Source organism: Ceratotherium simum, chromosome 6 (genome assembly GCF_057802395.1).
Source record: "Ceratotherium simum simum isolate JZ-2026a chromosome 6, ASM5780239v1, whole genome shotgun sequence".
NCBI classification, from domain to species: domain Eukaryota; kingdom Metazoa; phylum Chordata; class Mammalia; order Perissodactyla; family Rhinocerotidae; genus Ceratotherium; species Ceratotherium simum.
This window is the reverse complement of record NC_141905.1, coordinates 21,591,419-21,735,597: the sequence shown is the minus strand read 5'-3', so window position 1 is coordinate 21,735,597 and position 144,179 is coordinate 21,591,419. Positions and strand designations below refer to the sequence as shown.

At 41.2% G+C, this 144,179-nt stretch overlaps 2 protein-coding genes across 10 annotated transcripts; one reads left to right on the top strand and one right to left on the bottom strand.

Moving 5' to 3' along the window:
• Positions 1–72,376: 72,376 nt before the first annotated feature.
• Positions 72,377–98,251, bottom strand: URB2 (URB2 ribosome biogenesis homolog). Of its 5 annotated transcripts, none has more exons than XM_004427155.3 (10): positions 98,123–98,251; positions 96,174–96,312; positions 94,324–94,500; positions 89,205–92,535; positions 86,007–86,167; positions 83,912–84,022; positions 82,079–82,321; positions 79,311–79,398; positions 76,465–76,604; positions 72,377–72,874 (listed from the first exon to the last, which is right to left on the bottom strand). In XM_004427155.3, the coding sequence occupies exons 2-10, from the start codon at positions 96,297–96,299 to the stop codon at positions 72,677–72,679; spliced, it is 4,575 nt and encodes a 1,524-aa protein (XP_004427212.2). In that variant the 5' UTR covers positions 96,300–96,312; positions 98,123–98,251; the 3' UTR covers positions 72,377–72,676. The 5 variants fall into 5 exon arrangements, with proteins under 5 accessions (XP_004427212.2, XP_087288086.1, XP_087288088.1 ...); XM_087431960.1 differs by having other exon boundaries at positions 97,991–98,132; XM_087431962.1 differs by having other exon boundaries at positions 98,056–98,132.
• A 28-nt stretch (positions 98,252–98,279) lies between these two features.
• TAF5L (TATA-box binding protein associated factor 5 like) lies at positions 98,280–131,352 on the top strand. Of its 5 annotated transcripts, none has more exons than XM_087431966.1 (5): positions 98,280–98,610; positions 108,559–108,703; positions 112,191–112,295; positions 119,801–120,525; positions 127,264–131,352. In XM_087431966.1, exons 2-5 carry the CDS (start codon positions 108,562–108,564, stop codon positions 128,059–128,061), a joined length of 1,770 nt encoding a protein of 589 aa, XP_087288092.1. In that variant the 5' UTR covers positions 98,280–98,610; positions 108,559–108,561; the 3' UTR covers positions 128,062–131,352. The 5 variants fall into 5 exon arrangements, with proteins under 5 accessions (XP_087288092.1, XP_087288091.1, XP_014640271.1 ...); XM_087431965.1 differs by lacking the exon at positions 98,280–98,610 and adding an exon at positions 98,824–99,316; XM_014784785.2 differs by lacking the exon at positions 98,280–98,610 and adding an exon at positions 98,825–99,169.
• Positions 131,353–144,179: the final 12,827 nt, after the last annotated feature.

Sequence of the window (144,179 nt, the reverse complement as noted above, 5' to 3'; positions counted from 1 at the left end):
ATACTATGTTAAATAAGAGTGGTGAAAGTGGGCATCTTTGCCCGGTTCCTGTTCTTAAAGGAACAGCTTTCAGTTTTTTTCTGTTGAGTATGATATTAGCTGTGGGTTTGTCATACATGGCTTTTATTATGTTGAGATACTTTCCTTCTATAACCATTTTATTCACAGTTTTAATGGATGCTGTATCTTGTCAAATGCTTTCTCTGCATCTATTGAGATGATCATGTGATTTTTATTCTTCATTTTGTTAATGTGGTGTATCACATTGATTGAGTTGCAGATGTTGAACCATCCCTGTATCCCTGGAGTAAATCCCACTTGATCATAGTGTATGATCTTTTTAATGTATTGTTGTATTTGATTTGCTAATATTTTGTTGAGGATTTTTGTATTGATGTTCATCAGTGACATTGGCCTGTAATTTTCTTTTTTGTTTTGTGTCCTTGTCTGGTTTTGGTACTAGGGTAATGTTGGCCTCATAGAATAAGTTAAGAAGATTCCCCTCCTCTTCAATTTTTTGGAAGAGCTTGAGAAGGATAGGTATTAAGTCCTCTTTGAATGTTTGGTAGAATTCACCAGGGAAGCTGTCTGGTCCTGGACATTTTTTTTTTTTTTTTGGCAGGTTTTTGATTATAGTTTCAATCTCCTTACTGGTGATTGGTCTATTCAAATTCTCTATTTCTTCTTGATTCCGTTTTGGAAGGTTATATGATTCTAAGAATTTATCTGTTTCTTCTAGGTTATCCAATTTGTTGGCATATAGCTTTTCATAGTATTCTCTTACCATCTTTTATATTTCTGAGGTGTCCATTGTAATTTTTCCTCTTTCATTTCTGATTTATTTGAGCCTTCTCTCATTTTTTATTGGTGAGTCTAGCTAAAGGTTTGTCAATTTTGCCTATCTTTTCAAAGAATCAGCTCTTGGTTTCATTGACTTTTTTCTTTTTTCTTTTTAGTCTCTATTTCATTTACTTCTGCTCTGATTTTTATTATTTCCTTCCTTCTACTGATTTGGGGCTTCGTTTGTTCTTCTTTTTCCAATTCCTTTAGATGCACTGTTAGATTGTCTATTCGAGATTTTTCTTGTTTGCTGAGGTAGGCCTGTATTGCTAAAAACTTCTCTCTTAGAACTGCTTTTGCTGTATCCCATAAATTTTGCCACATTGTATTTTCATTTTCATTTGTCTGTGGGTTTTTTTTTTATTTCTCCTTTGATTTCTTCATTGACTCAATCGTTGTTAGTAGCATTTTGTTTAATCTCTACATGTTTGTGGCTTTCCCGATTTTCTTCCTGTGGTTGATTTCTAGTTTCATACTATTGTGGTCAGAAAAGATGCTTGTATAATTTCAATCTTCTTAAATTTATTGAGACTTTTTTTGTGGCCTAGTATGTGATCTATCCTGGAGAAAGTTCCGTGTGCATTTGAAAAGAATGTGTATTCTGCAGTTTTGGGATGGAATGTTCCGTATATATCTCCTAAGTCCATCAGATCTAATGTGTCATTTAAAGCCAATGTTTCCTTATTGATCTTCTGTTTGGATGATCTATCTTTGATGTAAGTGGAACATTAAAGTCCCCTGCTCTTATTGTGTTACTGTCTATTTCTCCTTTTATATCTGTTAATAATTGCTTTATATATTTAAGTGCTCCTATGTTGGGTGCATAGATATTTACAAGTGTTATACCTTCTTGTTGGACTGTTCCCTTTATCATTATGTAGTGCCATTCTTTGTCTCTTGTACAGTTTTTGTTTTAAAGTGTATTTTGTCTAATATAAGTATTGCCACTTCAGCTTTCTTTTCATTGTCATTTGTGTGGAGTATCATTTTCCATCCCTTCACTTTCAGTTTGTGTCTTTAAGTCTGAAATGTGTTTCTTGTATGAAGCATATATATAGGTCTTGTATTTTTATCCAATCAGCCACCCTGTCTTATGATTGGAGCATTTAGTCCATTGACATTTAAAGTAGCTATTGATGAGTATGTACTTATTGCCATTTTGTTACTTTTTTTTCTGGGTGTTTTAGTAGTTCTTCTCTGTTCCTTTCTTCTCTCTTGCTCTCTTTCCTTGTGGTTTGATGGGTTTCTTTAGCATTATGTTGGGTTCCTTTCTCTCAGTTTTTTGTGTATTTATTATAGGTTTCTGGTTTGTGATTACCATGAGGTTCATATATAATAATCTATGTAAATAGCAATCTGTATTAAGTTGATGATCTCTTAAGTTTGACCTCTTGCTAAAAGCTCTACTTTTTTACTCCCCTCCTCCCACATTTTATGTTTTTGATATCATATTTAACCTCTTTTGTGTGTGTGTGTATCTGTTAACCTCTTATCTTGGAAATAGATAATTTTAGTACTTTTGTCTTTTGACTTTTATATTATCTTCATAGGTGGTTGATCTGCTACCTTTACTGCATGTTTGCCTTTACCAGTGATTTTATTTTATTATTTTTGATAATTTTCTTATTCCTATTTGTGGTCTTGTCTTTTCCACTTAAATAAGTCACTTTAGCATTTCTTTTAAGGCTAGTTTATTGGTGACAAACTCCTTTAATTTTTGCTTGTCTGGAAAACTCTTTATCTTTCCTTCCATTCTGAATGATAATCTTGCCAGGTGGAGTATTCTTGGCTGTAGGTTTTTTCCTTCAGTACTTTAAATATATAGTGCCACTCCCTTCTAGCCTGTAAGGTTTGGGCTGAGAAGTCAGCTGATAGCCTTATGGGATTTCCTTTGTATCTAACTTGTTGCCTTTCTTTTTTAGCTTTTAGGATTCTCTCTTTATCTTTAATTCTTAACATTTTAATTATGATGTGTCTTGGTATAGGCCTCTTTGGGTTCATCTTGTTTGGTGCTCTCTGTGCTTCCTGTACCTGGATATCTGTTTTCTTCCTTAGGTTAGGAAAGTTTTCAGCTATTATTTCTTTGAATAGATTCTCTCCCTCTTTGTCTTTCTCTTCTCCTTTTGGGACACCTATAATATGGATGTTAGTGCACTTAATGTTGTCCCAAAGGTCCCTTAGACTGTCCTCATTCTTTTTTCTTTTTAGCTTTGGTGATTTCTCTAATCTTTTATCTAGCTCACTGATCCGTTCTTCTATATCATCTACTCTACTATTGACTCCTTCTAGTGAATTTTTCATTTCCATTACTGTATTCTTCAGTTTTGATTGGTTATTTTTTATATTTTCCAATTCTTTGTTGAGGTTCTCACTGAGTTCATCTATTCTTCTCCCAAGATCAGTGAGCATCCTTATGACCATTAGTTTGTACTCTTTATTAGGTAGATTTTTTAATCTCTGTTTCATTTAGACCTTTTTCTGAGGATTTTTCCTATTCCTTTATTGGGAACATATTCCTTTGTCTCCTCAACTTGCCTATTTCTCTGTACTTATATGTATGTATTAGTTAGATCAGCTATGTCTCCTGATCTTGGAGAAGTGGTCTTATGTAAGAGATGACTTATGAAGCCCAGCAATATGCTTCCCTCTCATTGCCAGTTCCAAATGTTCCAAGAGTGTCCCCTGTGTGGGCTATGTTGGTCATTCTGTTGTGGTGGGGTTGCTCTTGCTGCAGGTGCATGGGGAGGCTAGTGTGTCTTCCTGGTTGGCTGGTGGTAATGCTCAGCTGTGTGCGGCTGCTATGGTCCCTTCTGTCACTTGATTGGACAGGGGGAGCCCCAGGACAGTTGGCTGCAAGGTCTAATAGCACATTCCTTCTGCAGTTTTTCTGTTAAGTGAGTAGGCCTCCAGCGTGGCTGGTTGCTAGGCTCAGGGGCTCACAGTTGCTGTAGCCTCTGGCCTACAAGGCTGTTATCAGCTCTCTGAGTAGTGCAGCTGGGTGGGGTCAGTCCCAGGTGTGGCAGCACACAATTGTTTCAGGTGTTGGAAGATGGGGCAGATCCCCTATGTGGCTGTATGAGAAGCACAAGACTGCTGCAGCTGACAAGCCCCACTGCCCACAGGCCCACACACTCCATCAACACAGTCCTGCCCTGTGTGCACACTCCGCCCCACTGAAGCAGACCCACTCATCCAGCCATGGAGGATCCAGACACCCAGCCTATGCAGGCCCACAAGTTTCCGGAGGGCTTGCTGTTGGGTGGAGCCAGTCTCTAGGGTGGACTGCCTGCCCTGGCTGAGCTGGATTAAATCAGTGCTCTAGAAGGTGGGGTGAAGCCCTGCACTACTAGGCCAAGGAAGAACTCCAATGGCATCTGCGAGCATCTGTGTCAGTACCCCTGTACTAGGTCACAATAATGGCTGCTGCCAATGTCTCAGTCCCTGGGGAGGTAGTCCCAGCCACCTTTTGTCTCCTTGAGATGTGCCCAGAGCCTATTAAGTGAGTGTCTTTTCACTAAAGGGCTGTGCATCTTTCTGGTGGTTTTGGGTTGCTTTCTGAAATGGGTGAATTTGTGTGTGGGCCCTTTAAGAGCAGGCATTTTTTTCTCTTATGTTTGATAGCTTTTCTAGGGGTATTCCCCATTGTATTTAATAGCCAGCAAAGCCAGATATCATGACACTCGTCTCACTTGTGCTGAGTTCTAAAGCTGCTTATTGTGGTAAAGCTCTCCCACTCAGATCCCCTGCTCCTGCAGGAAAAGCTTCATACCTTAAGATTGCTCCTAGCTGTGAAGTGCCATAGCTACAATGCAGTCTTTTCCTCTCCAGAAAGGAATTTCTGCCTCTTCCACCTCACTCATCACCATCCCTTGTGGTGGGTGTTCTTTTTATCCAGTTTCCAGTTCTGTCTCAGGGGTAATTGTTCCATTGAAAGTGTAAATTTGTTGTGTCCATGGGAGGAGATGAGTTCAGAGTCCTCCTATGCTGCCATCTTCCCAGCAATCCCCCTTATTCATTTTTAAAGCTGAATAATCCCTTGTATATGTATGCCACATTTTGTTTATTCATTCACCCATCGATGGACACATGGGTTGTTTCCATCTTTTGGCTGTTGTGAATAATGCTTCTATGAACATGGGTATACAAACATCTCTTCAAGATCTTGTTTTCCACAGTGGCTGCACCGTTTTACATTGCCACCAACAGTGCATAAAGGTTCCAATTTCTCCACATCCTTGCCAACATTTGTTATTGTCTGTTTTTTTGATAGTAGCCAGCCTAATGGGTGTGATCTGAGGATTTGATGTCCTGTGAAAAAGATATGGAACACAAGGTAGGTAGTGATGTGTTAAAAGTGTTAAGAGGAAATTTCTGCCAAGAAAGCAAATAATGACAATCTGTCATTGGCAGCAATCTGTCACAGGCAGTTTGGTCCCTGTCCCACATCTACATGTATATTTTGAAAAAAGAAACATTCCAATTCTTCTTCTCAAGAGGCAAAAAATTTTTAGAAGTACAGGTTGTTTCCTAATTCCTATTCCTAGTTATCTTCCTAGTGTCACTGTCAGGAAGCCAGACATTTCCTGGGGATAAAAAAGAATGGCATCTCTTTACATATGTAAGAGCAACAAAGAGAGAATAATGGGAAAAAGAAAAAAAAACAGAGGATAAATGATGGGAAATACCATGCATTTCAAGGAATACAGATAGCAGATAGGAGAAAGAAAGTAAAAGTAAAGAAACCAAGTTTTCTGTGAACAGGAGGCTACAAGTCCTTTGCAGACGACGAGCAATAAGGACAGCAGAAATATCAGCAGAAACATCTTGAAAGAAGTGAACAGAGAATTACGGGTTTATTCATTTATTTACTGAGATTGTCTCACATATCAGGCACTTTTCAAGACACTGGAAATTACACCATTGAACAAAATGGAAAAATCCCACCTTTGTGGAGTTTTCATGAGAGTGGAAGGAGACTGGTAGTTAAGTAAATATACAGTATCACAGATGGTAAGCCCTATGAAGAACGATGCAGGGCAGGGGTAAAAAGGACTATATTGGTGCGGAGTGGCGCATCTTCCTATTTTATTCATAATATCAGAAACCTGAAGGAACAGAGGGATTGAGAGAGAGTGAGCCATGGAGATATCTGGGGAAGAACATCCACACAGAAGAAAGAGAATGTGCAAAATCCCTGAGGCAGAAACAAGTTTAGGCATGTTGGAGGGACAGTAAGGAGATTGGTGTGGCTTGAAGGGATGGATGAGGGGAAAGTGATAGGAAATGATATCAGTGAGCAGCATGGGGGCAAATCAGGCAGAGACTTCAGCTCTTATTCTGAGTGACCTGGCAAGCCACTGGGGAGTTAGAATGGATGAGTGGTGCGACCTGATTAATGTTTTTAAAATATCATTATGTTAGAGTATTTTAACAAGAAGAAGAGACTGTCTCAGGCTGGATTAAAAGCAAAGAAACCAATTAGGAAATTATTGCCATAATCAGGACAGTTGATAGTAGCTGGGATGAGGGTGGAAGTGATGGCAGTGGAAGGAAACTGTCAGGGCTTAGATATATCTTGAAGGTTGAGCTGTCAACATTTGGTGATGATTTGGACATAGGGTATTAGAGAAAGAGAGGGTTCAAGGATAAGTCTGGACTTCTGCCTGAGCTACTGGTGGGATTACCATTTACTGAGAAGACCAGAGGAGGAAAGGTTTGGTGAGAGAGACCAGGAGTTCAGTTTTGGACCTGTTAGTCTGAGATGCTGACTAGATGTGGAGCAGTTGAGTAGGCAATTGGATGCACTGTCAACAGCTCAGGGGAAAGTTCAGGGCACGAAAGGCAGCCCAAGACATAGCCTCAGCTACCTCTGACGGTGTACTCTTGCCAACAACCCATGTGAGAAAGATTGAAGACTGGAACATCACTCAGATTTATATGTTATAAGGTATTTGCAATTAGTCGCATAGGTTTAAAACTTAATAGAATTTGGTAACAATAATATATATAATATAACAACACATTTTCAAGTAATATCCTCTAATGAAGACTAAATCCTTTATGCGATCTGCATGCTGCCTTCCTCTCCACCCTCTTCCCTTTGCTGTTCCTTCATATTGTCTTCCTGTTAGCTCCTTAAATCCTCCACACTCCCTCTCACATGCAGGGTCTTTGCACATGCTTTTTACTCCATCCAGAGCCTCATGCCCCTACTCACTACCCAGGAAACTCCTCCCATTCATCCTTCAGATCTCAGCTCCCACATGTCTCCCCTGGGAAGCCTTACCCACAGCCTCAGCCTGTGCCAAGTCCCTGTGCTCTGGGCCATTCCAGAATTCTTTCAGGGGTAGTTTTATATTTATTTTATTAATTAATATTTATAAAATAATATATATATATTTTATATATATAAAATAATAAATATATATTTTATATATATAAAATAATAATATATATATATTTTTAATAATTAAAAATTAATAAAATAAATATTAATATTCCTCTGACTCACTAGAATGTAAGCATAGTATAGGATTTTATTCACAATAGTTTCTCTAGGACCTAACCTATATCTGGCACAGATATTCAATCATTGTTGAATCAATGAATAAACAGGAAGAAACTCAGACAATAAGATTTTCCCATAATTATTTGAGAAATACGAACAACAGATGTGGTTGCTACAGTTCAATTCTTCTACTTTAATACTGATAATCTCTGAAAAACTGAGCTAAAGTAAAAACGTGAAAATTTAAAATGCATTTACATGTTATAAGAATGGAATGTATTTACAGGTTATAAGAGGAATATATTCCCAGAGCTAAAAAATTGTGAAATTGCTTCTTACATCAGGCCTTTTTGACTTGATATTTGATGACATTTTCAGCATTCTGTATATATTCTTTAATTTTGTCCTTTTTCTCTCACAATTGAACCCACTCTCAACTGGCTTAATTCTAAAGAACATCCACCGGAGGCTAAAGTTTCCCACTGTCAGCATACCTAATGATTTGTGTCTTTTCAATAAAATTAAGTTTATAAGATCTATACTCCTTATCACTATTATCAGCACTATCATTTTTGTAAAACAATAAGGGACAAATGAAATAAAATTGTAAATACATACACATAGTACAGATGGAAATGGTGACAGTGTACAAGACTTGCCATTGGCTTACAGGCCAGGCACTCCTAAGCTGTAGATCAAAATGCTCACCCATCATGGAGCATGATTGAAAGAGGGAAAAATAAAATAAAGGTACTTACTAGTAATCTGGTGGTGGAGAAATAAGTATACAAAAGTAATTTTAAAACAAAGACTCTAATAAAGTGCTATGATATTGGACCACAAAAGTGATTTGGGGAAGGTGATTCTAAGATGGTTGATCATATAAAGTCACTTAGATTAGGTGGAATTTAAACAAGGCCTGGCATGGAAAAGAGTTGACAAGCAGATAATAGCAGAAAGGGATCAACTCAGGAGTGATGTTATGGAAGAAAGCAGAGTAGGGAGCTCCAGGAATCCATCCTTCCACATAAACAGCTATTAAACTGGCAGGAACTGTCTGAAGTAGCTATTTTGGAACTCTGTTGTCTAGTTAAACACTTGCAGCATCCAGGGAAGACCTTGATGAAGAGGCTGGTAAATTTCAGTGAATTTCAGCCTTTTGTATGGTAGAGATTGCCAGCCACCAACCCCCAGCCTTGTGACAGGCATCTGGGGGGATAGCTGCCTGCATTCCTGGTGTGGCTTGCTGGAGCCAGAGTGGGCAATAGGACCTTGTCTTCCAAATATCAGGACTGTGTGTTCTGATCGCTGATTGCTGCTTTTGATTACTGAGAGTCTGGCAGCCATCATTTTAATCCCCATGGGCTGATGTGGCTTCCAGGGAACTTAAAGAGACTCCTCGATTGGTAGTCAGAGATTTAAGTAAATCTTTATCAGGACACAGGCTCACAGAGAAAATGGAACAGAAACTTCAGCCATCACACACAACAAGGAATACACACCTTGCAAAAATAATTTGGTAAAGTCACAAAGGATGGCTCCAGCTCTCAATAAGTAACATTCAGCAGTCCCTGAGGAATGAAAGAATTATATTTCCAGAGTTACCATGACAATACCCAAAATGTCCAGTTTCTCAACAAAAAATTACAAAACTTATAAAGAAACAGGAAAATATGGCCCATTCATGGGAAAAAAAGAATTTGATACGAACTATCCCTGAGGAAGCCTAGTCATTGGAATTATTACTCAAAGATGTTAAATCAAATGTCTTAAATATGTTCAGTGAACTAAAGGAAATCATGGGCAACAAACTAAAGTAAATCAGGAAAACAATGTATGAACAAAATTAGAATATCAATAAAAAGGTAAGAATTATAGAAAGGAACCAAACAGAAATTGTGGAGCTGAAAAGTACAATAATTAAAATGAAAAACTCACTAGGAGTTCAACATCAGATTTGAGTAGGTGGAAGAAATGATCAGTGAACTTAAAGACAGGACAATTAAAACTATCCAGTCTTAGGAGCAGAAAGAAAAAAGAATGGAGAAAATGAACAGAGCCTGAAGAACATATGCGACAACATTAAACGTACCAATGTTCACATTATAAGAGTCCCAGAATGAGAAGAGAGAAAGGAGCAGAAAAATAATTTGGGGAATAATGGCAAAAAAATGCCCAAATCTGAGGAAAGATATGAATATACACATCCAAGAATCTCAGTGAATTCTAAGGAGGATAAATTCTAAAGAGACCCACACAGAGACACATTAGAGCCAAATCGTTAAAACTCAAAAACAGAGAGAGAATCTTGAAAGCAGCAGGAAAGAAATGACTCATTACAGACAAGGAGTCCTCAATGAGATAAACAGCTGATTTTTCTTCAGAAACCGTGAAAGCCAGAAGGCAGTAGGATAACATATTTAAAGTCCTGAAAGAAAAAAACTGTCAACCAAAAATTCTATATCCAACAAAACTATCTTTCAAGAATGAAGGAGAAATTAAGACATTTCTAGATAAAAGCTGAGAGAGCTGATTATCAGTAGACCTGCTTTACAAGAAATGCTGGAGATAATTCTTTAGGTTGAAATGAAAGAACATGAGAGAATAACTTGAAGCCATAAGAAAAAATAAAGAACACTGGTAAAGGTAACTACAATGGTAAATATAAAAGCCAATATTATTGTATTTTTGGTATGTTTTAAACTTCTTTTTCTTATGTGATTTATTAGGCAAATGCAATAAACAATTATTACAAATCTATGTCTATAGGAATACTATGTATAAAGATGTAATCTGTGACAATAACAATACAAAGGGGGAGGGACTGAAATGTGTAGGAGCAGAGTGTGTCAATTCTATAGAAACTAAGTTCATCTCATTCAAAGTAGGTTGTTATAAGTTTAAGATGTTAATTGTAATTCCCAAGGTAATCTCTAAGAAAATAACTAAAAAATTTACAGATGAGAAAGAAAAAGGGAATCAACATGATGCACTACACAAAAATCAACTAACATGAAAAAGGAAGTAATAGAGGAATTGAGGAACAAGAAAACATATGACATATAGAACACAGATAGATAAATGATGAAGCAATTCTATATCAGTAATCACATTAAATGCAAATTGATTAAATTTTTCTATTATAAGGCAGAGATTGGCAGACTAGGTTAAATAAACAGGAACCATCTATATGCTTTCTACAAGAGATTCACTTCAGATAAAAGGATACAAAGAGGTTGAAAGTAAAAGGATGGAAAAAGATATTCCATGCAAATATTAACATAAAGAGAGTTGAGATGGCTATATTATTGTCAGACAAAGTAGCTTTAAATCAAAAAGGGTTACAAAAGACAAAAAGGACATTATATATTGATAAAAGGTTTGAAGCAGCAAGAAGATACAAGCATACCTCAGAGATACTGTGAGTTCAGCTCATTCCACCACAATAAAGTGAATATTGCAATATAGCAAGTCAAACAAATTTGTTGGTTTACCAGTGCATATAAAAGTTATGTTTACACTATACTGTAGTCTATTAGGTGTGGAATAGCACTATGCCTAAAAAAAACAATGTACATACCTTAATTTAAAAATATCTTATTGCTAAAAATGCTAACCATCAACTGAGCCGTTTTACTGGTGTAGGGTCTTGCTTCAAGGTTGATGGCTGCTGACTTATCAGGGTGGTGGTGGCTGAAGATTGAGTGGCTGTAACAATTTCTTAAAATAAGACAACAATGAAGGTTGCTGCATTGATTGACTCTTCCTTTCAAGAACAATTTCTCTGCAGCACGCAATGAGGTCTGATAGCAATTTACCCACAGTAGAGCTTCTTTCAAAATTGGAGTCAATCTTCTCAAACCCTACCAGTGCTTTATCGACCATGTTTATGTAATATACTAAATCTTTTGTTGTCATGTCAACAATCTTCACAGCCTCATCACCGGGAGTAGATTCTGTCTCAAGAAATCACTTTCTTCTCTTACCCATAAGAAGCAACTCTTCATCCATTAAGGTGTTCAATATTGTTGTGTCTCAGGGAATAGGAAGGCCTGAGGAGAGGGAGAGAGACAGGGGAACAGTCTCTGGTCAGTGGAGCAGTCAGAACACACACAACATTTATCAAGTTCGCCATCTTATGTGGGCATTGCTCATGTTACCCCAAAACAATCACAATAGTAACATCAAAGATCACTGGTCACAAATCACCGTAACAGATGTAATAATAATGAAAAAGTTTGAAATATTGCAAAGAATTACCAAAATGTGACACAGAGACATGAAGTGAGCAAATGCTTTTGGAAAAATGGCACTGATAAGACTTGCTCGACATAGGGTTGCCATAAACCTTCAATTTGTAAAAAAATACATTATCTGGAAAGCACAATAAAGCAAAGCACAATAAAACGAGATATGCCTGTATAATGATTATAAACATATAAGACAAGATAGTTCTATAACAATAGTTGGATACTTCAATAATGGATCAAACAACCAGGCAGAAAATCAATCAGGAAATAGAGAATTTAAATGACATTATAAACCAATGAGACCTAACAGACATATACAGCACACTCCATCCAAGAACAGCAGAATATACATTCTTCTCAAGTGCACACAAAATAAATAAAAATGAAAACACAACATACCAAAAATTATGAGCTGCAGCAAAAACAGTGCTAAGGGAAATTTACAGCTATAAATGCATTCATAAAAAATGATCTCAAATCTATGACCTAATCCTAAACCTTAAGAAACCTAAAAAAGAAGAGGAAACTAAACTCAGAGCTAGCAAAAGGAACAAAATAACAAAGATTAGAATGGAGATAAGTGAAATAGAGAACAGAAAAACAATACAGGAAATCAATGAAACCAAAAGTTACTTCTTTGAAAAGATCAACAATATTGCTATGGCTTTAGCTAGATTGACCAAGAAAAGAAGAGAGAAGATTCAAATTACTTAATCAGAAATAAAAGATAGGATAGTACTACTGATTTTACAGAAATAAAAAGCATTACAAGGGACTACTATAAATAATTGTATACTAACAAATTGAATAACTTAAATGAGATATACAAGAAACACACAATCTTCCAAAACTGACTCATGAAGAAATAGAAAATCTGAATAGACCTACAACTAGTAACGAGATCGAAATAAGTAATCCAAGACCTCTCAACAAAGAAAAGCCCTGAATCAGATGACTTCACTGGAGAATTCTACCAACGTTTAAAGAAGAGCTAATGCTATTCCTCCTGAAACTCTTCCAAGAGCAAAGAAGAGGAAGGAACATTTCCTAATTCATTCTATGAGGGCAGCATTACCCTTATAACAAAGCCAGACAAAGACACTACAAAAAAGGAAAACTAAAACCAATATTGCTTATGCATACTGATGCAAATATAAACTAACTGAATTCAGCAGCATATTAAAAGTATTATACACCATGACCAAGTGGGATTTATTCCTGGAATACAAATGATAGTTCAATATATGAAAATCCATCAATATAATACAACACATTGATAAAATAAAGGGAAAAAACACACAATCATCTCAATTGATGCAGAAAAAGCATTTAACAAACTTCAACACCCTTTCATGATAAAAAGAAAAACACTCAACAAACTAGGAATAGAAGGAACTTCTTCAACATAACAAAGGCCATATATGAAAAACTCACACCTAACATCATAGTCAATAGTAAAAGACTGAAAGCTTCTCCCCTAAGATCAGGAATGAGACAAGGATGCCTGCTTCACAACTACTATTTAGCATAGTACAGGAAGTTCTAGCCAGAGCAAATAGGCAAGAAAAAGAAATAAAGGCATCTGTATCGGACAGGAAGAAGTAAAATTATCTCTGTCCCAGATGACATGATCTCATATGTAGAAAACCCCCAAGATTCCACCAAAAAAAAAACTATTAGAGCTAATAAATGAATTCGGCAAAGTTGCAGGATACAAAATCAACACTCAAAAATGAGTTGCATTTCTATAACTAGCAATGAACAACTTGAAAAGGAAGCTAAGAAACAATTCCATTTACAATATCATCAAAAAGAATAAAATACTTAGGAAAAAATTTAACCAAGAAGGCAAAAGTCTTGTACATTGAAAACTACAAAATATTGCCAAAAGAAATTTTAAAAGACTTAAATAAATGGAAAAACATCCCATGCTATAGACCGGAAGACTTAATATTGTTAATAAGACAATACTACCGAAAGTAATATACAGATTCAATGTAATCCCTATCAAAATTCTAATGGTGTTTTTCGCAGAATAGAGAAATCCATCGCAAAATTCATATGGAATCTCAAAGAACACTGAATAGCCAAATCAATCTTAAAAAAGAAGAACAAAGTTGAATGACTTACACCTTGATTTCAAAACTTAGTACAATCAAAACAGAATGGTACTGGCATAAGGACAGACATATAGACCAATGGACTAGAATAGAGAGCCCAGAAATAAACCCCCACATATATGGTCAATTGATTAACAACAGCTTTCCGAGACTATTCAATGGAGAAAGGACAGTCTTTTCAAAAAATGGTGCTGGGAAAATTGGATATCCACATGCAAAAGAATGAAGTTGGACCTACATTTTAGACTATATACAAAAACTAACTCAAAATGGATCAAAGACCTAAACTTTAGAGATATAAATAAGAGATATATATAAAACTATAAAACTCTTAGAAGAAAACATAGGGGGAAAACAATGTCTCATGACATTGGATTTGGCAATGATTTCTTGGATATGACAACAAAAGCACAGGCAACAAAAGAAAAAATTGATAAATTAGACCATCAAAATTTAAAAACTGTGAATCAAAGGATGCTATCAATAGAGTGATAGGACAGTGCACAGAATGGGAGACAATATTTGCAAATCGTACATCTGATAAGTGGTTAATACATAGAATATATAAGGAACTTCTAACACTCAACAACAACAACAAAACTCAATTCAAAAATAAGCAAAGAGGGCCGGCCCGGTGGCTTGGCGGTTGGGTGCGCGCGCTCCGCTGCTGGCGGCCCGGGTTCGGATCCCGGGCGTGCACCGACGCGCCGCTTCTCCGGCCATGCTGGGGCCGCGTCCCACATGCAGCGACTGGTGGGATGTGCAGCTATGACATACAACTATCTGCTGGGGCTTTGGGGCAAAAATAAATAAATAAAATCTTTAAAAAAAAAAAAAAATAAATAAGCAAAGAATTTGGATAGATATTTCTCCAAAGAAGATATACAAATGGCCAATAGCACATGAAAAGATGTCAACATCCTTAGTCATTAAAGAAATGCAAATCAAAACTGCAATGAGATACTATTTCACACCCATTAGGATGGCTATTATGAAAAATTGTAAAATAACAAGTGTTTGTGAAGATGTGAAGAAATTGGAACCCTTGTGCACTGCGGGCGGGAATGTAAAATGGTGCAGCCGCTGTGGAACACAGTTTGGTGGTACCTCAAAAAGTTAAACATAGAATTACCATATGATCCAGCAATTCAACTCCTAGGTATATGCCCAAAAGAATTGAAAGCAGATAATCAAACAGATGTTTTATGCCAATGTTTATAGCAGCATTATTCACAACGGCCAAAAGGTGGAAACAACCCAAATGTCCATCACCAGATGAATGGATAAAGAAAATGTGGCATAACCATGCAACAGAATATTATTCAGGCATAAAAAGGAATGAAATTCTGATATATGCTACAACATGGATGAATCTTGAAGATATTGTGCTAAGTGAAATAAGCCAGACACAAAAGGATAAATATAGTATGATTCCACTTACATGAGGTACATAGAATAGGCAAATTCATAAAGACAGGAAGTAGAATAGAAGTAACCTGAGGTTACAGGGAGGGAGAATGAAGAGTTACTGTTTAATGGATACAGAATTTCTATTCGGGATGATGAAAAATTTTTGGAAATGGATAGTGATGGTTACAAAAACATTGTGCATGTATTTAATGCCATTAAATTGTTCACTTAATGTCATTTAAATGGTAAATGTTATGTTTTGTATTTTACCATAATATAAAAATAATTAATATAATAAAATAAAAGAATCAACTCAGGCAGAAGGGTGGAGCTTGGTGCTTCTGGCCAGCACTGTAAAGGCACATAAGTTTGGATGTCGCCCTGAGTGCCAGGAGCAGTGCCCTGCTTGGCTGAGGGGGAAGAGCTGCAGGGGCCTGTGGACGTGGCCTGCTGGCTGGGCCTGCAGTCAGGGGGAAGTATCTGAGCCTGCCTGGACATCAGGACCTGGGCAAAGTGGAGAATCAGGCACATTATCAGAAGGTAGGCTTCAGGAGGGCAAGTACCCTCTCTGCATTCATCACTTTATCCCCATCTCCTGACACAGAGCAGACACTCAATAGGTATTTGTTGAATAAATGAATGAGTGAATGAATCATATAGAAAAGCGGTTCTCAAACTGTATCATAATGTATGCTATCAGAATGTATCCGCATGTATCAGAATCCCTGGAGGACTTGTCAAAGCACATACTGCTGGGCCCAGAGCTCCTGATTCAATAGACTGGGGATGGAGCCTGAGAATTTGCATTTCTGACAAGTTCCCAGTTGATGCTGATGCTGCAGGTCTGGGGCCACACATTGAGAACCGCCAATTTAGAAGGAACAATCACCACTGTTGAAGGACCAGGCTCCTGTTCAAATTTCTAAGTAAATATGTAAACCCCTAGATTCTTTTAAAATTCCTAGGCTGGGGAGCCCAAAACATGATTGAGATTGCATTTCTTGCCACCTTGAGTGGGGGTGCTGAAAGCCAGATTTAGTTAGATTTAAGGGGAAAAAAAAGCAATATGGCTTTTCTTGAATGCGTTTGTTAAAAATTTTTCTCAAGGGGCCAGCCCGGTGGTGTAGCGGTTAGGTTTGTGCACACCGCTTTGGCGGCTTGGGGTTCGCGGGTTCAGTGCCCGGGTGCGGACCAACGCACCTCTTATCAAGCCATGCTGTGTTGGCGTCCCATATAAAGTAGGGGAAGATGGGCATGGATGTTAGCCCAGGGCCAATCTTCCTCAGCAAAAAGAGGAGGATTGGCAACGGATGTTAGCTCAGGGCTAATCTTCCTCACAAAAAAAGAAAAAAATTTTACTCAATAAAACAGGTAAAGAAACCAGTTCTTGAAGAAAGTTAGTCCTCAGTCAGACCCCGTATAGGCAAAAACAGAAGTGGATTGAAATTCTGAGTCTGCCACTCACTAGCTGTGTAACTTTGGGTGAAATATCCACCCTCTCTGGACTTCAAATGTTATGCCTGTAAAATAGAGATGATAGTAGCAAACTCAAGGGTATATCATAAGGATTAGATGAGACAGAGTAAGTAAAATATAGAAGGAGTTCTCTTACCTAATTTCTACTTAACCAACTTGCCAGTTTAATCTCTCTGTGTTCCCGAGCTAAGCTCACGGCCCACATGCCCTTCCCTGTCCTTCCCTGCACCAGCGGAGTCAGAGACGTTCCAAAATCAGGTGCGTCTATTACCAACTCTGTTTGCTAGTTGTACTGGATATTGTAATTTAACTAAATATTACTTAAATCCGTGACATATGAGTACAAAAAGAAAGAATGCTATTGTTTCTAAGAAAAATAACTTGAATGCTTTGGAAAGTCTCCACAAAGGCAAGTTGTTAAAATAAATTACTATCAGATTTTGTGCACGTGAGACATCTGCAAAAGAGTGGGGGAAATGGTAAAAATCTAGAAAGACTCTTGGCTTAATTGCTCACACATACCTTTAAGTCCTTGCTCAGCTTTAAAGGGTCCTAAACTGGAAATCTTAGGTGATGGATCACAGATGCGGTTTATGCAAGAAAACTTATTTGGAACGTGGGTCAGGCACTGTCCTCAAAGAAGGGGTCTTGGCCTTAAATCAATATATGGGCAAAGAAATGTACAGATTCATGTATTCAGTTAAAGTGAAATGTTTAAGCTCTGAGTATGTCACTTTGTATGATTCCCCACTTCAATTGACTTTTTAACAGACCAAATACCAGTGCTGTTCACTCTGGATAAGAAGTGCTCGCAGCACTTGGCACTTGCTAAATGTTAGTTCCCTCTCCCACCACCACCCCCTCCACCTGGAAAGTTCCCTTTGGTTCACACCCAAATGCCATTCCTGTTCTTTAACATTTCCTCAGTAAATACACACTGCGGGAGTGTCTTCACGATGCACCAAACCAATGCTATTTGCAGAGAACATTTGAGGCCCAGGACATTTCCACTTCACACTTTGCTGAAGCCTCACGCCCACAGCTCAGCAGAATCCAGGGAGGCCTGGGGAAGGTGGAGAGGCACACAGCGCTCATCAATAGTCAATCAGTTTTTAATCAAAATGACCCCAGCCAGCCTTCACACAGCACTCTAATGATGATGAGCCCTTGAAGATGTAGGTTAATCTCCCGGCACCCCTCTGAGCCAGGTCAGTGTTGTTCTTTTCCACTTAGAAGGTTAGGGAGTGGAACACGGAAAGGTGAATTGACTTGCTGAAGTCAGCACTACAAGTTAATAGAAGAGAGGGAGAGAGCCCTCAGGTTGCCGAGGTTGCTGGCTGTCTGCCCTGGTCCCCGGTTTTTTGGTTTGGTTCCTTTCCCAAGAGCTTATGTACATTTTCTGACTACAGTTATACCTTTATATAAAATGTGTGTGTGTGTGCATGTGCACACGCATCTGCATATATATATGTATCTTTCCTCCTTCGTGAGAAAGCCTGGAAAATAATAGTGTGGGTAATGTTCTGTGACACTTCGTTTTCTCCAGTCCCTCAATTGATCGAAAAGAGCTCAGCCCTCCCCCCGCCTTTCTGCATTCGCTGATAACTTGTTTCTCAAACAAAGAAGCAGATGCCAGGGCCACTGCGTACACCTTCCCAGCCCATCCACAGCAGTGGGAAAAGCCTGGAGAGACAGTCCCATCTGGTGAAGGACCACAGCCTAGAGAGCAACTCCCCAGAACACCGGCTACTCTTGCCCTCAGCAATTCCCAGATTTGGGGACAGGCAGACTGACCTACCTATATTTAGAACATCCTATTGTATGAAAATAGGATTCTTTGGTGGCCATGAACATCCCTACCCACTCTTTCCCCAGCTCCTAGGCTGTGGCCATGCAACAGGATGCTTAAAGAGGTTGGTCACGAATTGTGATAGTGGCATGTAAGGGTTTTTTGGGAGGAAAAGTTATGCAAACATCAGCTCAATCTGAGGAGCAAATAGAGATTGGCCCCAGACAGAATACAAATGGGGAAGATTAATAAAACCCTATTGTCTCTCCCAGAGCCAACCCTGAGAGCTTCTGAGACCAACATTCATTCACTCACAAATGTCTGTCAAGTGTCCACCTGGCCCTGAGCACCGATGTGGGCTCTGGGTGCTGCACTCGGAAAGAAACCCCCACTGACCAGAACAAGGAGGGAGAAGGGGGCAGGAACAGACTAGGAAAACAAACAAGGAGGAGATTGAAGGTGACACACCGACTTGGTACAGTTTTTGCTGCTGCCTAGCATTGACTGGCAGTCGCTGAGGGCTGGTCAGTCACTGTGTGCTATCCCAGGACTCCACCCAGGGTCCAGTGCCACTTCCTCCTGCTCCTGTGTTTCCTGCTTCCCTCTCCAAACTGTAGAGGTCCCCTGAGGGCGATTGCCTTGCTCCACAAGGACAGCAAGGGTCTGTGTCATACAGAACCAGCAGGAACTTAATAAAATCCCTCATTCTGGTCTTGGTAGAGCAGGAAATTGGGAATGAACTTCAGCTACTTTGTTTCTCAATTAACCCCGATTTTCTGGGCCACACTTGGGTGTAGAAACCTGTCAGGCGGTCATTCTCTACTTGTAGCTTGAGATGGATTTAAAGCAAGCCATATCTCTATTATCAAAAAGACGAGAGATAACAAATGCTGGTGAGGACGTGGAGAAAAGGGAACCCTTGTGAACTGTTGGTGGGAATGTAAATTGGTGCAGCCACTATGGAGAACAGTATGGAGGTTCTCAAAAAATTTAAAATAGAACTACCATATAATGCAGCAACTCCACTTCTGGGTATATATCTGAAGGAAATAAAATCACTATCTCAAAGAGATATCTGCACTCCTGTGTTCACTGAAGCATTATTCACAACAGCCAAGACATGGAAACAACCTAAGTGGATAAAGAAAATGTGGTATATATACACAATGGAATATTATTTGGCCATAAAAAAGAAGGAAATTCTGCCATTTGCAACAACATAGATTGACCTTGAGGGCATTACACTAAGTGAAATAAGTCAGACAGAGAAAGCCAAATACTGTATGATCTCACTTATACGTGGAATCTAAAAAGCTGAACCCATAGAAACAGAGAGTAAATTGGTGGTTGCCAGTGGCTGAGGGATGGAGGAAATGGGGAGATGTTGGTCAAAAGGTACAAACTTCCAGTGAGAATAAGCTCTGGGGATCTAACATATAGCATGATGACTGGAGGTAACAATACCGTGTTGTATACTTGAAAGTTGCTAAGAGAGTAAATCTTAAATGTTCTCACTACAAAAAAAAAAAAAAACCAGTAACTATGTGCAGTGATGGAGATGTTAATTAACTTTATTGTGGAAATAATTTTATAATATATACATATATAAAATCATCATGTTGCACACCTTAAACTTATACAATGTCACCTGTCAATCATATCTCAATAAAGCTGGGGGTAAAAATAGAGTAAGCCATATCACAGGAAAGCTAACATTTACAAATGTGTTCCCCCCTTACTCTTTAAAGAATAACATATTTTGAAGGCAGTGTTGTGAAGCTGAAGAAACATTGACTGTTCTTAGGTTTAAGAAGACCTGGAATCCCAGCTTTGTCACAAATTAGTTCTGGGCCAGTTGCTCCACAACACTCAAATGCCTTGGTTTATTCATTTATCCCCATACTTAGGGTGTGCATTTCAGAAGGTGCCTTGAGACTGTTGGTTTCTGGATCCCTGCTTCTCGGGAGAATCAAGGGTAGTTTCTTCATTCCTTCCCTCTATAAAAACAGTAACCATTAGAATCTTTATATTTGCTTCATTGTGTTGCCAGAACCATTTTCTAAACTCTGCTCTGGACAGAAAGCTAGCAGTTGGTAAGGTAGTAAGGTAACCGCTTGCATTCACTCCTGTCCCATCCACTTCCAGGGGTCAACAGCCCTGTGATGGAGGCCATGGTGCCCCCAGGTCCCACCTTCACGGCCAAGGCTTCCAGAGGTTGACTGCTAAGAGCCCCACCCGAGCCCCTCTTTGAGAACTGGCCTTGCTTGAAGGAAGTGCCAAGGCACCCAGGTTACACCTCCTCGCTGGGGACAGCCTTATCATGTGGGAGTCCAAAAGCCCAGTCCCCTGGCCTCATTTTAAGGCAACTCGGAGGGATGTCCCAGTTGCAGAATCCCTGGGAGATGAATTGAGGCCTTTGTTGGAGCTGCTTCCCAGCTCAACTTTCCCTTCTGTTTCCTTCACTCTCTTACAGGTGCTGTCCCAGAGCACTCCCCAGTTAACCTCCTGCACAAAGTCTCCATCTCCGAGTCTGTCTCTTGGCAAAGAGCTAAATCAGCTACCCATCCACGCCCACAGATAATGCTACGTTCAAATGCTTTGAGTAACAATAGGAACGCTTCCTCCCACACCTTTCAATGAAAAGATGACTAACCAAGTTCTGCTCTGGTTGGTGTGTGTGTGTATATGTATGTGTGTGTGTTTTAATCCATTCCGGAAGAACTGGGAACAAACTGAGTGATGTCCTATGTGTAACTGACTATAAGATTAGGTCAGTTTGGCTAATTAAGACTCATTTACTGCCGTCTCCTGACATGAAAGCTACTATGGGGCTGGCATAGAAAACAATTAACCCTACTTGAGTTCAAACAGCTTATATGAGCTAAGAGAGACCATTTCCCCTTCTGGAGCCATTAATTGATGAGTCTATCTCTTTCCCCCATCCCTCAGTCCCATCATAACTTCTTTCACTGGCGGCATCAATTGTCATTCTTTGCAATTCCCCAACAGACAGCACAAATGCAAATTTGGAGAGAACATCAAAGGGAGGGGGCACACTGTGCCTGGGGATCTTAACATCTGTTTCTGTGGAGATGCTCCTTTTGGTTGGAAGCATATCACAGCCTAGCTAATGCGAGGAGCAGCAGTCTTGAGAGGCACCAGCAAGAAACCCAGAGGCACTGAAAATCCTCACAAATATAAATGACTGTGGCTTACATTTGGCAGGGTAAGGGAAATGGTTTGTTTTTAAATGAGAAGACCTGAAGCATTGTAGGTAAATGAGAGGTGTCCCTTTGCAGGTACGCATATGTACCACTCAGATCCTGGTGATAGATGCTAGAGGCTTGTGATTACTCACATCAACCGCTCTTTTGAATTGACCTAGTTATTTGCAAACAAGGTTGCTGACTGTCACTTTTATTTCGACTATTGCCAAAAGAGATGCACTGCTTTCTCATAAAAAGATGCCTTTTATAGATGTTAGCTCAGAGCCGGTCCTCCTCAGCAAAAAAAGAGGAGGATTAGCACGGATGTTAGCTCAGGGCTGATCTTCCCCACAAAAAAAAAAAAGAGATGCCTTTTGGGGCCCAGCCCCATGGCGTAGTGGTTAAGTATGTGTGTTCTGTTTCCGTGGCCCAGGGTTCACCGATTCAGATCCTGGGTGTGGACCTACTCACCACTCATCAAGCCAGGCTGAGGCAGCGTCCCACATAGAAGAGCTACAACTCTGCAACTATGATATACAGCTATGTACTGGGGCTTTGGGAAGAAAAAGAGGAAGATTGGCCACAGATGTTAGCACAGGGCCAATCTTCCTCAAAAACAAAGATGGTTTTTTCTTTATGCCTGGGTTGTTATCTTGGATTTCTCCAATGTTGTAATGGAGAGCAAAGAGAGAAGTTGGGAGGCTAGTTCAGCTAGAGGTTTCTAGGTATTCTGCAGATGTTAGACCAGTCTCTAGGGGGACTAAGTCACACAAACCAAGGCCATGAGAGACTAAGGTATAAAGGAGAAGGCCACCGACGTATAGCTAGGGAGTGAGAGAGTGAGGTGAGAGGAGGAAGATAGGCATTGGTATAGACAGAAACATTCGGATCCACTGTGTAGGACCCTGCCTCACTAGCAAGTTATCTGAAATAGTAATTGGAAGATTAAGCAGAGAATCAGAGCAAAGGGAGTTTTGTAGGTTTTGTATCTGGTCTAGGGAAGACCACGGAGAATGATCTCAGTGCTACCCTAGAGATTACTGTTGAAGTAACTGGTTTTTATCTCTTCTCAATTCAGAGTCCCTTTCTCTCCCTATTAGATAGTGCTAGACAAACACAAACTCTTTGTTTCTAACTCTTCTTTTTCTGGCTCTATATAAACTACCACCCTACAGTTAGCATTTACCATAAAAATGTTGCAATTACCAAGATTACTGTTTATCATATAACTAATAAATTGACTTTGAATGGTGACATTGTCTGTCCTTGTTCCCCAATTGTAGCGGTTCACCTGTGTGGTATTTCTCCAAGCACCTACTACATCCCAATTCTTTTTCTAAACTGTAACATTGGGACCAATTTGGTGGTCTTCAGAATTAGAAAGTACTATTAGAACTCATATTGAGGAGCTAAGACATAGAAAGGGACAGCATAGTTAACAATAAGAAAGGATGGTAGAAGAAGGATGAATGGACAGATTAGTGGATATATTTTTGGGAAAATGAGCAGCTCACATGTGAAAGGAATTTGGAAGACAGAATGAAGAGTGAAGAGTGAAGAAATCCTTGGTGTAAGGCAAAGGTGGCCAACCTGCTAGTTGTAATTAGTAAGGCCCAGGTCTCCAAACCTATAACACCACCTACTATCTCAATAGATTCTCAAGAGTACCTTTAGAAGTCAGTTCAGGCCTATGCACATGTTAGCCCCAAATCCCTGTCTTGTTTCCTAACCTAGAGAACTGGGCTGTGAAAACTCCTTTAGCATCACTAGATCAAGAACCAATTACTGGTTCCATGTCTCCTTTCCCCAGGGAAGAGCCCTTGTTTCCATATGACTTCCTAAAGATGATGAGAAGAGAGAAAGCACTTTTGGAATAGAAGGCAAGAACCTCCAAAATTCTGCTCCTCCACAAAAGCAACTAGAACACTGGCAAAAATTACCAAGATCAATGTTTCAGTACTCTGGAAAAAAACTAAAGGCTTGCAACAATCCAACGAATATTTATTCAAGAAAAACAGCTGAATATCAGTAGGAGCTTTGTAGTATTTTAACTTATGTTAATTCCATTTTCCTCTTCGCAGCTCCACAATAGCCCTGAAAACCAATAACCTCACAATACAGTAGCTGTGAAAATCAGCAGCCTAACAGCCACTGGAGGGGACAGAATGGATTTGGAGCTCCCCCAAAGCCCTATCCCCAGAGAATTATTACTATTTAAACAGTCTGACAGCTCACTGAAAAGCTCCATTCTCAGAACTTATCTTTATTTGACCTGACTCAGAGCTCACTTAGTGCAAGTAATCCTATCCCCAGTGCATTTGTCAAAAAGAATCAGCAGCAATTGTTTTACAATTCAGCTATCTGAGGCAGTGTTACCAGTTGGGGCTGACAACAGGCTGACCAAAAAACTTAAAAGGAAAAACTGGAGAATGAAATATCTGTAAGGGACATTTAAATTTTCCAACATAATCCTGGGAATCTAGAAGGCCACATACATGTTTGGGGCTACGTGCATACCCTAGAAATACCTGAGAAGGCCCCAATTTGTTCCATCTGGCTGACTTTCAGGCTTCACACAAGAAAGAAGTGAAGACTAAGGAAGAGTTTAAACTGCCTGCTAGTCTCATTGATGGCATACCTCAAGACACACACATATACACACAGAGCCACTTGGCAAAGGCTGGGAGTCATCCTGGTTCAAAGCATTTAAAGAAATCTCTGTCCAATCATTAGCTGACCACTAAGCTAACCAAGCACAGACTTCAATGACCGCATATAACAAAGAGTACAGACTTTATAGATTTAGTCTAGGGAAATCACTAAACAAACAGGAACAACAACAAACAGAAACAATAAATCCTGGAGAATAGGGGGAAACTTATTTCCAGAGTTACAACATTATAATATTTAATGTCCAGTTTTAAAGAAAAAATTACAAGACATGAAGGGAAACAGGAAGGTATGGCCCATATATAGTTAAAATAAGCAGTCACTATAAACTGTCTCTGAGGAAGCCCAAATACTGGACTTACTAGAAAAAGATCTTAGATGAGCTATTATAAATATATTCAAGGAACCAAAGGAAACTATGTCTAAGAATTAAAGGAAATTGTAAGAATGATTTCTCATCAAATAGAGACTATCTATAAATAGAAATTATTTTTTTAAAAAAGAAACAAACAGCAAATCCTGAGTTGAAAACTAAAAAAGTTGAAATAAAAAATTCACTAGAGGGGCTCAACAGAAGATTTGAACTGGCAGAAGAAAGACTCAGCAAACGTGAAGACGGGCCAATTGAGATCGTTTGGTCTGAGGAATAGAAAGAAAAAAGAATGAAGAAAAATGAATAGAGCCTTTGAGACATCATCAAGCATACTAACATACACATGAGAGAGAAGAGAGGGAAAAAGAAGAAAGAATATTTGAAAAATTAATGGCCAAATACTTCTCAAATTTGATGAAAAATATTAATTAATCTGCATATCAAAGAAGCTCAATAAATTCCAAGTAAGATATATCAAAGAGATTCACACCTAGAGACACCATAGTCAAACTGTCAAAAGACAAGATAAAGAATCTTAAAAGCAGCAAGAGAGAAGCAACTCATTACATACAAGGAATCTCCAATAAGATTAACAGCTGTATTCTCACTAGAAAACATAGTTGTCAGAAGGTAGTAGGATGACATACTCAAAGTGCTGAAAGAAAAAGACTATTAATAAAGAAGTCTATATTCAGCAAAATTTTCCATTGAAGAACAAAGGAGAAATTAAGATATTTCCAGAAAAATAAAAACTGAAATAATTCAAACATTAGCAGACTGGCCCTACAAGAAACACTAAAGGGAGTCCTTCAGGCTGAAATGAAAGGACACTAGAAAATAATTTGAATCCATGAAGAAATAAAAAGCACCCATTATAGTAACTATATAGGTAAATATTACAATATAATGTATTTTATTTGTAACTGTTTTCCTATCTGATTTAAAATACAACTGAATAAAGCAATAATATTATAAACCTGTGTTGATGGGCTTATAATGTATAAGGATGTAATTTGTATTACAATAAGTACAAGGGATGGGGAAGGACACAAAGCTATGTTGGAGCAAAGTTTTTGTATATTATTGAAATTAAGCTAGTTTTAATCTGAACCATATTGTTTCAAGTTAAGATGTTAATTGTAATCCCCAGGGAAACCACTAAGAAAATAACTAAAAATATAGTAAAAGAAACAACAAGGGAATGAGAATGATATGTTAGAAAATATCTAACTATGTGTGGTGATGGGTTGTAATTAGTATTTTGGTGGTGAACATGATGTAGTCCATGCAGAAATAGAAGTACAATGATGTACACCTGAAATTTTTACAATGTTATAAACCAATGTTACTGCAATAAACAAACAAACAAAAAAAAATAGCAAATGCAAAAAAAAAAAAGAAAATATCTAACTAAAAAGAAGGCAGTAATGAAGGAATAGAAAAACGAAAAAGACATAAGACATACCAAAAACAAATAGCAAAATGGCAAATGTAAATCCTACCTTATCAGTAATTAAACTAAATTCAAATGGACTAAATACTCCAATCAAAGGCAGTGATAATTGGCAGCATAGTTTAAAAACAACAACAACTATGGTCCAACTATATATGCTGTCTACAAGAGACACACTTTAGATTCAAGACTCAATAGGTTGAAAGTAAAAGGATGGAAAAAAGACATATCATACAAATAGTACCCAAAAGGGAGCTGGAGTGTCTATACAGGCAAAATAGCCTAAGACAAAAATTGTTACTAGAAGCAAATAAGGACAATTTATAACGATAAAAGGAATAATCCATCAGGAAGATATAACAATTATAAACCTGTATGGACCTAAAAAGAAAGCCCCAAAATATATGAACGAAAACTGATGGAATTACAAAGAGAAACAGACAATTCAACAATAATAGTTAGAGACTTCAATACCCTATATTCAATAATGGATAGAACAACTAGGCAGAATATCAACAAGGAAATAAGGAGGATAAGAAGAGAATTATTTCTTCCCTGGTTGGAAGACATTCTTGGTGTCCCTTATCACTCACGTCCCATGAGAGGGAAGAGAAAGAAGTGGTCCAAAGCAGAAAAGGAACCCAGGAGCAGCAAAAGAGGGGTGTTCCCCAAAGAGTGCTCCCTTTTGAAGAAACAAAACCTTTTAACATCTTTGTTTCTCCTGGAGAAGTCTGTCCACTCCCTGCAATTGACCCAGTTGCTGGTCCTTGGTCCATATCAGCACTTCTCATTAGGAGGAGGAGGAAAGGGTGAGGTGGAATTGGGATCCTTGAGCTTCCCTTAAAAATTAGTGTCCTGTCCTCAACTTTCTAAACAAGATTAACTACCTGTTACTTAGAAAGATGGGGGCACAAGGGAATGACATCAGCCTCCCAGCACTCCTGAAAATGTCATGGCAGGATGGTTCAACTGGGGAGGTAGGGAATATCTGGAAGTGATCATCAGGCTACCAGCTTTAATTTAGAAACCTTGGTAAGATATATATGCTGAAAAAGACATACGAAAAAAGAAGAATATACAAAATTTAATCAGACATCAATAGAAGAAAAATTAAATAATTAATTTAAAATCAATTTAAATTAAAGAATAACAAATAAATTAAAATTAAAGAATAACAAATAAGTTATTTATTTTTATTAAATAATAAAAATTAAAGAATTTTCATCTCATTTGAAGATGTCTATATTTTTTCTACCCATAAATACCTGGAAAAAATCTGGTGCTATTTCTGCCCTCAAAGATTACAAACATTTTGCTATGTCACTGGGCAAGGAACAATGGATTGATTTCAGTTCAACACTCTGCTGGGGAATGCACTGCTGCATACATTAAAGCCAAGCTTCTGTTATCTTGTAATTTATTGACTAATTCCTTCAATCAAGTCCTTTTAGGGCTTTAATAGATTTTTAGTGTATTTTAATGATTTTTTTTGCTGGTGCCCTCCTAGAATAGTACTTTTGAGCATTCTTTAAACAACTTTATAAACTTTAATTAGTTAATCTCCACAAGACTCCAGTGAAGTTATATGAGAATTATTCCATTTTTATACAAGACTTAGTGGAGTGATTCTCATACAAGAGTGCACATCAAAATCATTAAGGTTACTCATTAAAAGTGAATATTATTGGGCTCTGTCTCCCAGAAAACTTTGATTCAATAGGTCTGATTGAGCTTTAGTACCCTGTACTTTAAACAAGCAGTCCTTATGAGGATAGTAGAGAAGCATATTTTGAAAAACACCATCTTAATCCACAGATCTGTAGACAGAAATCTTTTCTCCTTGAAAATATAGTAGACTGTCTACCTTGACTTCGACCTTACACGATTACTTTCATGTTATACTGTAAAATAGCTTCAGTGCTGGATAATAAATAAGACAACTTTTAAACAAAGTAAATCTCAGGAGAAATTAAGGAACACCTAAAGGGCAACAACTCAAGAAAGTGAGAAGAAAGGGGTAGGTGAGGAACTGAAGCCAGCTTTCACCTTAAAAGAATTTGCCAGACCAGTGAATTTTACACCCTCAGTTTTTACATGCTCAAAGGACCACAAGGCAAAAGGCAAAGACCAGGGCCTGCTCAAGGTGGGCAATTTATTAGGAGACACCCCCATTCTGCTATAATCCAAAAGGGCTATACTCTCAATGTAAGTGTGAATCAGAAGTAAACATGTCCTTACCCACAGCAGACTGTGAGGAAAACTGCTGACTCACATTGGCCCTGAATTGTCAGGGAGGGAAAAAACTACCCCAAGATTCATAATCACATGGAACTTCTCACATGGTTTTGCAGCCCAAATTCATACTCCCTGTACAGTTCAGAAAGCCTCAAGCTGAGTCTTTTTAAATATCATGTTCTGGGGTTAATCCAAAAAGAGGATATAACATTTGTACATATTTATGCACCCAACACGGGAGCAATTGAATATATAAAGCAAATATTAAAAGACCTAAGGTGAGAAATAGACAGCAATATAATAATAGTAGCTCATCCTCATTTTCAACAATGGATAGATCATCCAGACAGAAAATCAACAAGGAAAGATTGGTCTCAAGTGATATATTTGACTTAACACCTGACTTAACAATCATATACAGAACATTCCATCCAAAAGCAACAGAATACACCTTCTTAAACACACATGGAACATTCTCCAGGATAGATCACATGTTAAGCTACAAAACAAGTCCTAATAAATTTAAGATTGAAATTTTATCAAGCATCTTTTCCAACCACAATGGCATGAAACTAGAAATCAACTATAAGAAGAAAACTGGAAAATTCAAAAATATGTAGAGATCAAACAACACGCTACTGAACAAACAATGGGTCAAAGAAGAAATCAAAAGAGAAACCAAAAAATACCTTGAGACAAATGAAAATAGAAATACAACATACCAAAACTTATGGTATGCAGCAAAACAATAAGAGGGATGTTCATAGTAATAAATACTTACATCAAGATACAAGAAAGATTGCAAATAAACAACATAACTTTACACCTCAAAGAGCTAGAAAAAGAGAAAATGAAGCACAAAGTTAGTCAAAGGAAGGAAATAGCAAAGATCAGAGTGAAAATGAAATAGAGACTAAGAAGACAATAGAAAAATCTATGAAAAAAAGTTCAAGAGCTGGTTTTTTGAAAAAATGAACAAAATTAACAAACCTTTAGCTAGGTTCATCAAGAAAAAAGAGAGAGGACTCAAATAAATTAAATTACAAAGGAAAGAGGAGATGTTACAACTGATGCCACACAAATGCAAAGGATCATAAGACACTACTACGAACAATTATATGCCAACAAATTGGACAACCTAGAGGAAATGGACAAATTCCTAGAAACATACAACCTACCAAGTCTGAATCATGAATAAACAAAATCTGAACAGACTGATTACTAGTAAGGAGACTGAATCAGTAATCAAAAATCTCCCAACAAACAAAAGTCCAGGACCAGACTGTTTCACTGGTAAATTCTATCAAACATTTAAACAAGAATTAATACCAATTCTTTTCAAATTCTCCCAAAAAATGGAAGAATAGAGAACACTTCTAAACTCAATTTACGAGGCCAGGATTACCCTAATACCAAAACCAGACAAGAACACCACAAGAAAAGGAAATTACAGACCAATATCCTTGATGAACATAGAGGTGAAAAACATCAACAAAATATTAGCAAAGAAAATTCAACAGTACATTAAAAGGACCATACACCATAATCAAGTGGGATTTTTTCCAGGGATGCAACAATGGTTCAACATACGTAAATCAATCAATGTGATATGCCACATTAACAAAATGAAGGATAAAATCATATGATCATCTCAATAGATGCAGAAAAAGCATTTGACAAAATTCAACATCCATTTATGATAAAAACTCTCAATAAAGTGGGTATAGAGGGAACACACCACAACATAATTAAGGTCATATATGACAAGACAACAATGAACATCATATTCAATGGTGAAAAGCTGGAAGATTTTCCTCTAAGATCAGAAAAAAAACAAGGATGCCCACTCTCACCACTTTTATTCAACATAGTATTGGAAATCCTAGCCAGAACAATTAGGCAAGAAAAAGAAATAAAAGGCATCCAAATCAGAAAGGAAGAAGTAAAACTGTCTCTATTTACAGATGACATGATTTCATATATAGAAAACCCTAAAGATTCAACCAAAAAACTATTAGAACTAATCAACAAATTCAGTAAAGTTGCAGACACAAAATTAATATACAAAAATCTGATGCATTTCTATACACTGATAATGAACTATCAGAAAGAGAAATTAAGAAAACAATCTCATTTACAATTGCATCACAAAGAATAAAATACCTCAAAATAAATTTAACCAGGGAGGTGAAAGACCCTGTACTCTAAAAATTATAAGACACCGATGAAAGAAATTGAAGAAGACAGAAGTAAATGGAAAGATTTTTTTGTGCTCATGGATGGGAAGAATTAATATTGTTAAAATATCCATACCACCCAAAGCAACCTACAAATTCAATGCAATCTCTATCAAAATTCCAATGGCATTTTTCATAGAAATAGAAAAAAACAATCCTAAAATTTCTGTGGAACCACAAAAGACCCTGAATAGACAGAACAATCTTGGGAAAAAAGAACAAAGTTGGACGCATCATGTTCCCTGATTTCAAACTATCTTATAAAGCTATAGTAATCAAAATAGTGTGGTACTGGCATAAAAACAGACATAGACCAATGGAACAGAATAGAGATTCCAGAAATAAATCCAGGCATGTATGGTCAATTCATTTATGACAAAGAAGCCAAGAATATACAATGAAGAAAGCACAGTCTCTTCAATAAATGGTCTTGGGAAGACTGGACAGCCACATGCAAAAGCATGAAACTGGACCACTATCTTATACCATACACAAAAATTAACTCAAAATGGATTAAAGACTTGAATGTAGGACCTGAAACCACAAAATTCCTAGAAGAAAACATAGGTGGTAACCTCCTTTCACATCTGTATTGTCGATAATTTTTTGGATTCGACACCAAAAGTAAAGGCAACAAAAGCAAATATTAACCAGCGGGACTACATCAAACTAAAAAGCTTCTGGACAGCAAAGGAACCATTAATAAAATAAAAAGGCAACCTACCAAATGGAAAAAATATTTGTAAATCATATATCTTCATAATATCTAAAAACTCATATAAAAAACTCATACAGCTCAATAGCAAAAACAAACAAACAAACACACAAACAATCTGATTAAAAAATAGGCAGAGGATTTGAATACACAGTCTTCCAAAGAAGACATACAAATGGTCAACAGGTACATGAAAAGGTGCTCAACATCACTAATCATCAGGGAAATGCAAATTAAAACCACAATGAGATATCACCTCACACCTGTTGGAATGGCTATAATCAAAAAGACAAGAAATAAAAAGCATTGGCGAGGATGTGGAGACAAGGGCACACTTGTGCACTATTGGTGGGAATGTAAATTGGTGCAGCTCCTATGGAAAACAGTAGTGAGGTTCCTCAAAAAATTAAAAATAGAACTACCATATGATCCAGCAATTTCTCTTTTGGGTATTTATTGGAAGGAAACAAAAACATTAATTCGAAAAGATATATACACCACCATGTTCACTGCAGCATTATTTACAACAGCCGTACATGGAAGCAACCTAAATGTCCTTCAATGAATGAACAGATAAAGAAGATGCAGTCTGTATATACAATGGGATATTATTCAACCACTAAAAACAAGGAAATCTGGCCATTTGTTAAATGGATGGACCCTGAGGGCATTATGCTAAGTAAAAGAAGTTAGACAGAGAAAGACAAATACCATATTATCTCACTTATATTTGGAACCTAAAAAAAAAACCCACCAAACTCACAGATTCAGAGAACAGATTGGTGATTGCCAGAGACAGGGGGTGGTGAAATGGGTAAAGGTGGTCAAAAGATACAAACTTATAAAATAAATAAGTCCTGGGGATACAGTGTACAGAATGGTGACTATAGTTAATAATACTGTATTGTATATTTGCAAGTTCCTAAGGCAGTAGATCTTAAAAGTTGTCATCATAAGAAAAAAATTTTGTAATTATGTGTGGTGATGAATGTTAACTAGACTTATTGTGGTGATCATTTTACAATATGTACAAATATCGAATCATTATGTTGTACACCTCAAACTAGTATAATGATATTTGTCAATTATATCTCAAAAAAAAAAAAAAATCAGGTTCTGAGCTAATAGTGCCCCCAGGCAACTGATGGATACAAACCCTTCCAGGAGAAAACCACTTTCAGTGGAGGACTCAAAGAATTTCCACAGATAAAATTCCAACTATTAGGAGGTCCCAAATAAAGATGTCATTTAATACCACAGAAACAAGTCTCCAAGAGCTAGATCCAGGAAAAACAACAAACAGCAGAATCAGATCCATGAAGAATTGTGAAATTGGAATTACTAGATAAATATAAAAGCATATATGTAATATGTTTAAAGAATAAACATTTTACATGACCAAGGTTTAGAAAATTTAAAAATACAATAATTGAAATTTAAAGGTTTATATTGGGTTTAACAGCAGATGAGATACAGATGAAGAGAGAATTGTAAAATGGAAAATAAATCTGAAGAAATTAAGTAAAATGATGTGTCAAGAAAAAGAGACAGAAAATGTGAAAGAAAGATTAAAAGAAAGGAGAAAATAGTCAGAAGGCCTAACCAATGTCTAATTGGAATTCCAGAAGAAGTAACAGAGAAATAGAGTCAGAGGCTGTATTTAAAGTGATAATAGTTGAGAATTTTATAAAGCTTAGAAAAGATAAAAATCCTCAGATTCAAGAATCCCAAAGAATCTCAAGCAGGATAAATAAAAAAACACATCACAGTAAAATTGCAAAATACCATAGACCACAGGTGGGCAAACTTATTCTGAATAGGGTTAGTTCGTAAAAATTTTAGTTTTTGCAGGCCATACTCCTGGTGTTACAGCTATTCAATTTTGCTGTTGTAGAGTCAAAGCAGCTACAATATGTCAATCGGTGAGCAAGGCTGTATTTCAATAAAACTGTATTTACTAAAACCATTGGTGGGTCAGATTTGGTATGTGGGCTGGAGTTTGTTGACTCCTGACATAGACCAAAAAAGAAGATCTTAAAAGCAACTAGAGAGGACAGACAGATTACCTACAGAGAAACGACAAATAGATTTGTATCTGACTTCTCAATAGCAAAAATGAAGACAGTGGAATAATATCCTCAGTGTGCTGAGAGAAAAACCACCAACCTAAAATTATATCAGTCAAAATAACTTTCACAGATGGAAAGGGGAAAAAGTAATTTCTTAAAAACAAAAATTGAAGTTAGCCACAAACACACCCTTACTTCAGAAACGAATTCTGAAGGATATATTTCAAGCACCAGGAAAATGATCCCAGATGGAAGGTCTAAAAAAAAAAGAAACGAGGAAAAGGAAAATGGAAGAAAAATAGATGAGCAACATGACAAGATTTGTTTTATGGCCCAGAATATAATCTATCTTAATGAAATTTCCTTGGGCAATTGAAAAGAATGTGTATTCTGCTCTTGTTAGGTGGAGGATTCTATAAATGCCAATTAGGTCATATCTTTGGTCATTGTATTATCTATTGCTCCCTAACAAATTACCCCGAAACAATAAACATTTATTATTTCACAACGTTTCTGAGAGTTAGGAATCTGGGAGTGGCTTAGTTCTGGCTCAGTATCTCTCATGGGGTTATAGTCAAGCTGTTGCCCAGAGCTGCAGTCTCTGAAGACCTGACTGGAGCTGAAACCATTTCCAAGCTCTGTCACACGGCCATTGGCAGGAGGCCTCAGTTCCTTGCCATGCAGGCCTCTCTACAGGGCTCTTCACACAGTGGCTTCCCCCAGAGTGAGAGAGGGAGAGAACACGAGGGAGAGAACATGAGCATGCAAGATAGAAGCCACAGTCCTTAACAACCCAATCTTAGAGGTGACATACCATCATCTCTGCCATATGATACAGATCTCTCAGATCAGCACTGGTACAATGTGGAGGAGACTACACATAGGTGTGACTACCAGAAGGTGGGGCCTAGACCCCACAATTGTGTTGTTCAAGTTTCTATATCCTTACCGATTTTGTTTTATCTACCTATTCTATCAATTACTGAGAGAAGACTGTTGACATTTCCAACTATAATTGTGAATATGTCTGTTTCTCCTTTCAGTTCTATCATTTTTTGCTTTATGTATTTTGGAGCTGTGTTTAGATGCATACGCATTTCAGACTATTACATCTATTTAAAGTACTGGCCCCTTTCTCATTATAGAAAGTCTTCCCTTATCCCTGTTGAAATTCCTGGCTTGGAAATTGACTTTGATGCTAATGTAACCACTCCTGCTTTCTTTTGTTTACAGTTCTCATCCATTTACTTTTATCCTACATATATCTTGATATTTAGAGTGGGGTCACCCACACTCCTTGGCTTATGATCCCCTCCTCCATTTCCAAAGCCAGCAATGGTGGGCAGAGACTTTCTCGTGCTGCCATTTCTCCAGTTCTCTGCAGCCAAAAGCCACATTTAAGGACTCATGTGATTACATTGGGCCCACCTGGATAATCCAGGCTAAATCTCCCCATCTCAAGGCCGTTAACCTTGAGGACCTTCATCTCTTCAAAGAGCTTTTTGTGTGACTGCTACTCTCACCTTTTGATCTCTCTGAGGTATTAACAAAAGGTTGTACAGTCACACCCTCGGTTTACCTGCATCTGGAATTCAACAACCTCAGCCCTATGAAGGACTTAAAAAAGTTATACTTTTGCAGATCATCTGGATTTTTCTCATCAGGATAGAAGTGATGTGGTCTTGCAGCTTTCTGCATCCTAAGCAGCGGTGGAAACTCTACTTAATATTTAATCAGAGTACTTTTTAAAGAAACAAGAAAAAAAACCAAATCACCTTATTGATGGCGAGGTGAGCCAGGGTGAGTGCTAATCACATAGGTGAGAAGACGGTTACAAGACATCCAAATACATAAGGAAAAAAGGTAAGACCTGTGGTAGACTTTTTTTTTTTTAATCATTTTATTTATTTATTTTTCCCCCCAAAGCCCCAGTAGATAGTTGTACGTCATAGCTGCACATCCTTCTAGTTGCTGTACGTGGGACACGACCTCAGCATGGCCGGAGAAGCGGTGCGTTGGTGCATGCCCGGGATCCGAACCCGGGCCGCCAGCAGCGGAGCGAATGCACTTAACCGCTAAGCCATGGGGCCGGCCCATGTGGTAGACTTTTTTACTTTTGATTAAACTTTAAAAAAAAAAGCCAGTATACAAAGATATGATTCCTGGCTAAAGCATCCTCATGCCCTCACAAAGACTGGCATATTTGATACCATCTGGTAAGCACGATAAATGGTCTCTGGAGTACCCTCACTCCGTTGACCTTCGTTACCAGAATTAGCACAATATGATCATAGATTTACACATAGCACATCCTTCTCCCTCCCCTATTATGGACACCACCCCCATCCCAAGGCTGGGGACAAGGTGACTCCAGCATTTGTGATAAAGGACAATATGTGTTGGCAGCTAGCAAAATCTACTAAAGTCTGGGGACCAAAGATATCTTCCCTGAATCATGATTCTTGCCCCTAAAAGAAGATACAACATAACTTTCTAATCCAGTAATCCAAAGAGTTGGTATTTGTTTCTGTCATAGAAATAGAGAGAAGAAACTCCAAACGTAGCTCCTCACCCCAAGCAAAGCCAATGTCAATTGGTTTGTGGAGTAGCCATCAAGACTGGGAACAGCGTTTTCTATACATACATAAATAGCAAATTTCTTCCTCACTTAAATCTGGGCTGAGTCTGTGTGTGAGAAGAACTATTTCATGGCATATTTTTCTGTTATTTTTTCCGCATATTTAATGGAAAGAACTAAAACTTACGTAAAGGATTATAGTCATTATATGACCTCAAGTCATTTTGACATGGCAGGCACTTCTTTTCTTTTAGAACTTCTGAGACACTGTTGGGTGAAGGCAAGGAACAAAGAAACAACATCAAAAATGAAAGAGGGAGTTTAATCTCTGCCAAGCACACTCCTCTCCTGCAAGTCACGATTGGGGAGCCCAGCTGGCCCGAAACCAATACGTGGTTCTCTCTCATTGGTGTGGAAATTTCTTGTTTCCTCAGCATTTATGCTTCTGGGGAAACTTTCTAGCACAGTCCTCTCAGAAGTCCCGAGGGAAGTATGGTCTTGTGCAGCGTGCGTTTCCAAAATTGAGCCCAGCCAAGGATGAGAGAATTTGAGGTCACTTGGGTCTGTGCATGGCAATAATTTGGAGGATGTGTCTTTGGTTCCACGGTTGTGCTGTTTAAGTCTGGCCTTGCATGGAGTTGCAGAGGAGCGAAAAAAAAAAAAACAAAGGCAGGGAGAAGAAGATACAAAAAAGCACATTACCTTCCTGTGCCACCATGAAAGGTTTGCCAGCTGCTGCCCAGGGTATGCTGGTTTAGCTGTTCACCTCCCAATGACAGACGTGTGTGGTCCAGTGCTGTGGAAAGGATGTGTCCCATGTAGATGAGTAAAAGCAGGGTGCCAGTGCTGCCTGCTCCATGCTGGGCACTGCGCCAACATCTAGATGTATGTGGACTCTAATTCTAACACAATCCAGCAAACTCACATTGTATCACCATTGGACCAATGCACAAACCAGCTCATAGAGGTTCAGTAACTTGTACAAGGTCACACAGCTAGTAAGTGGCAAAACAAGTATTCGACCCCATTAAAGCCCTGCCTCCTTTCAGGGCACAACTGCCTCGGTCCTGAAGAAGTATGTTTCCACCCTCGCCCCAGGAAGCAGCTCTATCTGACAGGGAGAAAAGCAGGATATAATCCTGTATCAGCCTCATTGGGCAGGTCAGATTCTGCTTGGGGTATTTTTTGGGTCTCCGATTATGCAGTCTTCATCTATCCTGTTTAAGACACTGTCAAACAGTTGACATTTCTTCAGAAGGTGTAAAATGCTAGCTTTTTCCAAACGCTCAGTTAAGAAATGAAGTTTAAACACTTTGCCTTAGTGAGAGAGCCGCTCGGGGGACCACAGGCTCCTGAGCTCTCCAGTGCAGCTCTTTCAGGACGTACGCAGCCTGGTCTGAGGACACAGCCAGAAGCCTCAAGCTTTGGGCTGACTCTTGCAGGATGTCAGCTGTCTATACCTGATTGAGTTAGACGAAATTTCCCTTCAAACCAGAGACATTGCATAGTTCTAGCTTTGAAGTTCTTTGCTGTAGTAGGGCTAAGATGTCTTCTTTGACTAGCTAGGCCTTTTCAGTGATTCCTCTGTCCTCTGAAACGGGCATGCCCTCGTTATGGCTACCATCCATTGGCAATACATCAGGCCCTTCAGTTGTTGTGAAGGCTCTTTTCTTGTTGCCTGAAGCTATTATCTGGTCAGATGCATCACTTTCTTGGTGAGGGTCATGTTTTACATGTGTTTGGTCGCCATGGTTCCTAATACATAGCTCCCACTGGTAGAAGCTTGTTTGTTAGATCCTCACCATTTTCCTTGGGCACCTAATCCAATTCAGTAGTTCCCAAATGTCAGGTGTAAGGAGAGGGGCAAACAGCTTAGTGAGGCTTTGGCATGGCTCCCACAGTCCCTGGAGTCTGTTACATCCTTAGAGCTGGTGGCTTCGCAAGGAATTGGCAGTTCTGCAGCATGATGAGGGGTATGGAGGAGGACACTCATCAGTTGCTTGGGGTTAATTCAGCTCTGCCTCTCTCTGGCTGCACAGCTTTGAGCAAGACATCGCTTTCATTTCCTCACATCTAAACTGTCGATACCAACAGTACCCTCCTAATAGGCCTTTCAGGAGGGCTAAGGGAGATAATGCGTGGAAGTGACCTGCACAGAGAGTGCTCGATAAATGTTAGCTATTTTGATTTTCCTTCCTTGCACTTATCATCGTTTGCTATTGAATATTCATTTACGTGACTATTTGGTTAGTCACATAATCTACTTTTTCTACTAGAAAGACACGCTTGGTGAAGCCAGAAGCTCTGTCTGTTTTCCTCACCTCTGTACCTCAGTGACTCCCAGCACACTATCTGGCACACAGTAAATAACTGGTAAACATTTGGTGAGTGCGTGAATGTGTGAGAGAATAGAAGGCACTTAATACATGTTTGTTGGATTATAAAAGAACAAGGTGCTTCTGGAAGTGCCGCTAATATTGTTTCCTGACCTGTGTCCTGGTTACATCCATAAGGCAATACACATATGTTTCAAAATGTAGGTTTTATTATTATTCAGGTGTGGCAAGTCCCATAGATGAGGATATGACTGCCCTTGAAGAGATAGTTTGTTACTCCCAGGTCCCAAGAGGAGGGGGCACATCATGCCATGGGGGGTGGGAGGGACATGAGGAAGTGCCCGGGTTGGGCAGGAGGCAGGGGGGTGAGGGGGAAATGTGGGGACCTTTATTGTGGGTTCCATGGGCAGGAACAGGAGAGGCAGGATAAACAGGCTCACTATTGGCTAGTTTGAATAATTTCAGGGCTCTGGGGCAGAGGGGCTGTCCCCGGTTGTCTGGTATCTGCCCTGGGTGATTAGGGCAGGGGGATAGTGGCCCAGAGTGAAAGCCTCTATAAAGGAGGTGGTTGGGGTGCGGGTTCTGGATTGGTTGGTTTGTATATGAAAGGTGGGCTAGCAGGTAAGTTGTTTACCATCTAGGAATTGGCTAACGCTGTGAGGGTCAGCAAGGCCTCAAGATGTCAAAGCATTAGAAACAGAAAAAATAAAAAGGCATGATTAATACAACATATCATCTGGGCACCTTCCTGCATGTATGTTATATGTCAATAAAAAGTGTGCACAACAAATAAGTACACAAAACTGTTTTTAAAGCCACTCTGATTTTTTTAAAGCCGTTCTGAGAGGGCGTGCTTGATTTCTCAGGATCCCAGATGGGCAGACAAGGGCTGGCAGGGCCTACAATTTCAAGAGATGAGAGAAGAGAACCCTCTTCAAGGGCTGGTGACTGAGGCCAAGGACAGGTCCTATAGGGAGCTTCTCATTCCTTATCACAGGGAGGGGACCACTCTGTTGACCCCTAATAAAGCTCTGTTCCCCATGAGCACCCCCACCCCCCTACCCTCTGTTCTCCTGTCACTGTGATCTTCCTAAGCGTCTTGTTTCAAAGAGCTTCGTCTGGGAATGTGTACTTGGCTAGGGGTGTTGCCTTAAAGCTGTGAGGCCTTCTCTGAAGGATGCTCTTCCCATCCAGGACCTAAGCCTACCCATCTCCGTTCTTCAGAGTTCTGAGCTATGGGTGGGCCTTCTTTCACTTGGGTGGGTTTTCATACATACCTTACTCACGGTCGAGTCCAGCAAGTACACTGCAGCATAGTGTTGAGGGGCACCAATTCTGGAGCCACACAGCCAGGGCTGAAGTCTTGGTTCTGTTGTATGACCTTAGATCAGTTTATCTACCTCGCCATGCCTCAGCTTCCTCGGTTGTAAAATGCAAATTATGATATTAAAATTAATAAGGCCTACCTCATAGGTTTACTGTGGTATTAAAGGAGTTACTGTACCTAGAACATGTTGAGAACATGGAAAGTATTACGTAAATATTTGTTCTGTTTGTATACATTATTGTACTGCCTATTAATCGGGCAGAAATGACTATCAGTTCAAAAAATGATTATAATTACCATTAATTTTACACAAGCAGGTCAGGTTCTTAGTTTTTCTTTCTTCTGCTTCAAACATTCATTGTCGGACCCTTACTAAGCCCACACTAAGTGCAAGGATCTGAGCTAGTCTCTGGAGGAGACATCTAAACGAATCACGTCAGTAGAAGAGTAGCAATCATTTGTTGAATGTTTACTAAACGTCAGATGGCATGTTAAACACGTGGCACAAAGGAGCTAACTTAATCCTTGCCACATCATTATGGGATAGATATTATTAGTCCTGTTTTACACACAAGGAAAATGAGGCTTGGAAAGGTGCAATACTTGCCCACGTCCCCAGCAAAGCATGGCAGAGGAGGATGTAAGCCCCGTCTGTTTGACAGCTATGTGAGCACATCGTGCACGGGGCTTTCTGTGATGGAAATCAACCCAGTGAACTTTACCCAGATGGGGGAGGAGAGCACCTACAAGGTTTACAGGAAATTGACTGCTGATCTAAGTTTTGAAGGATGCATAGGAGTTATCCTGGCAAGAGGCTAGTTAGAATGAAGATGATCTGTGCAGAGAAAAAAACATGTGCATAGAGCAGAAGTGCAGGACACGCACATGCCTGGAAGATCCCATTGTATCTGCGAGATGTAAGAGATGGCGCTGGAGAGGTGGAAGGGGGCAGGCCATTCTCTAGAAGATTCTAGAAGAATCCAGAATTCATTCTCAGGGGTCAAATTGTGTCATTTGGTATACGCTGGCCATTTGAAATAGCCAAAATTCCAACCAGAAACACATGAAATAATTTGCCATCGCTTGTCTTTTCAGGTGGCAGAGGTCAAATCTTGCAACTAAAGGTCTGCCTTTGGCTTTAATGAAAAAACCCAGAGTGCTCTGTCTCTGTAGGACCAGATGTTCATCAAATCCAACTGCTTGTCCCAGCTGCACTGTTCACCAAGAGGCAAGGTTCTGTTGGGGACAAAGGAAGGCAGAGAGCAAAGACCACTCTGGTCCCACTCCCATTGCAAATTAACCCAGGCATCACCATACCAACTCACCAGCTGGTGGTTGCCGCCCCAGCAGCTGCAGCCTGTTAGTCTCGATGACATCTCTCTCCTGCTGGTTCCCATCCATATGACTAGCAAAGGGGAGGAAGTACATGTGTCTGTGCTCATCTGGGTGCTCTGGCTCGTGCTGCCTCTTCATCCAGCTCTGACCTCACCATCCACCTGGAGCCAACACAGGCCTGCCTCCCAGCAGGTTCTCTGCCCTGGCCGCCCAGTGTTGCCCAAGGAACTTCTGATTCAGAGAGACTGGGTAAGCTGTGCCTCTCTGGATATGTAAAGCACTCCCGTGATTCACAGCACAGCTAGAACTAAGATCTACCACTTCACCAATCTCTGTATTCTCTCCCAGCTGTCCTGCCGTAGGTCTTTGATAGGACGTATGGGAATGAAGTTAGCCCCTTCCAGCTCCCACTAGCCAAATACAGTTCTTCACGTATCTCAGGATAACACACTCTATGCTTTTTCAAAGTGCTTTCATATACTTGTCTCGTTTGGTCCTGTGTGGGAGGGAAGGCAGGCATCAAAACCCTATACTGTGCTTAAAGCCACTGGTGCCTCGAGTCAGCAGCCAATCAGAGGCAGACTTGGAAGTGAGCATCTTGTATCCCCGGCCCTGGTCTGGTATATTTCCTAGCCTATCACATAGCCATGCGTAGATTCTATTAGGATGGCTATGCTTTCAATTAATGACTGTCTCTGTGTAGCAAGCAATTCAATGGCTAATCCACAGCTTATATGGAACTGCCCATAAATGGCCTCACCAAGCACAGAGCCTTCTCCACCTGCACAGGAGAAACCAGGGTCATTGCCTCTAAGCCCTGGTCAATGTAAAATGCCTTCACAATAGCTGGGAAAAGGAACTCACTGAGGTTGACAGAATCTCCTTCACTCTCATAGACTAGATAACAAAGGGGGAAAGAACTTGAGAGAAAATGTTGGCTGAAGGGCCTGGGGAGAAACCAATTTGGGACTGCTGGAATCAGGGGCAGTTTTTGTTGAGGGATCAGAAACCCACACAAGCTAAGTCAAGCAAAAGCTTTATTGTTTAAGATATAGAGAATCTAGCAGAACCCAACTGTAGGAAGTACAGCTGGGCCTCAAGGGAACAGGAGAAGGAATGGCAACCCTTCTCTCTGTCTCTCTCTCTCTCTCTCTGTCATCTCTCATCTCGGCTTCTCTCTGTATGCCTGAACCCTTATCCTCCCTATATATTGGTTTCCCCGATTTCTCAGGGTTTCTACTCTCCCATAATTTCAGCCTGCTTATTGCTTTGTCTCACTAAGCCTCACCATGAGCCTTGGTTCTATCTGTACTTGGACCCTCCAGCCAGCCAAATCAGTCCCTGGAATTGGATGTGTCCCAATTCCAGATGCTGGGAGACAGGATCTGACTGCTCAACTTGGTTGGCAGGGCCCACCCCCAGTCCATACCTCTGATTCCAGGGGTTGAGTCACATGGGATGTTGCCTAGGTCCACCCCTACAGTAGAGACCAGTTCCTTAGAACTGAGCCTAGACAAGCACTCAGATGAGTCTATCTAAGGAAGAAAGGCAAGCCCTCACTTCTAGAAGCCACTGAACGGTTTGTCAAGGTGTGTTGGAACACGAGTTAGAATGATGGATAACAGTATGGGAAATACCAGGACCAGAGTCTATTAGACCACATTCTCACTGAGGAAGTGGTTGTCTAGAACAGTGACTGTATAATCATTGTTAATAGATGACTCATTCAAGCAGGGCAAAATGTCTCATTTCCCAACAAACCTTACTAGGAAAAAAGCCCCACCAGATTCAATGAGAAGACAGGTCTGCTTTAGATGAGACTCTCACACTTGGATAAGCAAGAAAAATCCTGAGAGGACTCAGGAGACCTGGGTTTTAATTCCAACTTTGCTGTAAATTTTCTGCCTAGCAGTCCCTCCTTCTTCATCTAGCTAACTCCTAATCAATTTTCAAGACTCAACTCCAGGAAGTTTCTGCTCTGTGCTGCCATGGGACCCTCTACCTTACCCAATTATGGCAACTTCACATTGTCCCAAAATTGTATGCTTACCATCTATCTCGCTCACTATAAGTAAGTTCCTCTAACATGGAGCCTCTATTTCATCCCCCGTTATATCTCAGTGCCTTCCACAGTACTTGACATACAGTAGGCACTCAATAAATGTTTTCTGACAAAATCGGTTTTACGACATGCTTATCTGTGCTGCAAATAAAGGCACACACTTTGCTGTCTGGCTAAAAACATTGAGACTTCTTGTGATAGGAGAAGGGTCACCATTTGACAGACAGTGCAGAGACAGCCAGTACTCTAGAGCATGGCCAGCCTCACCTGGGACACTGATGTCTCCACCTGAAATATTAGGCAGAAACTTCATGTTCCTAAACTGGAAATCAATACAGCCATACGACTACAGATTCTCTCCAAGGCATATTTTATTACAAAAGGAAAGTCTGGATGTAAAAACAGACATCAGAGTGACATCAGCAAAATGGTAGAATAGGAAGCCCCAAGCTCTCATCCTCCCTACAGAAACATTAAAAAAAAAAAGCAGAAACTGTCAGAACAAATTTTGTTAGGACTCTGGAAAACAGTCAAGTTTACAGCAACCAAATGAGAGCTGAATCAAGAAAAAAAGCACTTCAAAACTATAGGAAGGTTTTCTAGCTATTTTGTACGCCCTTCCCCTACCCCTTCTCCTGTGTCACAGCAGTCTTTTTTTGATGAAGAAGATTGGCCCTGAGCTAATACCTGTGCTGGTCTTCCTCTATTTTGTATGTACGATGCTGCCACAGCACGGTTTGATGAGCAGTGTGTAGGTGCATGCCTGGGATCCGAACCTGGAAACCAGCCACCGAAACAGCAAACTTAACCACTACGCCACCAGGCCAGCCCTGTGACAGCAGTCTTAAAGTGGCCACAGTCTTAAAGCAGCAATGGTCTTTAAGTGGCAATGGTCTTAGAACAATAGCAAGCTTAAAGAGGTTCCCAATGTGAGACCATTTCTCTGGTTCTAGAGGGAGCAGAGCACACTTTATTTGCAAATTATTGTGTATGTCAAATATGTCTGAGCCACACATCTTTTCTAAACTGTCTGGAGGCTACCTAAAGGACTGATACAAGGCTCTTCTCTCTGTTTGGCCTAACTCAGCACTCAAGCCAAAAAAGCTCAAAAACATTGTAAGCTGAATTAACAACTCTCAGATGCCTGGGGAAAAGATCACAGTCCAACATACAACAGACAACCTAAGGCAAAAGCTGTAGAGAGTTTCTCTAGGAAATTAAGGCATTCGAAATCAACCAGGGAAGCTAGACAGATACATGGATGCCTTGGGCAAGATGTATTCTCAGAAGAGACCTGAGAAAGCCCTAAGCTTTCACCTTGGACTGATCCCCAGGCATAGAACCAATTTGTGAAGAGTGGGAGAGCTCCCGGCATTCAAAGAATTCTGTGTCAAAACACCAACTGAATGGAAGCTAAGGAACAGAGACTTTAGTGACCATACTGACATGAATATAATCTTTGAAACAATACTTTGGGAATGTCACTCAACAAACAGACTACTACAGCCTTCAACAACCAAAAAAGCCAGCAAATCTTGGAGAAGGAGGAGAATCTGATTTCCAGAGTTACCACATTATAATAGTCAAGTGTCCAGTCTTCAGTGAAAAATCATAAGACATAGAAAGAAACATGAAAGTATGGCTCAGTTAAGGGGATGAAATTAATTGACAGAAACTATCCATGAAGAGGGCCAGAAATCAGATTTACTAGACAAAGATTTTATTTTTTGTGTGTGAGGAAGATTAGCCCTGAGCTAACATCTGCTGCCAATCCTCCTCTTTTTGCTAAGGAAGATTGGCCCTGGCCTAACATCCATGCCCATCTGTCTCTACTTTATATGTGGGATGTCTGCCACAGCATGGGTGGTGCGTAGGTCTATGCCTGGGATCTGAACCTGCAAACCCTGGGCCACTACAGCGGAGCATGCGAACTTAACCACTAAGCCACTGGGTCAGTCCCCCAAAGATTTTTTTAAATTGTCTAAAATATGATCAAACCACTAAAGGAAAACATGGACAAAGAACAAAGGAAATCAGGAAAGCAATGTATGAAGAGAATGAGAATATCAGTAAAAGATATAAATTACAAAAAGGAATAAAACAGACATTCTGGAGCTGAAAAGTACAATAACTGAAATGGAAAATTCACTAGAGGGTTCAACAGAAGATTTGAACAGGCAAAAGAAAGAATCAGCAAACTTGAAGACAGGACAATTGAAATTATCAAATCTAAGAAGCAGAAAGATAAAAGAATGAAGAAAAGTGAACAAAGCCTGAGGTACCTATGGGATACCATCAAGTAGACCAACATATACATTATGGGAGTCCCAGAAGGAGAGGAGAGAACAAAGAGAAGAAAAAATATTTGAAGAAATATTGGCCAAAAACTTCCCAAATTTCATCAAATACATGAATCTACAAATCCAAGAAACTCAATAAACACTAGTAGCATAAACACCAAGAGACCCATACCTAGACACATCATAAGCAAACTGTCAAAAGACAAAGAGAGAATATTAAAAGCAAAAGAGGGAAGTGATTCCCTCTCAATTTAGCCCATAATCACACTAGAGAGCGACTCGAAGCCACAAGAAAAAATAAAGAACACTGATAAAAGTAACTACATAGGTAAATATAAAAGACCAGTAAAATAAAAGCCAGTATTATTTGGTATGACTTATAATGACTTATAAATTCTCTCTTTTTCCTATATGATTTAATAGGCAAATGTATTAAACAGTAGTTATAAATCTACATTAATGGGCATAAAATGTATAAAGATGTAATTTGTGACAATAGTAGTGATATAAAGGGAAGAGACAGAGATGTATAGGAGCAGAGTGTTTGTACCCTATTGAAACTAAGCTGGTATTATTCAAATTAGGTTGTTATAAGTTTAAGGTGTTAATAGTAATCCCCAAGGTAGCCAGTAATAATTTAAAAATATACAGAAAAGGAAAAAAGACAAAATCAAAATAGTATATTACACAAAATCAGCTAAATACCAAAAAAGGCAGTAATGAAAGAATTGAGTACAAAAAATATGACATACAAAAAACAAGTAGATAAGTGGCAGAACTAAATTCTTCTTTATCAGTGATCACATTAAATGTAAATGGATTAAATTCGGCTATTAAAAGGTAGAGATTGGCAGATTGAATTTAAAAACAAAATAGGATCCATTTGTATGTGTCTACAAGAGACTCACTTTAGGAAACAAAGATATTGAATGTAAAAGGATGGGAAAAGATTTTCCATGCAGATAGTAATCAAAAGAGAGCTGGGATGGCTATATATCATTGTCAGAAAAATAGAATTCAAAAAAGCTCATAAGAGATAAAGAAAGACATTACATACTGATAAAAAGTTGGATACAGCAAGAAGATATAACAAATATAAACACATAACCACCTGACAAAACAGCCCAAAATACAGGAAGAAAAAATTTACAAACTTGAAGGGAGAAATAGACAGTTGTACAAAAATAGTTGGCGATTTCAATACTCTACCTTTAATAATGGTTAGAATAAACTAACAGAAGATCAATAAGGAAATAGAGGACTTGAACAATTACACCTAACATATACAGAACACTCAACCCCCAAAACACAGCAAAATATACATTCTTCTCAAGTGCACATGGAACATTCTTCAGGATAGATCATATGTTAGACTACAAAACAAGACTCAATAAATTTTAAAATGTTGAAATTATACAAAGTACCTTTTCCAATCACAATGGAATGAAATCAATAGCAGAGGGAAAACTGGAAAAAAATCACAAATATATGGAAATTAAACAACTTCTCTTAAATAACCAATGGACAAAACAAGAAGTCACCAGGAAATTAGAAAATACCTTGAGATAAATGAAAATGAAACACAACACACCAAAACACATGTGATGCAACAAAAGCAGTGATAGGAGGGAAATTATTGCTGTAAAAGTTTACACTAAAAAAGAACATCCCAAGTCAATAACCTAACTGTACATTTAAAAAAACTAGGAAACAAAGAGCAAAATAAACCCACAGGTAGCAGAAGGAAGGAAATAATAAAGATTAGAGTGGAGAGAAATGAAATATAAAATAGAAAAACAATAAGAGAGAATCAATAAAACCAATATTGGTTATTTAAAAGATCAACAAAATTGACAAACTGTTAGCTAGACTGACAAAGAAGAAAAGAGAGAAAACACAAATAACTAAAATCAGAAATGAAAGTGAGGAAATTACTATCAATTTTACAGAAATAAAAAGGATTATAAGAGAATACTATGAACAATTGTATGCCAACAAATTGGATCACCTAGTTAAAATGGACAAATTCCTAGAAATATGCAAATTACTTAAACTGACTCACAATGAAATAGAAATCCTGAATAGACCTATAACAACTAAAGAGATTGAATCAGTAATCAAAAATCTCCCAAAAAAGAGAAGTCTAGGACCAGATAGCTTCACTGATGAATTCTAGCAAACATTTAGAGAAGAATTAACACCAATATTTCTAAATATTTCCAGAAAATAGAGGAAGGAATACTTCCTAACTCATTCTATGAAGCCAGCATATCCTGATAGCAAAGCCAGACACAGACATCACAAGAAAATAAAACTACAGACTAATAATCTTTATAAATATGATGTAAAATCCTCAGAAAAGATGCTAGCAAACCAAATTTTGCAGCGTATTAAAAGGGAATACACCATGGCTGAGTGGGATTTATTCCTGGAATGCAAGGATGGTTCAGCATATGAAAATCAACAAATACATCAGGTTACTAGACTAAAGGGGGAAAAACTCAAGATTATCTCAATTGATGCAAAAAAAATTGAAAAAATTCAACACCCTTTCATGACAAAAACTTTCAACAAACCAGGTGTAGAAGGAAACTTCTTCAATAGAACAAGGGCCATACATGAAAAATGCACAGCTAACATCACACTCAACAGTGAAAGACTGAAAGCTTTTCCTCTCTGATGAGGACAAAACAAGGATGTCTACTTTCACTGCTTCTATTCAACACAGTATTGGAACTTCTCGCCAGAAAAATAAGTCCAGAAAAATAAATTAAAGCCACTGAATGGAAAGAAAGAAGTAAAATTATCTCTGTTCATGGATGACATGAACTTACAGGCAGAAAACCTTAAAGATTCCACACAAAAAAACCTGTTAGAGCTAAAAAGTAAATTCAGCAAAGGCACAGGATTATAAAATCATTACTTAAAAATCAGCTGCACTTCTATACACTGGCAATGAACAACTAAAAAGCAAAATTAAGAAAACAATTCCACTTACAATAACATGAAAAAGAATAAAATACTCAGAAATAAGTTTAGCAAAGGAGGGGAAAGACTTGTACACCGAAAACTGCAAAACATTCTGAAAGAAATTAAACATAAATAAAGGAGAGACATTTCATGTTCATAAATTAGAAGACATTATATTGTTTAGATTACAATAATATTCAAAGAAATCTACAGCTTCAATGCAATCCCTATAAAATCCCAACAGCAGTTTTGCAACACAAAAAATATTAGAAAATAGAAAAACCACATGGAATCTCAAAGGACCCTGAATATCCAAAACAATCTTAAGAAGAAAAACAAAGCTAGAGGCCTCATATTTCCTGAATTCAAAACATTTACAAAGCTATAATAATTAAAACAGTATGGTACTTGCATAAAGACAGACATACAGAGTAAGGAAACAGAATAGAGAGTTCAGAAATAAACCCTCACATATATGGTCAAATGATGCTCGACAAGGGTACCAAGGATACACAATAGAGAAAAGATAGTCTCTTCAACAAATGGTGTTGGAAAAACTAGATATCCACATGTAAAAGAAAGAGTCAGATTCATACCTTACACCATATAAAAAAATTAACTCAAAATGTATCAAAGACCCAAACTCAAGAGCTAAAACTATAAAACACTTAGAAAAAAACATAGAGGAAAAGCCTCACAACATTGGATTTGACAATGATTTTTTTGGATATGACACCAAAAGCATAGGCAACAAAAGAAAAAATAGATAAACTGGACTTCAAAATTAAAAACTTTTGTGCACCAAAGGATACCATTAAGAGAGTGAAAAGACAATGCACAAAATGGGAGAAAATATTTGCAAATCATATATCCAGATAAGGGCTTAATAGCCAGAGTATATATAAAGAACTCTTACAACTCAACAACAACAATAAAAACCCAAATCAAAAATGGGCAAAAACATTGAGTAGATATTTCTTCAAAGAAGATACACAAATTGATGGTCAGTACGTAAAAGATACTCATCACCATTATTTACTAGGAAAATGCAAATCAAAACTATGATGAGATACCACTTCATACCCATTAGGACGTCTATTATTAAAAAAAAAACAAAAACAGAATACAGTAAGAGCTGGCAAAGATGTGGAGAAGACAGAACCCTCTTGCGTTGCTGGTGGTAATGTAAAATGGTGCAGCTGCTGCCAAAAACAGTTTGGCATTTCCTCAAATAGTTAAACATAGAACTATCTTATGATCCAGCAATTCCACTCATAAGTATATACTCAAAAGAATTGAAAGCAGGTGTTCGAACAGATGCTTTTCCTCAAATGTTCATAGCAGCATTATTCACAATAACCAAAAGATGGAAACAACCCAAGTGTCCATTGATGGATGAAAGGGAAAAAAAAATGTGATATACAAAAAGGAAGGAAATTCTGACACATGCCACAACATGGATGAACCTTGAAGACACTACACTCAGTGAAATAAGCGAGATGCAAAAGCACAAATAGCATATGATGCCACTTATATGAGGTAACCAGAGTAGCCAAATTCACAGAGATAGAAAGTAGAATGGTAATTACTAGGGGCTGAAGGGAGGGAGGAATGAGGAGTTACTGTCTGATGGGTACAGAATTTCAATTTGAGATGATGAAAAAGTTTTGGAAGTAGATGGTGGTAATGGTTACAAAACTTTGTGAATGTACTTAACGCCACTGAATTATACACCTAAAAATGGTTAAAATGGTAAATTTTGTGTTATGTGTATTTTACCACAATATTAAAAAAAATAAATAAAATAAAATGATCAATCCAGATAGAAGGATGGAGATGTGCTTCTTGCCACGACTGTAAAGGGCACAAAAGTTTGGATGTCCACATGGCTGGCAGGGGCAGTGCCCTGTTGACAGAAGGGGACAGGCTGCTAGCTCTGTCTGAGGTCAGGGAGCTGTGAGCCTACCAGGCACAGATGGATTGTTTCCACCTTTTGGCTATTGTGTATAATGTTTCCGTGAACAGTGGTGTACAAATGTCTTTTTGAGTCCCAGTTTTCAATTCTCTTGAGTATATACTTAGAAGTGGAATTTCTGGCTCATATGGTAATTCTATATTTAACTTTTTGAGGAACCTCCAAACTGTTTTCCACAGTGGCTGTACCTTTTTACATCCACCTTCCCAGCAATGTAAAAGGGCTCCAATTTCTGTGCATTCTTGTCAACACTTGTTATTTTCCTTTGTTTTGATTATAGCCATCCTAATGGGTGTGAAGTGGTATCTCATTGCGGTTTAACCCTAATGACTAGCGATATTGAGCATTTTTTCATATGCATGTTGGCCATTTGTATATCTCCTCTGGAGAAATGTCTATTCAAGTCTTTTGATCATTTTTGAATTGGGTTTTTTTGTCTTTTTGTTGTTGGGTTTTAGGTTTTCTTTATATATTCTGGATATTAAACTCTTTTCAGATATAGGCTTTGCAAATATTGTCTCCCATTCTGTAGGTTGTCTTTTCTCTCTCTTGATAATGTCCTTTGATGCACAGAAGTCTTTAACTTTGATGAAGTCCAATTTATCTACTTTTTTCTTTTGTTGCTCATACATTTGGCATCATATCCAATAATCTATTACCAAATCCAAGGTCATTAAGATGTACTCATTAAGAGTTTTATGGTTTTAGCTCTCGTATTTAGGTCATTGATCCATTTTTAGTTAATTTTTGTATATGGTGTGAGGTAGGGTCTGATTTCATTCTTTTGCATATAGAAATCCAGTTTTCCCAGCACCATTTGTTGAAGAGATTTTTCTTTCCCCATTTAATGGATTTGGCACCCTTGTCCAAAATCAATTGGCCATAGATGTATGGGTTTATTTCTGGACTCTCAGTTCTATTCAATTGGTCTATATGTCTATACTTATGCCAGTATCATGCTGTTTTGATTATGGTGGCTTTGTAGTAAGTTTTGAAATCAGGAAGTGTAAGTCCTTCACTTTTGTTCTTCTTTTTTAATGTTGTTTTGGTTATTTGGAGTCCTTTGAGATTCCATATGAATCTTAGGATGGTTTTTCTATTTCTATAAAAACACACACACACAAACAAAAAAACAATAGTTGAGATTTTATAGGGATTGCATTGAATCTGTACATTGCTTGAGTAGTATTGTCATCTTAACAATATTAAGTCTTCTACTACATGAACACGAGATTGACCCAATCATAAAATTAGGGGAAGGAAACATTTTTGGAACCTGTTTCCTGGGGACCAGGAATAAACACTGATGGCCATCCTGTGCCAGGAATCATAGAAAGTGAGTAAAATTAGGGCCAAAGATTAACAAGAATCATTTATCCATTCTTTCATTTCACAGCATTTATTGGACACCCATAATATGCCACATTCTGTGCTAGGTGCTAAGGTTCAAAGACAAATAAGATATATTGCATGCCATTGTGAACCTTAAAGTCAAGTTGGGTGTATATTAGGATCTTTCAGGCTATAGCAGACACTCACTGAAACTAACTCAAGAAATAAGAGGGGGTGGTTATTATGAGAACTTAGAAGTCTTACTCAGAATGTGGGAATGGCAGCCAGTCCTCAGAAAAAGAGAGGAACCAAGAACTAGAAGGCTTTAAGGTATTCAGGGGGCCCTCCATCACCATCTTTCATATCTGTGTCTTTCTGAACATCAGCTTCCTTCTTCTCTTCCTCGAAGATTGGCTTCCACTGCTCTTCCCATCAGTCTAGTAGAAAACGTAGCCAATGATATTAACAATATTTGCATATTACTGGTTTAGACACCACTCTCTCTCTCTGTGTCCCAATTCCAAATTCCTAGGAAGAGACATTTGAGGACAAGTATCCACCCATAAATCCCTCAACTATGGCCTAAGTAAAGAACAATAATTAGCCTATTTAGCTGCCTTCTCCTGGTCCAATTAACTGTAACCAGGGGGAGAAGGTCACATAGCACAGATAGCTACAAAGAGCCCACCATGGCTACTGTGTGAATTTGAGGGGCAAAACAGCAGACAAACCAAGAGGTGTCCACCGTGATGGGTGAGAAGCATCAGAACGTAAGCAATAATACAATGCACTAAAAGTTGGTGGTAAGCATGTAGGAGGGGCCCTAGAATCGACATAGGAGAGACAGAGAGATAGATGTCATATTGAATAAAGCAGCCACACATGAGCTATGTTTTTGTTTGCTTTTTATTTTCTAAAGCGAAAACCAAGAAAGACAGATCTAGCAAGGTGGAGATGGGAAACACAGGACCTGAGGTCGGTCAGAGGGAGCTGGAAAGATTCACAGTTCAAGTTCACACAGCTGGTAACATGCAGATTGAGCACTGAGACCAAGTCTATCCAGTTCCAAAGCCCATGCTCTTCCCTCTACTCATCACTGCAACTCTTCGGGGAGAAGACTATTTTGCCAGTCTGAGCCAGTGTGAAAAAGAAAAGCTCACAAAGTTATTCATTTATTTGTTTTCTGATATAATGCCTTGTTTTTATAAAGTTTCTGAGAGGCATATAAAAATACATAATTTTCAAAAATTACTTATTAAACATTCACCATGTGGCAAGTACTTGTTAAGTTTTTACCTACATTATTGCATTTTATCTGTAGGTAGTATCCTTACAGTAGGTAATTTTATTATCTCCATTTTTTTGGATGAAAAAACTGGGACTTAGAGAGGCTTTAAGTAATTTGCACAATGTGATAGAGCTAGTAAGTGGCAAAACTAGAATTCAAGTCAAGTCTGAGTACTTAAGCTCTTAACTGTTAGGCTAAACAGTTGAGAAGTCAAGGTAAAGGAAAAACCTGATTAAGAAATGCCAGCCTGATTATCCCCTAGAATTATATCCCATATTGTCCTGATTGGAAACCAGGAATGAGCCAAAAATATTAAAGATTCCTAGTGACAAATAAAAGAAGGAAGAATACTAATTATAAGAGTCACAATATCCTCAAGATAAAAACAAATTTAGGATAGCCCCAATTTTTCTGATACTGAGAGAATTTTACTCATGAGTCTTCATAAAGAGAACAACACTACATGATGTCATGGATAACGTCCTGACAACATCTTTACAAGAAATACTATGATGAGTTTTATAACTCATACACTTACAATTCACACACCTAATTGCAGTCAGCATAAAGCCAAAGAATGTGTGAGTTGAGGAAGTTCTGTGTGAGGCCATACTAATGCAGCCCAATTCATGGCTCTCTGAAGAACCGGTTTGAACCCGTGTGTGTGTGTGTGTGTGTGTGTGTGTGTGTGTGTGGTGGGTACATGGATTGCACTTCCTTCAGGGAATACTCCATACATATTTGAACAAGAATTATACAAGGAGTCCTCATTGTGATTTCTGAGATGAACCTGGAGTGCAGATGGTCTATGCTGCTGATTAAAAACAGACCTCCAGAGAGAGACGGAGTTAAAATTAAGGAACTAAGAAAGATTTACCTTGATGGATGGTCACCTGACCTACATGGAATAATTTAGTTTTGATCAATATTATCTCCTAAACATTATTTTTAAACGTTAATAAGCACCCACACACCTATGGACAGCTAATTTTTCACAAAGGAGCCAAGAACATACAATGGAGAAAGGAAAGTCTCTTCAACAAATGGTGTTGAGAAAACTGGACAGCCACATGCAAAAGAATGAAAGTAGACCATTATGTTACACCATACATAAAAATTAACTCAAAATGGATAAAAGACTTGAATGTAAGACCTGAAACTATGAAACTTCTAGAAGAAAACATAGGCAGTACACTCTTCAACATTGGTCTTAGCAACATATTTTCAAGCACCATGTCTAAATGGGCAAGAGAAACAATAGAAAAAATAAACAAATGGGACTACATCAAACTGAAAAGCTTCTGCACAGCAAAGGAAACCATCGACAAAATGAAAGGACAACCTAACAATTGGGAGAAGATATTTGCAAACCATATATCTGATAAGGGGTTACTATCCAAAATATGTAAAGAACTCATACAGCTCAACAACAAAAAAACTAACAACCCAATTAAAAAATGGGCAAAAGACCTGAACAGACAATTCTCCAAAGAAGATATACAGATAGCCAATAGGCACATGAAAAGATGTTCAACATCATTAACTATCAGGGAAATGCAAATCAAAACTACAATGAGATATCACCTCATGCCCATCAGAATGGCTATAATTAACAAGACAAGAAGCAACAAGTGTTGGAGAGGATGTGGAGAGAAGGGAACTCTCATACACTGCTGGTGGGAGTGCAAACTGGTGCAGCCACTATGGAAAACAGTATGGAGATTCCTCAAAAAATTAAAGATAGAACTACCATATGATCCAGCTATTCCACTGGGGTATTTACCCAAAGAACATAAAAACACCAATGCGTAAAGATACATGCACTCCTGTGTTAATTGCAGCATTTTCATAATAGCCAAGACTTGGAAGCAATCTAAGTGCCCATCAAGGGAGGAATGGATGAAGAAGACATAATATATATACACAATGGAATAATACTCAGCCATAAGAAACAATGAAATCCAGCCATTTGTGAAAACATGGATGGACACTGAGGGTATTATGCTAAGTGAAATAAGTCAGAGGGAGAAGGTCAAATACTGTATGATCTCACTCATAAGTAGAAGAATAAAACAACAACAAACAAACACATAGAGGAGTTAGAGATTGGATTGGTGGTTACCAGAGGGGAAGGGGGGGAGGGAGGAGGGTGAAAGGGATGATTAGGCACATGTGTGTGGTGATGGATTGTAATTAGTATTTGGGTGGTGAACAAGACCAAATCAATGCAGAAACAGAAATATAATGACGTACACCTGAAATTTATACAATGTTATAAACCAATGTTACTGCAATTAAAAAAAAAAAGATTTTTAAATTTCAAAAAAGCAAGCTAAAGAACAGTATGTAGAGCCAGCTACCATTTATATAGGGAAAAAAGGAACAAGGAATGTATATCTTATTTGCATGTACATGCATCAGAAATCTCTGGAAATAAGAAACTAATAACAATCATTTCCTTATTTCAGGGTAGCGAGGAAAGTGAGCAGATGGGCACAGTGGTGGAAGGGAGACTTTCCTTTGCAATACTTTCTATATGTTTGATTTTTGAACCATATTTAATGTCTTTTCCATTTGAAGACTTACATAAATGCAATTTAAGATAATCTTTAAAAATAAATAGATAAATAAATAAATGTTAATAAGCAAAATTCTATGAAAAATTATTTTAAGAACAATATGTGAAATACAAACTTATATGCCAATGCTATTTTGCATTCCCTCAATTGTTTTGAAAATAGGACAATGATTCTTACTGTTTAACTGTAAATAGAAAAACATTTTAACAATCTTATCAACAACGACCAGTGTCTGCAATCAGATTGTAGATGGAAGCAAATGAGACAGCTCCCTTTAAAGCATAGCTTTGATCATGCAAAACAGAACTATTGTTGAAAAGATTTTCCTCTCTTCTTTTTGATGGAAATCAAGTGCCTTATAAATGAAATTTTTATTAGGTATTGAAAGAAAGGAATGAGAATAAAAAGAATTTGGAATGAGTTGGAATTGGTGAAGAAGACGTATTAGTAGAACGTACATCAAAATACATGAAAATGTCAAATAAAATATTACTTGGAATGTCAGCCAGGTAGTAGTCAGCATATAGCTTCAAATAGAGAATGAAATATTCAGATGTTTCTATTTAAGTCAGGAATAAAAAGAAAAACTGATATGCATACTGACATAAAGTGAAGAATTCACAGTTTGGCACATCGAAAAGTATTTCTGGATTTCAACATAAAAGCAAAACTATTAAATCCATTTGAGAGTCATCTATGATAGTTTTTGCTCATGAAATGGTTTTCATAACACAGATTGAAATTAACATCCAAGGGCTCTGCAAAAGTGGAATGTATTGAGTGTGAATCTTAGTGGAAAAAAATGGGATGATGATTAGTGAAAATGGGCTGATGTCTTTATAAAACTAATTACAGAAACTAGGAAAAGTTCACTGAAAAATGTAGACCTCTATCAACTTTTTAAAAAATGTTTTTACTGCTGTGACATACAGTAAAGAAATTATGTATTGATGTTTAAGTTATGATGCTGATTTTAGGCAAATTCTTCAACTCTTAACTAGAATTTTTAAAAATTGATCAAAATACTCTTTCTTTTTCTTATAGCCTCATTCACATATACCTTTGCAATCATAGCCAAACATAAGGTACGTTGATCCCCACTGCATCACTGGAGTGTAAGCTCCACTACGGCAGACTTGTTGATTTGCTTCACTGTTGTACCCCAGCACCTACAACAGTATGGTACATAATTGCTGCTCAAGAAGTATTTGTAAGAGAATGAATAGATTCTTTTGAGAATGAATGTCATTTAGATGCAGAAGTAAATGTTCCCCAAAACTTGGAAATAAGGTTATCCTCTGAGAACGAAACTAATAAGATATACTAAAAGACCATAGCTATCTATAAAAATAACCCCAAGATTGCCTATATCTGTAAGAATGAGGAGACTGGGACACCTAAGTATAATCAAGATATGGGGTATAGTATCAGACAGTCATGATAGAAACATGATTGCAACCAAGAAAATAGAAGGTTAATTTTTTAATATTTTGCTGGGAAAAACTATCTAACACAATGGGATCTGGGAAATAGGGGATCAGAGATTAAGAATTTTTAGTTTCTCTGACTCCCTTACTGGTAAAAAAGTAAGGATGGATAGATGGATAGATGGATGGATGGATGGATGGATGGATGGGTAGGTGGATGGGTGGGTGGATAGGTGGATGGATGGCTGGCTGGATGGGTAGATGCATGGGTGGATGGGTGGATAGATGGATGGAGGGTGGAGGGAGGGAGGGGTGGACAGACAATTCATTCATTATTCATGTATTGAAGAATTTGTCCATGCTAATCCAGCAAATCTGTTACACAAAGGGCTTCTGGCCACCAAAATTATATACTCTATTTTGGGACAGAGATGGGTCACCCAGCTTTACCATGGTTCAGTTCAGTTAATAAACATTCACTGACCACTTACTATTGAATAGTTCTCAAATGAGATTTCAAGACCATGGGTGTTCATTAGGATGTAGATCAGTTGGCTGTGATAAAAACCAAAAATAACAGTGGCCTAAACAGGATAGATTTGTATTTCTCTCTTACACATACTACTAGGCTGTATGGTGGCTCTGCTCCATGAAGAGTCAGTGTACTACTCAGGTTAGGTAAAGTTATGCTGCAGGAAAAACAACCCTGAAATCTCAGTGGCTTAATAATTAAATATTTTTTTATTCTTTCCCCTGGCTCATGGAGCCGTTGCTGTGGGTCTGACCGCTCTCTGGAAAAGCTTCCTTCAAGCAGTGGCGCAAGGACCCAGATTGAGTGAATCTTTTTGTCAAGCACAAGACGGAGGCAAGGCCCAAGGCCTGGCAGATTCAGCTGGTAAAGCAACAAAGAGTCCTTTTTGGATTTAGACAGTTTACTACTTATATGGACAGTGAGGAAGCAGAGCCAAAGGTGGCCGCTCATGAGCTCCTTGACCCCCACACTAAAAGGATGACTCTGAAACAAAAGTGGCCAGGTGATTGCAACACAACTTGTGGGACACCCAGTGACTGAGGAGCTAATTCCAAACTTCAGCCAAGTGGTTTTACAGTCTGTGGCTTTATTCTGAGGGGCTGTGGCAGAAAGCCACCACCCCCAGCCCCCAGAACCTAGGAGGCGATGGGAAACTGCCTCACAACCTAGCGGGGGTGGCGGGGGGAGGCTTGGGCAAGGGACTCAGAGGGCTCCACACAAGCCTCCCATCCTCTCCTGTTCTGGAAGGATCCAAGGTGTGCTGACAAGACCTAGATTCACCACACGTCAAGCCTCACGTAGAGCTATTCCCTACACCTGCATCTCCACCATTTCCACCTGCATGCGAGGAGAGGAATTGAGACTGGGAGGTTGTGTGTGCTTGAGCCCAGAAGTGATCATATGTCACCACTGAACAGGGCTCTGCCTAACGCTGGGGAAAGTGGGAGGCATGAGGATGTCTGGTGAACCGCTGCAAACATCTCTGCCGTAACAGGTGCAGCACGTGAGGTGCAGGACCTTGGCTCTTCCCCTGGTCATCTACCATCCCCAGGGCATCTGCATTGTCTGCATGGCCCAGGGTGGCTGCACTCTAGGCAGCAGGAAAAAGAACCTATTTCCTTTCCTGTTAAAGGAACAATCCTGAAGATGCACGTGCCACTTTGGCTCCTATTCCACTAGCCACACAGCCACACAAGGTGTGCTAGGAAATGTGGCCTTTATGTTCAGCGGCCACATCCCTGGTGAAACTGCTGCTGTGAAAGAGGAGGACAGATAAAAGGGACAGAGGGCAGAATCGATCACAGGTGTGTTGGGATCATTTGTAAGGTGTTTTCTGGGTAATCTGGCACCAATAAAAGTTAAAATATTGAAGTATGTGAATGACTTTTTGCAATTCCCAAATGATATCTCTCATTGTCTCTGATTTCGACACATTCTGAGTGAAGAACAAGAACAAGGGGTAGAGCTGCAGCTAGCACATCTGGGTAAATGAGCATAGCTTTGGTGGACCCTTGAACTTCATCAGGTGTGTCACAGCAGGGGGAGGAGGAGGCAGAAATGCACAGAACCACTCTGTAATTAGGGGGACAGGGAGTGAACCAGCCTGGGCACAGACTCAGAGACAAGGATGAGAAACCCATGTGTGATAACTGCAAGACAATGGGTACTGTCAGCATTTAAAGCACAGAGGAATGGTGTGGAGAGACCAATGTAAAATATCCTTTAGGGCCATGCAGCCCCTTTTACACAAACATCATCCTCACCAAGCAAACCCCAGATGACAAAACAGCTTCCCAAGGACTTGAAACTGGGTAGACCTTGATGCCTTCGTTACTAGATCCATCAGCTAGTCACTGTCAATGGAGCCTGTCCATTGTAAACCTCTTTCAAGTTCGGTGATCATGACATCGTGAGTTAGCTCTGAGAACCTAGCTGATGCTGAGCTCACTGATACAGTGAAGTTTCTGAAACCGCTAAGTGAACGCATGTCACCAGAACACAGGGACCTGGGTTAGAGGCCTGCCCTGCTGTGAGCCCTGCTTGTACCGGTAGCCAGCTAGCACCAGTCAGTGTTTGTATCACAAGCATGTCTCACGGCAACGGAAGGTTAGCCTGACACTATGCGGCCCTTGAATATGCGTGTTTACCCCAGAATGACTGCCTGCCAACAAGAAGGTGGAACGTGGTGGCAGAACATGTCCATACAACTATCAATTTGAGACAGGAGATGCTACTGAAGTCACCAAGAATCACAGAAAGTTTTAGGGCAAATAATCAGAGAAATCCCCAAATGCCTTTCCCCTAGCACTAAAAAATAAGACCATTCCAGTATTTCTGATTTAACATCTCTCATTTGAGATTCATGTATCAGGGGAGGAAAAAAGGGGCAGATGTCTTGCCAACACGCTATAATGGCAATAAAATAACTAAAGATTACAAAATATCCAAATCAGAAATACATTGTCAATATAATCAAAGGTGCATAGCATCCTGCCTATCAATTTTCTTAAGTGATCTTTTCAGGTTCTGTGGAAATTATAGACATAGCTATTCTCAATAAATGTGTAATTTGGATGGAGAAACACCCAGAGCTGGCATAAAATTCATCTCTATCAGTTGGTTTTTAGATGTTTCTAAAATGAAATAGAATAGAAACAATTTCAAAGCTCTGAGAAAGTGGCTGTTTTGAAGAGGTAGCAAATTAAAATGAAACACCTGCAAAACCCACAGAGAAACATCTCTAGTATCATCTGCCTCCAGGCACCTTGGAGGATATTTTGATTCCAGTAGGATTGTGTCCACTTTCAGAACGCAAAAAGTCTTTCTTTTTCTGTGTTAAACATGTCCTTCATCGCTTAGAGCTGGGGATATTAACTCAAGTCCAATGACCCAAGGGCAAAGACCACAAACAGAATAATGGATAAGGGGGTCAAGGCTTTTCTTAAATTTCTTTATGTATTTTATTATCACTGGTTCTGTTATAAACCCAACTTTTTTTTTTTTTTTAATTTTATTTTGTTTTGTTTTGTTTTTGTGAGGAAGATCAGCCCTGAGCTAACGTCCGCCAATCTTCCTCTTTTTGCTGAGGAAGATTGGCCCTGGGCCAACATCCCCGCCCATCCTCCTCCACTCTACATGGGACGCCACCACAGCATGGCTTGCCAAGCAGTGCGCCAGTGTGCGCCCGGGATCCAAACCGGCAAACCCCAGGCCGCCGCAGCAGAGTGCGCACAACCAACTGCCCGCACCACCGGGCCTGCCCCTATAAACCCCAACTTTCGATACTTTCGAGAGCAGGTTCAGTGTCCACAAAGAAAACTCACCAAACCCCATCTCCATGCAATATGATCTCTCAACATAGGCGTCCTTCTCCTTGTGCCACTCTGTCCCAAGGGGATGAGATGGATCTCATCTGATCACTTAGAGTTTCTCACACTTTGACATCTTAAAACGTCAGCATCCCAATTTCCAGTGGAAACCTTCGTAAGAACCTCATTGAATAACAAATCCCTCTTAGGCTACCTGCATTGTCCTCATCAAATATACAGCATGCCCTAATCCATCTAGTTCTTGCTTATCTTTCACAGTAACAGCTTCTAAGAATGTCTCTTATGACCTTGTAATGGGTGGTGGAGGCAGGAGATGTTTGGTTGCTTCTACTGTAGGATCCAATCCAGGTTCAAGAATTTCTTGTTTTATCTCTGTAGTCTCTTATCTAGAATGATCCCCTCACTTTCTTCCATTCATGGCATTGACTTCACGAAGAGTTTTATAGAATGTCCCAAATTCTGGTTTTATCAGATTGTTTCCTCATAATGTCACTTATCTTGTTCCTGCATTCCTTGACTTTCTGAAAATTAGGTCCAGAGCAGTGCTGACCTATAGAAATATGTGTGCCACATACATAATTTTCAATTTTCTAGTAGCCACATTTTAAAAAATTTTAAAACAGGTGAAGTTAATTTTAATAGCATACTTTACTTAACTCATTATATCTAAAATCCTATAATTTCAACATAATCAATATTTTTTAAGTTATTAATGAAATATTTTACGTTATTTCCTTAATACTAAATCTTCAAAACTTGGAACATATTTTATGCTTAGAGCACATCTCAGTTGGGACTAGCCACATTTCAAGTGCTCAATAGCCACATATGGCTGGCCAGTGGCTACCACATTGAACAGTGCAGGTCTAGAGGCTTGATTAGACTACAGGTAAACATTTTAGTGACAGTACCTCTTAGGTGATGGCGTGTAAGCAGATCGCTATTTAGTGGTATTATGTTTATTGTTAACATGGCCAGATCTCTCTATAATCAAGATATCTCCCTCCCTCTTTGTACTCAGTGATCAATCCTTGGGGTGATACTTTGGCACCACACAAATGTTCTTCTTGGGACACCTAAAAAAATTTGAATATAGACTGGACATTAGATGGTTTTATGAAATTATTCTTATTTTTCTTAAGTGTGATTAAGGGCATTGTGGCTATGTAAGAGAATGTCCTTATTACTGGGAGCAGGATGAAGTTTTTGGGAGTGAAACATCTTGTCTGCAACTTCCTTTCATACTGTTATAGCAAAATTTTATAATATATATAGATACAGATATATTGGTATATATATATAGAGAGAGAGAGAAAGTATGTCAGTTACAATTTTTGAATCTAGGTACAGAGTACACGTGTGTTTACTGTGCTATATTTTCAATCTTTCTATAATTTTGAAATTTTTTACAATAAAATGTTGAGGACAAAATTTTTAAAATAATAATAATAGCACTTCTTCTCCTCCAAGGACTGTACCAAGTCTTTTATACATTATCACATTTAATCCCTGGAACAACCATACATAGGTGCTATTATTATCCCACTTTTCCTGATAGGGAAACCAAGGGACAGAGAGGTTAGGTGATTTGAACAAAGTCAAACAGTTTAATAAATGACAAGCAAGATTCCAACTGAGGATGTCTGACTTGGAATCCATGTTCTGAATCACAAAAGTATATTGCCTCCTGAGCATTCAAAACAAAGAATTAAAGTTCAGAAAAGTCATTTTCCTAGGTCTTTATAAGCTCAATCTTTATTCTAAAGTCCCAGCAGCAGTGGGATATGAACTTAGAGAAACTAGAACCTTGATTGAGAACCCCGACGGCGGGCCACCCACTGGGCCTGCAGCCAAGGGCGCTGGCCTCTTCACAGGACCAGGCCAGCTTACACCTTCTTACATCCACAGGCCTCAGCACTTGTCAGTCTAACGTCTCCATAACTACAATGATTTCCCCAACCTCTCACAGGCAAAGGGCCAAAACAGGTCATTTCAAATACTGGCTCTTAAGCAAGGTTGGATTTCAACTTGCTTCTCTCTCATTGGTTATAGAATAACAATGATGATAACAGCTACGATTTATTGAACACTTGCTGTGTGCCAGACACTGGTCTAAGTGCTCTTCATATACTATCTAACTTAATTCTACCAACAACTCCGTGAGGCATTTTCTAGAAGGAAAACGAGGCACAGAAGCTGTAGGTAGTAAGTAGAGACTGGAGAGCATAATTCTAGAGCACGTACTTTTCACTACTGCATGGCAGGCTGGGAGGTGCGATCCCCAGAGAGCTTGTCCCACTGGAACGGGGGTGAGGGCAGGGCTGGCTGTGAGCATCATATTGCCCCTTGGGAAAGGGAGGAGGAAACACCTTCCATGTGCTGGTATTGGGTGAAGCCCTTTAAAATCCATTATTTTGTTTAAGGTGCAGGACCACTCTGGGTAAATAATTATTATCTCCATTTCACAGATGAGAAAATGAAAACAGGAGACTTCCCCAGAGTCTCACAAGTAGGAAGTGGTTCCTGCTACATAGTAAAAGTTAATAAATGTTTGCTAAATGAAAGCACAAATATATTATTTCATAAGTTAAAAAATAAAAATACAGAGGCTGTCATACATTCCATAAGCTAGATGCATTTGTTTGCCAAAAGGAAAACTATGGCCTAGCCCCAAGGATCTTATGTCATAACAGAGGCAGCCTTGAGACTGGGACGTGCTCGGAGCTCCTGCGGAAGGAGAGAGTGAGCTGAGGCAGCTAACAGGGAAGAAAGGGAAAGAACCAAGGGCCAATCCTCTCATCTGAGCAGGCACAAGAAACAGGCAACACCAAGTGCCTCTAAGAAGCAGGAGTCTGGAACAAAACTCAGGGCAGGTGTAGAGGGGAGGGGCCCCATGAGCAGTGACTCACTCATGAGGAGGGGTCTGAGCTATACTTCAAGATGCCCTGGCTGGGTCACAGGCAGCATGGGTGACCCCACTGGTTACTTTGGAGAAACAGGTAGCCAGAACTCCCTCAGAGCTAATAGAAAAGGTGCCTGCTCTGGGTGAGCACAGGTCCCTGGATACAAGGCTCTGCAAACAGAGCTAGGGTCAGATTCTAGCCCCAACTTGTTCCCTCAGCCAGGGACTTTGGGGCAGTGTGCAAACTGTACAATGGTACACAGCAGCTCTGAAGTTAGTCGGGTAGTTGGAGAATCTGTATGAGACCCCTCTTGGCCCCACTGCAGAGCCTCTGGATCTCACTTGTCTCTTTTTCCAGCTCTGTGTGGATTTTCACCTCCTGCAGACACAACCTGATCTCACCTAGCCTCCTGCCCCACCACTTCCCTTGATGGAGGCCTCCTCATGATCCCCCACAATGCAGGTGCAACCCAGAGGGCAGGAGCAGAATACGCCATATTAGCTCTCTCTCTTCAGCTTCACAGCCCGGGCCCTTCGTTCCTGCTCCCTGGGATTGGACTCCACAATAAGATCATACACATCTTCTGTCTCAAACTCTGCTTTTGCGGGAGCTCAGACTAAGGCAGAATAAATGGAAGCCACGGACCCACTCCTCAGAAAACTGCACGTATAAACTGAGGCATGGGGTCTCAGCAGGTTCGTGGCTCCCCTGAAGGCCAGTTTAAGAACCTCAGCCTTAAGGAGAGAGGTAGAAGTTATGGCTTCTAAATAGAAGCACATTTTCTTTTTCTTATACTTGGACACACCCCACGACTTCTGACTCCAGGAGAACCCAAGAGCTGGTCATGGAGAGGGGAGCTCAACACAGCATAGAGCAGCCTCAAAACATTCACCAGAAGCTAAAACCGAATGGGAGGAAGGCAGCTGTGAAAGACTGCTGAAGAACCAGATGAGGGTTTAAAATGGATTTTGAGATGGGAGAGGGTGTTTCCCCCCGACTGCTCTGGCTCTCGACCAGCTGTATCCCAATCTCATTTTACATAGTCTTTTCCCAAAATGCCCTTTGCATCTTAGCAAGAAGCATTGAAATTGTTCAATAAGATAAAAGGTTCATTAGAAATCCTTCCATAGTCCAGAAGCTCACAGGCAGGAAGGGCTGTTCACCCAGACCACAGTTCCTCCAGCCAGCTGCAGGGGTCTGTCCCACGCACACAGCCATCTGAATCACAGCACCTGCTCCCCACCCCCCCTCCCCGCGCTGCACAGGGAAGGAAAACACCACCCAGGATTTTGGTGGGTTTCTACAAGACACCTCCAACCTGGGTATCCCAAAGGCAGAAATGTTTGCCCTTTTGGAGACCTTGAAAGGAACCTTCAGTTCTCCCTTCTCTCCTCTAAGGAGGGAGGGAGAAGCCCCAAGGCAGCATGCTTACATCGGGGATGAATACAAATTTAAGGGGCTGGAGGAAATCATTAGCAATTGCTGAACACACAGATAATGCACCAGCCTTGGACATGCATGCTAATCATTTTGACAACCTTTCAGTTTTTCAAGGGAAAATCAACAGTGGCATCCAAATGCCACCCAGAGAACCCTGAGAGGCAAGTAGGCAGTTAGGTCTGCCCGGTGCCCCTACTCTGTGCAAAGGCACCACAGACAGACAGATGAGCTGGCTGCTTTTAACCCATTTCAACTGCTCTGAATACTTCCTCCTCTCCTCACGGCTCCCATTGCAAAGGGAGCCACCGGTCCCTGCATTTCCAGCACAGAGAGCCAGCGCCAGCAGCAGGACATGTCGCCAGGAGCCTCATCAGAATGTCAAATCTGGCGGAGCTGTCTTCTGCCTGGTCTCAAATCTGAATGACAACCAAAGGTAGGAGTCTAGCAAACAGGTTCTGAAAACCCCAGCCTCTGTGGCTTAAAGCAGCCCTCCTGACAATGTGCTGGATTAGGGCTGATGGATCTGGAGAATGTGACAATCAGGAAGCCAAAAAAGTACAACGCTAGCGTCACATTTCCAGATTATATGAAAATGTAAGCTGTGGGCATTAAGTGGAACGACAATGCATTTCAATCCTAAGCTTCTGTGATAAACAGTGACCTCTGCAGACTCAGGCTGCAGGGCCACACACAATGCACAGAAAACCTCTTTAGCCCATTTACTTGTTCCTTCAAATTTTTATTCTACCAAGATGCATTTGTGGACATTTACGGAAGCAGGAGCATGGAGTGCAGGTTTCCAAACTTCTCTGCTGACAGCCCAGAATTCCCAGGGCGTTTCATTCAACAAACATGAACTGAGCAGCTGCTGTGACAGGCGCGGCCTGGGTGCCGAGATACAGCGGCGACCAGCACACAAGCCCTTTTTGTGTGCGGGGCTTAACTTCTCCTGGGAGAGAGGACACCAGACAAAATTAATAAGTAAAATACACAGTGAACTGGAGAGCAATAAATACTGAGGAAGTAATAAAGCAGGGAGAGGGGATGGGATGGTCAAGGCAAGGAGTCTGGGGCTTCAAATTAGGTTTTAGGGAAGGCTTCAAGGAGAAAGAGACTTTCACAGAAAGTTCTGAAAGGAGACCCTGGTGGTCCAGCAGAGCAGGGCAAGTCAGACAGGGAGGGAGGGACATGGGGGAGGGGGCAGAGTTGGGGATGGGAGGGCAGGGAGGGAGAAGAGAGAGCGCAGACCAGAGAGGGAGGGCAAGGCAGGGAGGGCACTTCAACTACCATAGCCCTGTTTTCTTTTGTTCAAAACATTGATGTTCTACATCAGATTTTGTTTCGGAAAATCGTTCACTGCTAAAAGAGAAAAAAAAAGTTTGAAAACAACTCGTGTGGTATAAAAAGGCTTTGGAATAAGACAGTGCTGGGTTTAACTCCCAGGTGGGTCATTTGCAGCCTGTTTCTAGAGCTCTCACTTACCTCTCTGACCTCATCCCCATGGGCCCAACATGAGGAGACAAAGAAACAGCACTTGGCTTATTAGAGTTTGGAACTTACCAGAGCTCAGTGGCCAGTTTCCCTGTCTGTCCCTGCCACGTTTCAGCTATCCTTGAGGGAAGATACGGGACCTGCCTTCAAGGAGTGCACAGCCAGTTAGCAAGGAGAGATGGTGCACACAGGAATATAGCGAAAGGCCGAGCTCGAGGTTTTATCTCCGAAAGCCATTGTTTTCAGCTATAGGGACCAGGAAGGGCAACCTGAGAGTGAGGCCTGAGAGTAAGGGCAGGGTTTTAACATTGCAGGTGGAGGGCAAGCAGAGAAGGTGTGGATTTAACAAGCAGGATGTGTTTGGAGGACGGCGGGGAGTCCACTTGGTGAAGGTCCTTCCTTGACAGCTGGAAAGGTTGCAGATGGACTGTAGTCAGATCACAGAGAGCCTCTAGTGCCGGGATAAGGAATTTGCTTTAAGAAGAGAAAGGCTTCTTGAAGGTTTTTAAGCAAGGTGGAGGCACAATCATTAGGACTATTTAGAAACAATATATGGCATGGATGAGCAGAGGCAGTAAGAGAAAGGAGGGAAGACCGGCTGGTGCGGCAACACAGATGCTGGTAACAAGAGCTCAAACCAAAGGATAGAGTTAGAAACACTCTGGGAAACCGGAAGTGAGAAACTGGTTCTGTCTCTCCAGCTGTCAACTCAAGAGACAACCGCGAGTCAATGAGTAGAAACTGGGAAGTTTGAGAGGAACTGGCGCAGAGGCAACCGGTGACATCAGAGGAGGGAAGGGGTGGAGAGGAAGAAGGTCAAGTGAGAACGGTCAAGGACTGATCCTCGGGGACACCAGCGTTTTAGGGCAGGGAGAGAAAAAGGAGCTGGTGAAGGTAGGAAGGAGCATTGGAGATACCAGGGACCCTAGAGACAGAAGAGTCAGAAAAGCCAATGGTGGGCCCAACAAGCTACAGGTGCCTAGAGACGCATCAAGAACCGACAAATAGCCATGACCTGGGTGGTTAAAACTGACTCCATTATCTTGTAAAGGGCAGCTTCGATGGGGAGCCTTACCAAGATCAAAGGGCAGCAAACTATGAACAACAAATGCACACTACTCCCTATATTTGGTTGGCTGTCGAGAAGGGGCTGGTGGTAACTTGGGAGGATAACAGGATCAACAGTCAAATTTCTTAGATTAAGTGTATTGTGTGTTTCTGTAAACAGGAAGGAAAGTGATGGAGATTCGAGAGACATAAGGGATATGGTTAGAAGACTAGAAAAAGCTTGTTTGAGTCATTTATCTTGTGATAAAAGCTCAAAGAAGGTTTAAAGAGAATACCAGAGCATGCTGCATGCCCAGAGAATACCGGACCTGGAACGCTGTGGGCACCCTCGATCATACATACAAGAGCAATCATCCTGGTCTTCAAAGAGGCCACAGCTGGTAAAACTAAGTGTGGTATATCCTCCAGGATGACATTAGGCACATGTCTGCACATTTGTGTGGTGGGGGCTTATCACCATTGTGGCATCTGGCCAAGCACTCCCTGCTAGATCTTCCATGGCCCCATTTTTCTGAGTGTGTTTCTCATCCCAGACACCAGTCGAGCTGGCCCCACTGCCTGCAGCATGACTGGTGCCCATTTCTGCTGAGTCACATCCCTCAGTCCTCCTTTGTCATGAAAACCCTTTCCCACTCATATCAGTTGAGTTCATTACAGAGATTTTACAAACCTTTTTCTTTCTCTCATCCGTAACATTTATTTTCTACCATCAACCATAACTTCATACTAAAACCATTATGATAATCCAGTCACCACTAACTTATAACATCTCAAAGCTATGCTGCCTCATGGATGCTTCTTCCTGATGGAAAAAGAGATTTTCCTCCCAATAGGTGGACCCAGCTGAGGAGAGAGATCAAGATTTTGTGAAGATTCATCACCAAGATTTTATCACTTTCTCCAGCAACAGAGCTTGTCCCCCTGGTAGGATCACCAGGGGTGTCTCTGGACATGGTAGCAATAGGGAATAAGCTGGCAAGAGGGGCAACAGGGCAGGCCGAGACCAGACAGTACGGAGGAGAGGGGACACTGGCTCTTTGGATAGAGGGGGCTCCAGTGGGAGGTCTAACGTTAGAGACTGAGAGCTGAAGGAGCGCGGAAGTGGAGATCCCTGGAAATGTGGGGCAGGGTGTCAGAGGATCCTCATCGTGGATGCTGAGGCCACAGAGAATGGCAGCAAGAAACGAGAGGGAAACTGGGTACAGAGCTGAAGTCTCCAGCAAGCAGGAGAGGCCTGGGAACTGCAGACACAGACACGGACGGTGGGAGAGCGTGGGAGCAGAAGCTGCTGCGTGATGACAGCACAGTGTCTGGAGCGACACAGGGAACAAGAGATTCCTCTGGCCCCCGTGTCCCAGGGCAACAGAAGTAACACCCATCTGGGAGACGACTGCTTCATCCAGGCTGAGGAGGGAAGGAAGAGCCGGAAAAGGAAAAAGACAGAGAAACTTGAGACCTTTAGAAAGAAAAGTGAAATGAAAAAGAGAAAGAAGAGTGTTAAGATGACATACGGGGAAGTGAAGAATCACAAGTGATACAACTGCTGCCTCTCTGGTGGATTCTATGAGACGGAAAGCACAAAGATGTGAGCTTTTGTCATTAGACAAGAGACAGGGTTGTAGCCTGGCACATTAGCAAAAATCAAAGCAATCTCTATGAATTATTTTGAAGATCAAAATGAGAAATCAGGCAAAAATGAAAACTTTCAACCAGAATCCCTTCCAAGTACACACACGCCCTCCTTGACATGTCTTCTCCTCTCAAGCCTCATGTCATTCCTTAGCACCGGGCAAAGTTCTCACAAATAAGCAGCAGGGATGTTGTGACGAGAAAGGAGATAAAGTTGTGATGAGAAAGATCATGTGGAGAGCCCACGTTTTGGGAAGGTGCAGAGGAAGACAAGTTGTGAAGACCTACCCACCGCATCCATGGGTGGAGGTCAAGGTCAAGGCTGGGAATGAGGCAGTCTGGTCTGTGTCCTTTCGGGGCCACTTGATGTTCTACTATCTAGGACCTCCCACGGGGCTCCCACTTTGCCCCTGCAAAGTCACATCCCAGGCAGAGCCCCTCACATCAAGCCTTCTCTCCTTCCAACTTTGTCACATTTGTCCCTCCTTTCAGGTTCTCGGCCAAAACCAGGCTGACAAGTGAATTCAGTGCAGGCCTCCTGAAAGCCCCTGTCTTTGCAATGGCTGGCTCCTTATCATTCAGGCAGGTCTCAGCTGCAACGTCACCTCCCTAGGATGGCCTTCCCGTCCCAGCCCCTGCACTTGTCTTCTTTGCTTCCCATCCCTGTGACCACCCTTGGCAATGATCATGCTTATTTGATTGTTGGCTCATTGTCAATGACCCCTGCCAGACAGCAAGCTCCATGAGGAGGAGGACTGCGGCCCCAGCGCCTGGCACAGTACAGAGGAAACTGATGCCTACTTGTCAAATGCATGAGCAATATGGGCCTTCCAATGTAGGGGGGGTTTGGCGCCATGGCAGGTCTGATGGGGTCTCGCTCAAGCCCAGTGTTTCACTGTCACCCCGTAAGTCCCCCGATTTGCCATGCAGAGAGCTGGCCCGGGCCAACTCACTTCGCCTGTGAGGTCTACTCTAATAAAATAAAAATCAATACAGCATACCTTCCATTATTACCACTAAGAAAAATGCTTCCTCTTCTCTATTAATCAGCAAAATAGAGCTGAAAACTATTCTTTCCTGAGGAAGGTTGAGTTCAAATAGAAACGATTCTAAGGAAATTAGGACAGCCTTTCTCAGGAATGGGGGGACTGAAGAGACAGCACGTTTGAACTGTGCAGGAAGGACATGGAGTGACAGCCTTCTTTTCCTTATTCCTCTTCTCCCAAGGCTGCCAGCTCTCCATAGAGAGACGTCTCTGAGCTCCCTTTTCACAGCAGCGTGGGGCCTCAGCTGTGGCCCTGCAGTGCCACCATCAGAACGTCTGAGAAATTGCTCCATGTCTCCCTGCACTCCACCAACATTCCAAAAGCAGAAAATGAATTATTGCTAATCTCCGGCCTTCATGAACTTCTAGCACAGAAAAAAATAGGCGCAACTCCATGAGGGCCTCTGAGACCCATGACCTTCCTGTCTGGGTATTGACCAAAAGGGTAAAACCAAAAACGTGGTTTTAATTCCAGCTCTGTTTACAGCCTGTGACCTTGAAAGGTCGCCTGCTTGCTCCAACGCAGCATCTCCAGGTGTGACCAAGAAATAACGTAATCCTTAGAGGATCCTGCAGGGAATTCAGCACAGAAACAAAATTCTGTCAATACGCACAACGATGCCAGACCACCTGAATCCATTTCTGGTCCCCAGAGCTTAGAAAGCTTCTATACACACGTCGTCTAGACAGAGGGAAGGAAACAGACAAAACACGTAGCATGCAAAGCAGAACCATCTCCCAGACTTAGTCAGCCGATGCAAGAAATAAAATCAAATTTGAACCACGAAAAATGGGCTATTTCTCTTAGATAGCCAAAAAATCCACTTTATATTGTCTGTTCCAATTATACGTGCTTGAAAAAGTTATGTAAAGCCTTTTGCTTAGGGATGATCCTTCAAATAATGTAAGTCTATATTCTGACTGACTGAAAAAGGGGTATCAGGAGAATTCCAACATGAATTCCACCAAGACACTGAGTAATAAAAAAAGCAAACATCCCAATTGACAAACAGGCTAATATTACATAAGAAACATAATTACGTAAACATAAGTTATATAAGAAATGAAAATGGTAAATATGAAAAATGCATAATCTCTTAGTAATTAAAGAAATTCAAAAGAAAATAATATTTCTATACCAAGGAAACATAAAACAAAGAAAATCAGTAATATTAAAGTTTATCCACTAGTGGGAAAATAAATTAGTACACTTTCTGGAAGGCAATTTGGCAATATTTATATAAATCCTTAAAAACTGATAGGATGTTCTGACAACTTGTGGGGATTCATCTTATGAAAATAAAGATAGAAGGAAAGAGTCAGCTGTTAGCACCATCCGTAAAAGGAAATTTGGAAAGATCCTGATGTCTAACCATGGGGGATTTTTTAAATAAAACAGCTATATCTACTCAATGGACTACTATGCAGCCATTAAAAAGTATGCCAAATGTCTTTATAGACCCAAAGATGTTACTGAAATACTACATAGGAAAAAAAGTTAGGTGACTAAAACAAAACAAAAGCACATTTATGACGCTATGTGGCAACTACATATTTCCTATATACACCTCTCTATATATACACATGCATGGCAGAGGGATGAAAACAAGCCACTCCAAGGAGATGGCAGAGGCTGTCTGGGTAGCTGAGGCTAGGAGTGTTTTTAAAATCTTTTCCCTTTTATTTTTTTTTCTGAGGTTGCTGCAATGAAATACATTGCTTAGGTAATAAGTAAAAACAATTAAGAGTATTTCTTAGACGGAAGAGGAAAAAAAAAAATTCCAAAATAAACTTGAGAGAGCCAAGGCAGGAAGAGCAGGCACCTTAGCTGACACCAGGTAGCACAGCTCTAACTTTCCCCAGCCTGGTCAGAAGACACACTCAGAGAGAAAGCAGAAAAAGCGGCATTTCAAGAATACTTCCCATGTTACTTACTTGAAGAATATAAAAGGCAAAGATATTTAAATAGGACTTAATTATATAGCAATGTACCTGAAGTGAAAAACAAGTTCTAGATAGTTCCTAGTGGGGAGAGGGGACACCAAACCACTGAACTGAGACAAGAACCACATTTGGACATTGGAATGGCCACCAGAGAGATTCAGGAATTTTTTATTGAATTCACCTCATCCCAGGGTCTATTTTCAGGATTCTACTGCAATACTTACTGTATAAAAAGATGTTTAAAAACACTGTGTGAAACATAGGACTGTAAAATATAATTTTATATATATATATAAACCAAAAGGATTTCCCACACATCTCGACACTGCACATGAGCACATGTGAAGTCCTTCATTCTCCACTCCCTGGTCTCTCAGACCGGGGGCCAAAGCCGCTCTACAACACTGCAGGTAGCGCCTCCACAACGCGGCAGCCTCAGACGGTGTATCTCTTCTCTCCTTCGTGTTTCGCCTTATGGTACTTCTCATAGTCACTGTACAGCTCCTTAAAGACGTCTCTCACGCCTGGCTGCAGTGAGACCCGTAGAAATTGGACGTCTGGCTCAATGCAGAGGTCCAGGATGAGGTAAATGCCCTCCTGCAGAAGGCTTTTCACCGCCGGATACAGGGTGACCTGGGAAAGGAGGACAAACCTCTGTAAGAGCAAACAGGCAGGGACTGAGCCCTGGGAAAACCTGACAAGGAATTCTAGCTTTGGCCTCCAACTTGAGAAAAGACATTCCTTTTAAAATACCGCTTTGCACATAACTTAAATAATTGAATATTCATATCTTAAAAGTTTATATTCTGGGGAAACAGAAGCCAACTTAAGTGAACAAAAACCTCAATAAAACATCACAAAATCACAGAAGTAGCTTTGCTATTCGGTAAATGATGCCTACATGTTTACCAGGGGCATTTAAAAACTGGAATCTTCAAATTTAAAAATCTTATAAAAGCCACCTGCACATTATGTCAAATTCTTCCACACAGTCAATCACACTGGAAGCTATAGTAACCATGGGATAACGGCAGCAGTGTTTACTACAAGACTGACCCCACTTCCTGCTAGAGCAGGGCAGGCGGGCAGGCAGGTTCTGACACCCTCCAAACAGATTGCTGATAGGCCTATACTAGTAATCAGATCACATCAAATCACCCAGCATCAGATGTGATTTATGATTACACTTAATAGGTCTTTTCATTTCTGTCAAAAACAGCACAATGGGCCCTCAATTTCTAACTGCCCCCTGATGGCTAAATTGGTTCCTGTGCCTAAAGATGCATTTCTTCCCTGAAATTCTAGGTTAACTAAAATCTGGGGCACAGCAGGAAGAGTGGGCAGTCCAGCTCTGACTTGGCTAGATCGGATACTGCACACGAACTTTCAGATCAGAGACTTAGACTAAAATCTAGACAAAAAGGCCAAGAGAGCAGGCTCCGCTCCATGTGCCACAGCCACTCAGGTTTCAGCTGAACCTGGTGCCGAGCAGAGTCTGAACACCCTGGTAGCTGAAACCAAAAGGCAGCAGGAAGGTTCCAGATGACAGATCTGGGATTGGCTGATTCTTTGTTAATATCCTGATGACCTAGAAGAGTTAGAGCCTCCCTGCAAACACACAGCTTTTGGGGAGGATATAGTTTATCAACCAGAAGTCTGATTCACCAAGGCAACCACTGGGAGGTACATTCCTGAAGAGGCAATTTGTTTCTGTCACTGAGATGAAGCTGTTCTTCAAAGTCATGGCCACCTTCACATGATAGTTCAAAAAATTTCTGACAGATGATCGTCTTAAATTTTACTGTTTTATAGATGATAAGAACTCAAGGACTGAAGGTGGAATGTTGTCTTGATTTCATAGTAAGGTATTAGGCAGGGAAAGAAAAAAATAAAACAAAACAGACAAACAAAACACAAAAGTCCTGAATCTTCCTAGTGGGGTAAGGACTTTTGAAGTTGCTGCTCATTCATTCATTTAATCATCACTCACTAAACAAATAATTCCCCTTCCAAAGGCAAACAGAGCAGAAGTCACTTTCCCAGTGGCAGACTGAGATCTGAGCCTAGTCTGAGTTCAGGACCCACGCTCTTCACGGTTCCTTTACATGCTATCTCATTAGTGGAACAGAGTACAGAGTCTGGTGGGAAACACGAAAGCCAGAAGCATGAGTCTACACAACCACTTCACATCTTTACGTTTCAGACAACTTACTTATAAAACAAGGAAAAAAGTCAATTTCTACAACAAAGACCACCAGCCAATGAAGGAAAACCTCTCGAAGTAGCTTACAAGGACCTTAGGCAGGATGAGCAGTGCAAACTATTTATGCTAAGCCATCCACATGGAAGGACAGTTGTCAACTTGATCTACAGGTAAAAGCCAAGAGAAAAGTGACCATAATTTCCCTGATATGTCTCCACTGTGACACAGTCCTGCGTGGAGGGAACAGAGCTGTGAGAGTCGCTGCTCCTCCTCACGGACACAGTCTCACCAGGTCATCTGCCCCAACTTCCCACAGACCTTCACATACCCATCCACAGACATACGAGGGGAAGGCAAAGAGATTCACTTAGCTATACTCACTATCTAGCATTTAATTAAACTTAAAAATGTCTTTATGGTCTAGAAAGATTTATGGCTCTCTCAGGAGATGTCTCTAATGCACATGGAATATTTTCTTCATTACTGAATTAAAAGCAAATGAAAGATAAAACACGGACTGTCCTGCCAATGGATTCTGGGATGCTGCAGCCTTAGATAATTCCCAAGGCCTTTCACTTTCAAGATTAAAATTTAAAAATAACTGATAAGCATAAATTAGACATGATAATGGGGCCAAGAAACCAGAGAATTTTTATAAAGTAAATCTCAGAATAATTAGCGACTTAAGGGTTCAAATTACTGCCTCCCTTCTCGGCCCTCAGTTAAATGATATTACTATGTTTCCTTTTATTCTTCAGTGAAACAGAAAACATGCCAGCATTTTCTTCCAGCAAAAGCTTACATATTAATGATTTGAGTGCTTAGGAAATATCAAGATTCTATTAAAACGCTAAACAATTCCAAGGAAACCAAACTCCAAGCCCACACCTCATTCAAAAGATGATTTGAGGAGGTCTCCGCGAGCTGCGGCAGCCCTTACAGAGAGCCTGGTAAGGACCCAGCACACGCCATGGGGCCAGGCTGCCCCCTGCAGCGTTTCCCCCAGACCCCTACTGGACCAGCTGTCTGCCCACACGACCGGCATCTGGCTGACGTGAGTAGTGCTGTGGGTCCGAAAATTATTTAGTTACAGATTCATCCTGAAACAGGGTCAGGAAGAAAGCCGGCGCACACCAGGTTTTCTGAGGAAGCCCACGCAGCCTAATCTCCCTTGAGAAATGCTGACATCTCTAACGAAACATGTTTACCAGTGGTTTTAACGTTATTCTTACAAGATTTACAAAGGGGGGTATTCTATGGAGACCAATATAAACAACATAAATTGTATCTATCCATGCCCAAGAAGACAGATACACACATGAACACACTGTGCTTGAAGCTTCTGACATTTAATTTAAACAAAGTAAGGTATGAAGTCCTGTAGTGAACTCACAACACAAGTCACACAGGGTCCTATGGAATTTTGAAAACAGCAGTGACATTCCAAAGTGAGATCACTGTTGAACAATGAATCAATTATCCAGAATACCGAGTCAAAAGTCAGATTAAATAGGACAAAAGCATTTCTGTTTAACCTAGCTGAACGAGCCTGCCAGTATCTCCACCATGTCATCTACTTTTAGTGTCTGAGAGCAGCTGAGTCACATGCATGATGGACCCCAAGAGTACAGATTAGTGAACTCCTGCTGCTGAGGGGCCCCAGGACCCCTCTTTCTGGCTGCCATTAGGCCCAGTCCTATGAGAGCTCCTGTTCTTGGACCTGGGTAACATTTCCTCTCCCTTATTACTCAGGAGACTGAGGTTTGGGCTGGAGCAAGAAGAGAGATCTAACGGTGACTTAGCACCTTCTATGTACCAGGCACCGCCAGCCCCTCGAATGTCACTTTGTTCAGTCCCTGCAAAACCCTGCAGGGTGCTGCTAAACACTGGAAGATGCACAGGACAGCCCACAAGAGAGGATGACCAGGCCCAAAACGTTGCTTGCCCCTTTGGTTGAGAAGCCCTGCTACAAAGGGCTGTAAATGAAAGCACTTGGGGAGAGACAGTCAGCTCGGTTTACCTTCTGCACCTCCGTCACATACTGAGCCACCATAAAGGGGGAAAACACCGTGAACTCTTCAGCCCGGGCTGCGATGTGGCTGTACATCCTTTCCACCAGGCGGGCACAGTCTAGGACCACCAGCAGGTCATCTGTGCTTCCTACAGAAGCAAAGTGTTTCCACACCGATTAGTTCAAAAACCGTGCATTTTAACTCCTCTAATTTTATACTTTTAATAGAGTCTAAAGACTTTAGTCTAAACCTTCCATCTTTCCAGACTCTTTAATTGGCTTATTTGCAGACAGAATGAGGGAGAGACAATATATCCAAATATTTATCTATATTACAAAAAGAACACTTAAAATACTCAAGAGTACATGGGGTTTTTTTAAGAGTCTAACTAGAGTAACCAAGACTTTTAGGCTAAAATCTAGGATTGCCACTGTATTTAAAAAGGAGATGGATCTCTACAAGGAAGGCTTAAAATGGAGAAAATATTATCTTAAAAAATGGTTTTTGACATCACATGATTTTAAAATCATCAAATGATTTTATCCTAATTATGTCTCTGCCTCAAGTTTCAGAAATTGTGTAGGATTTTTCTTTTATAGGCAGATAGATATGAGATTCAATTATCATTACTAGATATCCTCCTGTCTTCCCAGATTTATTTCTGATCCCTAGTTCTTTCTACCTTAAGGTGCCAGGACCATCCAGGCCCTTCTTAACAAACTCCTCTCAAGAATTCTAACGGCCTCAAATGTCCCCGCAGCCCAGGTTATACCCGCTTCCGAGGCCTTCACAACAGAGGCCAGGTGGGGACCCCAGCACATGCCAGAGCACCTCCCCAGCTTTCACTCGGCATAATGATATAGCCATTTTCATAAAATTCTAGAAAATGCAAACACATCTACAGTGACAAAAAGCAGATCAGTGGTTGCCTGGGGCTGGGGCCAAAGGGAGAAATGGACTGCAAGAGGACTCTTTTGGAGACGATGCAAATGTTCTGTATTTTGACTGTGGTAGTGGTTTCCTGCATGTATTCACCTATCAAAACTCATTAAATTGTGTACTTTAAACAGACACAGTTTGTTACAAATAGATTATATATAAAAACTTGATTTTTAGAATGCACAATGTCTTTTTTTTACCTTGAATATACATATAAACATCCTACATATATGCAATTTTTCTAGATCAATGTAATTTTATGAAATGATGTGAACTGCTAACATTCATTGGACGTCTCAACAGGCAATATACTTCAGAGAGGCACTTTATATATACCATTTCTTCTCTCTTTTCAGGCTGCTCAACATACACATGCAGTTCACAACATGCATACCTGGCTTTGTTATTTCAGCCACAGATTTCATGTGTGGTCATTAAAGAGTGCATTAGATACCAACAAAAGGAGAGTAAATAGTTAAAACTCTACTCAGTTAAGCCATGAATACATCACAGAACCAAATCTTGGCAGACTGGTGGTGACCGAGCTATGCCAACATGGACCCAGCAAAGCCACGCAGCACAGAACCACTCGTGTGGAACGTGCCCCCACACTCCCTCAGAACACACGACAAAGGACACGTTTACATCTACATGTAGGACACACCTGTGGCAGCGTGTGACCACGCCTCTGCTCCACCACTGCTCAGCAAGCTCTGAGCTGGGGCATTTCCCACCTCCTGTCTAGGCAGACATCACCAGCCGGAACAGGGATTCTTTCTTGCTGAGCTCAGACATGATCTTAGAGGCCTCAACACAGAACCATAGGTAATCACTACCAACTGACCAAGGCTAGCTTGGGAGAGGGAACCTGTTTCCCAATCCTGCTCCTAAATATACTCACAACATTACATTGAGACATGCTCTGCACTAGACATGGGAGAAGGTGAAATACCTAACTGTGCCACTGACTGACCCCAAAACCAAGCAGAGTAATTGGGGAATTATAGTCCAGCGTTAACTATACCTTTTCTCTTTTCTCAAAAGTTAACTGTTTTAAGTAGCTATTGCTTAAATCTACAAGTCTCAATCTATTAAACTGCTTCACACTGGCAGAGAAGTTGAGCACCACTCATGAATTTCTAGTGTGTCCAGAACTACTGCGACTGGGTCTCCCTGACACCCTCCAAGTTGAGTTATAAACTCCTCCTTTGCAGTCCCAGAGCATCCTATCAGATACCCTATCTTCGTGCTGAGCATATCACATGGTATGAGGCTGTTCCATGCTATGCAAATTTGAAATAGTGCAATACAGACAGTCTCACTGTATATGCAAATTTTTAAATAATGAGAATCTCCCCCAAATTAGAAATTTAGCAAGAATCAACAAACTTCAAGGCTGAAAAATAAGCTGTACACATAATTTATGCTACTGCCATATGGCAGTTTGCTTCATTGGTAAACAAACACGACCTTGCCAAGATGAGGCTGGAATGGTGAGTCCAGGAACTCTTTTTTTTAATAAAATGAGATGGCTCTGTAACTGCCCATTCCTTTGTAATCTCTCCATTAAATTATGAACTCCTTAAGGTCAAGAATGGGATTGTAGTCACTTTTAGATCCTCTTTGTATGAGAGTAAATATTTCCTGAATCTAGATACTTTTTTTTTTTTCCCAGAAAAAGAACTATTTCAATTAGGAGATGGCAAATGCATTCACTGTTTTGGATATAGTAAAAAAAAAAGTGACAGTTTGAAACTGTTTTAAAAAATTGTTTTGAGTATTCATTTGATGATCTGAATATTTCTCTTATTTAAACTCAACTGGGTGGTTTTATTTTCAGTAACATATGTGGTGAGAGACACCACAAGATGAACACATTTGAAATCGTGTATCTGATACTGTTACTCTGAATTACCTTTGTCCTTCTGCCGCCCTTCATGTATAACTGAAAACAGCAACCTATTGAAACAGTTCAAGAAAGAAGGGATGGCTTTCAGCATAACCTGTAATAATAGGCAAAAGAATATAAAAATATGTAAGTAATTGTTTATTTCAAATTCTTCTACTTTAAAGGAGCTCATACTTATCCTTCTTAACCTTATCTATCAGGACACTCAAAACAGTTGTGGCAACTTCTTTTTGCCTGGACTTCCTGGGGAAATTGCTTATCCACCTTGTTTGACTCCTTAGCATCCGTTTTAACGGCTTGGGGTGGGGCTTCCATGTTACATAACTTTAGGAATCTAATGGGGCAATCTAGTTTAGAATTTGCTGAATTTGTGTCTTTCACTTTAAGCTGTTACTAGCACATTCTGGACATGAGTAGAAAAAAATAATACAAGGAACAGTAGCCAACACATTCAAGTATAATTGGCACTAGAAAAAAGATTACATAAAGCAAATCCATTTAAAATGCGGATCAAAACTTCTCATTTTTTAGTGATGAAAATGTCCGACTGAGACTTTATCTTGAAAAATGATATTAAAATTATAAAACATGCTTCTTGTATACTCAACCATCCTTAGACTGTGATCAAAACAACACACTGTCCAATAAGGCAGCCACGACCCACACGTAGCTATATAAGTAAAATGAAAACTCAGTTCCTAGAACTATAGCTCCTAGACCACATTTCAAGTGGTCAAGACACGTGTGGCCAGTGGTTACCGTGCTGGACAATGAGATACAGAACACGTCCATCACCACGGAAATTTCTACTAGACAGCACTGTCCTAATTCTTAGCATGAACAGAGTAAATCAAGAGGTGGGATTCTTTTCTTTGGTATAATTTATCCAACCAAATTCTTGATAGCATAACATCACAATCTTTATGTCAAATTATCAACTTTTGCAATGTGTTCAGAAAGAGATCATATTTGCAAAAGTTTTTCAGAGCTTCATCAAATTTCCCAAGGACCTCTCTCTTTTTTTTTTTTTTTTTTTTTGTGAGGAGATCAGCCCTGTACTAACATCTGCCAATCCTCCTCTTTTTTTGCTGAGGAAGACTGGCCCTGGGCTAACATTCATGCCCATCTTCCTCCACTTTATATGGGACACCGCCACAGCATGGCTTGCCAAGCAGTGCGTTGGTACGCGTCCGGGATCCGAACGGGCAAACCCCAGGCTGCCGCAGCGGAGCAAGCGCACTTAACCGCTAAGCCAGGGGGCCGGCCCCACTTTATATCATTCTTGACTGCAATACCATGTCATTATCCTTGTCAACTTTCTCCTTTCACTCAACGGTCTAATTCTGATAAATGGTCATGTGCTATTCGTTTTACAGGAGATTCACATAGCTTTCTAACATTACTTTCATCAACTGCATGAAATCCTGCATCTTTTGCAAGATTTGCAATTTCACTTTGTATCTGATTTGTATTGCATTTATATTCTTTGATCACATAAAAATCTAACAATCAGCCGAGAGATTTAAAACAAAGATGCTGACAAGATAGGCAGGGCCAAAGGCAACTGTTAAGTGGGGAAGGTGTTGGAGTGAGGCCCAAATTCACGAGTGCTTAGTTTGCCAGACAATAAATTTTTTAAAAACTGCATTGCTGGCAGGTTTCTAACTTTAGAACATTAAAAATATGTGTGCCTGCGTATATGTTTATCTATCTTATTTATCAGCTCCCATGCATCACCCATATAAAGGTGGCACAGTGAAAAGAACACTGGCCAAAGAAATCAGCAGTCTTGAAGCTAAGATTTAGACTCAGCTGGGTGACATTGGTCAAATCACTTAGTGTCTAAGCCTCAGTTTCTTTATCAAAAAATGGGATAACCACCTACCTCACAGACTTGCTGTAGGGGTGAAATGAGACACGGCAAATGCTCAATAAATGTGGGCTGAACTGGAATCTTTTCTATGGGACATTTATTCCTAGTCTCAGTTTAATTTAAAAGGCAGCATACTTCAATTAAAAAAAGTGATCTACTAATGACCAAGTAATATTGAAAAATGCATGTAAAACACCTGAATAAAATTGTTTTATGAAACAAAGGAGTGTGGGAAAAGGCAAAAAAAGGCAGCATACTTGTCAAATGAGAACTCAGGATGCCTCACTCCCTATACCAATTTGAAGTGGAAACCCAAGAAGAGATCTAAGCAAGTAAGTGACATTTAAATATGTGGTCTGCAAAAACAGAATAATTTCTAAAGAGCTTTCTTAAAAGCTAGTACACAAACATTGTTCAAAGTGTCACATCCAACAAAGATGAACTCAAACAGCCCAAAGTGAAAGTCAAGAATTTCTGTGCTTCGGGGCCAGCCCGGTGGCACAAGCGGTTAAGGGTGCGTGCTCCGCTGCAGCGGCCCGGGGTCTGCACTGCTTGGCAAGCCATGCTGTGGCGGCGTCCCATATAGTGGAGGAAGATGGGCACGGATGTTAGCCCAGGGCCAGTCTTCCTCGGCAAAAAAAAAAAAAAAAAAAACGAGGGGGATTGGCAGATGCTAGCACAGGGCTGATCTCCTCACAAAACAAACAAACAAACAAACAAAGAACTTCTGTGCTTGAGAAACCACTCTGGCCCTGGAAATTACTGGAACCAAAAAGTTCGCTTAGCAAATCATTATTTTTATTATCCTGCAATAGTCAAGTTCTACTGCTGCTTCTCTGAAGGCTGAAATTACCCTGCTAACAAAGAAAAGGCTGCCGGGTGCCCTGTTCCTCCTCCTCACCTTCGGGTGACACTGCAGGATTGAGAAGAGCACGTTGTGCACCCTCGGGAAGATGCTCCCATACTCAAGGGGCTTCAGGTGGTCCAAAGGGACTGTGAGCAGGACGCTGAAGGCCAGGCTGACGTGGTGTGGGTTGCTGATGGTCTCCTCCCCCTGCCGCAGCAGCGCGGCCAGCACATCCAAAATGGGCCCCACCACCGCCAGCGGCACAGGCTGCGCCTGACAAGCCTCTCGGTTTTGTAGCTATAGGACAAGAAGGAATACAAGAAAGAAAATGAAGGTGACTCCCCAAAGAAATAACACAAAAACTGAAGCAGACACGCAAAAACTGAAGTGACAGAGGTAAGAATGTCCAGACTCCAAAATGAACTGATGTGGTCAGTGGGCAGTTGGAAGAGACAAGGATGCCAGCTTCCAATCTCCAAGGGCGACCTACTATGGACTTGGCCGTTTCAGACCACATTTTTTGTTGGATTCATCTACCATGAAGAGAAGTAACTTCTTATAAAAGAGTTGATTCATGCAACCTCTCAAAACAAGAAAACTTCACATCAGACATATATAACATTTTTCTAACAAGACGATTTGCTCTACACATCTATAATTAAACTTCATTTGTTATAGTTCTTATAACTCAACTCTAGTTAAAGATGCTCAATTATCCTTCTAGAGAAGAGAGAGAACAGACCCCAGATAAGGGGAAGCTCAAAGTCTTCCGTACGGAACTGGGAGAGCTCGCCAGCGACCTTCCTCTTCACACAGCCATTTGTAAACAGCACCCCTGGTGAGGCCTTTGGGGGCCTGTCTCATAGAGCTCATCTTTTTTTGGGTACTCTGGCTGTGCTGACTGCATGCTATCCCCTTTAGATTGACCTAAGCAGTTCCTAGCCTGGAGTTTATCTCAATTCGGACCACCAACACAGATCACACACCACACGGGCCCCTCCGCCCTCTCTCTACCCCGCCATTCCTCCACCTAACGCCCACTACACATATTAGGTAGACGTGGGATTCGTCCGCTAATGCAGATTCCCAGGAAAAAGATAACGCAACAAAATGGAAGAACAGCGAGAATGTAAGTCTATCCTTTAGACCCTCTGCCCTGAGAATATGCGAATCCAGGCCAATTCTCTCAGTAACACAAGCTAGAATGCGGGCTGATAACAATGGTAAAATAGATGTTGCTCTTTCAAACCCAGGTGTAAGAATGCTGATGCCCGACTCCTCAGAGGGCAGAAACACGGAGACAGTCCCAAGCTGAACTAAGTTTTTGTTCTAGTGAAGCAAAAAGTCACATGTCTACTGTGTATATTCACCAGGTGCCAAAATTTAACATTTGGGTGAGATTATAATAATAACCCACCTGCAACGTTACTACCCCATTCTATAAAGCCATTTTTTCTCACTGTATCATAGACTTTAAACACACACACACACTTGTAAGTGAATGAACATACTGAACGGATCACAAAATTTTGTGGGGACAAAGAAAGCCCCAGAATTCCTCCTCATCAAATTTAGACATGCCCCCACAGGAGCCTCATCGTGCCACCACATTCCTTCTGTTACTGCCTGTCCAGTGCTTCCTAGTGCTCCTCGATGCCCCCTCACATCACCTCTAACCACAGCTTCCACTAAGGACACCCAGGTGTGCAGACAGATGAAAGCAGTGGCAGGACACACACTGACAAAAAAGCATTCTGCGCACAGCCACCTTCAGGATGCAGCCCCCAAAACACACTGCATAAACCCAGACAATAGCAGAAGCAAAACACTGCCTTCTGTCTGTGTAGGAAGAGACGAGACGGAGGGCACAATCCAGAGGGTACTCACCGTCAGAGCCGTGACTATCTGGGGGCACGCACGCCAGAACAAACTTGCTTTCTCTCCACTGAAGGGGCAGCTCAGTAGCAACTTGATCAAGGTAATAGCAGACAAAACAGCCTAGGATAAAAGGAAACAAACTTAATAGCAGAAATAGCCAACTTTCTCTTAAGAAGTCCATGTTGGGAAGTAGCCCAGTCACTGGCGCTGAAGTGACAGAGCAGAGCCCGTCAGAACCTTGGTGTCGGGGCAAAGACTAGACCAGGCTGGGGTTACGTGCTGAGGGTGATGTCCTTTATGTCACCACACAGTCAGGGAATCAACAAATAAGATGAGCAGAACTGGGGCAGAGTAAGGGCGCTTGTTTTCAGCAGCGTCTCACTAAACCAAACATGTACATGTGCCAAAGAATGAAATAAAAGAAGGCCACAAACGGGAACCGTGGTCTAATTATAGACATCACATCCTGTCAAGACAGCGTGGAAAGAGGAGGCCAGTTGTAACCTACCTGTGCGAGAACTCACAGATGAAAGGAGGAAACACAAAGTAAAACAACGGGCTTAGGTGCTGGAGTACAGGGGATGGTTTAAACCATGAGAAGGGAACTATGTGGGAAGGAAACTAATTTCACTGAGTGCCCATGTCAATAAACATCTGACCCTGTGCCCGGCATTTGACACCATCAATTTCAACCTCATACCAGCCTCTTCTTCCTTCCCTAAGCCTGCAGACCCACAACCCACAAAATTCTGGCCTCTGCCCTTTGCTTTTCGCTTTCCCTCTCTCACTCCCTCTGACTAGACACACCCCTACACACACTCCCTAACCCCCATTCCTAACCCGGTCAGCAGTCCCACCCTCTCCCCTGAACTCAGGTCCCCCTCTCCCACCCACCTGCAGGGTGTGTCTACCCATCAAGGGCCTGCACGCTGGCGCCTCCCTTGCCTGTCCAACTTCTCACAGTCACACATCCTCTGCTCCTGGCAGAGTGACACACTCACTGTGCTATGCACACACCACCCTCCTCCTGGTCTCCATAGCAATGTCCCCCCACTCCGGGCCACCCCCCACAAATCCTCCAAACGCTTGGGTCGAGTATCACTTCTTCCATGAATCTTCTCTGACTATCTGACTGGTTTAAATAGAAATTTATGGTTTGTTTTTCCTTGGCTTGCTGAAGGGAAGCCCAGAGGCCTTCTCAAAGCTGTGGCCCAATCGTGCTGCAGACACTCACAATGAAAACTTCCAAAGAGAGATGGGCAAGCGCTGCGGGCGGCACAGAGCAGCTGGCCTGGTACATCTCAGGCCTCATGCTCACATAAAGGAGACGTGAGTTCTCCCTGCTGCCCCACTCTGACTCAAATAACCCTCTCCAGCTCTCCTCCTCCCAAATCAAAACTCAATCCTTGTGTACTGATTATAATCAGAAGTCAAGAAGCCACTCGTGATGCAGAGAAAGCTCAGAACTAGACGACTTGGGCCGTAATCCTGGCCCCGCGATAGTTAGCTCTGTGGCCTTCTTCCTCCTCTGTAAGCAGGGACAATACCTGACCAGTCCAATGCATGGGCCGTTTAGAGGACCAAATCCAGCATGTGCGCTCCACGCAGAGGCTCTCTAAAACACGTAATGCCAAATGCAAATGCAAGGTTTTATCAGCAACTACCAAATAAACAAGGTGCAAGGGACTGAAGGGCAGCTTGCTAACCTAAGTGATTCTCAAATGGGATCTGGGTCGTGTGACCAAATCAAGTAAAATTTTTCAAAAAGTATGATGGGACAGATCTTAAACAATGGATGAACAGAATTTAACTTTTTTATGTGTTAATACTATGAGTACATCATCTTTAGTATTTCACATAATCAGAACACACAGATGCAATTTGAAAAAGTTTCCCTTTGAAAAATAAGACCTCCTTACATTGAGGCCCTGGGCCTCTCCAGAGGCCAGAGCTCCCTCCACAAACTCCCTCTTTGCCTATAGTCTCTACTGGTTTGTGTGTGTTTGACTAGTTTTAGGGGTGAAACTGTATCTCAAATAAGTTTCCCCATTTGAGCAAATACCATTTCTGCGCCTGCCACACGACGGGGAAAGGAGCTACGCACCTGCAGATCTGCTCTCCACATGTTACTGACGTCTAGTCCTTGGAGAATATACTGCATCACCATCCTAAAGTCCTCTGTCGTCCCAACCTCTAACATTTGGGTGAACAGGGTTCCCAAATAAGGCTCAATATCCTGAATTACCTGACCTGGAATTGCAGGATCTGTGTGGAAAAGAAACCAAAACTGTCAAGATGTGATAGACAAGAGGCAGGTGAAGTAAACCAGAGCAGCCATATGATGAAAGAGTGTGTAGCCATTAAACTCAGCCACCATTTCAGGGGAATGGAAATATTCACATGCAGGTGAAAAACGCAGGGCACACAACTTTACAGCATGACACCCCCGTCTCACACACAGCACAGAGAAGAGCCTGAGAGAATGACAACATCTAGCAGGGCCTAACTCAGGGCCACGGGAGACAGGTCACTGTTACTCTGTTTATACTTTTTTTCTACTTCCCCTTTATTCTTTTATATAATCAGTAGGGACACAGGGGTGGGTGGTGCTTTTAAACAGACAGGAATATTGTAGAGATTAAAAGAACCCCAAACCTTTGGTGACCTGCCTGTCGCAGTCATCCAGCTGTTTCCCCTTTAATGCAGGCCTTCTATTGTCCCCAGGGTCCTGTGGCCCCCGGTTTCAGAACAGAGCTCGAGGTTAAGGCTTTCAAGACCCTTTATAATCTGACCCCAGCTTATCTTGCCAGCCATGTTTCAGCCCATCAGACTATTCCACGTTGCCAGAATACCTTCCTACGTGCCAGGGCTTTGCTTACTACATACAGCATGGGGGCGAGGGAGGACCAAAGGCTTTGAGAGAAAGATTTAGTCTTTCTCTCCTACAAGTCTCCTACAAGTTGTAAGATCCTGGACTCATGACCTCTTGGAGCCTCAATTCTCTCATCAGTGAAATGGGCAGAACAGCACCAACTCCAGTGTTGGCAAACAAAAGAAAGGGCACTGCAGAGTGTCTGCCACATGGAAGGCTCAGCACTAGAGCCCCGCCCCCCACCCCATCTCCACCTGCCCCACCTATACCTCAGAGGCCACTGCTAACTAAATGCTTTGCCTGCACTCACCCTCTCAACCCACAGTCCCATAGTGCTGGGGCACTTTACAGCAATCATTCCATGATTTGTGTAATTTACGTGAATGTCTGTTTACTTAATTAGATAGGTCAAAATCAACACTTCAGTCATCTCCAGAGTAGGATATAGTTCCACACATATATGAAGCATTTTTAAAAGTGTTGGTTTTTATAATTGAATTGGGTAGTCTATTCTACTGTAAGAATGCATTCCTTACAAAAGCTTATTTTTATGAGTTGAAACCTACGTGAATCACCCCTGAGGACAAAGGTGGCCACCTTTTGGTTATTCACAGCCACCTTAACACTCCCTCTCCCGCCCAAAGCCTTGGGCCACTCCTCATTTGGCATTTCTTCCAGACCTCTCACCGCTCTGGTCCCTTCCCTAGATACGGTCCAGCAGCTCAGGTATGATGCCTGGACCCAGCGGCAACACCTGGGCCTGTGGTCTGAGGGGTGAGTGAGGCACTTGGCCTCACCCCCCTGATTGATGACCATGACGGAGACTCTGTCCTTGGAGTCAGAGGTACCACAAGTCCAAGGACACACAGTTAGGACTTAGAGGCCACCTCAACTCATGAGTGTTGGAGGGAAAAAGGAGTACACAACATTGTATTTAACAAAGGGGCAGAGGGGCCAGAGGTTCAGACCACCAGCTGCCATTTCTTAAGACGTTCATTTAGAACCCTGTAACTAGTGTTAATAAAATACTAAATTTTAGCGCCCATTAAGAAGGTGAACACCATTCCTTAGAAGAGTCACTGAAAGAATAAGATAGAACATGTGACACCAAAGCCTTTCAGTCAATCCACAATCAAGGCAGAGATAGAAAGGCTATTGAAAGGGAGACAACAGCAGCGTCATTCAGGCCACAACACTTCAGTTCTGGCGCTGGCCCAGGCACACCAAGCGGCTTTATTTCCTACAAGGCCTCATTTAATGCTTTGTATCTGAGCACGCCTGTGGCCCCATCTCGCCCATCACAGTTTCCCCACTGGGAAACAGAGAAGTCGACATGGGTTCTGAGGGTTAGGCTTGGCTGACGGACACCCCCCAACCTCACCTCAAAGGACTATCCTAACTAACCTCAACCCCTCAATAACAATCAAAACAAAAAGGAAAGACAAACCCACGCCAACTTGAAACAGTTAGAGATGAAATCTGGCCCATTAACCTTTGACCTCGTGGACAGCAGATATTGAATCCTCCTGCATGAAAACACTAGCTGGGTTTGCGGTCCTGATTAGCTGGCCTGGAAGGTCGATACCCAACTGAAACACCAAGATGACATCATGGGCTGAGCCTCTGCCCAGTCAGCACCTACAACCCAACAATAACTGGACACCAAACTGAGACCTAAGGGTTGAAGTTCAGCCCTCAAGGAATTTTATGAAGTTCCCTATAAATTAGTCATTTGCATTTTTTAAAAGTTGGCAGATCTTGTATCTTTCTTAAGTCAATTGATGGCACTCAAGATCTGATACAGAAGAGCCTACTAATAAGGATGAAATTATCTATGTTGACCATCCAGGGCCAGGACAGATAAAGGTTAAAAAACAGAAGAGTAGTAGATCTCAAAACTATAAACTAGAGGGGCCGGCCCAGTGGCATAGTGGTTAAATTCATGCACTCTGATTCGGCAGCCCGGGTGCGGACCTATGTATTACTCGTCAAGCCATGCTGTGGCAGCCGTCCCGCATAAAATAGAGGAAGATGGGCACAGATGTTAGCTCAGGGCCCATCTTCCTCAGCAAAAAAAGAAAGTTAAAAAAGAAACAAAAACAAAAAAAAACTATAAACTAGAACCATCTCCAAAATAAGTGAAAAAACAACATATCCTGAACAACATATCTAGAAGACTACTGTTTGTGTAAAAGCAGAGAGACAATTGTGAGGATGATACCTCTATGTGCAGAGAAGGCAGATACTGGAAATGCATTCCTGGGAGTCGACAGGAGGGAGATTTTCTCACCGCTCACCATGTCATGTCGTTCCTTCTGAAATAAACACCTGTTCCAAAGGGGGCAGGGGGTACTTCACCTTGCCAGCCACTTAGCTAGCTTTCACCAAAAACTCTGCAGTGCAGAATCAGCTCAAGAGAAAAGATCTTACCTGCAAGAACTTTTCTCACAGAATGAAACACGGAGATAAAAACAGAATCCTTCTTGGGATGTAGTTCTGGAGCCAAAAAGAACAGAGTTAAAAACCGCACAGCTGCCTGGAAAGATTGAGTGTCTCCTGCGAGAGCCGGCAACTCTGCCAGTATTTGAGAGTAAACACTCTGGTAGAGGGCAGGATGGGAGAGCTGCATTTTGTCTGTCAGTGGTGAAATCTCTGTCCCTCTGTGCCTGGAGCGCTGGCCCACATCCGCCTCCATGAGTGTGCTGACCGACGGGATGAAGGCAGAGGGAAGGTGCCGGCCCTGGGCCCCGTGCGCTGAGCAGAGCTGGAGCACGGCTCCCGTCTGGAGAATGGCCTGCTGCAACAACTCAGGCAGCGCTTCTGTGGCCTCGTGTTGCTGCTTCCGCTCTTGAACAAAAGGCCCCAGGACTTGGCACAACTTAGTTAAAGACACCAGAAGGAGCTGCCGGCCCAGACGATTCTGATTTTCCAACTGTTTGCCTGAAGCTGCTTCAGTGTACGGTTTGCACTTTGAGAGGAATGCGATGATTTTCCCAAAATTGAGCACCAAGCTCAGCTTTATCTGGATAAGCATCTGCATTAGCTGTTCTAAGAATGTCCCTATCACTTGGAGGAATTCCAACCAAGAGGGGTCATCCGTATCAATAAGAAATCTACTAGTAGCTTTGAACAACGAGGTCAGTACGATCTCAAAGATATCACTAACGTACATGATTCTGAGCACTGAGCGGGCACTTTTGCCCCTTTGCAGGTAACCAAGAAGCTGGTAGCAAGTCATCAAAAACTTGAGGGTCAGTGAGGAGGAGCAAGAGCCCCCCAGCTTGCTGATGGCCATGGATAGTAACAGAAGAAAATAATATGCATGATGGGGAGTCAAGAGGTTGTCCAGTTGTAGAGTAGAAATAACTTCTAAAAGCCCCAGGATGCTCTCTAATTGTTCTCCCTCCAGCTGAATGGGGAAGTCACTCTTGACCAAGGATAGTAAGTTTTGGGCAATTTCTCCTCTTGGTTCTACACCTTCGGGTCCAACATTTGCAAATCTGTTTTCCCAGTGAGCCACAACCATGTGGTCCTTTACAAAAAGCCAGGGCAGCTGCTGACTGAGAAGACTCGAGTCACTCAAGACACCAGAACACAGAACGCTAGAACATCTTGCAGTTAGGCACATTAAGAAAGCAGAATGAAGGGACTGTATTTCTGGAAAGAGAGGGCTGTGCAGGATGGCCTTGGATACGTTTTCAAGTGTGATGTTTGGCCCTTCATCTGCTGAGCCTTCCTGAGCTCTATTCGTTGGTAAAGTTCTTAGCAGGACACTAGCGAGGTATCTCACATCATCTGGAGAGAGATAGGATATTAAAATGGAGAGATTTGACATAACCAAGTGCCAGTGTGCTACAGGGTATGTGAGTGCACTCACTGTCCCCACCTGGCCATCCCAGGAAGCTGCTGTCCTCTGAGTCAAGCTTTCTCTGCCAGAACCAAGAATGTAGGCAGCATCACACCTCAGAGTGTGGAGGGCTGCTTCAGATTGGAAACTAGTTTGCATTAAAGTCCTTTTCATTTTCTGCAGGTAGAGCTGTTCTAAGCAATATCTGCCGAGAGAGTTGAATTGAGCTGTAAGCTTTTCTATCTTTTTCCAATGGCGTGTTTCTACACCTGGCAGCAATGAGTGGAGGTTGGAGATCTCTGGAGCACCACCAGTAAGGGCCCCAGACACAGAGTGATACTGGCTACAGTTTAGACTGAGCATGGTGTCAACCTGGGCCCAGGTGTACGAGAGCAGGAGCACAGAGTCACTGACCTTCTGCAGCCATAGCTCACAGTCTGGGCCCTGAGGGTCCAGGAGAAGGTCCAGCAGGGGCTTCACGAGCTCTTGGAGCATCCTCTCCATCATGCACTGCATACGTCTGATGACAGGCAGAGGTGTGCTGTTGTCCAGGCTCCTCATATGGAACATGATGCAGTGCAGCAGTGAGCTCAGGGACAGGGACTTCAGGGCCATGTCGACATCAGCCCGCAAACAAGGCAAGACCAAAGCCTGGAGCTTCTCCAGCACGAGGGACCACGCATCCAAGACCTGACTGGGGGGCAACTCCAGAAGGCACTCACAGAGCGCTGCGGAGGGGCCCGCGGCCAGCACTGGCTGCCTCAGTGCCTCGGCAGCCGGACGACAGATCACCTCCAAGATCTCCTCAAACAACCGTGGCACCTGCCGGAGTTTGACATACGTCTGGAAGAGAGTGTTAATAAGTGCCTCCTGGGCTTTTCGGGTTCGAAACTCTGTTACTTCTGCATCAATCCACGCTGAAGCCAACAAGTCATCCAGGTCTGGCTCCAGAATCAAATGGTTCAGAGACATCAGAACCTTGAGGCAGCGGAACCAGGCCGGCACAGGTGCTTGGGGATGGTTTATCAGCAGCTCAGCCAGACGGCGGTAAAAGTGGAACTGAGCCTCTTCATGCCGGATCCTGTCAGCGGCAATGTTGTAGATGTTGTTGTTGGCCACTGAGTTCAACAGCTGTTCCACAACGAGGAGTTCAGTGGTCCAATCTGATGTGCACAGGGCTTTTATCTGCTCCTCCAGAAGGTGTGAAATCCTCAAGCAGCCAAACAGCTTGGGGAGCACCTGGAAGCAGAGAAGCTGGTTCCCCTCCTTGAAGTAAGAATCTAGAAAGAGCTTATATAGCAAGGCCACTGAGTTGGCAACAACAGCAGCATGAAGGGATGGGTCACAGTAGCTAGTATCTACCAACCTAGCAATCACAGTGTCCATGGGAGCTAGAAGATTCTTCATGGCCCCCATCTTCGTGTCACCTTGCTGCTGCTCCAAGAGCTCCTCTTTGTAGGATGACAGCAGCTCAGGCTGAAAAGCTCCGCCTCGAAGCATGGCCTCAATCTGATTCCTAAGGTCCCGGCTCAGCACCTGCCGCAGCTGGCCCTGGCCAGCCTGTGTCCACGTGCCCCCTGAGAGTAAGTGCCTCAGGACTAGGCAGGGCTGAAGCAGGTGCCCAGTTACCTCCCCAAAGGCACGTCTTGGGTTGACCTGCTGCTGCTGGATCAAGAGGTAATGGCCAAGGGCCAGATGTATGACCTCGAATAGCTGGGCTACCACGGCTCCTTCTGGCTGCCTACAGGCGGACCAGCACAGCTGGCTCAACAAGGCCACTATCAGCTCCTGTTTGGCCGTGTAGATGACAGCAAGGGCAGGTGTTGAGAGGATGCCCTGGCAGCAGCTCAGCACAGCACTGATGTTTCTTTGGGATCCCGAAAGAGAGAACTCGGCTATTCTCTCATTTATGATCTGAGCATTAAGAAAGAAAGACAACCATTACTGACCCTAAACTCACACATACACACAAAAAATACAACAGAATCAATAAACTCACTCCTTGCCCTCATCTCAATGAGAACGAAATGCCCAGATTATCATATCTAAATGAACTTAATATTTACTTAATGCACCAAAGGAGTGCAAAGTACCTGTTTTAATTCCTCCACACATTCATCTCCTATCAATATAAATTCGAGAAAGGGATTGGCGCCTTTGTATATCTGCTGTCTTTTTTTGAAGAGCTGGGTTTTGTAAAGCTTAAACTCTAAAGATCACTTTCTCTTGGATCCTAAACCTGCAATTCAGCTTAGATGCTGCAGGTGGACGGACAGTGGCCTTGGGTTATGAGCCTGGAATGCAAAACACATTTTTATAGTCAATTATACTGTTTCTATTTAAAAAGGCAAAGGAAAAGGCACTCTTAAAAAAGGAAAGCCAATGTTGCCAGTTACTACTTATTAAACAGCAAACGCACAGTCTACTGCTTCCAAAATTCTGAAATTCATAAACACCAGAAATTATGAGGACTGGGCAGATTCATAAATTCACTCATAGGCTTTGTGACTTGCTCCCAGCCTTATAGCATCTGAGAATCAAATTTATCCTGGGTGCTATGTTATTAGCAGCCCAATGACACAGATGTAACGATATCCATTCAAGGAACTGCCTTCTCTGGAAAAGCTGAAATAAAAATGTCAAATACTTAAACGCCAATGCACTATCACAGTGATCTCCAAATTCTTCTGATTACACAACTCACCTATAAAAACTTTTTCCACACTTATACCCAATAAGGATAATTTATTTATAAATTATATGCATGTACTATAGTACTACTATTCATATAATTATAAAGCACACATAAAAATTAAAACACAATGGTTTTTTTTAATATACAGAGATGCTGTAAGATCTTCTTCCCGCACTTCCAAAGAACCATTCAGAATAACCCACTTTGGTGACCACCGGTCCATTATTTTTAAAAGTGACACACAATTTAGAACATAATTTCAAGAACTACTAAAGCCTATGAAGCATCAGGCAGCTCAACTATTTAATTCTTCTGTTACCAGCCTCTACAGATTTTCTCTTTTGGCCTGCACACTCATATGGGTGAGATGGTGTGATGGTCAAGAAAACAGGCTTTGCAATGAAGCAGATCTAGGTTCAAATCCTAGCTTGACCACTTACTAGCTGTGTGACTTTCAGCAACTTACTTAACCTCTCTGAGCCTGGCACACACTAAGTGCTCATTAGTAATGCTTTTTATTGTCACCAGCTACTCTCACAGTATTTCAAGATACTCAGTTTTGACAATGAGGTTCATAATTCTGATCTGAGACTTCAAAATCACTTTGAGTCAAAAACCTTCGAGGCAATTACTATCCAGATTTTGTCCTTTGATCTCCCTCTAAACCAACAAAAAGGTGGGGGGAAAAATCACAAAACAGCACAATTTGCTGGCACCTTTTCCAATTAAAAAGGTAATCAACAACCAGTTTATGAAATAGTTCTAAGCGTTTCTTGAATATTAAATAACAAAGTGCTTAGCACAGTGTAGAGCATACAATATGCATTCAATAAATATCAGTTATTATTATAATTCTAATAATATTATTATTTCCTTCTCTTCCTCTACCTTGATATTTGCTGCATCTTCATATAATTAAACCTGAAACAAATAAGCCTCTAGCATTAACAGGAAATCAACAGAGACACATGTAACACATACAGGACAACACAGGAAATGTTAATTACCTTGACTAGGGAAATCTGAAGGTTAATTGTCTTTCCATTCTTGAGGAGATTTTGCAATTTTCTGCTGTGCAGAATGTTATCTATATAGATCCAAAGCCTTTCAACAATGTCTTCCTTCAGCTCAAGTTTTTTCTTATAAAATGCAACCAATGACTGTCTTGCCCAATCAAGTAATACCTGAATTTGGAAGAAATATACTCTGAAAATAAATGAATTTCTTTACCAACAAAGAAAGACACTGGGCATTTATAGGGACATTCCATGCCTAAGCAAATCCAATTGCCAGGGGGAAAAACTGTCCTTTAAAACTTATCCTTGGGCCGGCCCCGTGGCTTGGTGGTTAAGTGAGCGCGCTCCACTGCTGGCGACCCGGGTTCGGATCCCGGGCTCGCACCGACGCGCTGCTTCTCTGGCCATGCTGAGGCCGCGTCCCACATACAGCAACTAGAAGGATGTGCAGCTATGACACACAACTATCTACTGGGGCTTTGGGGGGAAAAAATAAATAAATAAAATCTTTAAAACTTATCCTTGCTAATATTATATTACATACATATTTTGGCATCTTAAAAAGTTTATTATTAAAGAATCAATAAAAACAGAAAAACTTTGTCTTCATGGGGGCAAATAAAAAGCTTCAAGTGAAACTCTTAACAGTTTCTTATAACTTCTAACTTCTCTGAAGTTATACTAAATTTTAAAAGTCAGAAGCACAACAACAATTGCTCAGAACGGCCACAAAATGAATCACACACAAAAGCAAAAATGCAGAGTCAAAAGACAGGGGTTTGCGTCCAGGCTTCCCCTGTTACCCATGGCTTAACCTCCAAATCTATTTACCTCATCCAGAAGACACAGTCTTCTGTGAAATAATGTACAAGTGCTTTATGAAAAGGAGGGCTGGGCATATACAGTTGCCATTATTGTGACATGTTTCCTTACTCATAAATATGAGGAAAGGAGGTGAAGCCTCAGCTCACGATATCAGAACTGTCACTAACAGAATGAACAGTAACACGCTAAAAGGAAAAAACCTCTCAGGATAAGGATAGCAGAACCTTTGATCAAATTGCTTGCCTCAACTTCCCCTTTTGTCTTACCCTGTGTAGCACTTGCTAGGTGACTGTCAACCTGCCAAAAGGATTCTCTGATGCAGCCAGGTTTAGAAACTACTAGTAAATATGATAGTGCTCTACACACTGTACCTCATCATCATTTTAAAAGATGTAATCCATCTTTGACACATTTTGTGCTGTCTCAATACCAGCATACGAGTGTATGTTAATCCAATTTCATGAGCTCATCATCCTGGTATCTCTATTGTATTCACAGTATTTTTTAGCCAAACAAGCTTGAGAAATGTTAAAAAAGAGCAATGTCTTTCTTAGTTCCTAACCTATTTCTAGAATGGCTTACTACAAATACTAAACCTTCTCTACTTCCCAACCTTCAATTCATCAAATTCCAAAGATGTTTAACAAAGCACCAACAAGCAATCGCTTATGGAGCATCACTCTGGATTTACAAACAAACGGAGCTACCCAAAGGCTTAGAATCTAACTTCTGTAACCTAATTCCCTATTTGTTCACGGATACATACGCTTAAATTCGGAATATTAGAGATGTTTCCAAACATAAAAGAAATGCTAACTGAAGTTTTGTAACAGAAAAACTTGCTAATGAAATTCCTGACAATACTTCTTTTCACTGACATTACTTTTAACTTTCAACCATGTGTCCTTCCCCAACCTTTTCTCTAATCTTTTTACATCTTAACTGTGTCAACATGCAATTTATATAAGTGATAATTATTTTAAGTTGTAAAAATGTATATGTCACATTAAACTTACTTGTTCTTTATTTGGAAGAACGCATTGGTGGGAAATCCAAGCAAAGTGAGCTAGTTTTAGTTTATCTTCCCAGGAAGTTGCCTTGCTTTTAAGCTTAAGGGAAATGCCAGAATAAATAGCAGCCATTGCTACACTTTATCTACAATTGAAACAACAACAAAAAATAATCAGGTTAAGGTTAAACTCAATAGGTACCAGAAATAAACATTATGCATCTTATTGTCAAATAATATACATTCCTTAAAGAATTTTTTTTAATGAATTAAAACACATCAACAGAATTCTCAGGCATAAGTCTATACATAAGATGCTCGAGCCCATGAATTTTCCAGGGGAAATTCAGACAAAAGCAGGCAGAAGACACACACATATGTACAAGCATTCCTGTTGTGATCAAACACCACATCCCCAGAAGTGAGTGTTCAGGAATTCAAGTGGACAAGACCAAAAGTGTTCAAATTACTGTGAAAGCAGATTCGTTCACACATGGTTTTAGATGGAAAAAGCTAAGTTTCTGCACAAATCTTCTGAAATATACTATGTATTATGTATTAGGACCAGCTGCATTAAATAGTTCCAAGAAATAAATAAGCAATACATGGAGCAAGTAAATCTCTCCGACTAAAAAAGAAATATAGTATAAACCCAATCCTAATAGCAATACTGTTATTTCAGCTGCAACAGTAACTTCCCACTATAACTTTATGCAGTTGTGTATACATTTACAAATATACACTGCTTCCAAAGACTCTACAAAATATAGTTACACACTTAAGACTGTAAAAATAGAATACAATTAAATCATGAATAAAGAAGGAAAGCAAACATACCAACCACCTACAATTACTATAAAACTGAGGTAAAAGTAGCTTTGAGTTTCCTAAAAGTCACAGCAAAAAGGGGAAACATATCAGGTTAAATCATTTTCATTATATAAAGGTAAACAATCCAGTTCCTCAAAAGAGAAAATTTTTCATGATACTTAATACTGAAATAAAATTATCGTAAATAAAAGCAAAACAGGACAATGGAAATACCAAAAAACGAGCGCAGTTCCATGATTCTAATATAAATACTGTCAAACCAAAAGAATTTGCTATACTGAGAGCTAGATCACTTGCATTTTTTAAATCTATGGGGCCTGAAATCCTACAGACCTACCTTCAGAACTTATTCCCATAGGTAATTATATAAGGAATGAGCGAACACTGGGTGAAGGACACTTCCATTCAACACGGTATCCCTCACGCTATTACAGAGAACAAGAATAGTCAAGCGCTGTCAGTTTTCCTATTTTGTCAACACGTTCAATAACTACTTAACTTCTGAGTGTAATGTTAGACAGCTATCGCGACAGCTACAAAGTACTTAAAAAGTGTTTGAAGACTTGGATACAAAGACGCCCCAGATACCGTCCCGGCTCTACCAACGTTCCACTCTCGGTGCCCTCCCGCGGTTTTTGCAAGGGGATGTGAAAATAAGTACGATGCGGGCAGCAAAACGCTGTTAGCACGCACGCAAAATTACGCGCGGACACACTCTGAATCCTGCCCAGCAGAATGACACCAAGTAACGCGAGTCAGGAGAAGAGCAACAATGAGGGATGTGAGAGGTCGCCGAAGGCGCGAGCCCAGTAGGCTCCTGCCCACCGCTTGCTAACTGCGGGAGGGGCCAGGCCCGCGGCGGAGGGTCGGCCCCAGGTAGGGGCCGCGGGCGGGGGCAGAGAGCCGTCCCCAGGTAAGGAGCTCACCTCAGACCCCGCCCCGGGTAGGGACTGCAGGCGTGGACGGAGGACCGGCCCTGGGGAGGGTGCTCACCTGGAGATCGGCCCCAGGTAGAGGCCGCGGGCGGGGGCAGAGAGCCGTCCCCAGGTAAAGCTCACCTCAGGCCCCGCCGCAGGTAGGGATTGTAGGCGTGGACGGAGGACCGGCCCTGGGGAGGGTGCTCACCTGGAGATCGGCCCCAGGTAGGGGCCGCGGGCGGGGGCAGAGGGCCGTCTCCAGCTAAGGAGCTCCCTCGAGGTCAGTCCCGGATGCGGACCGCGGACGGGGGCGAGGACAGCGGCGGCGGCTAGTCGGGGCTCCGCGCGGCCCACCACGTGGGAACGGCCCCGCGCTCCTTCCGCCCCACGCCGGCGGCGCGGAGGGGCGGGGCGGCGCGCACGCGAGGCATTGCCAGCCGAGCGCCGAGGCGCCTCGCTCATTGGCGGAGACAGTTGCGCGTCGGAGGCCCGAGCGCTCAGCCCGCGGCCCGCTCAGTGTCAGTCAGTCATGGAGCAGCCGCCCAGAGCCGCGGCGGAGGCGGCGGGGCGCGGGACGCGGGGGCCCGGCTGAGCCGGCCGTCGGAGGGAGACCTGCCGCAGAGAGGACGGAGGCGGAAGCAGCCGGATCCCAGAGGCGGCGGCGGCGGGAGGAGCCGGAGCCGCCTGGGATGTTCAGTGAGTGCTGGGCACGGGCGGGAGGACGGGGCCGGGGAGGGAGGGAGCGCGGGAGCGCGGAGGCCTGGGGGGGGCGGGGTGCGCGCGGAGTCCCGCCGGCGGCGGTGGGGGCGGGGCGGGGCGGGGCTCGGAGCGCGGGCGCGGCTGCTCCTCCGCCCTGGGCCTCGAGTCCTGGCGGCCGGCGGCGTGGCCTGCAGCCCGCACCAGCTGGGGGCTGCGCGTTCCCGCCCGGGGTCCTGCAGGGCGGCCTCGGGCGCTCCCCGGGAAGGATCCTGAGCGCGGGGCAGCCAGGCGGGAGCACAGGTCCAAACCTGTTTCTTCATTTAAGGAGAAAGGAAATGTCTCTTGGCCGAAGTCAAGATTGAACTTCGCACATGGTGGTTGTGAGCGGATGGGCGTGAGGTCGATCTCTGCATGGAACAGGGAAGGTCTAGGGTCAGACTAAGTGTTGCTGGAGGATCCGATCCGCAAGGTGGCCATGGCTAACTCATGACAGCGTGTAAGGTTTGTGCGCCTAGGCGGTCCTCGCGAGGCACCGAGGCTCCTGAAAATGTGTTAGGTAAGGCGTTGGTCCGAAGTGGGAAATAGGGTGTCGTTTTAGACTTAGCGGAAGTGGAGTACAGGAAAGCTTTATGCAGTTCTCCCATCAGTTGTGAATGTCGTTATAATGCGGATCTCGCAGCTTCTATGGTTCTGCGATCTAAAGGTAAGTCTACCAATCCCATGCGGCATTCGTCTTATTTTACCTAAACTCTGACCTTGCAGATTGAGATCTTGGAATGGTAATTCCCGCGAATAAGCAGTTGGGCGCTGTGTTGGGAAGCACCGTAAGGGCGGAGTTTGTCTTCTGTTAGGTGATACAAGTGTATGATATACCTGAGTTGTAGGGTAGAGGGAGGACACAGCAGCCGTTCCCCAGCCTTGGTCACAGCCCTGCTTGAAAGTGGGAGTAGGAAAGGGAGTTTGTGCCACATCTTTAAACTCCGAGAAGCTTAATGTAGTGACTAGAGCTTGATGGTTACATAGACTTAAGGTTGAAACCACGTTGCTATTTTGTGTAACGTCTGTGAATCTTAGTTTACTCTTCTGTAAAATGGGGTAATGACTGATAACTTAAAAGTAGACCTTTTAAAGGGTACCAAAAAAAGGAACAATGGATGCAAAAATGCCTGACATATAGAAAGCACCCTGTAAATATTAACTATTAGCTATTGTAATTTCCTTTTTTAGCAAAATGCCTTGTAAGTTCCTTGTAGGCCAGAGTTTTTTGTGTTAAGTGTGAAGCATACTAACTTCGGTATTTTTTTGTGAATTACTAATCCTTCTTGCCTTGAAAATCAGTGTTAAACTAGAAAACCAAAAGGTGGGCTTGCCTTGAACGTTTTTCTTTGTCATCAACAATAAATCAGATTAGTGTGTTTTGGAAGAGTTTTGTTGCTCCTGCTTCTAAATGTGACGTTTCTACGTGCTTCTGTCACTGTGAAACCAGGTAAAGGCCTCCTTTACCTGCTCAGTAACTAGTTTTTTGGTTTTTCTTTTTGCAAACAGATGTCCTTCATAATACCTATGAAGGGCATCTCTGGAGAACGGGAAGGGGTTTTGTTTTTGATGATCTGTTGTAGCTGGCAGGAAGCCGTAGGGATCCTCTGTTAAACAAACATTACCCAGTGGACAGAACTAGAAGTCAAGTTTGCAGCATCTCTATGTGGCAGACAGTTTCTCAGGTAGTAACTATTCTGATCATTTTCTCTGCAAGCGTCTGGTAAGCTTTCACTATTGTGTCCCCCCGGAAGCCCCTGATCTAATGTAAAAACCCTTTGGGTAGCAGGACACTGTAAAGAGTGAGAGCTCAGACCCTGCAGCCAGGTGGCCTGAGTTTCCATCCCAGCACTGCGGAACCTTGGGACAGTGTCTGACTTCTTTGGGCCTCAGCTTTCTTGTCTGAAGAATGTTAGCTTGCTCATAGGGTTGTTGAGAAGTAAAGGAGATAAGCTACGCACAGCACTTGAAATAGTGTCTCACCCATGGTGTACACTCAGTAAGAGTAAGGAATTAGTAGTGGTGGTGTAGGAAACAAATAGTATGGTGAGTGCTGTAATAGGAGGTTTGTTCCTGGGTTCAGGGAGTGGAGGAGGGTGCCGTGCTCAAGGAAGCTTTTAGGACGGAGAAATGAGCTGAGCTGTGAAGCCTGAGTAGGATTTAGCTAAACTCAGGTGGAGTGCCAGTGTGGGAGTGCCTCCAGTTAATGGAGGACGCTTGACGAAAGCCCCTAGAGGTGAGAGGGTGGAGTGGTACCCACCAATTAGGTAAACAAAGGTGGATCAGAGTAATCTCCAAATGACACAATGGAGATTGAATTTTTTTATCCTCCACACTAGTGGAGGCAGTAGAAACCTTTTAAGCTGAGCACAGGTGGCATCAGATTAGCTTTTTGGAAAGACTGGGCCTATGGTAGTGTGGGATTGGATTGAAAGTAGGGAAAGCTCATCTATTTGTCCTGGCAGCTTCGTGTCTGCCTGTGACTCCAAAAGGAAGATGACTGCTTAGCAGAGATAGGCATTTTAATCCAAATCTAGAAGCTGAGAGAGCACTTAGAGAAGGAGTGAAGAAACCCTTAGATCATTCCAGGCAGCCTTCCCTCTTAAACGTTATCTTCAAGGATGTACTGTATGTGCCGGATTACAAGGCAAGGTTTGCCCCAAAAGTGTCCCTCTGAAAAGAGGATGTCACCACTTGTTCAAATCTCTCCTATTACAGGACACTCTCTCAGTTACTCTTCACACAAAAAGGTGCTGTTTGGGAAATACATATTGGGCTGAAACAACCTCAGTCGCTGCTAGTTTGGGATATTTATGCAATCAATCAATAGTCAGTGATGAATGAAAAAAATTGTGCCTACCTGAATGGGGATTGATTGCTCAGCTTAAGATTTCCAGTGAGTGCATCGTGTGGATTCAAGAAGTGCTCTATCATAGCTGATGTGGTAGATGTGAAGGTGATGTGCTCTGGAAAATGGAATTTGATGATTCAGCGTGGCTTAAGTGACCACAGAGACACTGGTGTTGAAGGTGAAAGTGAATAGTTGGAGTAAAATTGTTTCATGAATTAATATATTGCCTTATATAATGTTTTTAGATATGTAGATGTAAGCTAATAAATTAAAGATTATAAACAGACATTTGACTATTTCATCTGTAAACCTAAAAGATTTTTTTTAAGTTAACCAAAAAATTTTCTTCCTAATTTTCTCATTGCAAGAGGAAGGTTGTCTCAGGTTTGAATGTACCTTTTAGTTGGCTGTTTTACAGAAATTAATTGCTGCTGTGTTTCTCTACTGAAGCGAATTCCCTTTTCTTGTTTTTTAACTTTTAGAAACTTTGAAGAATGTTGCGTACTGGCAAGGTTTAGAAAACACTGTAGAGAACTTCCATTCATAATTCTTTGTTTAGCAGTCAAGTAAAATATTCTACTGGTAAGATGTATTGAAATGTATCTGTATCTTAGTTACCTTAGTGTTTGGTAATAGTAAAAGGCAGCTTTGTTTTTACTAACAAAATACTAACTTTTGGAGATTTGGTAATTTAGTAATCAGAAGTGTTTTGCAAAACATTGTGAATTAACATTTTTAAGCTAAGATGCTGATGCTTTAGTTTCACGAATACCATGCTCTAGAACTGTGTTGTGCAATGCAGTAACCATTGGCCACATATGGTTACTTAAATTTAATTAAAAGTAAAAATTCAGTTCCTCGGTTGCACTAGCCACATTTTCATTGCTCAATAGCCCCTTGTGGCTGGTGGCTACCATACTGGCCAGTGAAGACCTAGGACTTTTCCATTATTGCAGAAAGTCCTGTTGGATGGTACTACTTGAGAATGAAAAATTGAAGATCATTCGACTCTGAGACACACACAAATGTTTCAGTGTCATTAAAGCATCTCTGAAACCTCACTTGCTGCATTTGAATTCAGTTCAGGGAGAATAATAAACACAGGAAAACATATTTCCCCCTTCTCTGTTTCTTCTGTCTGTAGTGGTGTTTGTAAAGAGAGTATATGTGAAGGTTTTTCTCTATGAAGTCAAACAGTAAATTAAATATCTGTTTTGTAGATTGTGCCATACTCTTCCATGTTAATGAGGTTTTGTAGAGAAATAATTTTTCTGTGCTGTAAAAGTGTTGAAGTAGGAATCAAATATTTGTGGCTTTTTCGGTTCATAAAAATTCAGAGAAATCATGAGCCTAGAGTAAACTGTCAAGAATTCCAAGCAGAAGCTTGACAACACTCACTTTATTTTTCATGTGAGGTTCAAAGATGAGAAAAGCCCTGTCCCAGGGCTCTCTCCGTCTGTTTGGGGGAGCTAAAGAACAGTGATGGCAGGAGTGGGCAGCCTGCATTGGCAGTTGTGGGGGGTGGTGATTTTAAGTTTGGGAGAAGCATAATCAGATTTGTCTTTTACTCTGGCTGCATTCTAAAGGGTGGTTTGAGGTAGGGCTAGAAGTGGGAGGATATTGGAATAGTTCAATTGAGAAGTGATTTGTGCTGTCAAATAGCAGCAGAGAGGATGGGGTAGCAGCAGTGGCTGCAAGAGAGAATCCTGTGTAGAATAGAGGGAGTTGATGGCCACTTAGAAGTGAGAGGGAGAGAGAGAAGAATCTTAAGATGACTGGTTTTTTTTGCTCTAGTGGTGGATGGCGGCTCCTTTAAGCTGACTAAGAAAACAAGGAGAAGGAAGAGGTCTTAAAGGAAGATAAACTTGAGCACAGTGAATTTCAGATGTTTGTGACATCTGGGTAGAAATGTCTTTTAGACTTGAGCTCAGGAGGGTGATCTGACTAGAGACTGTAAGTCTTGGGTAAGTAGTGTGATGATAGGGAATGTGAAGAATGAGAAGCAGACCAAGAATGGAAGAGGGGGAACCAGAAGACACACTTGCAAGGGAGAGAGAGTTTCGAGGGAGGAGGCGTGTTCAGCAGCGAGAGACCATGTAGGATAATCTGGAAAAATGACTGTTAGATTTGGCAAGAGTTGAGGAGTCTCAAGTCTAGTAAATAGCCTGCTGAGGTAGGAAGCAAGTTCATTCATTAGCTGGGTAGGGAGACTGGTGCAGGTTTGGAATGGTAGCAGTGGGAAGCTGTAGGGAAAGAAAGTAGTTGACAAGAAAAGACTTCTGAGACATCATAGAGGTCCCTGCTGGTGGTGGAGAAAATCAATTTCTAGTGGCGTCTGTCTGCTTGGTTGTATGATTTCTGCTCCTCCTCCCCCTGCAAAAAAACCCTCCAGGTTCTATGTTGCATCCTGAGCTCCCAGCTATGAGCCTTATTCATGTGCCATTTGTTTCTTAGGACACCGTGGAAAAGAGCATAGCTTCTAGTTCAGGTGTATTCATGTCAGTCTGTGTATGAGCAAAGACTGAATATGAAAGGTGATTATAATTTTAAAATTATATGAGGTGTGACTGAGTCTGAGAGTAGAATGGCTCATTTATTTTTCAGCTATGATTTATATTTTCACAAAGCAAATTGAATATGCTTTATCGAAATGATTAATGCAAAAGCTTAGATTTTTAGGTCCCACTTCAAATGACCTTTCTATAGCTATTACAGCCATTTAGACTACTGCAAGTAAGGAGAAGAAAACTAATATTTGAGTACCTAGTAGGCAGTTCACATGACATCTCATTTAACAAAAAAATACAGAATAATTTTTATCTGTTTTTAAGAATAAATTTACAATTGGAAAAAATACGTTTACTTAGGAAAAAAACAAACACCTAGCAACCTGTCAGTATACTCACTTGGGGAGCTGATTTGAGGATGGTGGTGGTGAGTTTGCCTGGATTTGTATTGAATTCATCCGTACTCAAAGCTGCCACGTTATATCCAGGGTGGGTGCTGTCCATATAGTACCCTACTGGCATTTCATGGAATTGTGTAGTACTTAGCCTGTGAAGTGATTAGGGGTGTCTCTCCAAGCACCCCTCCACTAACCATATACATTGAACATAAGTGAGTGGAGTTAGGATGCAATGAAGAGATTTACTCGGCTGCAGTCCCATATTATTATCATCATCTTGAGAGTGTGCCTGGGTTCCCTGTATCTTTGCCTCGCATGTTTCTGTAGTTTAGTAGGAAGAGTGTGGCTGTAGTTTTCCCTGCACAGTTGTTACTTTGAGACAAGAAAATGATCCTGTCCTGATTTCATGTAGCAACTTTGTTGAAGTATTAGTTAAACAGTAGGCAACTGTTGATATATGAGAAATAGATACATATTGTGTCAGAATTCTCATTTTAATTTCCAGATACTAATAATATGACATGAAGAGAAGGATATGTGGTCATCTATTTTTACCTTTAAAAGTTAAGATATTTTATGTAAATCGAAAAGTATGAGAAATCCTGAAATTTTAACAAAGATGTAATTATATCCAAACTCAATTTAAATTTAAAAGATTTTATAATTATGGGAAAAGCTAAGCAGGTAACTTGAAATTACAGTGTTCATCTCATGTCTGAGTCTTAAAAGACAGGTCTATTTTAAGGAATTTTTTGTTTTTTTTTTTTAATGTGTCCATTTATGGTATTAGTATTATGGAAATCAGTTGGGGGGAGGGGAACTGATTTCTCTGCAGAACTCTTTTCATTAATTATTCCACTTGAAATATGTGTGCATTGGAATCAAATCCAGTTAAGTCACTTGGGTCACGTCTTTGGTATTTTTGTTGAGGGTGGCTGTAAAAGGGAGTTAAGGCCAGCATTCCTGCCGTTAAGATCCTTGGACCTACAGTTGGCTCACCACCCATCCTGAAGGAAGGTCCCTTCCCATAAATGGTGCTTTGGATTCAGAGAAACTGCCATTTGGGGCAACTAATTTGGGCAAATCAGTATTTACAAACTAGTTTCTAGCAGTCTCAAATACGGCCAGTTTTTACTGTTGTTCATTCTCACTCCTTTTTGTTTCCTCTTTCTTAACTTGTATCTTTTCCCCTCCTCCTCAGACATGCTTATACTTTTTCCCACCTTGAGGACACTGTGTCATTGCAGAGTCTATTCTCTGTATGTTTTCTTGTGTCTTTCACATGCACGGTGTTTTCCTGGTAGAGAAGTAATCTCTTATTCCAATCTTATTTGGAACACTAAGGGACACACAGGGATACAAGCATGAGTTCCCGTGGCAACAAGAGATTGGTATTAGGAAATCTGGAAAAGTTTTGGTCTCAGCTAAAATACGAGGACTCAGGCTGCTTTGGAAGAGTTTGGAGACTAAGAGCTCTTGAAGTTAGATTAAAAGCACCTTTAGCAAGTGGTGTTGTAGGGGCGTTTGGTGGTGGGAGCTGGGGGTGCAGGGGGAGGCAGAGCCAATTGGAGTGACTAGTCCTGACTTTGGGCCAAACTGGGGAAGGGCAGTACTGTCACAGTCTCTGTATACTTCTACATTTTTTTTTTTCTAAATATAACATTGAATCAGAATCTCGAGGACTGAAATTATTTATACATACACACTCACAGGAGATTCTTATGGGTAGCCAGGTTGGAGAACCATAAAGAATCATTGATATAGTCAAACTAATATAGTAATGCTTATTAGTAACCACAAAGAAACTATTATCTGTCTTCATTGATGGACAGATGAATGCTTAGAGCAGGGATCCCCGCTCTCAAAGTATCAGTATCCTTGTATTAGCAATAAAAAAAAAAAAATCTTAATTAAAAAATATCTGAGTTATCAATACAGTGAAAGACTAATACACCAGAACTGAGTGAGGCAAATTCCATAGTGAAAAGATGGTTCAGTATTGGGAAATAGGTTGATATATTTCATTGTATCGCTGAATCTCAACCATATCAGACCCAGTACCTCTCCTTTTTAACAAATATTTTATACTCTTTGGGAATCCAGAAATGAAATGCATAGATAATTTAATCTTTCTATACACGTAGTTTAAAATAACATTTATGATATCCTAACATTTTATATTTATATATAGATATGTATGTTTTAGTACACGTATCTTCAGCTTTCACTGTTTGCTCTGTCGCATGACTTAGGAAATTGAAAAGTAGATCTTCAGAGTATATTTTAAAAGGGCTACCACAACTTTGTTCAGAAGGATTGTTTGCGGGGGCCGGCCTGTGGCGTAGCGGTTAAGTGTGCACTCTCCGCCACTGGCAGCGTGGGTTCGGATCCCGGGCACGCACTGACACACCACTTGTCAGGCCATGCTGTGCCAGCGTCCCATATAAAGTGGAGGAAGATAGGCACAGATGTTAGCCCAGGGCCAGTCTTTCCTCAGGGGGAAAAATAAAAAAAAAGAGGAGGATTGGCATGGATGTTAGCTCAGGGCTGATCTTCCTCACACACACACACAAAAGAATTGTTTACAAATGATTTTGGAACAATTTGCTGCAATATCTGGGTAAGATGTTTGGTTATTCACCACACATCACACACTAAAAGAAGTTGGAGGTGGATAAAAATTAGTTACAAATGACCTTTTTAAAAAGTTTTAAGAAAAAATAAATGACAGATTTCTGGAAAGGTAGGAATTTAGGGTCTTAAAAAAGAATGGAGAAAATCACAAAGGAGAAGGCCAGTGCATTTAATTAAAGCTGGAAAGTTAAGCACATCCAAATAAGTGACTGAAAGCACATCTTACACAAAAAACAATTGGGAACCCTTGATTCAAGAGTATTACGTTGGTAGGGATGATCACATGTATGTGGATAACATCGCATGCATTCCAAAATGGACACCATATTTTGATCTTGAAGGGGAGAATATTTTTTACATAACAGAAGTGAACTTAGAAAATTCATCCAGGGCCGGCCCCGTGGCTTAGCGGTTAAGTGCACGCGGCTCCGCTGCTGGCGGCCCGGGTTCGGATCCCGGGCGTGCACCGACGCACCGCCTCTCCGGCCATGCTGAGGCCGAGTCCCACATACAGCAACTAGAAGGATGTGCAGCTATGACATACAGCTATCTACTGGGGCTTTGGGGGAAAAATAAATAAATAAAATTAAAAAAAAATTTCATCCAGTTGTCATTGGTCGTCTGGGCTGCAATATACTTTACTTCTGGCAAAGTAGTATTTGCGGCCCATGGCAATATCAGGGGTTCCTGTCATTCTTGATAATAAATGTAGTAGTGAAGGAAAATTGTTTTTCTGTGGGGGAGGATCCCTCAAAGTAGCTTGAATTATCAAATGTAATTTACCCCTGTTGAACGCATTTCCTACTATTTTCCTTTCTTATAAGAATTCATGAGACGTATTTTAACACATATACATACCATCTTACCATTTTGTTGGTTTTCTGTACCTGCGATTACAAATCAAGAGTGAAAGAGGTAAGTAATATGATAAAAATGAAAACACAGTGCTGAAATCCTTGACTTAGTCCTGGCAGCCTTTCCCTGACTATTAAGAAAAAAACATGGCATTCTCTTCCCCATTATTAACCTCTCACTTCCTCAAAATCTGCTTATCCAGTTTCTGAATTTCTCAGATCTTTGATTTTGTGCTGCCTCCTGGCCTGCTTTTTTGGCTGGTTCACTGCTAATTAACACCTCTCTCACAGAGTAGGCAGGAGAAATAAAAGGTCCTGGCATTCAACTACTCCTGTTTGCTCTTTGTTAGCATCTCTAATGAAAAGTTCCATCAGGCAGACTGAAGTCATGGAATTAAAAGGAGTTTGGGAGTGATCTTTGGGGTTTTACTATCCACGATAATCCAACTTTCCATAAATGAAGTTGGCTGTATTGTCACTGGGAAAATAGATAATATGGAAGAGAGCATCAGGTTGGTAATGAAGGTTAGTTTTGTGTCTTAACTAGGTCACTTAACTAGCCATGTGGCTACTCTTTCTCTACTACTTATTTTACCTGTCTATGATGTCCTGGCTGGATTGCATGATCTCCTAGATCCCTTATAGTTCTGTGGTTCCCCTCGAAGGTCATGAAACGAGTGCGTACTGAACAGATTCAGATGGCAGTGTCCTGCTACCTCAAACGCCGGCAATACGTGGACTCAGACGGTCCCCTGAAGCAAGGACTGCGGCTGTCACAGACTGCTGAGGAGATGGCGGCCAATCTCACAGGTAACCGTGGGGGCTGCTCTTGGGGGTGAGCTGGAGCAGGAGAGCTCATGTCAAGGTCCACAAGAAGCGATTTCTCCTCTTCTGGAGATAGTGCTGGCTTGCGCACAGTGTCCAGCAGCCTCAGCCGGCAGCACTAGATGAGGGGCGCTTGTCCCAGAGATGTCTGTCCTTCAAAGCCATGGTCAGACGCCACTTGTAAAAACATCCTGTCGTAATATATACTGCCTCAGAATTCTAAATGATTGTATCTGTACATGATGTTATGTGTAACTTTTTCCTTCTATAAACTATTATCCATGGGCTAGGGTCTCTGTCCCCCACTTGCACGTGTCCCCTCTCCTGTAGCTCGGAGCCTTGCCTGTGGAAGTCAGGTTTGCTGGGTGAGTGAGTACTTTGGCTGCAGTGGTTGGAAATATTGGCGTCATAGACATGTTCCTGAGGTTTTTAAAATCTGTTTTTATTTTTTGTTGTTTGTTTTGCAGTTGGATTCCTTTTTAGAAAAATTTGTCTTGAATCTATCTGGAATAACAAATAATTGTTCCTTAGCTATTTTGTGAGTTCAAGTTTTCTTGTGATACAATTTTCGTATGGTGAATTTGTGTACTAGAGATTTTGAGAAAGTTTTACTGCAGTGCTTTGAGGGTGATGATGGACTTCTCTAATGGCTGTGTGTGGAGTTCGAGGTGGCAGTGCTTTCTCCAGCTCAGCCCTGGTTCCTCTTATCTGCTCAGACTGGGCCCTTCTCTCTTCTTTGTTCCTGTACTTCCTTCTGCTCTTCTAAGTGTCTGTCACCACCTACTCCATCTCTCAATGGTTTCAGCCTCCATCCTGGTAGCAGTAGCTACCTCAGCTTCCTCTTTTCTTATTACTTTCAAAATCAAGGACCCAGACTCTTTATGCTCTAGGGTGTATTGCCATTGCTGTAGAAAAAGAGTGATGAGACAGTAAAAACCTGAGGATGTCCTCGAAAGAGTGGTTCTTGCCTCCCTCTGAGACAGTAGAAGCCCAACAGGCATCTGCCTTCTTTTTCTTCAGCATCATATCTACACCGTTCTTCCTTTCCTTGAGACTCCACTGGATAACCCTTGACAAGAACAGGGCCAGATGATGGACTTGGACTGGATTAATAAATGCTTTATTGTTTCTAGTAGGATAGCCAGTTTACAGGGCCAGAGTAATTTCTTCTAAACTTGGCATCACGGCCTTTAGTGTACATTAATAATCTCCTGCTGCCTTGTGTTCATTAGAACCTGAGGACAGTAATTCCATGTTGTTGTTGACAGAAAATAGGAGCAAACACTATTAAACAGACTTCTAGAACTTCACTCTTCTTAGTTGGATTAGTTTAGATATAATGGCTTATTCAGAGAGTCACTGTTGTTCGTGGTAACCTGCTAGGAAATGTGAGAAACATGAAGTGTGATTATCATAAGATTTTGTCCTAGGTCTTTCTGTCAGTTGAGTAATCTGAATAATTAGGTCTTTGTGCAGCAGACACTTACCGAACATCTGCTATAGGCCAGGAGCTGAAAAGTTCTGGAGATAGCTAAGATTTGATTCCAGCTCCTGAGGAGCTTAACATTATAGTCGGGAAATGAGGCAGGTAAATCAGTGACTGGAAAGGTATGATTTAGTAAGTTCTGTGAAGGGGGGATGCCCCTGGTTCGGTAGGAACAAAGAAGGTGGTCATCTAAATTAGCTTGGCAGGTCAAAGTAGGCTTCCCGAAAGGTCTTGTGGTTCCTAGCATGTAGTCAGTCAGAGGTCAGTAAATAGGAGAAGGAATGAGCTGAGTTTCAGAAGAACCATTAGGAGCTGACCAGGGTACAAGTTGGAGTAGGGTATCCAAGTTATCAAATGTGAGTTTTAGAGAGATCACTCTGATAGCTGTGTTGATTGGGGAAGGCCTAGATTTGAACCAGAGAAGCTAGTTAGAAGGCCATAGTGCAATCCAGTGAGAAGTGAAGACAGGCTGAGTTAAGAAAGTGGTAATAGGAATGGAAAGGAGAGGATGGATTTTAGGACTCTGTCAGACTTAGTGATGGATTAACTAGAGTTTAGGGGCAACATGAAGAGGGAAGAGTCTCATTCTCCTGTGTTCAGCCTTCCAGCATATCCTCCTCCTTCCGGCTGCCTCTCTGAGTCCTAATAGGGTACATTGACTTTCTTCTCATCTGTGTCCCCCTTTCTATACGTTTTGTGTTGTGGCTTCCTCAGTCCTGCTGCATTAATTACTGTTCCTACGTCCATGTTCCATCTTCTAAAATGTGTTACTGTTTCATCCAGATTATTGTTAAAGATGGCTTCTCTCAGTCCCTGGCTACCTTTCCCCACTGTCCCCTTTCCCCCTGCAAAAGGGATAAGAGAATTTTGTCTTCCTTTTTAGAAAGCATAAATTCACAGAATGGAGATTAAGTGCATTTTTACATACTGAATATTGACACTCCAGATTTCCCCCTTTCCACTGCCCAGAACACTGGCAGCCAGGCACATATCCTCCAGGAAGGCAATGAAAAGATTCTTCCCTGGTGAATCTGACCTGCTCAAGAGAAAAGACCTAAAGACATTGACATTGGGAAGTTGTCCATCCAGGTCGTCCTGGGTGATAAGCACATGGAGTTTCCATCAGCTCTGTAGTGCGTCACTCTCAGCTATGCATGCTGACAGCTAGGGACTGTCAGACTCTGGAAGAAACTAATCTACTTACTATGAAAAATAGAAATGGAAAGAAACAGTGAGAAACCACTTGGATGAAGCAAACAGTAGAGAGAAGAAAACTTCGAAAACACCATAAACTTCGAAATAGCCTTGAAACAAGAAGAGAATGCTATTTTTAAAAAAGAAAGAAGGTTCAGAGAGCAACAAAAAATTTTGTAAATTCCAGCACATGATAGTGAAAATGAAAAATCAGTAGAAGGGTTGAAAATTGAGGAAGCCTCCCAGAAAGTAGAGCAGAAAGACAAAGAAATGGAATATGGGAGAGAAAATGAAAGAATCAGTTCAGGAGATCCAACCTTGAAATAGGAGGAGTCCCAGAAAGAGCAAATAGCAGAGATTGGACAAAACGATTCAAGAAAATTTCTCAGAACTGAGAGACATGAATTTCCAGATTGAAAGGGCCCATGAAGTGCCCAGTACAGCGGTTGAAAATACACCCACACTGAGGCATGTTATCGTAAAATGTCAGAACATGGGGTCAGACACTTCCAAATTAGTCTCTGTGAACTTACACACCTATCCTCTCTCATTCAGCTTATTTATCCTGTGCTTTATATAAACTTATTTTTTCCTCTGCTGTCATTTTATTGGGTATCAGGAGGGAGAGGAGATAGATATGTGTCATCAGTCTGTCATAGTTAACAAGAAGCCTCAACATACTTTGAAAATCTACTGATTTGCATACTCAACACCCCCTTCCATCCATCCTGCCACATATTGAGTCAATAATTGTCTTTCCCATCCCCATCTTGTGTATCTTTTCCTCCTCAGTCCAGTCAGAATCTGGATGTGCCAACATAGTGTCTGCAGCCCCGTGCCAGGCAGAGCCCCAGCAATATGAAGTACAGTTTGGACGACTGCGGAATTTTCTCACTGGTAAGTCCTCAACACTAGGAGCTTTTTCTTATTAAGAAAAAGGAGTGCAAATCTCCCTCAGAACCTGTGATGTTCCAGGTATCGTGTGGGTACTAGGGATCCAAAAGCAGCTTAACACAGTCCTTGCATTCAAACTTATAGTCTGTTGGAGTTCCTGAGAGAGTGAAATCACGAGGTTAAAATTTTGCAGGAGCTGGAACTCTGGGCATTTTATTCACTGTTTTATCACAGACTTCAGCACAGTGAATGGGAGTTGTGTTGAATGAGTGAAAGCAAAATCAGCCATGTAGAGAAACATCCATAAATGCAGCGTATGTGAAATGCGCATCTCAGATGTACATTGATATCACCACTAATAATAATAAACCTCAAAATGGTCTTTTCCCCTTATTTCCAAAAGTGCAGGACAGTGGTCCTCATGAATCAGCAAGACAAAAAAAATTAGGTAGAAGTTGTAATTTAGACTGGTTTGTAGGTGGTGTAATGACCTCTAAAACACAAAATCAATAGATAGGAGTTCTGTTCAGTTCTTCTAACTCACTGTATGACTTTTAAATCAATCACTTTTTCAAAAATGGAGTCAGCCTCTCTGGGGCCTTCATTTCCTCATATGTGAAATGAGGAAGGCAATTCAAAGGCAAAACTAAGCAATTTCATCCAGTCCCAAGATGACTGATTATAATTTTTATGTTGGAAAGATTATTGCAATAAGAGAAACCCTGTTCATCCTGGTTATTAATCAAAGTCTTTTATTGAGTACTTCCTTTTTGCAAAACACTTTGAGAGGTAAGATCTGCCCTCAAAGGATTGAAGATGATTAGCTGCTATTGGTTAGTGGGAAATTGTAATTAAAATACTTTGAAGTTGTTTTATTTTTATTTCCTTATTTAAACAATCCTAGGGTGGGCCGGCCCCATGGCTTAGCGGTTAAGTGCGCGCGCTCCTCTGCTGGCGGCCCGGGTTCGGATCTCGGGTGCGCACCGACGCACTGCTTCTCCGGCCATGCTGAGGCCGCGTCCCACATATAGCAACTGGAAGGTTGTGCAGCTATGACATACAACTATCTGCTGGGGCTTTGGGGGGAAAAATAAATAAATAAAATCTTTAAAAACAAAAAAATCAACAAACCAAATAATAAATATATAAAAAAAAAAACCAATCCTAGGGTTAACAATTTTTTTTTTTGTAAATTTTTTTTTTTAATAATTTTATTTATTTATTTTTCCCCCAAAGCCCCAGTAGATAGTTGTATGTCACGGCTGCACATCCTTCTAGTTGCTGTATGTGGGACGCGGCCCCAGCATGGCTGGAGAAGCAGTGCGTTGGTGCGCACCCGGGATCCGAACCTGGGCCGCCAGCAGCAGGGCACACGCACTTAACCGCTAAGCCACGGGGCCGGCCCCTAGGGTTAACAATTTTTAATGGTAAAGATGCATATAAGCTGATCAATATATAAGCCAAAATAATATACCTAGTTTTATACACACACGGAGTTGTCCTAATTTTACTTGACCCTCATAACGGTTAGTATTTTATAAGGAAAGAATCCACATTTCCTGTATTCTATGGTTGGGGAAAATGACCAAAATTTTACAGGAAATAAACGTTACAAAATAAAACCCTAGAGAGGGTTATCTTATCAGTTTCACAGTTGCTGAGTGATGGAATTCGTAAGTAGAGAATAGTCTGTTGAATCATACAAAAATGAAAACATTGTGAATATTAAAGGCTTAGTAAAACCAGCCTATTATGTTTAAACTGGAAAGAAAGAAATTCCATTAAGATCCTCCTGCCATATGAATGTTAAATACCTCAGAGCAGTGATCAGCTGCTTTACATCTCCACTAAGGATAAAAAAAGAAAAATTGAATTTGTAAGAAGGATTTCATTCAGAGGTAAGCAAGAACTTGGAGATAATGAGCTAGTTTTAATCATTGGCATTGGTTTTTGAGGGTTTAAAGCAATTTATAAAAATTTTTAAATCAGTTTTTAGAAAGTTATTTTACTCAGTTTTTAAAATATGATTATATTTGTCTCTCCATGATAGATTTCTCTCACCATTCTGGTGGTGGGGAAGCTGGTGTAGCAAGTAGTGCCTAGCCTTTTTCAGGCTTCCTCTTGCATTCATTCAGCCCATATTTATGTTAAGCACTGACTGCATGCTGGGTATTACAAAAGAGGGTATGGACATAGAGCATACCGTCCAATGAAGGAAACAGACAAAAGCATAAAGCCCCCAGCCTATCATCATAATAGTGATGCACTCCATATACTTGTGCTATGAGATGGCTCTTGTCATGGACGTGACTTATTTTCATTATGAATGACACTCAGATGACACTATATAGGCTTTTGTTTATATTTTTTAATCACTGAAGCGTAGCTATAATAAAATAGACTCACTGGAATAATTTTATTATAGAACTACAATGACTTTTTGCAGTGAAGAACTAATACGTTTAATTGATCACTAATGTGATTTATCCTGGTGCGAAGTTTTCTGTTCAAATTTGTCTCTTTGGGCTCTTGATGTTTTTCTTAAATATTTGCCAGAGCTGTTAATGTAGGATAGTGGTTGACCCCTTGTATTTGATGCTGCTGTTTTTTCCTAATATGTGGTACCTTTTTTTTTTTTTTTTTTTTTTTTTTGCCCTTTCCCCAAAGCCCCAGTAGATAGTTGTATGTCATAGTTGCACATCTTTCTAGTTGCTGTATGTGGGACGCGGCCTCAGCGTGGCCGGACAAGCGATGCATCGGTGTGCGCCCGGGATCCGAACCCGGGCCGCTAGTAGCTGAGCACAAGCACTTAACTGCTAAGCCACGGGGCCGGCCCTGTGGTACCTTCTTGATTTGTATCATGTAGTTTCCTTTGCCCAGGACGTTAGATTTCAATAAATTGTAATCTATCAACCTTTTCCTTTGCAATTTCATGTCTTGTTTCAAAACTGAGAAAATTGTCTGTTATTTTTTCTATAATTTAATTCTTTAATCCATTGGTCACAGATTATTTGGAGGGGATGAATATATATGTTTTTCCTTACAGACTGCTTTTCCTGGAACATTTTCCTCTACCCTGAGGTCTCTGAAGAGCAGTCAACCAAATCGAATGAACGACTATTTCCTGAGCACCAAGACAAAGTATAAGATGCAGTCATTAATCTAATTTGGAAGCTAGTCCTAACATAAGAATGCTAAAAGTAAAAATTTTTAAATAAAATTTGAGTATAGTGGAAATGTTTTCTCAAACCCCTATGAAATCAGTTGCTGAATTTTGTACACACAGCAATTGCGTTTGGAATGGAAAGAGAATGTGATTTTGATGGGGGTAGTCAGAGAAGGCTTTACTGAGTAGGAGGTAGGATTTAAATTAGCACCTAATTTAAAGTGCTAATTTAAGATGGGTTAGATTTGAGTAAAGTGGAAGAGGAGGAGTGGGAGGATTCAGGGTGTGTGGAAGGACATGAGCAAAAGGGCAGAGATGGCAATTCTTTGTGCAGGAACAGTGAAGGAACTAGCTTTGTTGAGAATGGGGCTTTCAGATTAGAGATGGAGCCAGATTGAAGAGAGACCTGACGACCAGGCCTAAAAGATGGAGCCAACCATTGATGTGAATATTAGTCTGAAAGCAGTTTCTAAAAGGGTTTGTAAGAGGGGTGACTAGGGGGCCAGCCTAAAGTCCACTGCAATACTTGAGAAGTGAGGTGGATAAGGACCAGAATTCAACAGTGTTGTGGAAATGGAAAGCAGGGTCTTGATTTCATAGTTCAATTACCAAGGTAGCATCACCGAGGCTCAGGAGTAGAGGAGGAAGAAGAGCTGAGGATGACTCAGGCTCTGTGACAGGGCGAGGGGGTTGAAAGTACATTGAACAGAAATAAGTCAGGTTATAGTTTTTACATTGTTATGATGATGGCATCCTGCTGTATAGCTTGCAGCAGGAAGTTTGAGGCTGGAATTTCAGAGAAGGATATGGACTTGTGATAGAGAACTCGGCATCAGCTACATGGAGGTGTAAATTAAAGTCTTAGGAGATGATAGATCTCAAAGGGAGATGCTAGAGAAAGATAAGAGTATCTAAGGCTGTAGCACCGTCGTTGTATTTTTCTCCAGAAGTTATCTGTGCTTGAGAGATTCTGTGAGCTTACCTATCGCTGTACGCCCTTTTCTTCAGGAGGGGTAGTGAGAAGAGCATAGACTTTGGAGTCAAACACTCTGGATATGAACCTGGAGCCAACTCTGACTCTTAGAGACGATTATGGATGTAAAGTGCCTGGCTCATAGGAGGCACACACACCGAGTGTTCTTTCAAGTGAAATGAGCATTTGAGGAATGAGAGGAGGAAGAGTAGCCCAAAAGAGAGGGATGTGAAGAGTCAAGCCCAGATGGCGTGGTCTTTCAGAACAAAGGACAAGGGGGTAGCGGTCAGTGGGGTCCAACCCTACAGAGACGTGCAGGAGAGTGAGGACCCACAAGCTCAGTTTTTAATTTAGTGCTCTTTTCACTACTAATTTCTGCAAACTCCGTGAAAAACTCCATTTTTCTCTTGTTTACCACCATCAGAATGTGGCACCAAGTAAGCGTTCATTACATATCCAGTGGCTAGATGGATGGAAGGAAGGAAAAGCACACTTTTCAGAGGATATGTTACTTTTGTAATTAGGAAAAAAACATTTTAACCGAGTGCACTTTGAGTAAGATATAAAGTGTATGTTATGATTGCAGGGAAACAGGATTAACGATGAGAGTTTAAGACTTACCTGAGTCTTACCATGTTCCACATAATGAGTATGTTGATTGAGATTTTATTTTTTTTACATAACGTACTGTTCTCTTCAGACAAGAGAACAGTTAAGCAATTTTGAAACTATGGGCTGAAACAACGGTGAATTTCAGTAAGTTTTAAAGTAGTACAACCCTATTTCTTGATGGCTGGGTTTTTCCTGAACTTGTTAAATTAAAATGCCTCTCATTTAGGAAAATAAGCCTGAAACTAAGATTTTAAGAAGTTGAAAACAATCTTTCATCCCAGTAGAGTATATTGCAAGTCTAATTGATAAAGGTTGAGTCTTTTTGTTTTTTGGTTTTTTGTTAATTAGTATTTTGGGAAAGAAATTTTCCAGAGGTCTTCTCAAGAATTACAGTATTTTAAGAAATAAAATCTCTATTAGTCAGGGTTCTCCAGAGAAACAGATCCAACCAGATGTATAGAGAGAGAGATTTGTTTTAAGGAATTGGCTCACATAGTTGTGGAAGCTAGCAAGTACAAAATCTAGAGGGCAGGACAGCAGGCTGGAGACCGAGGGAATTCTGCCTAATGTGATACAACTCTCCCGAGTACAACCAAAAACGCACTAATTCCTATCCCCGGAAGAGGAAGCAAAGTCCTTGGGTCATGCTTATTCTTCTTCTTGATATCTTGTAACTTAAATACTACATTAATGACATTTAGATACTCTGATATAAAGTCAGTATAACTTATATTACATAATAAGGGAATAAGAGAGGGAAGAAAACAAAGATATTTTACATATATATAGATACACACATGCATAACAAAATAAGGAGGAATACTCATGACAATTACAGTTCTCACTTCTGTAACTAGTCATGTGGTTATAGCTGGTGTTTATAACCACCTTCTTCCACTACTCATTCTGTATTCCCTTTGCCTTCGGCAAGCACCTCAGCTGGTCCTGGTTCTTTGCTTGGTGGGATGACCCAAACCTTCATTCGTGAAAGGTCTGGGCCATTATTAGTCCTGCCTGGATTGAGTTCTTGTGGTTTTCCATTTCCGTAATCACAGGGCAGGGTAATACTAAGAGATTCCCTAAGGATCTCCTGTATTCCAGACATACTCTTCCTTACCTCCATCCTGGAGTAGCAGTCCAGTTTCCCCTTGGTAGTCAGTCAGTCACCCCAGCCAACACTGTAACTCCCTTCTTTGCCTGTTGATTCAGAGACATGAAGAGCCCAAATTGGCCAGGTGACAGTCTTAACTTCCAGTTCAGTGGAATCATTGTTGTAATTTAAGTTCATCTTCTAAATATGTATTTAAGTAGGGACACATTTATTCTAAATGCACCTATTATGCAATTAATTCACCTGCAATAAAGTAAAATAGGGTTATTAAGCAGAGATAGCATGTTGTATCATTTATCATCAAATTAGGGAGGCAAGATTCTCTAATGCAGTGTTCCTGAATCTTGAGCCATGTATGGATTCCTTTTCATGAAAAAAAAACGCTAGCAGAAGTTCTAAGTGCTGACTTAGAGTATTTTTATATTAATTTATTTCAATATGTGCAGACATTACAGTAGATATAAAACCTTTATGCTTACTATATTTCTGTGTGAAACCTAAACTCATTTACAAATAAAGTATAAGCAAAACCACAAAAGCAGTAAAGTTCAAATCAACAGTGAGTGAAGGTAGCAGATGGATTTTGCCAGGGCTACCTTGCTGCTCCAAATGGGCCCAGGCATGGTCCTGGTGGCTGTGGTGTGACACAGGCTGGTTTTCATGCAGCCCCCCCTGCAGTGGGCCTGCTCCCTCACCACTTGTCTCATCTGAATGACTCCGAAACCTTTGCTCCATCACAGCTCACTCTCTGCCCTCACTTATTTAGGTGTCAAATACACCTCTGTGCTTTTCTCGTTAGCCCACGACAATTAAAGCTGTGCTTTTTTGAACCTTCCTTGTCACATAGTTTTATGGTGTTAAAGACTCAAATTAGTAAATGGTTTTAGTCTTCGTGACGTGAAAATGTCTCGTTTGTAAATTATCACTGCAAAAAAGTTTTTTTAACCAACGAAATCAAAATGAGTACACTGACAGATATGGGACAATTATGGATGAACATTGTTATCTTAGTGTTAAGACATGCCAGCGTGGGTAGCTAGACATGTTAATGAACCCACTAAAATAAGGACTTTGATATTACTGTAGATGATGGATACTGAAAGTAATCACAAAACAAAATAGAGCTCTAAAATTGTATGTCCCTACTTGCCAAATGGCCATCTGACTATAATTCTGAATATACTTGTGTTCATTGTTTTTTTAAATTATTGTCAAGTTAAAAAGTTTCTGTGAAGAACTCACTGTCTCCCAAGAATACGTCTAAGGACACTCAAAGGTCTGAGGTACCCAATTTGAGAAACACTAATGTATTGGAAAAAATACTAAACCTTGAAGACCTGGGTACAAGCTACTGAATTGTTGTGAGAACTTAGGCAAGTTACTTAACCTGTCTGGGCATCAAATTCCTGATATGTGGACGACTTCAAGCCCGGGTTTGCTGGACTTCAGAGTCCCTGCTCTTCCTTCTTCAGTCAAAAGGCTCGGACTTTGAGTTTCCAGAATTCTGTGTTGGGCTTATATTTCAATCAATAGCCTCAGAAAATAGGGTTCTGACAAGAAATATTATGTGATGGTGGGCCCCAGGAGGGTCACATTATTCTTTGAGATTATACTGATTTTAAAGCCCTCACTTTTTTTCCTTATAGATTCTGATTCCCAGCATAGTCATGAAGTGATGCCTCTCCTCTATCCTCTCTTTGTCTACCTCCATCTCAACCTGGTCCAGAACAGCCCGAAGAGCACAGTGGAAAGTTTTTACAGCCGCTTCCATGGAATGTTTCTGCAGAACGCTAGCCAGAAGGATGTCATTGAGCAGCTACAGACCACTCAAACCATCCAGGACATCCTCTCTAACTTCAAGCTTCGAGCATTCCTAGATAATAAGTACGTGGTCCGTCTCCAAGAAGACAGCTACAACTACCTTATCCGCTACCTCCAAAGTGACAACAACACCGCCCTGTGCAAAGTCCTCACCCTGCATATCCATCTTGATGTGCAGCCTGCCAAGAGAACAGACTACCAACTCTATGCCAGCAGCAGCTCCTCGCGAAGTGAGGGCAACGGCTTAGAGCCTACTGACATGCCCGCCCCTATTCTGCAGAACGAGGCTGCCCTGGAGGTCTTGCAGGAGAGCATTAAGCGCGTCAAGGATGGCCCCCCCTCCCTCACTACCATCTGTTTCTATGCCTTCTATAACACAGAGCAGCTGTTGAACACTGCAGAAATCTCCCCAGATAGCAAGCTGCTTGCCGCTGGGTTTGACAACTCCTGTATAAAACTATGGAGTTTACGATCCAAGAAGTTAAAATCAGAACCCCATCAAGTAGACGTGTCCCGCATCCACTTGGCTTGTGATATTCTGGAGGAGGAGGTATGAATATCATTTTTTCTTCCTTACACCTGCCTTGCTAATTTGCTTAGAATATTCTTACCAAACATGACAGATCTTACGGAGAATAGACTTCATTATCTCCCTCATCATATAGCTAAAGTCAAACTCATGCCATGTAACCTGTAGCCATTGAATTCCTGCTCATTCCTAACCTTGGAAGAGATGAAAACTATTTTTAACAACATTAACTGAACATTATTAATGAATGGTCAGTATTTATTACTACCTGAAATGTGGATAAGCCTAATTAAAGACCTTTAGCTAATATTGAGATTTACAGTAAACGTGTGTGTGTGTACATTTGTGCTAATATAAACAATTAGAAGTAGGATTACTGGGTCAAACAGTCTACATTTTAAATTGTGATAAATATTGCTGTTTTCCAGTCTCATCAACAGCAAATGAGAACGCTGGTTTCTCTCCACCCTCACCAACACCAGGTGCTATCGGCCCTTCTGAGGCCAGTGCATGTCCTCTGGTTTCATGTGCCCAGGGGTGTTCCCATAGCCTGTTTTGAAAAGTACGCAGGAAATATACTTAACATTTCATCCATCAGTCAGTGCAATGATCTTGTTTGGTTTCTTCGGGATGGTTGTTGAAAAGGGCAGGCCAAGTGGCCTGAGTTTTGGGTCACTGAGAATCCCTGCCTTAGAAAAAATGTGGGCAAAATGAGAGACAAACTGAACTTCACAGAGTTACCTTTCCCTGAGAGTGGCCCCACAAAAACTGTGGGCTAGAATATTTTTGTCACATCACTGCTGAAATTCAAGTAGCTCTGCCTCAATTTACTTTTAGATGGAAAATTCTTTGTACAGGGTTGAAAAATTAAGGAGTAAAAAAAAAAATTCACTTGAGTTAAGTTCCAGTTGCTGATAAGGATATCAAGAATATTGGAAGCATACTTAAGCCATTTTTTCCTATACCTATTTTCTGAGTCACCTTCTAGTTAGTGTGTTAGTATGTTCTTTATTTCTTGCAACTGAGACAATGTAATTAGAGGAGTTTGTTATGGTGAGTAAAGAGTCTAAATTCCAATGTACAAACTTTGATTTCTAGAATTTTATAGTACCCTCCAAAATAGTTTTCATTGCACATGTATTTGAATTATCAAATTTCTCTTTTCTTTGGAGACAGTTCTAGCCTCTTGGGCATTCTTCACATACAACTGAGGGATACTGCCCTCATTTACTTTTGATTTTCTCTAAACACACAAAAAATTATTGCTACTGACCTTATTAGCTCTGTTGATACTGAATTTGAGGATTATTCTAGGCATTAAAAATTAATATAAAGGAAGGTAGCAAAGATAGATAGATACAAAGATGGAAAGAATATTAGACTTAAATGATCAGATTTCTGTTTTCTTTGGAGACAGTTCTATCCTCTTGGGGGTTCTTCACATACAACTGAGGGGTACTGCCCGCATTTACTTCAGATTTTCTCTAAATGCAAAAAAAAAATTATTGCTACTTGACCTTATTAGCTCTGTTGATACTGAATTTGAGGATTATTCTAGGCATTAAAATTAATATAAAGGAAGGTAGCAAAGATAGATACAAAGATGGAAAGAATATTAGACTAAAAAAATTTTGGGGCTGGCCCCGTGGCTTAGTGGTTAAGTGCGCGTGCTCCGCTGCTGGTGGCCCGGGCTCGGATCCCGGGCGCGCACCGACATACCGCTTTTCCGGCCATGCTGAGGCCGCGTCCCATATACAGCAACTAGAAGGATGTGCAACTATGACATACACTACCTACTGGGAATTTGGGGAGAAAAAGGGAAAAAAAGGAAGATTGGCAATAGATGTTAGCTCAGGGCCGGTCTTCCTCAGCAAAAAGAGGAGGATTGGCATGGATGTTAGCTCAGGGCTGATCTCCCTCACAAAAAAAAAAAATTTAAGTTCTCCCCTGACTACCACTGAAAACTAGCTCTGTGACTTGTTCCGTGAAGATTTCCAGGCAACAGAAGATGTGTATTTGAAGACCCAGAAGTGAAGAATAACAACAAATTCTAGGAGCTGAAAGAAATTAAATATGGCTGGAGAGGGGGGCAAGACAGGAAGCAGTGTGGTGCCGCTGTCTATGTGAGATTATGGTAGCCTAGCCCGAACTAGGGTGGTGGCCATGAAAGAGAAACACGGTGGGTAGACTGGACAAGAGCTCAGTTACTGGGTTAATGGAGGGGCTTAGGGAAAGGAAGAGTCGAGCATGACGTCTGTGTCTCAGGCTTAAACAACTGGGTGGGTGGTGGGAGATGCTGTCCACCTTGAAGAGAACAAAGGATGTCAGAGGAGCACTTGTTTTGTTTAAGTATCTTTCTGATTTATTTATCATTATCCATATTGAAAGTACTGTAGATTCTAGCCTCTGCTTTCCTTGAGAACAAATTTTTTTTTTTTAACTTTAGAACTGAAGTTGAGATCCTCCTATTCTGTCGTTGAGGGATTTCCTGTTTGCGATTTCTACACCCCCACCCATTTTGTCACAGCAGTTTGCGTTTTGGTTTCTGACAAAGAGAATTTTGGGGGGAAAAGCAAGGTATAAATTAGTTCTGGTAGTTGGTTTTTAGTGTTTCTTCATTTGGACTTTCTTTTTGCCTTGTGGAATTCGCAATTAAAATTGAGACTCTCGATGCAGAGGTCACAAACTCACATGCCTGTAGAAGCCAAGCAGGTAAAAGTAAACGGGGAAGCCACCTGGGTCACAGAGATGGCAGGAAGCAAGAGAGCACCATGTAAACCAAGTGGAAAAGCCAGTTTGCAATCTCTGCTTTAATCTTTGTGAAGCAGTAACTGTTGCATAAATTAGTGGATAAAATATTTTAACAGTAGATATTTAAAACAGCAGTGAGACCCAGAAATTCCATTATTTGGTATGTACCCAAAAGAATTGAAAACATATGTCCACACAAAAACTTGTACACGAATGTTCATAGCAGCATTATTCGTAATAGCCAAAAACTAGAAACACCCCAAATGTCCATCAGCTGATGAGTGGATAAACAAAATCTGGTCTGTTCATACAAGGGAGTGAAGATATGTGATATATGATACATGTTATAATGTGGATGAAGCTTGTAAACATTGTGTTAAGTAAAAGAAGGCAGTCACAAAGGATCACATATTGTATGATGCCATTTACAGGAACTATCCAGAGTAGGCACATCCATGGAGACAGAAAGTAGATTACTGGTTGCCAGGGGCGGGGGACAGGGGACTAGGGAATGACTGCTAATGGGTACAGGGTTTCTTTTTGAGGTGCTGGAAATGTTCTGTACTAGATAGCGATGATGTTGCACAACTCTGTGAATATACTAAAAACCTTGAATTGTACACTTGAAAGGAGTGAATTTTATAGTACGTGAATTATATCTCAGTTTTAAAAATATATATATCTTAATTTTATATCTAGGATTTAAAAAAATCAAAAACAGTAACCAGAAGTTCCTATGAAGGCATAAAATTTTCTCTATTAATTATGCCAACTAAAACTGGATTTATAGCGCTGCCCTGTAGCTTCTGTTATCTCCAACTTGAAGACAGCCTAGATTAACCTTTGAAAATGTGTGAACTGGCATCCGGTTCTCCTCTGCTCACCCAGTACCAGCAGCCCTTCCTCATGCTTGAGACATTAGAAGTGGAAAGCGAGGCCTGCACTCTCCATTCTTTGTTCCACATGAAGTGGAGATAGAAATGAGATCCAGCTTTTACCCTTGTTGATTGGTACCTATGTATTTTTAATATTTGAGCAACAGGGAAAAACCACACCACATCAAGGATTTGCTCTTCTTTTCAATTATGTGTACACGACCACCCTCATTCCTACCAGCCTCCCACCTCCTCAGCCCCCCAATACAACGCTTGTATTCTGTTCATTTAATGTCTAGTAATTCTTCCCCCAGTCTGCTCATCTTTAAGTTTGAAAAGTGAAGTCAGTGTTGTCAGTAGTATTCAGTCCTGTAATTTGTATGTAAAACTGTCATATAGATCTATGCTGGCCACTCAGAATATAATACAATCCATGTACGTTATTTGAATTTTTCTAGTAGCCTCATTAAAAAAAGCAAAAAGAAATAGTCAAAACTAATTTTAATAATGTATTTTATTCAATCCAAAATGGCCAAAAGATCATTTCAACACGTAAGCAGTATAAAAAATGTATTAATGAAATCTGTTACATTCTCCTTTTTTGTCCTAAATCTTGGAAATCCAGTGTGTATTTTACCTTTCATCACATGTCCATTCACACTAGCCAGTAGCCACCTTTTCTGTTCTAGTTCAGGCTCCTGTCATCTCTCACACAGATAGCAGTGCCTCACTTGCCTCCAAGTCTTAATCCAGCCCCAAGCCCGGCCATACTTAATTTCTTTCAGTTCCATTGGCAACTAATTGAGGAACAGCCCAAGGCTAAATTGCAACTCCAGAAAGTACCCCTGATGTAGGAAAGACTGGAGTGTGAGCTGAAGCACCTGGAACATCCTGGCCCAGGAGCAGACATCCCTAACAAGTGTTAGATTTTTAGAGACTCCGTGGTCTAAAGCAGGGGTCGGCAAACTATGGCACAGAGGTGCATAAGACCATGTTTGAAGATCTGTTTATACTTATTTTCCTTATTTTTAAATTTCTATTTTATGCATGTTTTATAGTGTACATAATATAGTTTATTATTACATGAATATGCTTTACAAATTAAAAATTCCTATTTGGGATTCATGCCCATTTACTGTGGGGTGTTCCATCAAAATTGTAAGGAGTTTTGGGGTGTTGTCCTGTTAGCATGAGAGGAAGGAGAGAGAGAATGTGTGGGACTAGGCATGTGTGAATCAGCTGTTTGTTCAGGGTTTCGGCTCAACTCTGCTGAGGCCCTTGTGGGACTGGGTTGAGCCACAGAAGAAAGCGTGGCTGGGTTATTTTAAGCTGTGGTCCTGGCAAAGAGCTGATAGTGATAGCCAGCAGGAATGTTCTGGTTTCCCCATTTCTTGGTCTATAGAGTCAACTAGGCGTCTTTCCACGGGCCAGGACAATCATCAAGACCCCTGGGAAGTGCCAGCTTGACTCCTGGTGTACCCTCCCCTCTCCGTCTCTGAGCACACTGTTTAAGTCCTCACCAGGGAGCTGAAGACCCACCTTCCATATCTTCCTGCTCCAAATGAAGACCCACCTAAGCCTCAGAGATAGTAACGTGCCCTTTAATTTGCTGTTAACTTTCAAAGGATCGTTGTATAATTCATCTGGGGTCGTTTGTTGCTCCCACAGTTATTATATAAACTTCCTCGTGTAGAGCAATGAGTCATTCTTGAAATTTTAAAGTGTTGTTGTAACCTCTTTGGAAAGGAAAATTACTAATATTCTTGGTGACACTCAGTAGAACCTTAAGCTCCCAAATTCTATGAATTTTTAATGTTCAGTGTCTGGAATAGCCAATTTGGATGTTCATGGACATCAATGTTTATATTCTCTTTACTTTTTCTCAAATATGTACACATTGAAGGTGTTGCTTTTATTTGGAATTTAATAGTTTTCAAATAGAAGTTGAAAGGATGCCCTTTTCCTGTACAAGAACCTAAGGCTCACAAAGATATTTATTTCTAAGCCAAAGAAGCCAACTGGTTCAAGAATCTTAATTTTACTCCTCATTCTTCTAGTGTTTAATTAAAACCCATTTTAATTTATGAATTCCAGGGTAGAGACAGCCGTAGTTTTAAGGAGCTTGTCTGTGGGGGAATGAAGGGAAAATGGATTTTGAACACAGACAGTGTACTTGTGGGGAATAGGGTGAGGAAGGGGACTTTCTCGCCCAGTACCATGAGCGGCTGGTCGTCTTTTCTGTCCCCACACACAAAAATTTATTTCCAAGAATCACATGAGTCACTTGGCTTTGTTTAAAGCAATTCTGAATCCATGCCTTGTTTTTTACTTTGGGAAAATATTTGAGACCCTCCGGAAAGTCACGGTTTTAAAACTTCATCTTTGTTTCTTTTTGGAGACCAGTGGTTTATGCCTGGTCACAGGGTGTGAGTGTAATTTGTTGGTAACTGCACCTTTCTGGCTTACTATTAAGTCTGATAAGTCCAAGTTTTATTTTGGCTAAACTCCTACAATAGTTCTGTATTAATCTTGAAGTGAGACCACATCTGCCTTCATTATTGAGCCCAGTTGTGTGAGTAATGAACATGTCAGGATTTTTCTTAATGGACTAGAAACAGGCAGCAATGTGGCTTGTAACAAAGCAGCTAAAACTGACGGATGAAGACATGCCCATAGAATAAAAGAATCTAAGGACTCAACATAAATTCAAAAGTCCATCTTTTCGAATGACATACACCAGAATTAACAATGAAAGTTACTGTGGGGTAGCTTTTAATCAGCTTTTGAAATCTGTGTTATCCTCAACCTACGACTAAGGTCCACAGTTATTCCTCTATGACAGCCTGGCATTTCTGCATCTTTTGATTTGGATTTGCTATAGTCTTAGCTGCAAGAGAATTTAAGGAAAGCAATTTGTGAGTTGTTAGAGACTTTTTTTTTCAATTATGCTATTGTGAGTTGTTTTCCTGTGGTCAGGCTTAAGGGCAAGACCACTGTCATTTACTGGGTAGATGCTATTTCCCAAGCAGTGTCTTTTTTTTTTTTTTTCCTGGACTTTTTGTTTTCCATGGCAGACCACTAAACATTTTTTTCTTGTGTGTCTCCTTTGCCATCTCCACCCCAATGTTCCCAGGATGATGAGGATGATAACGCAGGCACAGAGATGAAGATACTGAGGGGACACTGTGGACCAGTGTACAGCACGAGGTTCCTCGCAGACAGCTCAGGGTTGCTCTCTTGTTCTGAAGACATGTCCATTAGGTACTGGGACCTCGGGAGTTTCACCAACACTGTGCTGTACCAAGGACATGCCTACCCTGTGTGGGACCTGGACATTAGCCCATATAGCCTGTACTTTGCCAGCGGGTCCCATGACCGCACTGCAAGGCTGTGGTCATTTGATCGGACGTACCCGCTGAGAATATATGCAGGACACCTGGCAGACGTGGACTGTGTCAAATTCCACCCTAATTCAAACTACTTAGCTACAGGCTCAACCGACAAGACTGTCCGGCTGTGGAGTGCTCAGCAGGGGAACTCGGTGAGGCTCTTCACAGGCCACCGCGGCCCTGTGCTTTCTCTTGCCTTTTCTCCCAACGGTAAGTACTTGGCATCAGCTGGCGAGGACCAGCGGTTGAAGCTATGGGACTTGGCTTCGGGGACCCTTTATAAAGAGTTAAGAGGCCACACGGACAATATCACCAGCCTTACCTTCAGTCCGGACAGTAGTTTGATTGCCTCTGCATCCATGGACAACTCGGTGCGAGTCTGGGACATTAGGAACACTTACTGCAGTGCACCTGCTGATGGCTCCTCCGGTGAACTTGTGGGTGTATACACCGGGCAGATGAGCAATGTACTGAGTGTGCAGTTCATGGCCTGTAACCTTCTTCTAGTGACTGGAATCACACAAGAAAATCAGGAACATTAATTTTTTATCTTTGTTGTAACGGACTGGGGCATTGGTGGAAGGCCTCCAGATTGCAAGTCTTAGACAAACTGAGATTGAATCACTGACTGACTGTGAAAGATTCCCCACTTCTCCTACTTCTCCTGTGCAGACATCCTGAGCACATTACCCCTTCACCAGCCCCCCAAATGTCGAAGGACCTGGGGGGTAGGAAAGGCGGTGATAAGTGGACTTGAGATCAAGAATTAAGATGCTCTGGAGGTGAGATTGCAATTCTTACAAAGATCCCACTGTGTCCTCGTGCAAGCACCTTCTTGTCTCTTTCCCGTTTGTAAAACCGAGATGCTGCTTACCTCGCTGGGTGCTGCATTTGGTCCGAGGATGGTGGCAGAGCACTCTCACAAGGAGCAGTGCTACAGGGTCACGTGTTATCAGTCACTCGGGTGGAAGGGAATCTTTATTGGTGTAGGAATGTGGGGTGGGAACTAGGAAGGGGGGGGGATAATCCTGGCAAAAAGTCTTTCCTTTTCCATAATTAAAGAGAACCAGGATTTTTTATTATTGTTATTATAATTATAATTATTATTATTGAGAAGAGGAAACCTAGCACTGGCAGAGGGGCCTTCTCTGCTCTCATCTTTCAGGTTTTACTCCTGGCACTGGCTGTGATATTGGAATTTTGAGGATCAGGGAATTCAGAGAATTTGGTAGCACAGTGTATTGGGAGAAAGGGAAAATTTCTGGGTGACAGATTGATCACTCCAGCTGACATGTTTCTAGAAGTGTGTGGGTGGATTTGATTGAGAAAGTCTTGGGCTCTTGCAGTGATGGTCGGAAGGAAAGATTCTTTTCATGGCTGCACTTCTATTAACAGTTCTCTCCCCTGAAAGGACAAGTTGTGGTAAAGAAATGAAAATAATTTAAAGTGATAAGTAAAAGATAGATTTAGAAAATGTTGAATTTCCAAATGACCGTTTATTCAGAAGTGTGGCTTTTTCAACGTCTTTTTCTCCTGAGATCATCCACTCCCACCTCCTGCATTGCAATAGCAGTTTAATGAACACTTTGTGAAACAAATCATAAGTACGTACGCACGCATATAAAACTATGCTTTGAGGATAAAGCAAGTTCTAATTTGTGGAAAAAGGATTAAATATTTCTGTTTTCTGAAAAGAGTTATTTTGTATTTTGTTTTCTATTAAAATGTATTTAGTTTCAAAAAAAAAAAAAAGTGTTGGCATCTCATTTAAACTGTGAGGACAGGCGGGTGTGTGGTCTGTCCTTGGGTGACGTGTAGCTCACCTCTCATACCAGCCCCAGTGGAGGCGCATTCTAATCTGTTCTTGTATGCTGTTCAGCTTACTCTGAATCATGACTCCTCTCTGCATTCATGTGGATCACTGATAGTATTTAATACTGTTTATACATCCAAGATTGCCAGTTGCTGACCGGAGCCAACATGTATTTTACCATCTAGAGTTATTTGGTAAGATCCTACTTCCCGTTTTCTTTAAAGACCCTATTATAAAATCTCTAAGGGACATAAGAACTGTGTTATTTAATTAACCAAGTATTTATTGAACAATCCCAGAAAAAGGACTCATTTGAGGATTTAAATAATGCCAGAATTTTAAAAATGTACTTTGAAACATAATTTTCTGACAAGGACACCAAAAATTATCAGAAAATTAATAGGAAGACTCTAGAATTCTATGCCAAAAAATTTTTTTTCACTTGAGCCTAAGATGCTAATTAATAGGAAATATTTCTTATTGATAAAAATCCACATATTTGCGATATTGTAAGAAAGATCCTTCGGTAACTTAGCCAGATAGCATCACCTTCCACATGGTCTACAGGTAAAGCCTAGAATTCAAATGTGTTCTTATCTGTAATAAGTGAATTCTTCAGTTAGATTGTGTGGTATATTGCTAGAAACAATGAAATCCCTAAATTGGGCTGGATCATTCTCAGAAGTGAAAATATCACTGATCAGGGGTGATTTGGAAAGGTTTTGTTTGTTTTTTTAATGCAGAATTTCTTTGATTAAACACAAAAATGTATTAGGTTTGCTAGTCTTCATGTTACCAATCATGTATGTACTTGTTGATTTCAGTTCAAGCTCTTAATGATCTGCATATTTGGCTTTTTTTTCTTTTGTCAACTAATTTTAATGGGAGGTAATTTAACTTTATAGAATGCCCCTCACAACTTCCCCAAAATGTTAGAAATATTATAAGAGGTATGTATGTGTGTGTATGTCCATAAGGGTGCATAAGAACATGGTTACACTCTTCAGGTTGCTCTGTTACATTGTTTTATTTTATCTCCAGAGCAATCCTGTGAGGCTGAGAGGACTGGTGATATTACCATTTTTTAAGTGAAATACCTAAAGCCCAGAAAAACTGTATTATCTATCTACACCCCACATGGAATAGTCACATGTTTTGGATGTGTTAGATAGAGGATCTATATTCAGTATCCTCAAGTTCTAACTAGAGGATATAGCCCTGAATATAGAAAAACTATTTTAAAAAACCCTCCAAAAAGGAAATATGACTATAAATAGATTCTTTAACAAGCATATATATAGTGCTTACTATCTGCCAGAAACTACTCCAAGAGCTTTATGAAAATTAACTTGTTTTATCTCCATAAGAACGCTATGAGGTATCCCCATTTTGCAGATGAGGAGTCTGAGGCACTGATAAATTGTCACTTGCCAAAAAGGTCACACAGCTACTAATCAATGAAGCCAGAATGTGAACCTGGGCATTCTGGCTCCAGAGTCCGTGTTCTCCATGCTGTCTCCCTTCATTCCTGCAGTTGTAGTAACTAAATGTTCCTGCAGTAGTTATAAGACTTGTGCTTCTCTTTGCCAAATAAATGAACAGCCACAAATAGCATCAGGAACTGGCAGTAAGAATAAACTTAAACAATATATGGCCAAAAGAAACTTAAGAATAGTTATTTTGAACCACAGTGATATAAAGGTGGAGGGGGGAAACAGCTGAAATTTCTTAGATTGACAGGCTCAGAAAATCTGACTGTAATTTTAATTTAGAAGTGGACTGCCAAACAAAAGAGAGAGAAAGTTAGGATAAAGGGAAGTAATGAAAAGAGATGAAACAGGAAACAATTTAAAGTTTTTATATTCAAGATCCAAATTCTAAGGATATCCGTGATTTAGTCATGTATTAAAAATGTCTTGGTTGTATAAAAAAAAATCTACTAAGTATATAGGCTTCTAATTTTGCTGTTGCCCAGACTGGTATTTAAGTATATGGATTAAAAGATGAATCTGTACTTCAACTTGTCTTTCAGTTGTATGTTTTAGAAAAATGTCCGTTATATCTATGCCCAGCCCACACCAAAAATTCACATTATTGACACCTACATAGCAGCCAAATGACTCTGAAACTGCTTTGTGGTAAACAGAAATCTTCATTACAGAATTTAAGGAATGCAAATGTTCCTTGTCAATTTGAGCCATTGAATGACACCTTAGATACTTTCCTATGATTGACTGAAATTCCTAAAAGAAATATTTTTATGTTAAATATCTGAGTGTCTGTTATGATCAGACATTGTGTTAGTGGGTGGAAAGCAAAACTGATATAGTGCCTGGCTTAAGTTTATAGTTTAGAGAGGGAGACAGATATTAATCAAGTAATACCATAAATAAGTATATAATTTCAAACCATAGTGAGTGCTATACTGGATCCTATGGAAGAATATACCCAGGGATCTCATTTAGATTAAGCATTCAAGGCGGGCCTCCCTGAAGAAGTAATAATCTGAAACCTGGAGGATAAGTAGGAACTAGCCAGTTAGAGTTCAAGAAAGACTGGTGCAGACCCCCAAATGGGAAAAAACCCGGTACACTCAAAGAAGTCCGGGGGGGTGAGGCAATGTGAATAAGGAAAAGAACAACATGACATGAGTTTGGATGATTGGCAGGGCTTTGGGCACTGTCAGGAGTTTGGCTTTTATCCCATATGGGATGGAAGCCATTGAAGGGTGTAGAATAGGGAAGTGATGCAGTCCAGTTTCCACTTTAGTGTCACTGGCAACAGGAGGACATAGACAACATTTACAACTGGAATTCCACTTCAACCTCAGGGTAACTAAGCAACATGTACTGAACCCAGTCTGTGCCAAGCACTGCAGGGCAGAGCTAAGTGATGGAAGCCAGCTGCCATGGGGAGTGGTCTCTGGAGCAGTGAACTGAAAGCGGCCTCCAGCCAACATCCCGTGAAGACCTGAATCCTGCCAACAACCACATGAGTGAGCTTGGATGCAGATCCTGCCCTGGTTGAGCCATCAGATAAGACTGCAGCCCTGTCTGACACCTTGATTGTAGCCTCCTTGAGACAGAGGCATCCAGCTAAGTCTGCCCAGATTCCCAACTCACAGAAACTGTGAGATGTTAAATGTTGTTTTAAGCCACTAAGGTTTGGGGTAATTTCCTGTGTAGCAATAGATAACTAGCCCATCTGTCCTACTCCACAGTCCATTGTTTTAACTGCTACACTAGAGAAAATTAATTACTGATTTTTAAAAAAGTCACTGCAGCTCTAAGGAACATAGATTGAGGGTGTGAGTGAGAATAAGGAGGCCAGTTAAGATCATTGCAGTCATCCAGGGGAGCGGTGAGGGCAACATGGACTAGAGTGGCCGCAGTGGAAATGGAGAGAAGTGGACAACTCCAGTGAGTATGTGAGAGGTGGATTTGGCTGGACTTGTATTGGGTTGGATGGGGAGTAAAGAAGAAAGAAATCATGGATGACCCACATGTTTCTGGCATAAGCAATTTGGTAGATAGGATTGCCGTTCATTAGGATGAAAATACTAGAGGAAGATGAGGTTTGGAGGAAAAGATCAAGTGTTCAGTTTTGGACCTCTTAAGTTTAGGGTGCTTATGACAACCAAGTGAAGATATCAGACAGGCATTTGGATGGACATGCTGGAGCTCAGAAGAGAGGTCTGTGCTTGACATGCTAATTTGAGAGTTCTATTTGTTAGAATGCTTTCTGCTACTAGGGACAGAAATCTGACTCCAAGTGGTTTTAAGAATAAGGAATTTTATTGATTCACATAACAAAGTCTAGAGGTCAGGTAGGTTTCGTGTGCAACTCACTAAGGGCCCCGCCTCGGTTCTGTAACTCCCCTCTGCTCTCTTCTGTGGTTGGCTTTATCACAGGCTGTCTTTTCCCATGGTTGTGAGAGGACCACTGAGAGCAGTGAAGGCCAGACACCCCTTCATTCATGTCTAGTGGGAATTTGAGCTTACTTTCCATTCCTTGTTCTTAAAAGCAAGTAAAAAAATTTCTAGAAGCCCTATTAAACCTCTCCAATTTGGATTAGGCCTGCTAATCATTGAACCAATCCGTGACAAGGACAAGAGTCGTTGGCCTGTAGTTGGAATTTGAAGCCTTGGGAATAGATGTGATTACCAAGGATAGGAGCCTAGAGTGAGAGGAGATGGGGGCTTCGGGCTATGCCTTGAAGTTCTCCAACATTCACAGGTCAGAAAGGAGGAGCAGCCAACAGAGGAAGAAAAACAGGAGAGGGCACTGCCCCAGAAGCCAAGAGGAGAAAGTACCTCAGGATGGGAGTGGTCAGCTGTGCTGATGCTACTGAGAATTCAAGTGAGGTAAGGACTACAAGATATCCACTAGATTTGAGGGGAGGTGGCTAACAGCACTAGCAGTTATAGCTGAGTGATGGAAATGGAAAGAGCATTGAAATGGGTGGAAAAGTAGTAGAAACACAAATATGGGCTCTTCATTTATGACAGGTGACACATACACCAATGGAGGAAGGACAGACTTTTTACTATACAGTGCTAAGACTATTGGCTATCCAAGGAAAAAAGTGAAATTAGACCCCTGCCTCACTATACACGTAATCAATTGCAGGTAAATTGAAGACCTAAATGTGAAAGACAGAAATATAAAGCGTTTAAAAGAATATCTTCATGACCTTGGAATAGGAAGAAATTTCTAAAGAAACTAAAAACCCTAACCAAAAAGGGAAAGATTGATTAAATTCAAAAACATCCATTCATCAAAAGAACTAAAGGACGGGCTATAACCGTGAGAAGACTTGCAACACTTGAGCAACAGAGACAAGTGTCTAGAGCAGCACCGTGTGGTAGAATCGGCTGTGCAGTGGAAATGTTCTCTGGTTCTGTCCTGTCCTATCAAACCTTCTGTGAGCAGGGAAGTGTTCTGTAGTTCCCTGCTGTTCGATAAGGTAGCTGCTAGCCACATGTGGCTACTGAGTATTTGAAATATGCATAGTGTAATTGAGGAACTGAATTTTTTTTATTTTATTAATTTAAATAACCACCTGAGACTGGTGGCTAACGTATTAGACTGCAGAATTCTAAAATATGTGAAGAATTCCTACAAATCAGTGAGAAGAAAGTGTATAGTCAATGGGGAAAAAAGACAAAGTCTTCGAGAGAAGCATTCATGAAAGAAATCCAAATGGCCAATAAACCAATTAAAAATTACCCAACCTTGTATTACTCAGGGAAATGCAAATTTAAAACAATGAGATACCATTATACACCCATTAGACTGACAACGTTGTAAAAGCCTCACAATGCCGAGTGTTAGTGGATCGGGACCCTCCTCTCCTACAATGGTGAGGATGTAAATTTGTAACCTATCTGAGAAGCCATATGGGATTACATAGCCAAGTTGAAGAAAGGCATACTCTTATTACCAGCAATCCCACTCCAGGGTCCGGAAGTGCTTACATCTACCAGGATACATGTACGAAAATGTCCATGGCAACATTGTCAGTCATTTCCCAAAGCTGGAAACAAACTAAATGCCCATGAATAGAAAGGATAAATACATTATTGAATAGTCATATAATGATAAACTCTACAACAAGAAAAATGGACAGATAAGAGCGGCAAGCAATGACATGGATGTCCTTACAGTATTGAGTGAAGAGAAAGATAAATTATTCCTACAAAATGATTCCATTTACGTAGAGTTCAAATCAGACAAAACTAACTATATATTTTAGCATGTATACAAAGACAACAAAACTGTAAGTGGGGGTGGAAAGGTCCTGATCGGAAAGGGACGGTCGAGTGTCAGGGAGGTTCTATTTCTTGTGTGGTGGTTACCCCAGTGTGCACTGGAGAACTGTTCGTTATGTGGTACAAAGAAGTTTTATTTCATTACGTTTAAAACATTTCTAAAAGAGTAAAAAGGAGATGAGGAAGTGGAGAGTGGCACTAGGGGTACAGACAGCTCTTGAGACACTTGAAGGGAGGAGAGATTGAGACGTGGAAGAAAGAAAGAATTGTTTTGTGTGCTTGCTTGTTTTAATGAAAGTTCCTAAAGCAGGGGCTTTCCAACTTTTAGTCCTCAACCCACAATAACAAACGTTATTTTATACTGTGACCTAGTATGCACATATACTGGGTTTTATTGAACCTAAGACTCCATTGACTAGAAGAGGCACCATTATTTTATGTACCATTTTTTTAAACAGTCAATCAAATGATGAACCATGCTTTCTTATCACTTAGAAGTTTTATTTTATTTTATGTTTATTTAAAGCACTTTTAGACTTACATAGTTTTTATAACATAAGTGAAATACATTGGTGTTGGTGTTCTTAAAACTTCTTCACCCTGCGTCCAACTTTTTTGTGTCAAATGTCAGTAACTAAATTTCCCCCTTTGTGCCCTCAGCTACTTGTTTGATGGAACATCTTAAAAGAGTGCACCACTAGAGTCTCCTGGATTTTCTTCCAAGCCACTAACATCCATTCTGCAAGGTTTGATGTTGGCACTTTCTTTATCTTATGTGTCAACAGAAGCCTTTCAGAAAACAACCAGGCTTCTTATTCCTTCCTTAAATTGTCCTTAAATATTTTGCTGACTGAAATGAGTAGTTGCAGTGATGCAGTCCTGGCACCCGGACTAACAACCCAGTTCACATGTCACAACTACCACCTGGCCGAGAGCAGTTGTAAGGTACCATTCAACTGTAAGTCCTATCCTCTCCTGATTCCAGAAATGTTCAAAAAAAGTTTTTAAAATTACATCTGAGACTCAACAGAGTGTAGTGCATTCAAAAAACATTCCATGCATGATGTACTGTGATATATAATTTTTAGTACTGGTCACAACCCAGTAATTCATTTCATGGCCCACTAATGAGGCCATTGCATGCAAACTGGACAGTGCTGCCCTGGGGCTCATCTGAATGCTGGTGAGAGGAGTCCTGAGTGGGGAGGGGTAGGGACAGGGGCGTTGGCAGGGGAGAGGAGAAGGTGGGAGGGCTGCGGTCAGAAGTCCTGGGGGCTGGCGCTTCCTCAGTGCTTACGAGTGGGAAGAAGGAAAGGAAAGGGAGAGGGAGGGAGGTTGTAAATAAAAGAATGAGCTTCTGAACCAATATGATTTATTTTGATTCACTCTGATTAATATTTCTGCATTAGGTTTTATTCACAACACTCAGTTTTAACAATATGCTAACCAGAGCAAGCTGCTTAACCTCTCTGGACTTGAAACTGGTTTTTCAAAACATGAAGGAAAAAAAAAACTAGAGAGTTCAGCCCATGCTGGCCATTCTGTCTGGGTACAGTCCCAGGAATTCTGACCCTTTCAGCCCGAACTTGGTCCTCACATAGCCCAGCGGCATTCCTCTCCATGGGGTTTCCAGGAGAAGCCGTAGGATGTACAGTTTCCTCCCTGCAGCAATGCAGACACTGAATTCAGGTGCTATGAAATATGCCTATCTGTAAGAAAGAAATCTGGGCTTTTGGGGGGAATGAAGGATATTTTAGTTGGCTTGCTGAGTTTGGGCTGGTGCAGGGGGAGGGCCCAGGGTTTATTTGCAGAGTGTGGAACGCTGAGGCCTGAAGAGATGAAGTGTGCTGTTGAGTCCCAGCACGCTTTAATATTAAATATTAAATTTTAATAGTCAAATGGTGCCATAATATGTACTTACAAATATTAAGTGAAAAATCTAGCATATTTCTTACCAAAAATATGGAAAAGCTAACAAGTTTGCCTAGAGAAATCGAAATTTAAAAAATCAAAAGGTACGGGGCCGGACTGGTGGCACAGTGGTTAAGCGTGTGCGCTCCGCTTCAGCGACCCGGGTTCGGAGCCGGGCGAGCACCGACGCACCAGTTGTCAAGCCATGCTGTGGCGGTGTCCCATATAAAGTAGAGGAAGATGGGCACAGATCTTAGCCCAGGGCCAATCTTCCTCAGTAAAAAAGAGGAGGATTGACATCCAATGTTAGCTCAGGGCTAGTCTTCCTCACAAAAAAAATAAATAAAAAATATAAAAATTAGATAAAAAATAAAAAGGTAAAATGAAGTGATGAAAATTGATGGTGGCGATAGCTGCATAGCTCTGTGAGTACACTAAAAACCATTGAGTGGTCACTTTAAATGGGTGAATTGTGTGGTATGCAAATTAAATCTCAATAAAGCTGTCACCAAAAAAAATTCAAAAGGTAAGATACTGCCTCCCAATGGTGTAACTGGCCTGTAATTAGCACTTGAATGCTTTTTGAATGAATAAGTAAATGAATGCATAGCAAATGATGGCTGCACAGTCCCGGGAGAAAACGGTTAGTCAGGGCTCCTTTTGACTTTGAGAAGACTTCAACTCAACTACCTGCAGGACTTTAAGGCTGACTTCTTCACTGGAGGAGAGTCACAAATATTAACTCCATGTATCAAGTTTTGTATTTTGAATTGTTCTGGGGTTTTTTTTGCTATTTTTGAAAAAGGGATTTATGCTTCCTAAAAGTGTCTATAAAATTTTTTTGAAATGTTTCTTAATTAAGCCAATATTACTGGGTTTATCAACATTTCTAATTTTGCCTCAATCTATAAAACAAAGTTCAGACTTGAATTAACCCACAAGTTGTTCTCATGGCTCATTGAGTTTATGTTGGTAAAATCTTTCAGCCTCTCAGAATAAAGCCATAGGTAAATATAACGAGAGCCAAGATACTGCAATTCCTACGTGAGCTAAGAAGAATAAAATGAAGCGATCTGGGGAGATCAAGTGCCAAGAAATGCACTGGAGTGTGCCGTACACTTAACCTACTTCACACTCGTCATCTTTGTTATATAAAACAGAGAAGTCGAAAAAACCGCCTCTTAAAGGACAGAAAACTAATGTCTCCTTAATTAGAAACATTTCTCTTTAAACTTTTTTTTTTTTTATTGGTGAGGAAAATTGGCCCTGAGCTAAGACCTGTTGCTAATCTTCCTCTTTTTGCTTGAGGAAGAGTGGCCCTGAGCTAACGTCTGTGCCCATCTTCCTCTATTTTGGATGTGGGTCACCACTACAGCATGGCTTGATGAGTGGTGTATGTCTGCACCCAGGATCCGAACCGTGAACCCGGGCTGCCGAAGTGGAGCACGCCAAACTTAACCACTACACCGCTGGGCTCGCCCCTAAACTTTTTTTTTTTTAATCCTCAAAAAAGAATGAGATCCCTAGATTCCAGTGCTATTGAGAATCTGTCACCTCCAAAGTTTAGCTCACTCTTTGGAGAGCTGCCTTCATTTCTTCCTCTCTCTTTTCTCAGCCAGTTCCCACATCGTTTTCAAACCTCATGCCTTTTCTGTCCTTGCTAAAAGTTCCCAAAACATGATCATCACTCAGTATCTGACTTGAGACTGTGAAGGGTGGGATCCTACCACCTGAGGACAAAGCACAGGCCGGACTCCAGCGTGTGGCTCCCGGCGTGGGCTCTAAAGACAGCTCTTCCTCTGCGTTCTGCTGTAGCACAGTGCGCCATGAGTCCTGAACAGTAAGGACAGAGCTGCTGCGGGCTCCCTTCCAGCCGCATCCAGAGCACACAGAGGGCCTGCTGACTGCAGCTGGGGAGTCCCGAAATGGCCTATTTGTGTGCAGTGCCCATCCGCAACACGATCCAAAACAGCACCATTATGAGGACACCTGAGATTCTCTCATCATCTGCAGCACAGCCTCCTGCTGATGCCTCTCCTCCTGCTCTGCTGAGCTCTGAGCAATATTTAAATGAATTGGAGACGGGCCAGGAGTTAATTTCCCTTCTCCTTTTCTCTATTTTTGGACTTATTCTCCCAGGCCTTATGTTCTGGTGACATAGTTCTTACAACCAGTAGTTAGTACATTCCTTTTTGAAGGTTCTGTAGCTCTTCCCTCACTCCCTCCATCCTTTCACCTTCTTGTGAATGATGAAGAAGGTGAAATGGGAAGGGTGATTCCCTTGAGGGGGAGGAAGTAGTTTCTCCCTCTCTCTGCCAGGCGTTTATTCTCTGTGGGTCCCACGGTGTTGCAGCAGGATTGGCACTTAGGTTATAATCAATGTTAAACGAAAACAAATTATGGTAAAATATTAAGGGACTCTTTGGGGCAATATTCTTTTGGGGTCTGGGACATTTGAGGTGGGCAGGGGAGGAGGGGAGTAGATAGAAGAAAGAAGTAGAGGATAATAATAAAATTTACCACTTATAGAATATATACTGTGTACCAGGCATTGTGCTAGATGCCAGAGATTCAGTGATAAATTAGAGCTGGTGGGGCCGGCCTGGTGGTGCAAGCAGTTAAGTGCGCATGCTCCACTGTAGCGGCCCGCGGTTCGCCAGTTCAGATCCCGGTCGCGCACTGATGCACTGCTTGTCAAGCCATGCTTTGGCAGCGTCCCATATAAAGTGGAGGAAGATGGGCACGGATGTTAGCCCAGGGCCAGTCTTCCTCAGCAAAAAGAGGAGGATTGGCAGATGTCAGCTCAGGGCCGCTTTCCTTCAAAACAAAACAAACAAAATAGAGATGGTATTCAACTGGTGTCTCCATTTTTCAGTTAACAGAGAGGCCTTGCTCACAGTAGCTACTCAGAATTGAATTGAAATGAATTGAAATGTTTGCTTGGAGGTTGAATGTCAGCATTGTTTGCTTAAGATCTGCCTGCTTCTTGTGTGCACAGCAGTTCAAGAAATTCCTATAACGGTAATACCATGGATCGAGCCTATTAATGAAAACCAAATACCTAAAATGCTTCTAGCAGCTCAGCTGGGGTGATGTAGCAAACACCCTGTCTACTGATGTGGTATTCTATATGTTCAAAGAGGAAATGTTAGGTGTGGTCCAGGAATTTTAAGATAATGTAAAATATTTCATTACATTTAGCACTACTTCAACTAAACCCTCTAAATATTCATAGGTGGCACCCACTTCTAGAAGAAGTTATCAGCACTGTTTGATGTAGGGTGAATAGTTCATACTTCCAGATTTGTTCACCTGGGACCTCCATTTTCCAGTTAACAGAGAGGCCAGCCTTGTGAATAGTAAGTAGTCAGACATCTGAAATGTTTGCATGTAGGTTGTAGACTAACAATGTTTGCTAAGCCTGCCTGATAAGTTGTTTTGTTTTTTTCTTGGTAAATGTGCCCAACGGTTCAAGAAATTCCTGAGAATATTAATGCCCTGGATCTAGCCTATTAAGGAAAAACAAATTTCTTCTCTTTTAAACTCAGTTTATTTAAAACAATGCTCAAAATCAAGTTTTATAGCAAATTTCAGCACTTTGTCTAAAACTTAACTTTTATTTTTGTCATGCTATACATTATCTGATCTGATGATCTGGACCCAAACAAAGCCAGAAAATTGGCATGGCAAAAGTATTTTCCTTAATCATTCTTGTACTGCTTTAAGACCACATATTTTTATATTGGAGATATATGTCATGTTTTTCTGCCACTTTATGTGCCTGACCCAACCAATGGGAAAGTAGCTGAACTTCCCAGCTATATATAATATACAATTCTGACATCATGCTGATCCAGCAGGATAAGCAAAAATTGGCTGGCATGCCGGAGGCTCAGTAAGACATGATCTTCAGAGGCTTCAGAGGCTTCAGATAAACCATACAGAGACTCACCCCGTCAGCCTAGTGTTTAGGGGTACGGAGGTCAGGGGCATGCTAGAATACTCCTGCAAGGTAAAAAAAAATATTTACTACATCTGACATCCCTCACCACAAAGAAAGAAGCCTCTTTGGATTCTGGAGGTGACACATTCCACCCCCAGGACTACCCCTCCAGGTGACACAAAAGTCTCCCCCGTTTGAATGGGGCCTGGAGCAGGAAGGAGCTTTTCAGCAGGCTCAAGCTGCAGGCAAAGCAGCCCTGCTTGGGCCATATGGTTCAGCAGGCCTGAAGCTATGGAGGTGTCAGTGGTGGGGAAGATGCAGTAAGGAGCTCCAGGACTCTCCAGAGGGAGAGTCACAATGCAGGCTCAGGGTCTGGAACAAGTCTGTCCTATCTGCTACTTGAAAAATAGCTCCTGGGGCCAGCCCCGTGGCACAGTGGTTAAGCATCCACGCTCCGCTGCTGGCAGCCCGGGTTCGGATCCCGGGCGCGCACCGAGGCACCGCTTGTCAGGCCATGCTGTGGTGGCGTCCCATATAAGTGGAGGAAGATGGGCACAGATGTTAGCCCAGGGGCCAGTCTTCCCCAGCAAAAAGAGGAGGATTGGCATGGATGTTAGCTCGGGGCTGATCTTCCTCACAAAAAAAAAGCAAGAAAAAGAAAAATAGCCCCTGACATGCTACAGTGCTCTTGAAGAGACTGAATCTTTGTCCATGGACAAGTGGCCATGTATCCAGAACTGCCTGTCATGACCTGGGTTCTGTCAGACTCATCAAATCATAGGATCAGGTGAGCCCAGAGACAATCTATCATAAAGTGGAAATGGTACATTTGGATCGACCCCAAGCAGGAAAAGAGGGTACAAGTAAGCCACCCCCTGCCACCTACCATGATTGCACCAGTACCCCTCTCTCAACTTACGTGAATAGCCATATGGCTGGGGGTGGTATGTCCCATATGATCAGGTGAAGCAGAAAGAAAATGCCCGAACTTGATTTATGATGGTTTGGCTCAGTGAGTAAGGTCAAGCCAAAAAGTGGATGGCAGCTGCATTGTAGCCACACTCAGGGGTGACCTTGAAAGACAGTGGAAAGGGGAAATCTTCCCAGGGGGCAGAACACTGGGCAGTGCACCTGATTATGTGCATTGTATGGAAGGAAAAGCAGCCCAAGATGAAAATATATACGAACTCATGGGCAATGATGAATGACCTGGCTGGTTGTGTCAGGGAACTGGAAGATCACGAACAAGGAGGTCTGGGATACAGGAGTGTGGATGGACATAGTGGGTGGGTACAAAGTGGGAAGATCACTGAAGTGCATGTTATACTCAACAGAAAGCATCCACCTCGGAAGAAACACCAATCAACTACATAGAAAAAATGAGTCAGCCCATTGATCTTAGCCAGCCTTTTTATCAGCTATCCCAGAACTGGAAAAATGGACATACAAATGGGGTGGCTATAGTGCCAGAGATGGATGCCTAACATGGGCCCAATCACATGAACTCCCACTTACCAAGGCTGATCTAGCTCCCACTGCCTCTAAATGTCCAGCCTGCTGGTGATTGAAACCATCCCTGAGCCCCCAATGTGGCAGTATTTTTTTATGAAACCAACCAGCCACTTAGTGGCAAGTTTACAGCATTGGGTCTCTTCCATCCTGAAAGGGTCCACAATTTGTCCTCACAGGAATAAACACTATTCAGGGAAGGATTGCCTTTCCTGCCCACAGAGTCTCAGCCAGCACCATGTTTGGGGGCTTATGAAATGCATGATCCACATAGCATCCAACCAGGAGACCCACTTCACCATATGGCACCATCCCGAAGCAGGCACAATAGAGAACTGGAAGGCCTGCCCCTGGCACAGCTGAAGATTCAGTTTGGAAATATACTCTGCAAGAATGAGTTGCCAGGGCCGGCCCTGTGGCTTAGCGGTTAAGTGCGTGCGCTCCGATGCTGGCGGCCCGGGTTCGGATCCTGGGCGCGCACCGACGCACCGCTTCTCCGGCCATGCTGAGGCCGCATCCCACATACAGCAACTGGAAGGATGTGCAACTATGACATACAACTATCTACTGGGGCTTTGGGGGAAAAATAAATAAATAAAAATTAAAAAAAAAAAAGAATGAGTTGCCATCTTCCAGGTTATATGCACTGAATCTAAGGCCTCTTAGTGTCTTCAATAGAAAGGATTCAAGGGTCTAAGAACCAAAGGGCAGAAGTAGGAGTGGCCTGCTTACTATCATTCTCCATGACCCACTGGGGGACTCTGTGCTTCCCATCCCTTCTCCTTTGTGCTCTGCAGAGTCAGAAGTCCCAAAAGGAGCACACCCTTGACAGGGGACACAACAAGGCCCCATTGAACTACAGGCTATGGCTTTGTAGTCCATGTGTCCAGAGACCCACAGGCAAGGCAACAAGTCCCCATCTTGGCAGGAGTAATTGGCTCTGAGCATCAGGAGGAGGCAGAGCTGCTGTCCACAGTGAGAGCGGTGGTCACTCAGGTGGTCCACTTGGGCACCTGTTGATACTCCCTAATTGTGACCATGAATGGTCAACTGCAGCAACCCAACCTGAGAAGGTTACAATTACCAGAGAATAAGACCCCTCAGAAATGAGGGTTGAGGTCACACTACCAAGTCAGCCACCAAGACTAGCAGAAGTGACAGTTGAGAGCAAGAGGAATTTAGAATAGATAGTGGAGGAGGGAGCCAGTGTGTGTGAGTTGTGGCCCTGAGACCAACAGCAGCAACGGGCTGTGGTTTGTCTCACTGACTTCCCTGTTTCAGACACCCCTTTGAGGTGAACATACACAGGCACCCTGGAGGAGCTGCTTCCCAAACAATATGTAAAGTGGAGACTGGTGGTGCAGGAGACAGACTGGGCTGCTAGGGTGCATCCACTTGGACCTCCCTCCAAGAGAGAACTTGCCATTCAGTTGTAAGCAGGGCAGTTAGCTGACCTTGACACTCGAGCCATATTGTCTTCTGATCCATCTTAGCTTCCGATCTGAGGCCATGCTCTGGCAGAGCAGCCCCCAGCCAATGACTGGGCATGACCGTGTTTGCCCAAAGTGAGACTGCTTTAGCTGACTGTCTTGGCTTTGGAGCTCCCATTGAGTTGACCAAGACTTTATCAGATTTATATCATATTTGAGGGCTCTCCCTGCCCAATCCTGCTTCCTTCCTCCTTTCCTTCCATATGTGTCTGGCCTGCATTAT

What these genes read in the sequence shown, in the direction of transcription:
- TAF5L (XM_087431965.1), top strand. Translation starts at nt 99,278, where the DNA reads ATGCGGATCTCGCAGCTTCTATGGTTCTGCGATCTAAAG. An exon ending in TATGGTTCTGCGATCTAAAG is followed by an intron (nt 99,317 to 108,558) that starts GTAAGTCTACCA and finishes TTCCCCTCGAAG; the next exon opens with GTCATGAAACGAGTGCGTAC. An exon ending in ACTGCGGAATTTTCTCACTG is followed by an intron (nt 112,296 to 119,800) that starts GTAAGTCCTCAA and finishes TTTTCCTTATAG; the next exon opens with ATTCTGATTCCCAGCATAGT.
- URB2 (XM_004427155.3), bottom strand. Translation starts at nt 96,299, where the DNA reads ATGGCTGCTATTTATTCTGGCATTTCCCTTAAGCTTAAAAGCAAGGCA. An exon ending in TTCAGATTTCCCTAGTCAAG is followed by an intron (nt 92,536 to 94,323) that starts GTAATTAACATT and finishes CTTAATGCTCAG; the next exon opens with ATCATAAATGAGAGAATAGC. An exon ending in TGTGAGAAAAGTTCTTGCAG is followed by an intron (nt 86,168 to 89,204) that starts GTAAGATCTTTT and finishes TTTTCCACACAG; the next exon opens with ATCCTGCAATTCCAGGTCAG.